Source organism: Amblyomma maculatum, chromosome 9 (genome assembly GCF_055883805.1).
Source record: "Amblyomma maculatum isolate TAMU_Amacu chromosome 9, ASM5588380v1, whole genome shotgun sequence".
Taxonomy (NCBI): domain Eukaryota; kingdom Metazoa; phylum Arthropoda; class Arachnida; order Ixodida; family Ixodidae; genus Amblyomma; species Amblyomma maculatum.
In genome coordinates this window covers 64824991-64969169 of record NC_139352.1, presented here as the reverse complement: position 1 = coordinate 64969169, position 144179 = coordinate 64824991, and the positions used below count along the sequence as shown (strand labels likewise).

Below are 144179 nucleotides of genomic sequence, written 5' to 3'. Positions count from 1 at the left end.
CGAACTAACCACCTCCCGTCTCGGCTGCGGGAGGTGGTTAGTTCGAAACCCACCGCCGGACACCCACCGGTAAAAATGGGTACAAGCGTCCCCCGGCCTGGCGCTCGGCTTTTCCAGGGGTGTGCGTTTGGGAGAAGCTCCGTAAACCCCGCTGCGCGCCCCTCCTCCGCAGTGGGCCCAAACCCAGTTTCGAACCTCGCAGCCTGCAAAGGTGGTTCTGTTTGTCTTTCAAAGGTACTCCCTTTGACCCTCACCTGAAGTGCTCCCCTAGAGCCTCAGCTGCAGCAGCCGTGGCCTAGTGGTTAGAGCGCCCGTCGCGGCTGCGGGAGGTGGTCAGTTCGAAACCCACCGTCAGACACCCAACTGTAAAAATGGGTACAAGCGTCCCTCGGCCTGGCGCTCGGCTTTCCTAGGGGTATTCGCTTGGGAGAAGCTCCGTAAACCCCGCTGCGCCCCTGGTGGGCCAAACCTAGTTTCGAACAACTTCGCAACCTGCAAAGGTGGTTCATGTTCGTCTTGGCTCTCCCTCTGAGCCTTGGCGCAACCAACATACGACTATAAAAAAAAAAAAAAAAAACGAAAGAACACTGGTAGTCAAGTTTGCCCTCCCTAGGCCCAACCACTAGGCCCGCAGCCGTGGCCTAGTGGTTAGAGCGCCCGTCTCGGCTGCGGGAGGTGCTTAGTTCGAAACCCACCGCCGGACACCCACCGGTAAAAATGGGTACAAGCGTCCCCCGGCCTGGTGCTCGGCTCTTCTGGGGTGAAATGCTTGGGAAAAGGGGTCACGGCCCAAATAGTTGCGCCGATGTGGCAGTGATTCCTTCCGCCATCGGACAACAATAAGTCCGCCTTGCGCGGCAACAGCCCATTATGTGGCCCTTTTTTTTTTTTTAGGACTGCTGCAGCTGAGGCTCTAGGGGAGCACTTCAGGTGAGGGTCAAAGGAAGTACCTTTGAAAGCCAAACAGAACCACCTTTGCAGGCTGCGAGGTTCGAAACTGTGTTTGGGCCCACTGCGGAGGAGGGGCGCGCAGCGGGGTTTACGGAGCTTCTCCCAAACGCACACCCCTGGAAAAGCCGAGCGCCAGGCCGGGGGACGCTTGTACCCATTTTTACCGGTGGGTGTCCGGCGGTGGGTTTACGTACGGGAGGTGGTTCGTTCGAAACCCGCCGCCGGACACCCACCGGTAAAAATGGGTACAAGCGTCCCCCGGCCTGGCGCCCGGCTCTCACAGGGGTGTGCGCTTGGAAGAGGCTCCGCAAACCCCGCTGCGCTCCTTCTGGGGCAAAATAGTTTCGAACACTTCAGCCTGCAAAGGTGGTTCGAGTTACCGTGTTTCACGGGGTTCAAAACTGAAAACGAGTCGTGTCCTGCACACGCGAAAACTCAGAAAATGCCTTGTTTCAAGTGCGAAACGCTTTAAGCCAGCGTGTCGAAAGACGTAAAGGTTCACTGTCACTGATGAAGTTCACTTCTCAGAGATCACTGCAGTCCCACGGCAAGTCCGGATTTCCGGCCTGTCTGAATTTGCGAGAAAAAAAAAGGGCCACATAATGGGCTGTTGCCGCGCAAGGCGGGCTTATTGTTGTCCGATGGCGGAACGAATCACTGCCACATCGGCGCAACTATTTGGGCCGTGACCCCTTTTCCCAAGCATTTCACCCCAGAAGAGTCGAGCACCAGGCCGGGGGAAAGCTTGTACCCATTTAAAAACCGGTGGGTAACCGGCGGCACCAGGGATCGAACAAGGTACCTCCCGAATGCGAGGCGGATGCTCTACCACAAGGCCACCGCTTCGGTACGAAGGTGGTTCGTTCGAAACCCGCCGCCGGACACCCACCGGTAAAAATGGGTACAAGCGTCCCCCGGCCTGGCGCCCGGCTCTCACAGGGGTGTGCGCTTGGAAGAGGCTCCGCAAACCCCGCTGCGCTCCTTCTGGGGAAAAATAGTTTCGAACACTTCAGCCTGCAAAGGTGGTTCGAGTTACCGTGTTTCACGGGGTTCAAAACTGAAAAAGGGCCACATAATGGGCTGTTGCCGCGCAAGGCGGACTTATTGTTGTCCGATGGCGGAACGAATCACTGCCACATCGGCGCAACTATTTGGGCCGTGGCACCTTTTTCCAAGCATTTCACCCCAGAAGAGCCGAGCACCAGGCCGGGGGAAAGCTTGTACCCATTAAAAACCGGTGGGTAACCGGCGGCACCAGGGATCGAACCCGGTACCTCCCGAATGCGAGGCGGATGCTCTACCACAAGGCCACCGCTTCGGTACCCAGGTGAGGGTCAAAGGGAGTACCTTTGAAAGACAAACAGAACCACCTTTGCAGGCTGCGAGGTTCGAAACTGGGTTTGGGCCCACTGCGGAGGAGGGGCGCGCAGCGGGGTTTACGGAGCTTCTCCCAAACGCACACCCCTGGAAAAGCCGAGCGCCAGGCCGGGGGACGCTTGTACCCATTTTTACCGGTGGGTGTCCGGCGGTGGGTTTCGAACTAACCACCTCCCGCAGCCGAGACGGGCGCTCTAACCACTAACCCGCCGCCGGACACCCACCGGTAAAAATGGGTACAAGCGTCCCCCGGCCTGGCGCCCGGCTCTCACAGGGGTGTGCGCTTGGAAGAGGCTCCGCAAACCCCGCTGCGCTCCTTCTGGGGCAAAATAGTTTCGAACACTTCAGCCTGCAAAGGTGGTTCGAGTTACCTTGTTTCACGGGGTTCAAAACTGAAAACGAGTCGTGTCCTGCACACGCGAAAACTCAGAAAATGCCTTGTTTCAAGTGCGAAACGCTTTAAGCCAGCGTGTCGAAAGACGTAAAGGTTCACTGTCACTGATGAAGTTCACTTCGAAGCGGTTTCTCGCAAAGTCAGACAGGCCGGAAATCCAGACTTGCCGTGGGACTGCAGTGATCTCTGAGAAGTGAACTTCATCAGTGACAGTGAACCTTTACGTCTTTCGACACGCTGGCTTAAAGCGTTTCGCACTTGAAACAAGGCATTTTCTGAGTTTTCGCGTGTGCAGGACACGACTCGTTTTCAGTTTTGAACCCCGTGAAACACGGTAACTCGAACCACCTTTGCAGGCTGAAGTGTTCGAAACTATTTTGCCCCAGAAGGAGCGCAGCGGGGTTTGCGGAGCCTCTTCCAAGCGCACACCCCTGTGAGAGCCGCTGCATCTGAGGCTCTAGGGGAGCACTTCAGGTGAGGGTCAAAGGAAGTACCTTTGAAAGACAAACAGAACCACCTTTGCAGGCTGCGAGGTTCGAAACTGGGTTTGGGCCCACTGCGGAGGAGGGGCGCGCAGCGGGGTTTACGGAGCTTCTCCCAAACGCACACCCCTGGAAAAGCCGAGCGCCAGGCCGGGGGACGCTTGTACCCATTTTTACCGGTGGGCGTCCCCCGGCCTGGCGCTCGGCTTTTCCAGGGGTGTGCGTTTGGGAGAAGCTCCGTAAACCCCGCTGCGCGCCCCTCCTCCGCAGTGGGCCCAAACCCAGTTTCGAACCTCGCAGCCTGCAAAGGTGGTTCTGTTTGTCTTTCAAAGGTACTCCCTTTGACCCTCACCTGAAGTGCTCCCCTAGAGCCTCAGCTGCAGCAGTCCTAAAAAAAAAAAGGGCCACATAATGGGCTGTTGCCGCGCAAGGCGGACTTATTGTTGTCCGATGGCGGAACGAATCACTGCCACATCGGCGCAACTATTTGGGCCGTGACCCCTTTTCCCAAGCATTTCACCCCAGAAGAGCCGAGCACCAGGCCGGGGGATAGCTTGTACAGACAGACAGACAGGCCGGAAATCCGGACTTGCCGTGGGACTGCAGTGATCTCTGAGAAGTGAACTTCATCAGTTACAGTGAACCTTTACGTCTTTCGACACGCTGGCGTAAAGCGTTTCGCACTTGAAACAAGGCATTTTCTGAGTTTTCGCGTGTGCAGGACACGACTCGTTTTCAGTTTTGAACCCCGTGAAACACGGTAACTCGAACCACCTTTGCAGGCTGAAGTGTTCGAAACTATTTTGCCGAGCCTCTGTCCACTTGAGCTCAGGACAGAGCTCAAGTGGACAGAAATGTGAGAATTTTACTCCGGCGACCATTATGTCTTTTATTGTGGGCACGCATCCAAGAGAAGGAATGGGGTCGCTCTCATAGTAAACAGAAGAATGGGCAAAGCAGTGCTAGGATACAACCCCAAAAACGACCGAATGATTTCGGATCCAAGGTCACCCTTTCAACATAACAGTTATCCAAGTCTATGCACCGACCACTGCTGCTGAAGAAGCTGACGTTGAGAGATTTTATGCGGACCTACAATGCCTTTTAGACCGCACCCCATCATCAGACGTCGTTTTTCTCATAGGAGACTGGAATGCTAAGGTCGGGTGTGAAGAAATATCCGGAATCATAGGCAAGTTCGGTCTTGGCGAGCCAAATGAAGCTGGGCAGAGGCTAGTAGAGTTTTGTCAAGAAAACAACCTGACCATAGCGAACACTCATTTTCAACAGCACAAGAGGCGCCTGTACACATGGACTTCACCGGACGGTCTGTACAGGAATCAGATCAATTATATTCTTTGCCGGCAGAGATGCAGAAGCGCTATACAAGCAGTAAAAATAAGGCCTGGGGCCAATTGTGGCACCGATCATCAGCTTCTTGTTGCCAAAATTAAGCTTCGATTGAGGAAAACGCAGAAAACTAGAAGGCCTTTCAGGTATGATCTCGATCAAAGTTCATTAGAATATGCTGTGGAAGTGAGGAATCGATTTCAAGAATTAGATCTAGAAGACAGAGAGCCCGAAGAGATGTGGACCGATGTTCGTGATATAATACAAGAAGTTGCTACTAAGGTAGTTCCAAAGCAAAAGAAATGCAAGAAAGCAAACTGGTTATCTGAAGAGGCTTTGCAAATAGCTGAGGAAAGGAGGATGGCAAAAGTTATGGGGGAAAGAGAAAGATACAAGGTCCTCAATGCGGATTTTCAGAAAATAGCAAGGAGAGATAAGAATGCCTTTCTAAACATACAGTGCCAAGCAGTTGAGGACAACAGCCAATTAAGGAACACAAGAGCTCTGTATAAGACAATCAAAGATATCAAAGGAAGCTTCTGTGCTAAGCTGGGCGTGATAAAGGACAAACGAGGCAAGGACCTCACTGAAGCCTCAAAGATAAAGAAGAGGTGGCAGGAATACACAGAAGAACTGTAAAAGAAGGACCCGAAAGTGCAAACCCAACATAAGACAGTTGTGATTACTGATCTCGAGCCGGGCATCCTGAAGAGTGAAGATGAATGGGCCTTAGCCTGCCTTGCTAAGAATAAAGCTAGCGGAATTGATGGCATTCCAGCTGAGTTGCTTCAAAACCTCAACCATGATGCTGTTAACATTCTGCATACATTATGTCAGAATATTTGGACAAACCTGCAGTAGCCACAAGATTGGAGGAGGTCAGTTTACATCCCCATCCCAAAGAAAGGCAGTGCCAAAGATTGTTCCAACTACCGCACGATGGCGCTTATTTCGCATGCTAGCAAGGTGATGTTGAAAATCCTCCAAGGTAGGCTGCAGCAGTATGTGGATCGGGAGCTTCCGGACGTGCAAGCTGGGTTTCGCAAGGGTAGAGGAACTAGAGACCAAATTGCCAACCTTCGCTGGATCATGGAAAAAGCAAGAGAGTTCCAGAAACCCATCTACTTCTGCTTTATTGATTATGCAAAAGCGTTTGACTGCGTAGATCACAGCAGATTGGGGCAAGCTCTCCAAGAGATGGGAGTTCCAATTCACCTCATCTGTCTCCTCAGGAACCTGTATGAAGGGCAAGAGGCCACAGTCAGAACTGGGCATGGTCTTACTGATTGGTTTCCGATCAAGAAAGGAGTGAGGCAAGGCTGCATACTGTCGCCCTGCCTATTTAACCTATATGCAGAGTGCATCATGAGGAAGGCCGGTCTGGACGAGTGTTCAGCTCTAGTGAAGATTGCTGGAAAACGCATCAACAACCTTAGATATGCGGATGATACCACTTTAATGGCAGAAAGTGAAGTGGAACTCAAGAGACTTCTGATGCGCGTACAAGAAGAGAGTGAGAAGTTTGGGCTTAAACTGAACATTAAAAAGACAAAGATCATGGCGTCTTGCCCTATCAAGTCCTGGAGCATCAATGGACAAGAAGTGGAAGCTGGTTGGTTGGTTTGTGGGGTTTAACGTCCCAAAGCAACTCAGGCTATGAGAGACGCCGTAGTGGAGGACTCCGGAAATTTCGACCACCTGGGGTTCTTTAACGTGCACTGACATCGCACAGCACACGGGCGCCTTGCTTTTCGCCTCCATCGAAAAGTGGCCGCCGAGGCCGGGATTCGATCCCGCGTCCTTGGGAGCAGTAGTCGAGCGCCGTAACCACTGCGCCACCCCGGCGGGGTAAGAAGTGGAAGCTGTAGCAGATTTTCTCTTCTTGGGTTCCATGATTACCTCGGAAGGAGACTGCAGCTATGAAATTAGACGCCTGCTTCTGGCAAAGAAAGCAATGGTTAGCCTTGACCGCCTAGTAAAGAGCAGAGATATTAGTCTGCAAACTAAGATCCGTATAACTCATGCTATGGTCTTTCCAGTTGTGATGTCTGGATGCGAGAGTTGGGCTGTGAAAAAGGCTGTCCGCCGAAGAATTGATGCATTTGAATTGTTGTGCTGGCGAAGACTCTTGAGAGTTCCTTGGACTGCCGGAAGATCAAATCAGTCGATATTGTCGACCATAAACCCTGACTGCTCATTGGAGGGTCAAATTTTAAAGTTAAAGCTCAGCTACTTTGGTCATCTGATGAGAAGAGAGGAGTCGCTGGAGAAAAATTTGATGTTGGGAAAGGTTGAGGGTCGCCGGAGAAGGGGTAGGCAGCGAACGCGATGGTTAGATGGCATCCTCGAGGCACTGCAGATGAAGTTATGTGATGTTAGGAAGATGGTGAGAGACCGGAAAGCGTGGCGTGACATGGTCCGTAGGGTCACGAAGAGTCGGACACGACTGAACGACTGAACTGAACTGAGATGACTGGATAATGACCAAGCTATTCATAAATCAGACAGCACTTCTTTACATTATTAGTGTCAAATATTAGACCAGTATCACTGTCTATAATTGCAAGCATATAAATGGGTTCTTAGAACATCATAGCTTATTATCACATCATCAGCATGGGTTTCTCCGCGGTTTGTCAGCAGTTACTCAATTAACAAAAATAGCACATGACCTCCCTTTATTTATTATAATTGCACCCAAATTACATATAGTTACTCGATTTCACTAAAGGTTTCGACTGTGTGTGTCATTCTAAACATATCACAAAATTACGAGGATTCGTTAGTGATGGGAAATATTGGCTTGGATAGATTTTTTTTGCAGCAACGGTCACAATTCTTCTGTTACACCACGTCGAATTTAAATCAGTACTATTCACATCCGCAGTTACTCTAGGCTCGGTTCTTGGACCCTTTTTGCTCCATATCTTTATTAGTTATATTGCTGCTACGGTCTACTGTAAGATCAATCTCTTTTTCTGGCGATTGCATAATATACAGAGAAATAATAAGCATCGAAGATCATGTCATTCTTAACAAGAAACAAAATGGTGAATGGTGCGATATGGAAGGTGTCGTCAAAACAAAGAAGTAACCAAGGAAAGAGAGCCTTCTAATTTTGTGAATAAAATAAATGACACTCCGCTTACCTTTGTAAGCGAGCACATATATCTAAGTGTCACATTGTTCAACGATCTTAGATAGGGTGAACACATCAGTAATATCGCTTCAATTGCATTACACAAGTTATGTTTTCTTATAACATGTCTTCTACTTTCCCTTGCACAAACTAAATCTCCTATCTTATAGGATTTTTATTAGGTCTGTACTAGGATATGCTAACACCGTTTGGTTTCTCCAATCTCTAAGTAATAGTTCATGGCTTGAAAGAATACAGCGTGAAGCATGAAAATTCATTCACAATAGGTACAACCGAACGGATTCACCAACCGAACTAGCTGTAATATCGGGACTCGAAACTCTATGAACAAGAGCGAAATTGTCGAGATTAAAATACTTCTATCAGTTACTGCATAACGCCATTAGCATCGACTTCTTACAGTACATTTTGCCATCAAAAAAGCGAGACATAAAAACACCAGCACGCCTGTACACCAACCGAATATTAATGTCACAGTCACATATTTCTTCCCGCTAACAACAAGCGAATGAAATCGCCTGCATGCATCTGTTACTAACGTGATTCATTTTCAAGTTTTTGTTCCAAACTACATTCCATGGTTTGAACAGAAATGATCCGGTGACGAATTTCGCTTCCTTTTTTTCTCGTTCCTTTCACTAAGTCGACGGCATGTTATCCCATGGTTTTCCTTCTTGAACTTTTTTTTTGTGATGTGTATCGTCTGTGCGGAGTTAGCACGACATTTTTAGTTTTTCTGTACTGCATTAATTGCCTGTTACAGTATTTCTGTAGAGCTGCTTTGACTCCTTTAATCACATTTTGTTAGATATTATAAATGTAAAGACCTTGTGCTATGGTCTAAACTTGAGATCGGCAGCACAGGAAATAAATAGATAAAAATAAAGAAATATATTCTCTGATAGATATGTTCATGCCAAAGTCACTCCCTAATGGCTAAGTGATCACTGTCTGTGCACCGCGACCTACGACTCCCAGTAAGGGAGCTCGACTTCAGTACATTTTAATTGCGAATGCCGTTGCTCTAGCGGCCGGACACATCCACTACCACATTGCTTGATTTAAAGACAAAAAAAAAGAGACAACGTACTTCTTGAAGTCTTCATTGGCGCTGATCACCTCCCAAGTGGACTTGCCCTGGCAAAGCCTGTTCTGCTTGTTGGGAGCGAAGCGGTTGTGCCTGCGAGTCCCTGTGCTGGAGTCGCAAAACTGGCTGATCTGGAATAAGGATCGCAGTCAGGTAAAATATGCTAACGCGAGGAGGTTTTGCCAGTGTTCATCACTGTACGGCTATTGATATCTGCAACCAGTCGGCTAGATGCCTGAATGCTGAACCCTGGTGCTTCGCGACGGACATTTTGGGACCGCACGTTTTTTCTCAATACTCACAAATAATATTATGCTGGAACTTTGGCGGCTTTGTCTACTGCGAAGGACAAATTAGACACAGGCTAACTCCTCAAGAAGAAGCTTTCTTAGCAAATACTTTCCACCGACTCATCTGCCTTACCCATTCTATAAACATGTCCATCCGTCAACGTCCGTCTGCCCGTCCGTACGTCAACGTCAACGTCCGTCCGTCCCTCTTTTAGAATCCAGGAATAAATCCAAAACGGCACCTCCCACATTCCTGCAATTAAATGCGTCTTGTGCCAGCTGCTGTCTTTCATCCGCCCAGCCATTTTCTGCCTCCCTGCTGCTATGTTTGCCTTCCCTTGGAACCTATAATAGTTGGTTATCGCTGATTACCATTCGTTATCCTCCCTTTGCATTATATGTCCAACCAATTTCGTCTTCGCGATTTTGACTAGGACCTCATTAATCGCGTGTGCTGCTTAATGAGCTCTGCTCTACCACTTCCTTATAATGCTACACTCATTATATTATTTTCAGAGTTCGCTGCGTTTTCCTCAAAACAATAACCACTGTATTCCTTATGGTTTACCATCCTTCCCTCAAGATAAGCATCGGTAAAGTACGGGTAGGGTCAAATTCTAAAGTTAAAGCTCAGCTACTTTGGTCATCTGATGAGAAGAGAGGAGTCGCTGGAGAAAGATTTGATGTTGGGAAAGGTTGAGGGTCGCCGGAGAAGGGGTAGGCAGCGAACGCGATGGTTAGATGGCATTCTCGAGGCATTGCAGATGAAGCTATGTGATGTTAAGAAGATAGTGAGAGACCGGAAAGTGTGGCGTGACATGGTCCATAGGGTCACGAAGAGTCGGACACGACTGAACGCCTGAACTGAACTGAAAGTACGGGTATTACACTTGCCTTTTGGAAATAAAGAATTCGTTTAGTTGAATACCCCAATTCCACTTTTGTATTAAGTGTTTTACTGTCCTCAGGCTGATGTAAGGTCACTACTTGCCCATAAGTACTCTTCGCGTCCAATCATAAATTGCTATTCCTTTCCTGGATTGTTGAACGTTATTGTACTGTGCTTATTCCTTTTGAACCGAGCCATTTCGCTTTGCTTGTAATGTTTCTCGGTCATGTCTCGCGGTTCGCTCTTTGCGTTGCTTAAGGTGGATTCACACGACGGACCGAATAGCGAAGCGATCGGTCACGTGACCTCTGATCCGAGGTCCGTCCGTCCGCGGCGAGCATTCACACGGTGGGAGAGAATAGCAGACGACAGAGCGGACTTACTCTTTCTCCCAGGCACTGCGCGAGAGGAGAGCCTTGTTCTGGCGCGCTGTTATCGAGGGTAGCCTACCATGGACGATGCATGGACGGTGGGTGAATGCGCGGTTTGCGGCGGCCTACAGCTACTGCTGCTGCGCCGTTTTGCCAAAGTATTGTGGTGACTGTTTCGCTCGATGTGGTATACTACGCAGGCAGTTCTCTGCAGTGCAAACGATCGCGCTTACTCTATGAGAGCTGCATGAAAATACTGCTTTCAACCCTTGGAAGACGACCATTCGGACTGCCCCTATGCTCCCGGTACGTGCCAAATGCCAAAACGCTTGAGGAAAGCGATGAATACATTCAAGCGACTGCTCTGTGCAGTCACAAAACTCACGCATTCGGTATCGCGCAGTGCAAGAGCCTGTCACTGTAAATTCTGTGAAAACCATGTACTGCGAATGAAGGCAAAAACAGGCTAGTTCGACTCCAAAATAGAAACGACTGCCGTCAGACGTCAGAAGCCGCTTCTCGCTTTCCTACAGCGTTTTAGTGCAATGTATGTTATGTTGTCTATGCTTGGGCACCGGGAGCATAGCTGAAAAGCGTTCCGCGAGAGAAATAAATAAATAAAAAAATGTCTTGTCCGTGAAGGATCCGAATTGTGAAAAGGACTCTCGACCTTGTCGCGAATTGCTGCTCGCGGACTGAAGCGAAGCAGCGGAAATCACTGACGTAGGGCCACGTCACAGCGAATCGTGAGAGCGATTCGCGATTTGGTCCGCCGTGTGAATCCACCTTTAGCAAAGCGATGTCACGAGCGAATGAGCGGTTACTTAGGTACGGTACATAGAGGTCTATTTCTAGCTATTCTTAGTGCTCTCCTCTGAATACCTCATGTGAGCAAGCAAGGAATAGTACCGGTCATATGGTGGCATCTTGCTTGGCACATGTTTTCGGATGCAGCATGAAATTGCCGGCCCTTACTCTTCCCCAAGGTTATTTATACTTAGATTGCGCGTAGACACTTTTTTCTGGCCAGTACGGTTGCGCTACTCCATCTTACAGGAGCTGTGCTGCGTGCGGACAGTATCGTTAAATTGCTCTATTAAGGTGAATGCCTAAGCTATGTTGTGTCTGCAAAATTTGTAGCACGTGCAGCTATTTGGATCCTCTTGTTTCAGACTGGCAGATGGACATATTGTGGGCTGATCAGTATCTACAAGAAACTGTATTTGGACCTGCATAGGCTACTTTTGAACCGGCGTGCCTAAGAATCTTATAAGCCTGCTATTGCGTTATTGAGCACCAAATGCTGTTAGCTGTCGTTGACAATGACCTTGTGATCATGCTGAACCAAATCCGGGAGTCATCATCCGGGCACCGAAGCGGTCACATTCAAGCACCGAACGAAAGTGAACTGGTCGCGTTTTCCTCCCTCGTACAGCTAAATAAATTTATTTTTAGTTTCTTCTTAATGCTTTATGAGATGTCGTCCAAGCTGTTTATTTAAAACGCGCTGAATTTTAGTTTGTCATTACTGCCAACTCAGAAAAAGAGGCACAATAATTTATTATAGAAAGAGACCACAACACAGGCGCGTATTATCAGATAGCTGCCAATAAAAACAGAAGAAACAAAAATTTATTTTTCATATACAAGGCATGACTGAGCTTTAACACTCAAGCACATGACCTAACTCTATCTCACACAACCCATCCGCCAGCTAGCCACACAATCTGCTATTCTGATATTTCTAATAACGCCATGATAAAGGAAGGTACTACATGCACCAAACACTTCATTTTCGTCTGTTGCATGTGAGGAGCTTTTGAGGGAGTGCCACTCAGTGGTAAGAGGAGCACTCAAGGAGGGGAGGGGCGCTGCGCGGGCGGACAATGGCTTCGGCGTCGTCTCCAAGTGTGGCACCACAGTCTCATGTCCGTAACCATTTAGTGCTTGCATCTACTCTCCTTTACTGGAGAGGCAGTAATTTATTCATACATGGGTCTGTATTGCTCAGAATGAATTGTCCACAGTGTTTGGTGCAGTATAAATTGAGTGTGGGCCACTTGGTTCAAATGTCTTTGTAACACGCGAGCCTAGGAAAGAACTGAGGAACACTTAAGCTACTCCTTATTTTAGTGTTTTCACGCGAAAACTTTAGTAGTTCCCGTAAGCGGTTCCTCTTGCGCGTTTAGCCATTTGTGCACACTCACCCTTCATAGACATGCCTTGCATTGCACTCCGATCGAAGCATACTACTGTTAATTAAAGAGGTCGGTTCAAATGGCCCTCTGTGTCATATCTTGTAGCATGCTCAATACCTGAAGCTTTCAAGACCACAGATAAAAATTTAAGTCAATCCGTCAAATCTATCGCACTTTCTTTCATTTTGTTCATTCTTGCAAGATGGTGCTGGATTTCTTAATTGTTGCTTCTGTAATCACGTACGTACTCATTCTTGTGCAGTTTATGTGAGACTTCCCACTGCCCGACAACCATAGTACGACAATTTTCCCGACTATCGCATAACAATTGCGGGACAACCGTTATTCCTATGGGGAGTTCCTAGTCCTAGACCTGTAGTCCTAGAGAGAGGTGGTGCCATACGATTCGTTGTTGCTTATAGTATACATCTGCTAGTCATGTTGGAGGCCATCTTAATATAGAGATTTGAAGCGACTAAAGTTTATGCCTTCGAAAGTCTCTGATTGTAACGTAATCGATTGGGATTGTGAGTGATTGTGACGTTGTCGTTCGTAGTAGAGTTTCGTGTTATGGCATACAACATGCCTTTGCCTACATCATACATCTAATCATATCAGAGGATAGCTAGAGACATGGGTTGAAACTTACAACATATATAAGTGCTACCGTATGTCAAGCCAAACATTCAGTGTGAAGAATGACAAATCACGTCCTTTACTCAAGGCCCACGCAAAACAGAATACCAGAAAAAAATTTCTATGCTTCTCAAGAACATCACTTAAAAGCATTTAACCTGTGGAAAGTTCTTAGCGATACGCATAAGCAGCGTTACTCAGAAAATCTGACGTCGTCATTGTCCTCAGTATTATGAGCAATCACCTGCAAGGCGCTGCAAGTGTTAGCTGGCAGCTGGCATGACTAAGCACTGATTCTTGGAAGCTTTGTGCTCCTAAACGACGCCACATTATATCAGAAATTTTAGAGCGGCTGCCAACTCGGGGTGCTCAGATCGAAGTGCAAAGTTGGAATTAAAATCAACTTGCTCTCCTCTTTGATGTCAAGTATATGCCCGCTAACGACGGAGCTCCATCGCGTCATACGTTTAAAGAAGGAGCTTAAATGTCCCGTATTTTTTCCATAGCCAAAATTTCATCGAAATTGATGAAAGTACTCCTGAGCCCGCACAATAAGAAAGCCTAAGAAAAGGAGACTTCATGTTATCAGCGTTTGATGAGAAAGTTAAATTCCATATAAAATATTAAACAGGAAATCATTTAATGTGGGCCACGCATTCGCAACACACCTAACTTGTGGGTAAAGTGTCTTCACAGGACAGTTGCTACGTGAGGGTAACATCCCAATTACCCGAAAAAATTTTAGATGGATTTTTTTGCCATACATTGGCAAACGCTGATGCTCAGGCAGACACTTTGCATCCCGAAGCGCTAGCGCAGCGTAGAACAGGATATGATGATGGCAGCAACAAGGGGATAATAGAGTGAGCTGTGGGAGATAGTGGCTTATCTGTTGTGGCCAAAAATACAAAGCTGGTCGGCTCCCCTTCGAAAAAAGTCACTTGGACAAAGTTACTGGGCGCTCCCGAGAGAAAGCAGGGCTAACTGCCGGCAATCCGAACCAAAGACTGTCAACGTGATCCATCTCCGCAATCTTACAGTTTAAATCTGTAGGAACCGGTGTCATGAATAGGTAATGGAATTGGAAATGGCCGTCGTAAGCAGTCTGTGTAACAACTATCCTGCATAGATGAAAGCTTACGTTTGCAGTCATTTTCGACGAGACATCACACAAATCATGAGTTAAGGTACATGAAGGAAAGGCTGACGCGAGCGCCCGAGTTTTTCCTCCTTTTGACAATGACGCTATAAGGATTAATGAATCGGTAAGTTCCCTCTACTGCTCTAACCTTTTCATTTCACTTCCTCAATGCAGGCACCTCCTTGAAAAAGATAAACGTCATGCTGACTTTCGAAGACTGGCTGCCCACTTGAAATTACGCACAGACTTCCTACTTTCAAACAAAATCTGACTGGTGGTCACGTGTCTATAACAGAGAGTAACGTACACCTTTCCCGTAATCCGATTACCCAATCAAATACCCATTAACTAATTGGCATCCTTTTAAATAATTAAACGACGATAGATGTATCAGGAGGACGGCCAAAATGTCTCTGGCCAATGCGTCGTGGCTGCAGATGCATGGCAAGATATACTTACATTGTTCTGGTACGGCATGAACATGATGGATGACTCGACGAGGGTCTTACTTGGCATCATGATCTCCACCGTACAGTTCTTGGAGAGCTGGCAATTCGTGTACATCATGCATTCTTCACCACTTTTGGTCGTGACCCGGAAGCGAATCTCCTGAGAGCACGAGTTCAGCCTCACCTTGGAGCACGATGGAAAAGAAAAAAAAAAGAATAATAAGATGTTTCACCTGAGCGCCTTCGATTTCAAGACGATGTGTCGACTGCAAACTATTGAATCACTCGACTGCAGAAGCAGGGCTGCTTTCACAATAAAGGTTAAACTTTTAAGCTATACGCTGCTTGTTACAGAAGGTAGAGAACAGCGTTGGAAAAGCAGAGAACAGCGTTGGAAAACGGGTCAAGACAGCACATGACAGACAGCTCCGCTATTGAGGTAGCAATATTTTAAAGACCTGCCAATTTTAAGATTTGGAAGAATACGGGGCTAATACGAAGATGGTGAAAAACACGTGATTGACTCATCGCTAATGTGCTCTATTCTGCATCGAAATATGGTAGAAACTTGCGATATAAGTCTGGAACAGATTACACTAACTCAGGTGCCTGAGATTACGCTGACGTCGCCCGCATTAAGAACTTGCATGAGTAGCAGAATAGTCATAGCCACTGCGCCGTGGGCGTGTACTGTAGGCTTTACAACTTATACTCATGTACATTTCTGATCTTCGTTTAAAATATTTTGTCACAAACCTTTCCGCTTCATTGTGCTCTTAGTTTTGATTAGATATAAGGTCACTTTATAGCGATACTTGGCTTTCAGAGCTGTGACTGCATTAACCGGAGAACAACAAAAAGGTCATATCTCCGCTTCAGCGTATTCTTAGTTCTGACACGACATTTGGAAGGTTTATTGATAATCTTATGGTTTTTGGGCTGTATCATCATCCAGAATCATCTGGGAGAAGGCGGTTATATCAGAAAAGTAATCTTCGAGATAGACTAGTGTTCTTTCCAAACTCAAGTTCAACGTCACGTTTTAATGAAAGGTTCTTTGTTTCAGGTAGCAAATTGTTTGCGACGCAAAATATTTGCACTCGTCTTTTTGCGCAACGAGCGTTTTATTTGTTAATGCGGTATATTTGAACATATCAGCAGACGTGGTTTGTTACAAGTGTAGTTTTAGTGAGTGTCCACGGTTTTCACTCCGAAATATATGAAATCAGTGCCTCTAAGACTGTCATCAGCAGAAGAACGCTAGCACACTGCTTCTGCGTGATAATGACCTACTTCTATGTTGATAACTGAGGCTGTTGATTCTTTATATCGGAAAAAAAAAACAGCCTAATCAAGATCGTACCAGGTTTGCCGCTCCCCGTTTGTATGCCGTCTTTCAGAAGGTCTTGTATGTGTATGTTTTCGCAACGTTTTTATCACAGACTTGCTTTCGTCTCCACGTTTTTAACGGTACTCACCTTGTTATCGTCGCAATAGGTGAGGGGAAATGTGTCGTCGTCCTGGCTTCCGTACTCGTCGAACACGCCATACCGGTAGTGGGCCCATTCGTGCACGAATACGTAGGCTGTAAGGATGAAATGGCGATGAAAAATGATGCAATTAGCATGTAACTTACCGCAGTTGGTAGAACCTCCAATTAGTGTCATTTCTCCCTAAGGAATTTCATTTTTATCCTTTAAGTTTCATATAACTGTCTTGTGTGGCAAACTGCATTAATAAACTAATGGCAACAAGCTGCTGGGCAGCGGACTAGAGCGGTTAGGCTTATCGCCAGTGTCAGTATGACTGTTTTCAAAGTGCGGTAATCAAATAGAAAAACATTTATTGGTGACAGAATATGTCTAGCCCCCCTGGACTCTCCTGGCTCGCAGACTTAAGGTGAATGGGGATGGTGCCGTTTCAGATGCAGGCGCCTGGAGGTCTTTTGTCCCGGCTGCCTCTTCCTCCAAGCAGATGGTTAGAAGCTAGAGCTCAGGGTCCCAACTACGCAGCAAGGTATTCCAGGTTGCTCTACTATTTATTTTGTGCGCTTCCTCGATAGAGTGTTAACGTTCTAAAATTATGTGATCGAGAGTCCCTCTCTCATCACAGCTTTTGCATTTATCATCCTGTGGGGCTCCGCAGCCCCTTTCAGTGCTTTAAACTCCGCGCGCGTTTTCCTATTTGTATTGCTTTTGCGCGGGCAGCGCTAGTGCGCATGAGTGAACAGTTGATCTTTGGGGCGGGTTGTTATCGGCGAAAAAACGAGAGTAGATAAGCGCGTCGAAATTAAGGCGCGGTGGCCTTTTGTCCTGGCGGGGAGGCCAAAGCGGGGCGGCCAGCGAGCGTCACGGGCCATCCGGGCATGCACGGACGACGGAAAGAAGACCGGAGGCACGAAGATGGAAGGAGTGCCTGTAGAAATGGCCTAGGCTTATTCGCGTGAGCTGTTGACACGAGAGAAGCAATGTCGCTTGGGCCGCAGGTAGTGCTTTGGCGCCATCGCTCGCCCTGTTCGCGCCGCAGTGTGTTTTGTTTGCCGCGGTTAAGCCCTGACCCTAGTTCGGTTTTATCCTTGGCAATGTATTGTCGTGCTGGTCGACATCATGTCTCCAGCGCAGTGGCGTTTCTTTTGTTTGTTCCTTTTAATAAATGCTTTTGCATTTGTCCGGAAATAAACCAGTGTTTTTAAGAGAGACTGGAATTAATTGTCACTAACCGGCGAGGCCATGGCTCGCGGACCCCTGTTCTGAAGGCGAGGCCTTCAATACCTAACCTGAAAACCGGGCGCGGCCACGTGTAGGTTTGCAATCGTCTCCAGGGGCGGGGGGAGGGCAGTCTGCGTTTCAATCTTTAATGCTGCGTAATCTTTCCATATTTTAGCAGGCGTTCTCCGCTCCCTCGGTCGCCAAAGTATGTCCTCGTTTCTCGGTGGTAGAGAACTCAAGCCAACTTGTGGAATGCTTTGTTCCCGGTGATGGCTGCGTGAGCCGATGTCCAAATTATCTGAACTTTCCTGGTCAACCTTCTCTGGTCTAACATTTGGGCCGCAGCGGGAGAGATTCTCCCCTTACTAAAATTTTCGATAGACGTTTTGCGATCACTTATTACTTGTTGTGCTTCCGTTCATAAGCTAGCCAACGCTATCGCAACTTCGGCAGCTTCAATGCTCTGCTCGCGCAGGATGGCGGCCGCCATGGCGTAACATCGGCCTTTGACGACAGCTGCCACCATGATGCCACCGCAACCTCCGGTGGCATCCACCTAGGCTATCGCACCTTCCGACATTTCTCCGATTATAATTTCTAGAGCCTTGGCTTTGTTTTGCCTTCTCCCTTTGTTGTGTTCCGCCGGATGCATGTCTTTTGACACGAGGGGAATTACAACTTTGTACAGGATAACTCCTCCTGTCTTTGTTGCCCAAAGTATTTCGATTTGAGAGGTTCGCATGGCCTCAGCTAGTTCTGTACATGATCTGCGCACTCCTAGAGCTGGCATCTCTTTCGTCGGTATGCATATGGATAGTCTTAGCACTTTTGCTGATGTTAGGGAATATATTTTTGCTGTTTCCGCAATTTTTAAATTACGGTACGGTGTGGCGTAGCTTCTCCGGCTGACGACAGCTTTTCTTAAGCTACGTCTTCAGTTTTCTCTTTTAATCCTCAATCTTTATAGGCCACTAGCCTGATTAGACTCTGCATCATGTGACGCTCCGGCCTCTTGATATTCTCGACATTGCGACAATGCGACTGGAGGATCAGGCCTAGGATTCTGATTTGCTCAACCTTTCTTACGTGTGTACCGTCCACATTAATGCTTCTATCCGAGGTTGCATTGCCCCTTAGATGCTTCGAACTATATATAAAGAGTTCGGAATTTTTGTGGTTGTAGAAGAACGGCTGATTGGGCGAGTTGGTGAACCATGATGGACAGTAATATACGTACGCAACAAAGACGAGACAAAGAGGAGAAGTTGACAACGACGGCGCAGATGATTGGCTGGCCAACCACCGTCGTTGGCCTGCCAATCATCTGCGCCGTCGTTGTCCACTTCTCCTCTTTGTCTCGTCTTCATCTCTTGGCCGCAAAGTAAAAATGGCGTCAGTGGCGATTTGAAGCAGATTTTATACTGTCCAGCGGCTGCCCCGGTTGACCCATAGTGGGCTATCGTAGGCGTACATATTAAATTACAGTCCCTCGAGCTTTGCTACTTTGCCGAGGAGTTCTATCATGGTCACGTTGAAAACTAGAAGGAACAGCAGAGACGCCTGTGATGTGCCCTGGCTTCCTAGTTCAATCGTGGGGGGAGATTCTGAAGCTTGGAATCTCAAGCGAGCAGTTCTGCTCGTCAAGAAATTCCTGGTGTACGTGTGTGTTTTGGTACCTTCGTCTAACTTGTTCAGTCCTTCTAGCATTGCCTCATGTTTCACATTATCATGAGCTTTTGTGAGATCTAGGTCCAAGTTTGTCTGTGCGTCCTTTGATTTTGAGTCTATTATATTTATATCGCGTTTAATTTGGAGCATGTCGTCCTGCGTACAAAGGTGATGTCTGAAGCCGCTCATCTCATTTGGCCACAGTCTGTTCCGCCCCATGAACCCTTTTAGTCCGGTCTGGAAAGCGTGTTCACTCAATCTCCCTACGTAGGAGGTTAGGAAGGTTAGTCCTAAGTTTGCCAGTTGGGGAGGCTTCCCAGATTCTGGTATTAGAATGATTTTTGCTGTTTTCCACTGCTGTGGCAGCTCGCTTTTCTCCCAGAATTCCTACATACACTCCGTTATGTGCCTAATGGAGTCGCCGTCTAGGTTTTTTCACGTTTTGTTCTTTACCCCTTCTGGTCCCGAATTCGTTTTGAGTCTCACGGTTCCTGCCCTCATCTCAACCTCCGTGATGTTTGCTGCTTCGCTGGCCATTCTGTTGTAATCGGGGAGGGATGTAGGCGAGGCATCTTCCACGTATGTTTCTATTACGTTTTCATGAAGTCCTCATCGTCTTCATCGTACGCGCGCCTAGTATATGCTAGCCTTATGTCACATGGCGTCTTATACTTTTCCGGGCCTAACAGGTTGCGAAAGATGTTCCATGTTTTAGAGAGAATCGTATTTCTCTCCACTTCATCGCCCTTACTATGTGAGTATTGCTCACATAGTTTGCAAGTGTAGCTGAGGGTTCAACAGAATCGTGTCTGTCGAGGGGCAGACATAGTGGCCGAATAAAACGTACACTCGTCAAATACCGAAAAAAAAAATGCTTTAAACATGACGTTTCGGGACACCTACGGGTCTCTTGATCACAATGAAAGAATGTGTGAAATGGGCTGCCTTTCATATATGAGGCGACCCATTTTAGTTTTTTTTTTAATATTACACCTTACATTACAGGCCCGGGAAGAGCTTCTATATAAAATTACAATTAAACTGAAGTGCATTTTACTATAATCCTGGAGAGCAATTTTAGCACAACCTCTTAGTGCACTGGTCGCGCCAATTGAGTTGGAGCAATGAATAATTAACGTGCCAAGAAAAAGATCTGAAAGTAATTTAAATCTTCTCGCTTTTTAATGTGATTAAAAACAAACATATAAACTACACTGTTTCAAGATATAACTATTTTAGTTATAAGCTGTCGTCAAAGTATTCTGCAAAGCTGTTAATTGCGCTGGGTCCTCTCCGCACCTGGCTTGCTCTGCAACACCCTCTTGAAAGCAAGGTGGAAACCAAGTTGTCGACTCCTACGAATATGTACAAGACATTGCTTATTTTGTTTTGTTTTTCATTGTAAACTTCAGCAAGGAAGATTTGCTACGTTAGTATTGGAAGCTAGCGTATGTGATGCCTTGGCTAACGTCTCCCCTTTCAGTTTTTTTTTTTCGGTCTCCAGCTTCTGCTGATTGACGCTTTCATAGCCCATATAAGCTTTCACTGTTTTCACGAATAACCAGCTATGAAAATGTGTTCGTGGGTACTAACAATCTGGCAGCGGACGACTCAAGGTGATCGTTTATTAGCTGGCAGCTTAAAAATGGTGCCGTTCGTTTGCCCAATAATCAAAATGCGGTCCGTATTCCGAGTCTGCGTCGTTATCGAAAGTGCCGCTATGTCCCTGACATGGAATCATGTTATTGATGGAAATGCCAGAACCTGAAGTCGCCACCAGTTCCAGTTTTGTGGTGGCAACGTCCGACTTCGACATTTCCACCAATGAGATTTATTCAATTTAAGTGAGATACCGATAACGACGCAAACTCAGAATACGGACCCTGCCTCCGTTTCGTATGAAAGGCGCCATGCAACCTCACCGGCTTTCAAAAAAAAAAAAAACGTTTTGGCTTCTTTGGCTAAACACAAGCGTACCTGGATTAATGTACTTCGCCATGGTCGATGCCTTCAGTTCCGCGATGAATGCAGGAGGAATCTGTATAAAATCTCCCGGCTGGCCGCAGAGCCGCGTCTGTTTCGTGAACGGCCGGTCTTCGTGAGCTGACGCTGGATGCTGAAAGCGGACGTCGCTCTTTTTGAAGAAGTTCCCAGACACGAGTCTCGCACTGCTCCTCTTGGGCCACGTGTACGGGAAGTGGATGGTCACGTGTTTGAAGAACACACGTCCGTTCGTTGCCCGGTGCAGGAATTCGGACGAAGACTGAAGCAGGACCTATGGGTGGCGATACACCATTTCTGCCATTCACTCAGGCATGCTTATATTATATATTACCCGCAGAAGTTGCTCCTACACGTAAGCATTCCTACGCACACATTGAGAAGTTCGTCGTGTTAGCTTAATACAGCTGACAGAGCGCGAAAAGGTAGGCAAACGGTAGGAGACGAATAACTGTCATTTTATTTCGGTCATAATCAGCATGCTAATAGCGGGCCGCAGTAATGTCCGCACTGCTAAAAATGAAAAAAAAAAGAAATAATTTTAACTACTACTTACTGCGGAAAATATCCGTTTGACGTCTAAGATGTTTCGCATAACTGCATGGCTGGTCAAACAAGACCAGGAACGTCATTCGACAAAAACTATGAACACAACGACGCAGTTTCCCAACTATGCTTACTCCAGCAAGCATATTGGGAAACTGCGTAGGCAATGTTTTTTTTTTTAATGTATCCATTAAAACTGACTGAAGCCTTTGGAGTTGTAATGAGCCCTGCATAATAATCGTTTGCAGATTTAGCTGCCAGCAAGTAAGATGTCACATTCCGAAGCGTGCTGTTCTGCATATAAATATAAAGACACTGTTGTTTTTAGTCCTAAGTAGTTAAGATTCTACTTCATTCTAATATAAACTATATATATATGTGTTCTTACTTTAAATATTATATTCGCCTTTACGAGCGTTCTGCCTTGCTGAGCTCTTTCTATTGATTTTATTCAACTTTTTGTTTTGTTTCCATATCGTGCTGCAGTAACGTATGTATTCCATATCACTTTTGAATATCATGGTCGAATTTTTAATGAACTTCTGAAATTTGCTGTTTGCTCCTGCTATGTTGCGTACTGGTTTCCTTGGCCTTTGTCAAGCTGTTTGTGTACAGCTTTTAGACCAGGCGGCCATTTACTTGTTAGAAAATATAATTTGATTTGATATACCTCCTACATCTCTATCTTCTACCCATGTTTCTTAGATGTCTATATCTGTATAAGCATATGCGAGTCTCTCATTCACAACCCTGTGAGCACCTTTGCCTGCCGCGACTTGAGCCATGTAAGCCTTACAGCCCTGGGCGTCGCATCGTGCAGTGTCCTTAACAGCCTCATTTGCGATCTATTTATCCTTTTCCAGCTTTGAAAATACAATCGCCAGGATAGCAATTCCTAAGAAGTTGGAGATGGTCGAGCTGAGAACACTTTAAGCTTCCCCTGCCAATCAAAAACATGTTCCTACAAGTAGGCACGTAGCCACATAGGAAGGCATCTCCCAATTATTTTTAGAAACATTTTCCGTTTCTAATAATATCTATCAAAATAACAGCAACGTGACGCAAGAATGTTTAATTCCGACGGTTATTTAGAACGCAGGTTGCAATGAACGCGCTCTAAAGATAATCAACAATGAAGACCAGTTTACCGCACGTGGTTACTTCTGCGTCCTATATTCATCACGATGGCGAAGCTTGTAATGGTTACATGCATGAAGGTTGTCGGAAAAAAAGCACAGGTGATGTAGTGCTGTACAACTTATGTTTCTTTCACGTCATTCTGCACTGAGTTCGAAACATTTGCAATGACAGACAGAAAAGGGCAGATAATACTACACCGAAACTTTGGTACGAACACTGGGCGTGATACGCCGTGCAGATGCAGCGAAATGAAAAGTGAAAGTTAGTTTCATTTCATACCTTAATGTTATCGACGATAGTCTCATTGTAGGCGACGTCTTTGTGGATAGCGATCAACAGGTCTTCGTAGCCGCCGTCTGACGGGTCGATCTCAAGCGAAGCCGCATTTATCAGCAGGAAGCAGAACAAAGCTGCTACTGGCAACCGGCCATCCATTATCTCTTTGTACGCTGCGAAAGGGTACACATAAAGCATGAATACCTTGGCTATGTGCGTACCAGCGAGAATAGTGTATGTGGCGGCATTCGAAAGTTTTGTTGAGCAGTGTCTTTTTAGCATTTCGTTGCATGATCATAGTGAGATTGTAGTGCAGGAGAAGGAGATGACACAAGAAGAAACAAACATGAGCTCTAACCTTCGACAAAGTTTATTAGTGCGAGAGCGCTTATTCGAATGGTCGGGGCCTATCAAAATCGTATAACGCGTATGCCGTCGCTCTGATTAGATAAGGTTTTCGTGAGGTCAGAAACACGCGACCTCGCGCGTGTAATTCAAACTCAGTCCGCTGTACCGGCTCCAACAAGGAGTTTCTCCTACGAGCCTTTAAAGCTCGCCAGACAACAGGGACCGATGGACCTTCTGTCATCACACACCAAGGCCCAATATTGGGAGTCTGTTGGCAATATCCGGCCCTACACACGCACATTGCCAACAATGTGTTTGTGTAGTCTGCATTCCGTTGGCAAAGTTCGGCCCTACGCACACATACCGCATTGCACGCAAACTGCAATATTGGGCATATGGTTCGTGCCGCCTGCGATATAGGACTGACCACTGCTTGACTATGATCTCTTGTAGTAATTTCACGCAAAGAAACTACCGGCATAGATTCACACTGGCGCGAGTCAGGTTACTCGGTTTCAGTAGTCGAGCGTCTTAGCCACTTAGCCACCACGGCCTTTTTTTTCACTCATTAAACCAGTGTAAACTTCCTATATTTCATGCTGTGGCCCTCATATGACACCATAAATAGGGATACATTTATGGCCACCGCTCTCAAGCGTGCCGCTGTACTACAGCCAATCGGCAAGGGCTGTGGATACACCATTGCTATTTCAAGCGCCGGCCACCAGATGGCGCAACATGTAATGCTGAAACTGCAGCGCGTAAGGTTAATAACTACAGAAAATTTGGGCAGCCACGCTTTCACCCGACTTTCGAATCCTAGCCAATATTCTCAGAGTCTTTTTTTTTTCATACTTGCAGCCCATTTACACGACAAATCCACTTCTGCTAATATTACTGGTGCCGTAAAATATAATATATAAATATATAAACCTATACTGACGTCTATCCCCAATGCATTCATCCTTTCAGCTTCAATTATTTTTTGTGCGGTCGTGCAGTTACTTTTCTTATAACAGTTTCCTCAAGATATGGCTTGCAAGTTGTTTATTCGCACAAAAAACGTGGTGAACGAGAGCTCATCGTCATCAACTCTTAACGTTAAGTGCGTACTCCATTAATCGCGCGTTTTGACGTCGCTTCGTCTGGTCGATGCACTGCTCCCCGCATTATAAGTGTTCCTCATATGACACCGTCAATACAAGTAACATACACCTTCTACAGACGAGCCCTAAGTCCGCGTGCTCCATTGCTGTTCGCTTTTCGAACCTTACGCAATGTGACGAGTTTCTTTGGAGCCGAAAATACGACGGATGTTTTCGCCCGTTGCCCAGTTCATTTAGATATGGAGTTCTTTTACACTTTGCAATTGAATCAATTGAGCTGTTTTTGGCGGACACATATGCAAGCTCAAGGCATACAAACTTGGCACACTCCCTACTGTTAGAATTTGTAGCGCGACCAACTTAAATGAAATTTTCACAAGAGCCGAAGCAGAAAGAATCAGTGGTCTTGTGGTAGACCACTCACCTTGCATATCACAGGCGTCAATGATGCGATACCTAAGACTATGCACCGGGCGCACATTGCTTTTCGAATGAATACTGAGATATGAGACCTTCTTTAATGTAAATCGTAACCTTATAGAGCTGAAATGTTTCTTTGTACAGAGAATCCGACCTTGTCGGTGCTGTGGGCGGAAAACTATGGGCATTGCTCTAGCAGGAGGGAGTTTGCACTCGGGTGGCTTCTCACAGACTGATGACGTCACGAGACCGGATGGCATGGAAGGAGTTGCCAAATCGAACTCCTCTTTTGAGATAGGTCGGTGCGATGGGAATTGACTCCATGAGACCCTTGGATCATGTGTCAAGCATGCTATTCTTAGGCCATGCAGCCACTTCCTTACCGCTTGGTTCAAGCGGGACTTTTTTGTTTACGTCGCTTGGCCTTCCATATATAGAAGCAGCCTAAGACTGTATGGTAACGATTATTTGTGAAATAGTTGAGACGTATACAAAGAATCGTAAAGAAAGTGAGCAAAAATGCACATACGCGAACGAGGATCCTCACGAGGAGACACAGACGGTAGCGAAGAAATCTAACACGCTATAACCTTAAAAGCTGAGCTGAAGGGTTTCTCTGCATTTTTCTCGTTCGCGTTCTCGAAAAGATGCGTAATTATCGTCACCATCGTTATAATTTTAGGTCATGTCATTCAAGTGAGCCTGATAGCTATCACTGTTTACATTACATCAGGAGCGCATGAGAAATATGGTTGGGCTCATGTGGGCTTTAAAACAGAATGAGACTGGCTTCAAAGGGAAGGCGGCAACTATTTTCGCCAGGTCTCATTAAAAGAGGGCATCAAGTAAGGCTTTTTAGCTAGGTGTATGGCGGGTGTATGTTGCTCGCTTCATAAACTTTGAACTCGCCTACAGCCATCGCATGAGAAAGCTAAAATTTTATTCATTAACTACTTAATAATTTTCGATGTGGAGCGCCTGAGCACAACCCCCCCGAGTTGAGTTTAAGATTTGGTCCAGCTATGTCGCCAGTGGCCGTTGGGAAAGGGGCAAAAACAATTCCAGCAAAACGCGAATGAAGGAGTTGAATAAATAGAAATGTTCTAATCACCCTGATGTAAAAATATTTCAGGACTGAAAAGCTAACTTAATGCAATGGCGTAGGCTGTTTCGCGGAAGCCATTCTGTCTCCATTTTGTCACCCGGTATTATAAGGGCCATTTTCGCGCTGCCTATCGCAGCTCATGTAACGCTACATCTCTGGTTAAGAAACGTCAACTTCCCTAAAAAAAAAATATTCCTATTTCGTCAAGAAACAACGAGGGTATTCGAGCTCCGCCCTTAAACGCTTGACGGCACAGACTCACGTTACAGATCCAGGTTTGCGTACATGAATTTTGTTATGTGCTAAATCCCTAAAAATCCACATGTCCATGGAATTACATAAAAAGTTTGGGGGTGCGAACTGATTTCGATGAACAATTCCTAAAACGCACTGCATCCCCAGAATGGGATTTAGCTACCCTGCTGTAGCAATTGGGTACAGCCTCCTATGAATACTCCAATATATGAAAGAACCCAACAAACGTCATAACTGCAGACCTTTTGAAGGTAATCAATAAGGCAAAGTGTCCGATATAAGGAAGTTTATATGGAAGGCATCGAGCATGCTCTTAAGAATGGTGGAAGTCTTAAAGCGGTGAAGAATAAATTAGGCATAGGCGAAATTCAGATTTAAGCGCTAAGGTACAAGGCGGTAATTCTGGTGCATAATATGGACAAAACAATCAAAATACTCGAGGAATTATATACTGACCTATACAGCAGCAGAAGTAGGCAAGACAATAATTAGATTGACAGTAGCGAAGAGCAGCAATCAGACGTTCCGCTAGGAACGAAGGAGAAGTTTAAGAAAGCTTTAGAAGCTACGGAAAGGCGAAAAGCAGCTTCGGAGGATCAGCTCATTGCAGATGTGTTGACGGCGGAGAATACGCAATGCCTGATGACATAGACGGTGCCAGAATTTTGGAAAAGCGGTAACATTATCTTAATACAAAGAAATGGGACGCAGAGCACTCGAAAAATTACAGACCAATGAGCTTAATATCCGCTAAGTACAGGGTATTCACTAATTTAATCTCTAAAATAATCAGGGCAACCTCAGACTTCAATCAATCGAAAGATCGAGCAGGTTCTCGCAGAGGGAACTCTACCATCAGTCATACCCATACTATCAACCGGGTGTAAAAAATGCTTGGAATATAAGCCGCATCTATACATAGCATTCATTGGTTGCGGAAAAATGGTCGTGCTCAAAATCGCAACCGCCAAGCAAGCAATCTGAAATCATGGCGTACTGAAAAATATCTATAGGGGCTGCGCAGCAAACGCAGTTCCGCATAAAGAAAGTAATAAAATTCCAATTAAGAAAGGTGTTAAGCAAGGAGACATGATATTCACAGTACTGTTCACAGCTTGCTCAGAGGAAGTATTGAGAGAATTCGAACGGGATCAAATTGAGATAAGGGTTGATGGAGAATACCTCAGCAATCTGCGATTCGCCGATGATACTGCCTTGCTATAGCTATATTAGGGGACAAAGTGGAATTAATTATTGACAATCTAGACAGCAAAAAAATAAATAAAATGTAGGCCCAAATATTATTATGCTAACGTAATGTTTAACAGCCTCTGAAAGGAACAGATATTTACAATAGATAGAAGCACCGCATGTGGTAGGAGGATGACTACTTAGGACAGATAGTAAGCGCAGATTTATACCACGAAAAGATTATATCTAAGGGAATAAGATTGGGGCGGAGCGCATCTAGCAGGTACTCGCAGATTATGACCAGCAGCATATCGGCACCGCTCAAAAGGACAGTGTATAAAACTTGAACCTCACCGGTGCTTATCAATAGGCTGTAACTTGGAGTGTAACGAAATAAAGGTTCTACTTATCTGAGGACAACGCTAATATCTACGGGACCTAAAATGGCATGCGAGTAACGTTAAGCTATAGGAAGCCTATAGACTGTTTCAGAGACATAACTCGACCTAACGACATTCCAGCCAAATCGGAGTTGACAGGGGTAGGAAATGTATTGCGAAGAAACTTTAAACAATGACCGCTAAGGGCAACAAATTAGATTCAAAGGGAAGGAGAGGTCTAGCAAAGGGCGAAACAAAGTTAAATGGACGGATGAGGTTACGTTTACAGGGTTCAATTGGATGCAGCTATAGCACAGGACCGGGTCAATTGGAGGAATATGAGAGAGGCCTCCGCCCTGTTGTGGTAATAGTCCAGCAGATGATGATGATGATAGTTCTAATCTTTTAACTTGTGCTTCCATTACGTCCCGCATACTTATTCGCTTAGAGCCGTAAGCCACGACAATCTGTGACGGACTATCGACGTAGGCACAAAGTCCCGCTTTAACCAAGCCATATGAATGTGATTGCGTGGCCTAAGGGTATGCGATGTCTTTCTCGAGGTCCAGACGTCCGAAGTTCGACTCTATGCACTCCTTCCATGTTATGTTGTCTCCCAACATCGCACAACCAGCCAACAATGCGTTACCAGTCGTATCAATTTCCAACTACCACTTGTCAGAGAGATTAATCGCTTAGTACTCCGCCAACGCTCACGCCTGATTTTCGAAAGATTGTAGAGTAATTTGACGAAGATGGTTAAATAAATTTGGCTAAACAGGAGTCGAATCAAATCAAACAGGTTTGTTTAATCCTTCCGGCTGTCATTCAGCTTCTAGATGACGCTAAAATAAAGTTTTGGTTTAGTTCGGTTTCGCTTCTGGACAAAAGTACGGCTTGCAGTTCTGATTAAGGGTTCAGCTCTAATTAAAATTCAGCACCTGGTCAGACACAAATATTTCTGAAATGATTTCGATTAACAGGAACTTTAGGACATCCAGTGTCGCCAACACGTTTCCCAAACAGGAGCATTTCGGAAGAAAGAGGGGCAGTTGCATTTTATTTTAGTTACAACTAACACAGGGCGATTGAAATGAAATTGAAATACTATTTCATGAAGCAAGCAAATGGAGCACTTCTGATTGAAGCTGTCTCGAAATAAAGTGACGGCAGCCATGTTTTTTTTCCCGGCGCATGCCTGCTTTCTCCCACTGTCTGGAAATCATTATAAGCGTCTCAGCATTCAAAGTGTCTTTAATCTAAAGCGTATGTTTCATTCGAGGGATATACAGAGATGGGTGCCAGAATTGGAGCATTCACTTGTATAACACTTCGTACGCAAAAATAATGAAACTTTTCGTCTTTCGAACTTATTAAAAGTTCATTTTTTAACATATACCTTTCAAACTCTGGTGCAGACAAACTCAGCTTGCTCTGTGCGCATTCCTCGATGCCGTGCTTTTCAATCGTGACTCAGAAGGGGTTACTGCTGATCCTTGCTCTAAGACAGTCAGATGACCCTTGATAACATTGTGATCTATGCAACCTCCGTGATAAATCAGCATAAATGACGACTATCGAATATCTACGCACTCATTCGTATTCACGCCCATGGTACCCATACTTGCGTACAAGCAAACAGTTGCCATGACGGGAAAATGGTTTTAAAACGCAGTATCTTTTGCCAGCAAACATGTCACACATGTGCAGAGAAAGAAAACGAGGACTCAGCCAATCTTTCCTACAAAATGTGCCGATCGGCTGAGAGAACGCAATTCTTCCTTCCGTATACATATTCAACTGGATAGTGTAATGTTTCAGCAGAGCGGCCTTTTCTCATTAACATCGGTCATACCGACTCAGCTCTATACGCCATTGCGCGGAAGTTTGTATCGGTGGAGAATTGTAAAATCATTTCCATAAGGGAACCTACCCGTCAAGCCTATAGCTTATTACGTTATTCATAGCATCACTCATGTTAGCGTTATTTAAAACTCCATATTCCGGCATTAAAACAAGATAATATTTAGTTGTCCAAACCTATGGCCTAAACTGAAAAAAAGAGAAACAGGCTCTCTGGCCAAATGGCACATATTATATTGCGGCATGAAAAGGAAAGAAAAATAAAGAGTCTCACCCCGTGCCGCATAGTAAGTAGATAAACCTGAAAGGGCATTTTTTATCAAGTTGTTTTGTGATTTTGGGGGCTCACCTGATCCCTGAAGGTGAAAATCAGAGCGCCAGATGACAGATAGTGAGGTTCGTTTCTTTAAATCTTCTGGCCACCTTGTTCTGTGGCTTATTCAGAGACAGCAATCTAAATAGATAACCAGACCGACCTATCTAACGATGATACGACGAATAATTTTATGTATACAAATGGACGGGACGAGAGTAGAACAAGCAAGTAGGACGAAGACTAAACAATAAATTGTCTATAGTCACCAGTTCGTTGGGTGGAGAAGCCGGTGTAGACGCTCCGGGTGGTCAGAATTTTGCAGGGTCGGTCCAGTAAGGCCTCGGTAAGCCCAGCGGAAGGCTAGGCCACCGGACGGGGCCCAGTAGAGGCAAGAGGCCTCGGGTTGCCTTTCTACAGCCGATGCGTCAGGCCTCCCCGACGTGCCTGGGCTCAGCACGGCGCCGAACGCTCGTGCCAGTGAAGAGCTGGCGCTGTGGCACTCCCGGGCCCGACCACCGTTGCGAGCCTCGTGGACAATAGGAGAACAGGACAGGATACGGCCGGCAGGCCCCAGGTCTGGATCCCCGGGTCAGGCCTGCCAGAAGACTAGCCGCTCCGAGCTCCTTGGACAGCCGATCGGCTCCGCAGCTCGCCTGTTCTCTCCTGCTCGTGCCTCGCGCTCCTCGAGCCAACCTCCACGTTTTCTTCCTCTTCTTTTTCCAAACGTGGTTTTCTTTATTCGTCTTTTATCAAATTATCACATGTTCTTCACACAGATCTCCGCGCCTTCGAAGCGATTTTTCGAATATCTTATATAAAAATCTAATGCCTTTTATATTGAACTCATTTTCCCATTCATATGAAAGTGAGTTCAGTTTTATATTCAGTCCATGATTCGCAGCATCAACTTGCGACGACATTTAAATAGCTTAACATAATGTATTTGTGAGAATTGTATATTTGCGCACTAAATGTTTACAAGGATATAATTATGGTTAATCTGCAAAGCAATTCGCAGCGTAGCGGAAACGACGAGCTCTGTTCAAAAGCATGCACAACTGCGCTGCTCACACGCGGTCACGGGCGAATCTGGCTAGTTGGGAAATCGATCCCGCTCAGTTCGCAGCTTTAACTTTGCAGCAAACCTCTTTTGAGACTGCATTTAGTAACATGTCCACTCATTTTCGATTGAAGCATTGCTTTAGCTGAATTCTTCACTTCAACGTCGGGTAATCTTTCTCCATACGTCTTAATTTGTTGTTATTAATTATATTTTTATTTTAGACAGTAGTCATTCATACGAACTTTCTACCCTTCTATCCGGTGATATATATGTGGGTGGCCTCTTCTGTCGGAATCAACTATCTCCAAATAACCCCTATCGGACAAAATGAGTCACAGAATTTCTGCTTCAGCATCACTCATTGAACCCTGCGGTTGTCCACGTTAAGGCGGGTTTACTGCCAACCATGGCCAAACCAAATAATTCTTGCCGCTCGTGTTCTGTTACTGTTCCAAAATACAGCCGACTATCTCCAGCCGCATACGCTTAATTCTAGTTTTCATGCAATTGCGAAAGGCAACACTAACATATATTATGGTGAGGCTACCCCCAAAAAATATAAAATAATATGCCTTTACAGTAACAGTCGGTTTTTTCTGCGGAGGCTGTACCCAAATGAGCTTGCTTGTAGCGACGTGTCCTCTGGCTTCCTGATTGATCTTGCCTCCCTAAGCGTAGCAAGGTGACTGCCGAACTTAATACGAAGCATAGAAATAGCATATCCTGTGCACATTACAAGCCATGACTCAGAACCGTTCGCACTTAGACGCGGAGGAAACGAAATGACTAGAAACTTGCGAGAGAGGTAGCGTACCTTTACGCTGAGGAAATGACGGAGGATGCCGCTAAAAGTGTTCCGCTCACATATGCTCTTGGGAAAACGACATTCGAAATCTTGGCTGACATAACTAGCACCTGTGTTCAAAGAGCTATAGTGGCGAAGTGAGAAACCTGAAAACATAATTTAAGTAAGACGAAGCAGATTATTATAAGGAAATGTTTGAAGTTGTACAACCAGTCAGCAAAAAGAACGGTCCGTGCTTTTTTTCTATAGAGTGAACGTTACTGAGTGCAAAAGTGGGGCATTTTGTCCGGTGCATAAATTTGACCTTCAGCTTACCCCAAGGTCAACCACAACTTCCAACCCCTAGCAACTGCCAGCGTTGCTTCGCCACTCATGGATGGTGAATCAGGGCTTACAATGCTGCGGATCGGCAGTATCGCAAACGAGAATGGAATCACGTATTACATATTATGCAGCTCTTAAGAAAACCAAATTGGCAAGAAACGACAATAAAAACAAAAAACGCGAGATGCAAAATTATCAGAAGAGAGAGGCTAAAGGCTCGCAGTGAACAAGGAGGGAGTCCGTGAACCAGATCGCGCGAAGCGCATGGTAACGAGCGATGCTTCGTGAGATTAGGTTCAACAGGTTACACCGTTGCTATTTTTATCTCTATCGCGACAAATAACGCAGAACTGCGAATCCTCATAAGCGATACAGGTGCGTACAAAGTGGTATATATAGAGAGAGTAGTCTCCCAACCAACTAGTGGGAAAAGAATATTCGAAACAAAGTGTTCACGTTAGAAGAGGCACATACTCTAGCAATACACCGAGAGAATGGAAACATAAATTCACGTGACATAACCTGTCACGCAGTATAAGGAACTCCTTTCACGATACGAGGTCTGTCACTCCATAAGTCTATCAAGGATTGTATTTCCGCTACAGGAGATTAGAGAGAATGGAGCGCTTATTTTTCGGAGTAAGCGAAAATAGCCCCCGCTGTGGAAACTATAGGCGAGAGACATGAATGCTCCGACTCCGGAAACGCCAATGCTTCAGATGATCGTGAACTAAAGCACCAACATTGTGCTATCAAAAGAGGCATTACAAACTTGTGTACGTAACGACAATTTCACAAAGGAATCAAAGAACAATGGCCGCAGCGCGTTGTGCGTTCGTTCAGTCGAGTTCAATGTAGACACCTGTACCTGTCATACAGTGGAGTTTTGCAAGCAATGGCCTTCACCTAGAGGCTCAAATAGATACTTGCGCGTGGTTGACGGGCTCTCAGGCGTGACCTATGATGCCAGACAATCAGGAGTGGCGTAGCGCGGTAGACATGGAGAGATACAGTTGTCCTGTTATCTCTGTGAGCTAGCCGCTATCAACCAGAAAAAAAAAAGAGCTGAGGGCAAGATAGCGAGTGCACGTGTAATGAGCAGAGTGAGAATACGAAGTTTAGAAATACAGTGGAGACTGCTCTCTCCGGACAAAGAGCCGCTGGAGGTAGAGATGTAGATTAAAGTTTATATGGCTTAACTTCGCAAATCGGCGCAGAATGCTCGGGCACCTTTCTTGTCGCTTTGATTAGAAAACATTTTCCGCCGAACCATGCAGGCCACAAGAATTAAAAGGAGGCACATGCGCCTGTTTCTCGTTTTATGCTGTGTGCCAGAAGGCCCTGGTCCACTGTACCCGAGCCGCGGCGGTCGCCAACGGGCTCTTGTACTAAGGAGCCCACCTAGTGATTGTGATAAGGGGCCCCGGCCACCTTAAGCTTCCTCCCTGCAATAAAGTTTTTCATACAGACAGATAATATAATCTATAATAAACAGAAACTGAAAAGACTTGGGAAGCAGCATAGAACCGGAGCTTCGCTTCTTGATTGTTTAAACTCCATGTTGGCAGCAAAAGTCAAGGAAGCACGGAATAACATTTTTAAACAGGCTTGAAGCATTCATGAGCTCGGACAAAAAAATTCTAGAGAGCACTTTGGACCACTAAAACGCGATGAGGTGAAAGCTAATATAGCGTGATTGATCGCAGCCCTCCAGTACGGAATTTCTATCTCCCTTTCTTCTTTCATTCCCACCTTTCTCCCTGCCTTTACGGCGTGGTACATGTGTCCGCGGAGAATTGTGACCGATACTGCGCACTTGCTATCCTGTAAGTCAATTTAAAACGTCGCTGATTCGTGCTTTACTAACGCCTCCTAAACATCTGGGTCTGCTTCTGTTTGCTGTGTGGTTCGGCGTTCGAGGAAGCGGCAAATGAAAGGCGCCGCACGGACACCTGGATCGGACGTCCGGCAGCGTCAGCTTCATATATGCATGAATGGCCTAGTGACGCCATGACTTGTAACGGTACATCGCGCGCCCCTTGTCGAACACAACCAGGGCTCAAATCCCGGCCTCGGCGGCTGCATTTCGGTGGGGGCGAAACGGAGTGGCGTCCGTGTGCTGTGCGATGTCAGTGCACGTTAAAGAACCCCAGGTGGTCGAAATTTCCGGAGTCCTCCACTACGGCGTCTCTCATAGCCTGAGTCGCTTTGGGACGTTAAACCCCACAAACCAAACCAAACCAGAAAACGAAATGTAAAATATTTTTCTGCCAGCATAGCTCTTAATTGAAACTCTCTTACATGTCTGATTGTCTTTTCAACTGTTTTTTCTTTCATTTTTCAATCATCCTGCGATGAAGTGTATATATCTCTGTGCAGCATATATAGAGTAGAAGTTAAGCATGTGCAGAGTGGAAGTCGGAACTCTGTGGCGTCCCCTTTCTGTATATGCTCCTGTCATACTGCACGTTTCTGAACATATCCTTGGAAACGTGTGCGCGTAAATAGAAGACGCTTGTATCAGTCGAAACAAGATTTAATAAAAAAAACGGCGCTTTGCGAAGTCCCCGTTCAGTTTGTGTTCCTTGTCCTGCTGTGTGCACCTAAGAGAGAGACAGCACGCATAGAAATCCACTTAGAGTTTCCCGCAGCATGAGCATTACTGTTTCATAGAAATAATTCATGATTTAGTAATCGGAACCTGAGACAGATAAATTTATTTGAAGCTGCGCAATGAGCACACGTCTGCAGTTCGTGTAAACCAACGTTGTCAGCTCCCTTTAATTCACCGCTGAGCTTACTGCTTTGCAATCATTTATTGCCTCAGTTGAGATCAACTGACGAGAAAGCTCACTTTCGTAAGCAGCCAACCACGACGGCATTCAGGATAAACCCAGCGAGACCACCAATCAAAATCCACCTCCACATTGGCGATAAAACACTCGATGTCTGCGTCTTCTGGGCTCCATCCGCAGTTGTATAGTCTCCCATGGTATTGAGAACGCTTGTTGTGCTGGTGTTTGCTGTTGTACTCGGCTGATTTGTGGTTGCCTCCGTTGTCGTAGCTGCTATGGTCGTAGCCACTGTTGTCGAAATCCCTGTGGTCGTAGCCACTGTAGTCTTAGCCGCTGTCGTCGTAGCCACTGTGGTTGCATGCCCCGTACTGGTATCCAATCTAGTCGTAGTCGCCGTGGGGGTCACAGGTGCAGACGTGTAATACACCGGCACAATGTTGGACGTCCTGGACTTGAGCCCATCGCTGTTTGTGACTCGAGAAGCAAGGTAGGCTTTCCAGTCGGTGGCGCCGTCTACTCTTGGTGTTGCAAAGGGGCGGGGTAGAGAGATGGTGACTTGATGTTTGGTGCCGGAGGGGAGAGGGTCAAGGTTTCCTTCGACCACATCCTCCTTTGTGATTGCTGTTTGACTCTCAAAAGCAAAGTTCAATTCCCCGGGTGCCGTGCAAGTTCGAATTTCTATAGAAGAAGCTGCAAAAGATAATCAACAGACATTTAGGTAATTTATGTGTAATTTGTGTGATTTTTAGACTAGACATAGTGGCTGTCCAATGCGGCGTAACCAAAGCTTATCGCGTCTGATGACGTCTTCCCTTAATAACAGGTATGCATATTTGAAGTCAAGTTAAGCCAAGTTTTTCTGTTTATATCAAAACGACGTGGGTAGGCCCGGACAAAAAGGAAAAAAGATTTCGCTTGAAGGCAGTGTGTATCCATTTGTGCATTACAAGCACACCGGAAAGGCTGCACAAAATTCTCAATAACCACGTAAGTGTTACTTAGTAGGAACAGCATAAAATTAGCTTATAAACCCGTTAGCCTATACTGTTTACAAGGAGTAGGAGAAAATGAGAGCGGAAAGCAGGGATGTTAACCAGAAAGAATGAATTCCGGTTGGCTACCCTGCTACTGTTTACAAAAAGAAAAAAAAAAATAATGCAGCATATAGTTGCATAAGTGCACAGTCGTTATGTAAATACACAGCACGAAACTGAAACTCTACTTTGGTGGCAACAATACAAAAACAAGGCGCATGCGCATATATGAAAACAAACAATTCCGCACAAGCACAGTCGTAAAGAAATATCATGCAGGCTACTTTCTTCCAGGCATAGTCCTCAACTTAGTATTAGTGTGTGTCATCGTGTGGTGTGAGTGACAAGCAAACACAGCGTTGATCGTCCTTATTGTGTGCAGCAGAAAGGAACGTAGCTTTACAAATAATTTCTATGGGGATATCTAAGGAACTTTGTTTATTAACTGGGGATTTCTAAGCATTTCTCTAGAACACAATTAATAGAATGTTTGTACCTGAATGCTACATAATTCTCGTAGAGTCCTTGACCTGTTAAGATATTGAATCTATTGAATCCAACATATGGTTCCTCGGTGTGCACGCGTTATCAACATTTGCTATATATCGGGCGCTTTCTTTTTCAGGTACATATAGCTTTTTCGAATTGACTTTATTTTAGCTCCTCACACCAAGAAGAAATAATTCAAACGAGGTAAAAATGTGCGTTGTATATTATACACTTTATGGATGGAGGGATAAATGATCAGTATAATAGTATACCAGCACATTTTCACAGGCGACCTATCACCACGTAAACGGTGGTGTCAAAGATCACAGTTTTTAGATTACTGACGCTAGTGTCGCCAGAGTAGGTAGAGAAGATAAATCTAGCTGCACAGATAAATCTAGCATTCTTTTTCTCTTTACTTCTTTCTCTCTTCCATTCTTCTGTTCTTCTGTTCTCTACCATTTCTTCCCGATTCTTTTTTCCGCTCATTCCTTGGTGTTTGTGTGTGTTTTAATTAAACGGTAAATGCGCTCCATTAATAATTCACTTATTTTGACCCTCAATTCTTCCTCTTCCATACGTCCAGCGATTAGCCTGCGCTTTAACAGTATCGAACACAGCTCACACCACGCAGATCAAATGTCTACCTATCAACTGAAATTCGTATAGTTCTTTATCCTGAATGACAACCACTACCTATGATGGAATAAAAATTCACTAACGTTTAAGGGTCTTTTTTAAACCAGGTATCATATTACCAAAAGAAACATCACTTTCAAATGATATTAGCGAAACAAAAAACATACCGTTTTGACAGGACATGGGAGACGAGGACAGGACAGAGCTACAGCTTGTCGTTGTCTCCCTTGCGCTGTCAAAACGCTGCATTTTTGGTTTAACTAATGTCTGTCCAACTGGCTCCACAGTATGCTCTGTTAACTTTCAAATGATGCTTACCATTCCCAGAAGTCATGTGTGCTCCAGGCCACGTCCACGTGAGCGTTACCAATAGAGTGTTGTTTTCGCCTGGCAGTATTGTGACCACTTTGAGGTCCCGGATGTCTGCTGGAGGGACGTGCTCTTCCAGAATTTCTTCCCTCACTTGAAACGATCCTCCTGATGCCACCCTCTGGAAAAGGTCGACTCCTTCTTCGACCGAATAAGTTCCGTCATTCTCTTCGCCACTTGTGTTGGGGACAATGAAGTCGTCCACCATGTGCTCATAGTCCGCATCAAAGTCAGAACCTGCGCGGAATATTTTGTTTCATAGAAAACTTTGATAAGAGACGATAAACGTGTTCCTCAAAATGCGTAGAAAAAAATCAGCAACGACACTTAGGGTAGCCTAAGTATACGAACGGAAAAGCTCACTCGCGAGATTCCTACGCTTCCTCTTGTGGCGATCGCCACAACGTGACCGGTGGCACGATTCCCTCTGCACTCATCCTTCTTCTCTGAGGCGCCCTCTCCACTCTTGCTCTTCCTCTGACGACACCCACTCCCCTCTTCATCCGCTGATAACACCCGCTGCGCTAGGCCACTTGATGTCGCTTGATGTAAACTAGTGGATGCATGCCAATCAGGCAGATAAATTTTATAAGTGCACCGAAATGCTGCACGAAGAAGGGTTTAGTCTTAATTAGATACGGAAGAGGGGAAATGACAAAAAGCGCGACAGAGGCTACAAGGTAGAGGGAAAGGGGACAGGAAAGACCCTGCCACAAAAGTATCTATCTGTTGTGCATGGGGTTGCCCCGCGCTCTGGTTTGGTGTATATGGCGCTGTATGGCAACTGCGACCTGAGCGAGGCACAACAACATTTTTTTTTCTTGTTTCCTGCAGAACCTTCCTGTCCATGCCACTCATGAGACATGTATGGCTTTCACTTTAAAATTGTTGTCCTCCCAAGAAACCTCACGACGGGAGGAATTCCAGAACAAAGCACTCTCCTCACGGAAGTAAACTGCAATAACAACAGGTTCAACAGCCCAACACACCTCTATAACCTTCATTTGTGCATCTTACCTTCACCCCCGCTCTTGGGATGTTTCGCTTCGTTCAGACTCCAAGGGTTACCAGCAGACCATTTGTGACAAGGCGCTTTTTTTCACAAAGCTCGTAACATTCCCCGTGGGGCTAAAACATTGTAACGTAAGATGTACGGTTACGGGATGGTGTGTGTTGCAGAAATTAATTTAACGGGTGTATTTTTAACTTTCTTCACTTGTCCGTCCGTGCGGCCGTCCACACACTGCGAGGAAGTGACTATGTTAGCTGGACCCTCTAAATAAAAAAGCAGGTGAAAATTATTAGGACTCACATCGAATTTCTCATCAAGGCTACTGCGATCAAGTGATATTACTATCTAGCTGAAAATAAAATTGGGTTAAACTTGCCCAGTCGAAAAAAACTACAGCACTGTGTCAAAAATACGACAAAATATCCTGCAGTTCTGTCGTAACCATCAAATTTTTCTGTAGTTCTGTAGTACTTTTCTGTATTTCTGTAGTTTTTCTGTAGTATATTTCTGTTGTCTGTAGTTCTGTAGCACTTTTCGGTTGTAACTACAGATATGTCTGATATTATTACAGCATGTTCTGTTGTCACAACAGGTTTCCCGTCAAAAACCGCACAGAAATTCTGTCGTAACATGAGAAAATTTTCCATAGTTTTTTCCGCCTGGGTGACTACGCAGGAATCCAACCATGCCATTCGGATTGCCAAATGGGCGCGCTATACCCATTAAGACAAGTAGGTTTCTTGCTTTCCACTGAATGAAGGTGGGCCTACTGAATACGGACAGGATAGACCTAGTAGCGCAGTCATGCTCAACTGTTTTGTAAGAATTCCTCCCCCCCCCCCCCCCCCCCCCAAAAAAAAGACACAATATTTGACAAGAATTATATACACTTAGAAATTCGCAATATCCTCGCAAGATGAACAAACTATACTTGAAAATGTTGCTTTCATGCCTTTACTCATCCTCTTACCCCTATGTGCCAAAGAGCCTATGTTGTATAGAGATACGTACATTTACTCACAGCATGACTATTGCTTTGGAACGGGTAGAATGTCTTTGTAACGCGTTTTTTTTTTCTTTTCGATTTCGCTTCAGCGCGTGTTCGTCGCCTCTACATACTGTTCGGTGCCTGCATGCACCACCGATTTATTTCGGGCCCAATAAATATTGATTCATCATCATCTCTTGTTTGCTTCTGCCTGCGCGCACACGTGCTGCAGTGGGCTTGTCTGCATCCTTCGTGTTGCGATAGTTTTTGTTTGTTTGTTCTGGGGGATATGATGTATGCAGCTATGCTGATCCTAACAAGTAGCGTCCTCAGTGCTGGAATACATCAGACGCGTGGCACAATTTGATCGAGCAAAAAAGTAAATGCTTGCGCTGAGGCGTTGATATCAAGCGTGCATAATACTTGCTCATACTTGCTGCCACGTTGGGGCTGACAGGTGGCATACTGAAAATAGTACACAATGGTTTCTTAAGACACAGCTTTCTTTGTGCTGTTGCTTAGACGTGCATGCAATCAAAACAGTAAACGCCGCGCATGCATTTCTGCAGTGTGTCACTCTAATTATAGCAAGAATTAAATTGAATATCGTTTTATTTTTCGACACATGCATACAAAGAATGTCAGTGTTGGGAACACTTGTGCAAGCATTCACAGGCGAATCTTTTTCACAATTCGACACGAAGCATATTCTTGACAAAAACAGGCCATTGTCGTCATCATCATCATCATCATCAGCCTGACTATACCCACTGAGGCCTCTCCCATATTTCTCCAATTAACCCGGTTATGGGCTCCCTGCACGGTGTGGCTACCTGCATCCATTTGACCCCTGCGAATTTCTTAACCTCATCCGCCCACCTAACTTTCTGCCGCCCTTGCCTACAATTTCCTTCCCTTGGAATCCAGTTTGTTACCCTAAGCGACCATCGGTTATCCTCTCGTCGCACTACATGTCCTGCCAATGCCCATTTCTTCTTCCTGATTTCCACTAGAATGTCAGTAACTTGAGTTATTTCTCTGACCCACTCTGCACGCTTCCTGTCTCTTAAAGTTACCCCTATCATATTTCGTTCCATAGCTCAAAACGGGCCAGCCAAGCTGTAATTACGCGTAAGCAACGTGGAGCGTCAGCGGTAACCGCGACAGTGCACGTCCAATGCCTGTTTCCTCACGGCGCCCCGTTAACTTAGTCTTCATTATAGTCTCCTATATAATCCATGCCTGGTCATAAATTGCCAAGATGAAAGGATGCCTACTATCGTGTTTAAGGCCCTGAGGGTAGAAAGGTTTTGCCGGCACGCCCGTGCTTCAGCGAGATAGTAGCTACCTGTGTGCATCGCTACTGACAGTACTTTGTTTAGGGGGTTATATTTCCTACCGAGTTTGCTGGCGTTCCTATACAGTGAAACAGTACGTGCACTGACATTTCGCTACCCTTGTCAGCAATAAAACGCTGCAGCTATAAAATACGCCTGTTTAACGTAGTTAAACGCTTAATCCAACGCAAATAGAAGCATTTGAACCTATTTTTATGGATCCGATTCCTTAATTTCTTCACACAGGCACACGCACTCTCTGCTCGAACAGTGATGTAGACGGCCCCGTAGGAGGTTACAGTGGTAGGGTGCCTCTGACAAAGAACTGTTATATTAACTTTATGTCGTCAACAATCCCCGGTTGCATAATCGACCACTTAATATTTAAGAGTACTTGATCCGCTGCCCTGAATACGTTGTGTGTACGACTAGGCAAGAATGGCATCTTTGTGCACTCACTGTGAAAAAGTGTATTCCACGTTGCTACCTTTGGAGCTACGTGCTCTACAAGGAAAAGGTACGGTCTTCCAGCGCGCATGAAAACGGAATTCGAAGCACGGGTTATAAACAGGCGTGGCTCTAACCTAACAGTCATTCACAACAGTGAAACGTCATATATGTATAATTATTAAGCGCTCGTGCCAAGCGACAGTAGTATGAAATCCCTCTAGTAATGGAGCGGCTCCTTGTGACCGCGTCGTGCGCAGAAACTGAAAGCGGCTACTGCTTTCTCTCCCAACCGAGCATCAGGCTGGCAGGATGGGTATGAGGCCTGGTTGCTAGTGCCCACTCGCTTCGAGCGAAAAAATTAAGTCCTCACTGTGATTAATGAATGAGAGAGTCGGTGAGGAGCTTCTCCGCAAAGAGGCGTGCGCATCGCATCGCAAGAATCGTAAGCTCAGATTGCGAGAGAGGGTAGAAACACAGCGCATAAAACTGGAGATTTAAAGTCTGAGCGCATCAAAGTGAAAACTATCGTCATCGTGGCGAACATTTAGTTGTTGTTTGTTTGTTTTTTGCCAAGCTCTCAACCAGGACTTCTAGATTACAATCTTGAACACCAGTGACGGAGTGAAGGACCGGAAGTATGGGCAATGTAGCAGGCTCTTTACGCACACGAGGCCAAGCACACTTGCACAAAAGCTCCGCTCGGCCAGGTCGCAGGGTAATGCCATCGTGTAGCTCTTCCGTTGCTTCTTCTGCTATTCATTCCGTAAGTGCCGTTAGTTCCGAGATCAAACCGACCGGAGAAGAAAACGTATCACGCCCTTAGAAGTCATTAAATACGTACGGACAGAGTAAAAAACATTAGAGGGTCTCTTACATATCTTAACAGGGCAATGACTATAGTGAACTAGAATGGAATGACTGAAACCTATCCTCCCTCTGCTCTGGTATCACTTGCCTCTCTCTTCGTTTGCATCTTATCAGCGTTCGTTGCAGTGCTATATATAATTATAATTAGTTTGCGGAAAGGAAAGGCACAGTATCTGTCACACTTTCTCCGGCAAGTGTGTTTGGACGGTACATCATCTGTTCTTTTGCGTGGCGTTCCATGGCAAGTGTGGGATTGCAGATGGCAGGAACGCTAGGCAAGAACACATTTCGCAGAATATGACAGGTCTCGCGCATAACTCTCGCGCATGGGATTTCATTCCATGAGCATATAAAGATTTTTTCCTTAAAACGTGGGGTCCTCTTCCACTCGGCGAGTGGGCCTCATCCCGAAACCAGTCATAAGGGTGCAGGTGTTTGTGTGTGTGTGTGTGGGGGGGGGGGGGGGCAATGGGGGAGGGGTCGCCGCTTTGATAGAGTTGACGCAGGCGCCTCAAGCCTGCCTCCACGTACAACATACAAAAATTATCACTTCTCGGCCTTTCGGCTAAGATCAAGTGCAACTACACACAAAGATAATTTATTTTGTACATACATACATACATACAAAAACGCACCTTACTCACAGACCAAAGCACCATACAAACCACTATAGGGTACTTAAACTCAAAAACATGATTTCTCACAGAGAAAAAAAAAACAATAGAAAGGGGGGGTGGGGGGGGTCTAATAAAGTACGACAAGCATCTCAAGTCTGCTTTTCTGTACAACATAAAAGCGTGTGTGCCAGTGCCGCAGAAACCGCGCCTCGCCGTCCGTTTCTAACTGTCTAGACAGAGGGTGCCACATGACGAGACGCAGCCTCTGCAAGGCTAGGTACATTGCGCGGGCGGGAGTGCGGCGCGCCTCAGCGAGGCACCTGTGACGCCACATCACACACAGAAGCACAGTGAACACAAGGCGTTCGAAAGGGTTGCGCCGCGCCGGGGTTCAGCCGCACATTACACATCCGAAACTCAGGAACGAATCGCAATTAAAACTATTATAGAATGCGAAGCTTGCAAGAACGGTACGTTTATTTATATTTAGGAAGTCCACAACAAATATAAAGCAAGGTCACATTTCTTTATGAAATATTAGCATGCATATATAAATAAGCATTTTTAATCTATCACTAGCTCTTTTGGTTGATCCCAAGGCGAAATACTTTTAATGTTTGCACATGAAATAATAAAGCGGAAGCCTGCCAGAGAGTTTCTTAGAGGCCTCCTAATAGGAGAATTGCGAAAACCTACCCTTCCTCTCCCATTATTGTTTGCCTCTTATCGGCATTCACTGCAGTGCTATATACGATTATATTTGGTTTACAGGAAAGGAAAGGCGCCGTATCGGTCACACTGTCTCCGGTGTGTTCGGACCATGTACACCATCGCTCCTGTCCCATGGCGTTCCTTGGCGCATGTTCAAGTGTGACATTGCAGATTGCAGAAACGCTATGCAAGAACTAATCTCGTGTAATCTCGCGGAATATGACAGATCTTGCGCACAACTCTCGCGCACGGGACTTCGTTCCATGAGCCTAGAGCGGCTTTCTCCTTAGAATGCAGGAGGCTCGTGAGATGCATTGCGTTAAATGAACACGTTGAGCCTGCCATGCAGAGCAGGACTTGTCCAGCCGCACAATTATAATTGTCGTAGAGCTCACCAGGCGTTGAAGCAAGCAAAATGGTAGAGCTGGGGACACTCCGACAGCCGGGCCTTCGATCCGCAAGTGTTGTCTTGTCGTGTCCCGACACTTGGGCCGTAACGGAGTATCTCCCTTTTCCGACAAAGCTGGTGAAGTATCCACTGTATGCACCGTCGTTCGCCTGGATGTCTGGATCTGGTGACAATGTGCGAGAACAGAAGTATGAGCTGTATACATGTAAAAACATACAATTAAACACGTTATTAGGTGTCCAGTAAGCTACAAAACCCGACGACATTGTGACACACAGCTGCCTTGTCTCTTCGACTTACCCTTTGTAGCTAAGATGCGGAAATGGGGCACAGTGTCTTAGCTAGATATCAAGAATCAAATATTCGGCATTCTTGTTTGAAATCTCCAGCACACATTCGTCATATAAACTGCACTACTGCCCATGTAGGTACAGTAGGCTAAGTAGGATGTTGAATTTGGAACCGACGGTACAAATAAGCTGAAGTGTAATTACTGAGCAAGTGCTGTAAATCGCGCTACCAAAAATGAGCGTTGGCATGCGAAATTAACCTTTCAAGACTGTGGTGATCACTTGGTTCTTTTTTACGCTCGTTTATATATTCAGTTTATAAAGACGCGCTGCGTATATATCCCAGCAATAGTGCTTGTCATCTAGTGGGAACACTTCGAATGCGTTAAAACTATACAGTCAGTGCTAGGAATGTCAATGTATTTTACGTCGTGCATACTAAAGAAAACAGGGCAACTAAGTATACGAACATATCCGGAATAATTGATTGCCTAATTATGACGCAAAGTTTTGTTATCTCACGGGTGAATCTCATATTTACGTTGGAAACTTGTATGTCTTACTTATTTCTGAGTAACACAGCTACTATTACTGTCGCGATGATTATAATGTGGGCGCTGGGAGTGCGTGCCATCTAACTAAACTCACCCTCTCTCGCCTAGAGAGAGAGAGAAAACCTTTATTACAAGTAGGAATACCGGGCGCGCAGGCCCTTGGGTCCCCGCATGACCCCACTGAAACTCAAGTGTTTATGTCCCTTAGGATCATAACACTGGCAGCCCGGCTGGTGGCGATGGTCTGCACGGCCGGGTCCTCCGAACGCAGCAGGGTCTCCCAGTCCTCCCAGGTATTCAATTCCTCTAGGCCCCGCGGGGTAGGGTCCGCCGGGCAGAGGAAGAGGATGTGGAGGGAAGAGGCAGAGGATTCTGGGCAAAGGGTACAAGCAGAAGTGTGGAAGGAGGGATGGTAGTGAGAATGGGTAAGGGGTGAAGGAAGAGAGTGTTTGCAGTCTGCGCCATAGTGTTGCGTGTTTATTGTCTAGGGAGGGGTGGGGTGGGAGGTAGAGCTGGTGCGAGGCTCTGTAGGCTTGCGTCAGCTCGCTGAACGAGCGCATGCGGTCCTTCGTAAATACCGGATTAGAGGCCACCTGAGCTTAGTTTAAAGAACCTCGAGCTAAAAGGTTGGCAGCCTCGTTTCCGGGATTTCCGGTGTGCGCAGGCACCCATAGCTCCACAAGGCGTGGCGGGGTTGCATCGGGCGAGTCTAGTATGCTAAAAGCAGGGACATGGACTCGGCCTCGCGCAAAATTTAGAATTGCTGTTTCTGAATGTGTTAAAATGTACTTGGCTTCCGTGCGGGTTATGGCTAGTGCAATGGCAGCTTTCTCTGCAGCTTTTGGGGAGGTGTCTGGGGGGAGAGGTAATGGGATGAGAGATGATGAGGAATCCACCCCGGCTGCGGTCGCTTCTTCACCGGAACATGCAATGTCCACCCATACGGCGTCCGACTCACCGCCATAATATCTGTGGAGCGCCTTTGCACGGGCTCTGCGGCGTTGATCATGATAGGATGGATGCATATTGTTTGGGAGTGGCTTTATAAGTAGCCCTTGGTGGATGTGTCGAGGAATGGAGAGAATGGTTGGGTCGTTAGCCGGTATCCTTATTCCAAGGGAGTCTAGGATATACCATCCAGAGGATGTGTGCGTATGATGTATTGGGGCCTGTCGGTGGGCCTCCGCGAGCTCCTCAATCATGTTGTGTGGACCCAGGCCTAGCAATCTTTCTGTGGGTGTGTTGAGGGTAAGATGAAGTGCGACCTTGTATGCCTTGCGGATCAAGGCATCCAAACCGTTTAGGTCATGTTTGGACAGTTGTAGGCAAGGAGTACTGTAAAGCACACGGCTGAGGACGAAGGCATCGATGAGGCGACGAAGGTCGCGCTCCTTCATGCCCCTATGGTGGCCCGAAACTCTGCGGATGATGTGCGGTATCGCGCCTGCAACCTGCCTGATTTTTTTAGGGTGGTGGTGTTTCTCCATTGCTCTGGATGTGTAGGTCCAATACGTGGAGGGTTTCAGCCTCCGGTGCTGGGCTCCCATTCAGTTAAATAGTAATAGGGAAGCGGGGGAATGGCGGTTCTTTGGGCGGATGAGCAGCAGTTCGGACTTATCTGGGGAGTAAGACAGTCTTATGCTCCTTGCGTAATTTTCGGTCTGGGTGGCTGCTTCCTTTAAGGTGTCTTCTATACCGCCGTCACTGCCGTGAGTGGTTTACAGCGTGATGTCGTCGGCATAGAGAGTGTGTTTCAGATGCGGGATGTCTGACAGTTTTCGGACGAGGGTGATTAGGGTGACGTTAACAAAAAGGGAGAAGGAATGGACCCTTGCGGAGTGCCGACAGTTTGAAGCGTGTAGGAGGAGGAAGATCTCTCGCCTATCGCAACGAGCTTTGTATCTTCCCCCCTATCCTACGTATAGATAGGAACTGCAATCAGGTGCCGCTTCAATAGATCCCCCACCAAGGCACTGTGCAGTAAGCACCTGCGCCAGCCCCTGTGACCGCTCTCAGTCAGTGAGTCAGAGAGAGAGAGGGTCTTTAAGTAAAAAAAAAATCGCCGGCGTTACTTACTGGCATGCTACTCTGCCTATAGGAAAGCAAATTCGGCAGTGATCTTTCAGTGCAGTTTCGTGAGACATTATCAATGTATTTAGCTTATTTGTCCGTTTTTCATTGCCAAATTTTTGTTTTTTTTTTTTTTGGCAAAACCTATGACCTACTTACGTATCACTCTATCTTCTTCCAGTATGACTGTTATCTGCACTGACATGCAACATATTGTTTTTCTTGTGCACTCAGCCCCACCGCATAGACTGCTCCCGTTGGCACCAATACTCTTGCAGTCAGCTATTGCCGAAAAGTTAACACCAAATCTGCAAACGCAGCTGGCGAAATTTTATTGCGAAAGGAATACTACGCCAGGTTTCGGCCTGTCGCGTAGTCCGTGGCCGCAGTCAAGAATGACCTTGAACAGCCGCAAAGAAGACGAAGACGAAGAAGACAAACAGGAAGAAGAAGAGGAAAAAGGAGAGGAAGAAGGAGAGGAAGAAGAAGAGGAAGAAGGAGAGGAAGAAGAAGAGGAAGACGAAGAAAAAGAAGAACGCTCGGTCACCCTCAGCTTTACTACGTTGAGAAAACAGTTGATGGAAAGGCCATTGCAACAGCTTGGCCTTAGTTTAAGCAGCCCGACATTGTTATCATTTGGCGCCACCTTCCTTGGGCACAGTCAGAGGTCCGTTTTTACCGCCATGCAAAATTTTCTACTAGACTCAAATCGTTTGCCTTGCTAAATATTTAAACTACACTTGTTTTATAAGTGTAGTCTCAATCTCCCGTGAGTGTTACCACTTTTCATTTTATATTTCACTTATTTCCCGTTTGATTCCTTTCCTCTACCCCTCAAATCATTTTTTTTAATGCAAGTATACTTGCATTGCTACCCAATTCTTGGCCGATCCCCCTCTGTGGGTATGTGCCATAAGTTATTTGGACAACAACAACAAAGCTTTTTCTCCATATTCGGTTCAGCAGCATTCAACCTTTCTCATTTTTTTGTCAATCAGTAGTTTGGCTGTTTCTCCACACGTAAAAAAATCCGTACATTCTGTTAGTTATCTGTTTTCCTCGATATTCCAACCATCTTTTACGATGAGAGCAGTTTTTATTATTACTATTGCTACCATCTTATCTGCCGACAGTGATAGCAGAGACTGCGAAGAATGCAAGAGAGCACAAAGCAAGAAATGCATGACTACACAACATTTTCCCTTCTAAACAAATCAAGGTCCGCTGAACGGTGGTACTCGTTGTGCTTCGGTGATCATCGTGACCGGCACAGACGCTCAATGTAGGTTCTCCCGGTGCACAAGCTATCGAAGGGGCGCCTGAATTAGGTTCCTATCTGTGAACACCTGGCGCAAAATAAGGGCAACGGTAAGGACCTGCTTGGGACGGAGAGAGGGTGGGTGTTTGCCATTAGACGGCGCGGAATAGAGGTCTACCACACACTGCTACGCCATGCAGTATTGTGTTGGCAACAGCAAAAGCTACGAGACTAACGGCTCTTCACCTAAATAGAGCACGTCACGAAGCTTCGGGCTTGTGCTTTTAAGCCCTTTTTTTTCAACCTTTCAATCTACTCTCGTTATGTACGGCCCTGTATTAGAGGCGTCCTGTCTTCAATGTGTCATTTTCAAAATGATACAGCGAAGCCCCGAGAGGAGAAAAGTACTATCCGAAACAAAAGGATTCCTACCCCAACCGTCGTCGTTGAGAGCAACGCCAACTTTGTACGGCGGCTTCGGTCTGCTGACCTCTGCTCTGACATCGGCGTTAAGCACGATCTTCTTTCCCTTCCTGACTTCGGCTAGTATTACGGCTTCATTCGGCTTTTCCACTGATATACTGGCCATGCGGCAGGAGGCACGAATCGGCTCGTCATGTGGATCCGCGGCTTGAGACTTGACTTGGATGTTGACCTCTACTTTGTCAGGACTAGAAGTTAAAACATGAAGCATCCACTTCCCTGCCTGTAAATAAATAAATAAATCAATTAATCAAGCTGTCAGTCAGTAGATCGGTAACTCCGCCACTTTCCCAGTGCATTATTTTTTTTTCTCCGTAGCTTTAATGCCCCAAATTGGCATCGGCTACGAAAGATCCCGTAGTGATGGGTTTCGTAAAAGTCAACCGCTTGAGTTTAATTGTGTGCACTGAAGTCGCATAGTATGCGAGCGTTTTGCTAGTTAGTCTGTCCCATGTATGCTCCCATCACTGTCAGAAAAGAACCCACATCTCAGCATCAGTCGCCGAGCGCCCTGAGCAGAGCCACTGAACAGCAATGCCTGTCTACTTCCTCAGCTATCTGTTATATGTCGGCCTATTAGACTATTAATGCTGAATTCTCTAGGCAATCTTTAGCACGGCATTACCAATCTATACCTCTCAGTGGCTCATCGCGGTTCTTCGTACGTCAAAGTCATGTCTTTCTCATCGTTGCAGCTGTCGTCCGAGCATACCAGGCCTCCACGTTCTCATAAACTTGATTCCTCATTATCACCCACTAACGCACGCTTATGCAGCTCTCATGCCGGACACGTGCGTTGTCACGATCAGTTAGCGACCGTGCTTGATCATGTGACATGGCGCACGCCTTCGTCACATACCAACACACATACACTGAGTTCAAACACTTCTCTGCCGTTCATATTTCGCACCTCCACTTCCACGTTTGTCACTATAATAACAATAAGAAATCAGCGAATGTTTAAATATTTTTGCTGATGTGAGACGAACAGAGCAGGAACGAGAGAAGTTATAAAGTTTCAGAACTTATATTGCTTGCTCACCTTTGCCGGGGTGGGTATGGAGATAATCTTCATTCCTCCTTTATCCTCTTCGAGGCAATTGTGGCAAGTTTGCCTTGTGGGATCAGCGAGCCAAGCGGTGATCGATGCATTGGTCGGACAAACGCGTTGAATCAGGACCATAGTGTTACTGCCCAAACTCTTCTCAAGCATGAACGCCTCCATATGCAATGTTCTGAAAATTTTGGAGCTGTCGATGATCTGTTAGCGGGAGGAAAAAAGGAATTAGATATACCTTCTGATGAGTACAGGGTTCTGTGAGCAAACTAGGTCGGGGTTCCTGAGAAGAGCGCTTATGGAAAAAAATTACCAGGCCTTTTCTGCTAAAAACAGCAATTTAAAGTGTAATTGCATTCCCTGTTTGTGTATTAAGAAGCTTGCCATTTGTGGAGGGTGGAGGCAAACTGGTTTTGCGCGGATACAGTACAGTACTCCACCTTATAGAGGTTGATCAATTTGCTCACTAATCAGGCTTTTTGAGAATGTTTCCTTCAAATATTCCGGGAAATGACTCAAGGCATTTCCCTTTCCAAGCTATGGTCGCTGTGGCTCAACTTTACCTTCTAAACTAAGATGAATGGCTTTCGTCAATGACAGTGCCGCAGAAATTGTGGCTGGTCATCAACGGGAATCGGCACGAACATGGGTAGAAGGCACAGGAAGAAAAATGTTTCGATCGGAGTACCAGAGCTTAAGTGCTATGAAAGAGAATCCAATGTTATCTGCCGGCAGGTTGTAATGTCGAAAAGTCAAGCCGCCTTCCTCATGCTTGGTTTTGACGCCTTTGATGCTTATGATTAAAGTAAAATGAACCTAACTGCGTTCCTCTCAGTACCAAAAGACATTGCTGACGTCAGGCACGATGTCACATGTTTGCCCACCATGTTCTCGAAAGTGGTTTTTGGATAAAGCATTGCGATCTTCTTAGCCGTTTCTGGATATAATTCTTCTTCGAAATTATAACACTGAAGAAAATGGTTTATTGCGGAAAGTACCTTCTCCGAGCAGTATCCCGGCCCTACTGACACAAAATGTTGACGAGGGTAAACTATCCTTCGCTGTACCGAATGGTACTTGTTGAGTATAAATATTAGGGGGAGGGGACAGTTTCACGCGTTTCTCTCGCTTTAGTTTGATTTCTTTTGTGCACCACATGCATGCAACTGAAATGCGATATTTTGATGTTGAGTTTGTTATAAGCTACGGGTGGGAGTCTCTTTGAGTACTACTGCCTAATACTGCCTATCAGAAAAACAGTATAGGAAGGATACAGTATACGCAGTTAACACGTCTCAATGTAGCGATGGTTTTGCGGTCTGCAGCCACCCACCATCGCTGTAAAATACCTTTTCAACTCTATATTTCTCTTTAAACCTAAAGCATTCAACTTATCGTGGTCACCGCTATTCGCTCTTCCACGAATCGTTTCTTTTTTGCGAATACAGCTGTTAGCGGCTGCTCTTTGCGACAGCGGCAGTTATGCGGGCCTCAAAGGCTCTCCCCACAATCCTCGACCAGAAATGGTGACACCTTGTACCGAGAGGTTGAGCTCCACTGCAACCATCGTTTCACAGCTGGTGCTGGCCGCCTATTGGGCTCCAGCTAGCCAACGTACAGAGTTCAGCAGCACAGTACCAACCACGTCTGGAGACGTCAAGTACACACATACAACATCACTCCTTCCAATAGCTCTCGTCTGAAATTCACTCTTTGCCGTCTTCCAGCTGACAACATTTCCCTGATTTCTTCGTGTTATTCAAAATGCTAGATTCCGATTCTCTCTAAGCCCCGCCGCGGTGATGCAGTGGTAAGACGCCGACTACTGCGCCGGATTACCCGGGTTCGGTCCTCACCGCCACCACCATGTGCTGTGCGATGTCAGCGCAGGTTAAAGACCCCCAGGGAGGTCGAAATTACTTCATAGTCCTCCACTATGGCTCCTCTTTCTCCCTTTCCACTTTCACTCCCGCCTTCTCCCTTCCCTTACGGTGCGGTTCAGGTATCCACAGAAACACGTGTGACAGATACTGCGCCTTTCCATTCCTGTGGACCAATTATTATTACTAATATTATTCACATTTAAACATATTGCCGGTCTCCACAGAACATCGATGATGTAGCGGAGGTCATTTCTTAAACCAATGTTGCCAATCGGTTTTTCAACGACCAAGACAAGAGACGTGAAGAGGCGCGGGAAAATTATCTTCGAGATATTGCCATAAAACTCACTATATACTAATAAATCAGCGTCACATGCAATAGCTACAGCAGTACGAACCACAGTGTATCTTTCCGAAGCCTCGTCAGCCTGCGTAGTAGTAGCTTCCACAAACGCTCTTTCGATTTGAAGAGCCGTGTTCCCCTGGAGTTCATTGAAGGCGAACGCTTTGCCTTTGGTGGCGATTGCTAACGTCTGGAGCCTGTCGTCAGCCTCTGGACCAAGAGCCAAAGTACTGACTTCTACCTTGGCCGCTGGTACTTCCGGCATGACGTCAGTTAGATGTGGAGTCTCGTTTTCTTCGCCGTCGCTCATCAGTACAATTTTTGCGCCTTCCGGACTCTCTTCAGCTGTGGTCAGCACCTGTAGAAAGATAGAGTGGAGACTTGAGATTGACTGCTTCTCTTCCTCCCATGACTCCATAGGCGACTACTGACATTCACTCGTGAGCAAAAGGACGAGGTATCAGGTCTGTGCACGCTGTATTCATCATTTGTGGAAGCGGCTCGGACAAAACCTAGAGAGTATGAACGTATAGTAAACTTTAAAAATTCCGACAGTAAAAGCAGCGATTTGTTCTACTACAATTTGTGTCGTAGTTTATAACAAGTAGGACAAATTTCTAATCATCTCGACGTTCATCACTTTTGCTACATTGATCGGTCGCCACTGACAGAGGCGAGGTCTAAATGGGAGAATGAAGCACATTATCCATCAATAGCTCTGGATGGATCATCTATATTCCTTGCAAACAGTCGAAAAAAAATCTGGCAATCAATATTTGTGCATTGAAGCGCCACTCAAGGGAAAAATAGGGACCACCTCATGCGAGCACATAGAAACACCATTAAAATATAAACTGCGCGTCATGTAATTTGCTGTCATTCGCGAATATACCTTTTCAGTTATTGCACCCAAAACCAAGGCAATAAATCTAAAAATGGTGTGGTGCAGTGGCCCAGCTGCATGTTCTAAAAAAAATGAAGGATATTTGAAATCCTTTTTGTAGGTTACACTTCTTATTCTATTGTGTCACGATCTATGCATCCTGCTGCCTAATTTAATTATACATGGTTTCCTTTTCGCATGGAATCTCGTTTAAGTGTCATGAGCAAGTGTTTTGTGGCCTCCATTCTCCTTTAGCGAAATGTCAGCACCTTCTGAATTTAATGGATTGAAATTAATTTTACCTGTTTAGCGGGTGATAACGCAATGATCAGCGATCGCAGGAGAAAACCAAAGACGCAGAGAAGGTAGACACGATGCCCATAATCGCTTGGCACATAATACTCGATGGTCGACTATCCGAGATTTACCAAGTTTAAGAAATAGAGGTACTAATGTGCGCCAAAATCAACCAACTTTATTCTTCTGCATAGAACAAGAGCATGTTGCTGTGGGGAGCCAGCAGTCGTGAAAATATATCCATCCGTTGCTAGCGCTATGCTGGATTACACTTGTTTGTTTTCTTTGCTGCGCTTACATCTTGCAAAGCAAAACTATTTTCGGTCCTTTTTACTCAATGACGCCCTAAATTCGGCCCTACTTTAACTTGAGTTGGGGCGTTAGTACGATGGAAAATAACGCAAAAGTTGTTAAATAACATGTGCTCAGTCAGTCTGCTTGGTGTATATATTGACGACAAAAGCGAATATACACAGCGTTGAAAGATGGGATGAAAGAGAAGATGCTAGGCGCAACGTATGTGTATATGTTCTCTTAGCGCTGTGCAATATCATGAAAGATGTCCCTGCCACTAATTATCTCGAAAGTGAACTGCTATCTGTCAACAGAGCTTCTTTTTTTAAAGTTTCCTGTGAAAACCTCAATTGCTAGACGCTTTAAATAGATGATCGAAAAGTCTTTTTCGGTATATACGTTCCCAACCTAAGCCAAGTAACGAGGAAAATATTGAAGGGCATTTATTCAGCACAAGATGTGTCACATCGAACGACCGTCACCACAAGTAGAAAATGACGTAGCGTCTGTTCTACTGCGAGCGAAACTTGCTTTATGGCTTTATGCAGTCCCTAAGATCCTTGAAACTGCGGAACGTTTTTCGGCGCTTCATTAGTATCCGCTAAACAGTTAGACAGCAGTAATTGAATATGGTGTCAGGAATTTTCGCACTCCATTTTCTCCGGCGAGGATTGTGTGAGCCTTACGTTATGATGACTATGCGACAATTTCCCATCACACCCTACCCTAGTCGTCCCAGTCGGAGCAGCTACAAATATGGCGCCACCTGAAAATCCCTGATGAAATGAAATAATGGTTTGAATGAATACGGCTTTTGATGCGACAACATTTCTTGGCTCAGAAAGTGGGGTCATCGGAACGTGTCATCAGTACTTGCCACCAAAGCATGTCACCGGAGCGTGTCATCATGAACTGACACAAAAAACAAATCGGGTCTATGACGGGAATCGAATCACCGCCTTTATGCGTCCAAACCTAGCACGCTAACCATTACTCTACGTTCGAAACAACAAGAATGCAAAAAGGTCAATATATACAATTCATCAGTGCCACATAGAGGGTAGATGATTATAACAAACTTTCCTCCGACGTACCGGCTCATAAGAATGCTCACCCACTCAAGAGTTCGCTTTGGGCTCGATACACCTCTCTAAAAAATAAAAACTTTCAGTAAAATTATTACGCGTCGACCGCACATCGAGAGTAGAGGGAGTTCGTTGCTCTACGCTTTCTTCCTGAAAACCAGACCAGAATTCTTCTTTTATAGAGTAAGGACGCCAAGTAGGGTTGAAGAATAAACAAATAAACAACAAGAAAATAGTAAAAGTTACTAAATTGTTTAAAAATTAATTAAATGAGGATGTGTCTAGTGTCGCAAAGACAGCAGTAACAGCGCCCACGCTTTCTCATTTCTCCAGTGCTAGTTCTGCAGTGCTCTCAGTTTTTGTCTTGTCCCGGTGCTCGCATCGTTGCGACCTTATAAATTTTAATGAGTTCATCATTTCGACAGCATCAATACTTTTCACGATCGTCATCTATACGGATTCTCCTTACTTAAGTGTTTAGGATGAGGTTAACAAACTGGGCGAGTTGACGTGCTACATGTCAACTGTATTGAAGCTTCCTCAATATCTACTTGCTCCACTTTTTTTTTTTTTTTTTGGGGGGGGGGGGGGGGGACACAGCGCGGAACTGGGCGCAACACAAGAAAGAAAACACAAGAAAACACTCCGTCCTGTCTACCTTCGTTTTCTTGTGTTGCGTCCAGTTCCGCGCTGTGTTCCCAAATATGGATTTGAACCAACTAGCCCAACAGCAAGTGTTGCTCCACTTACCACCTCTGATGTTTTTCCACGCATTTAGCTGCTCACGCTCGAGCACAACGGGTGGCTAAATGGCGACTTCATGTACTGTGGCCATTAACTAGACCTCTGACGAGGTTATTAAGGCGAAACCCTTCCTGGGCTCATGAAACGAAATTCTCTGCTTGAGATTTGTGCGCTAGATCTGTCATATTCCCCGAGATTCCGCGAGATTATTTCTTGTCTAGCGTTCCTGCCATCTGCAGTGCCAAACTTGAATGCGCGCCAAGGAACACCACGCGACAGGCGCGATGGTGTACCGTCCGAACTCACACTTGCCGGAGAAAGTATGAGATATACTGAGCTTTCTTTCCCTGTAAACCAGATATAATTATATGTAACACTGCGACGAACGCCGATAAGGGACATGCGAAGCGAGGCAAGTGATGGGGTAGGAAGGGTAGGCTTTCGCCATTCTCCTCTTGAGACATCTAAGAGATCATCTGATATTTATTTTTTTTTCACTCCTAAACGGGCTACATACCTGGAGAGCCTTTTGTAGACCGCAACCAATGCAAGTGGCGCCGTCTGCTTGGAGCTTTAAAATAGCATCCACCAGCCCCTCTCTTGTGTTGACATTCACGGGCATCAGCGTGTGGTGCACCTTTGCTTTTGTGCTGAACGTGATGATAGCCAGTCGTCTAGAGCCATCCGGAATGTCACCGATGTACCGGACAGCCGCCTCCTTGAGAAATTCCAGCCGTTTGTTTTCCTGCATAGAGAAGAAAAAGTTAAGCTGACTCATAGTCTTATGATTTTGAAACTGTTTCTTTGCCATTACCTGCCCGGGCACCTTACTCGTTATTTCTTGGCTATGCCATACACTGTTCAAGTCCTTTTGGGGACGACAGCACGACTTAGTACAAGTAGGCCAACATCACTTATACACTAGCTGTTTGTAATATAAGCGGGTGAGCCGAAAGCGCACAGTCGTTGCCTGGCAAGAAGTAGGCGCCAAACATTTTAGAGGTTACAGTGCGTCCACCCCTGCTACAGAATAGGGCAAGCAAATTGCGTTAATAATTATCTGTAACAATGATTGCGCCACGCTACTGTGCGGCGTGGTGTAGCTTTGTCTCTGTTGCAATTCCCCTTCAAAAAACTTTAACACTAGCATTTGTACGATAATATCCAAATTTGACAGCACTAGGCACTGAACGGAAGAGATTATGGGTTAATGCAGTTTCACCCATAATGCTTTGTTTTTACGCGTTTTGCTGCGGAGTGACAACCAAGCTTTATCACATACTATTTACTCTTCAACAGAAGCTATGTTGAACCGCTACCCATTTGCCTGCAAATAAATAGCTAACTGGAATGCATTTGCACTGCGGATTTATTAGCTAAAATTTATCGCAATAAATTTCAAGCCTTCAAGCTTCAAATTGGGAAGGAAAATTCGCAGGGGAAATTTAAAATGCGCAAAGAAAGTATCCTAATAAAATTAATAAGGTGACAATATTATAGAGTTATTGATATCTTATACCTAACGAATGCAAGTTTTACATGGAGGCCATAATATAAAAGGAGAAAACCTGAGGGCGGGTGAGACTAATGGAATGAGTGCGAAGGGGAGGAGGTCACATGCGCGGATTAAGTTTTCAGTTTTATGAGACTGGGAAGACTTGGCTGGCACTATAGAGGCATAATTGCACTGTTAGCTGGGAAGGGCAAATTCCAGATATATTACTTTCTCAAAATGTTTGATGTGGGAATGATTCGAGTATTAATGATATCGTCTTAGCAGGTGTCGCTACTGCTGATGACAAAATACAGTGCAAAACTAACTTACTCTCTATCTTTTATGACCCTGTTAATTTGTCTTACTTGATATAAAAGCTTCAGCTTAGTGTTGCAGATATATTCTATTTTTTTCTCGCTCTAGATTCATGGTGCGCTCTAACAGTAGTTCGAGAGGACTTCGAAACATCAAACAGCTTTGGTGGAAACATGGGGGTGCCGATAAGTAGCAGCTATCGAAGCTCACGTTCATGCTTCCCGAGACGTCGAGCACGAACACGACTCGCTGAGGCAGGTCTTCTTTCTGCTGTGTCTCCTCGAATGAGAGCTGAATGCGCTTGGACATGTCGGACCGCGGGATCCTGCACAATTAGACAGAGGCAGTTCAACGGGATGTGTTAAATAATTTCGCGCGAATATAGATTGTCCGTTCGAAAAAAAAAATAAAATGTATCACGAGGACAAATACCATAGCTGATTTATTGCTAAAATCCAATGGCACATAATCACTGACCATATTGTAATTTAATGATTTAATGATGACGTGCTGGTTGCATGAGGGGAAGGAGTAGTGTAAGAGACAACAACACATCTCTCTCTCCGAACGTTTCCATTGCGTACCTGCAACGATCGGCTGAACGCAGTCATCTTTTTCAGCCCAAAAGGAAACTGTTCTAATTGTCTCTTCCTATGCTCATAGAAAGATTAGAAACGTTTTCACGATGTCCATATTAATCAAGATGTTGAATGTCCCGCACGATACGAGCAGCATGACTCACTTTTTGAAGTCTTCGTTTTCGCTGATGACATCCCACGTGGACCTCCCATGGCAGTGTTTATTTTGCTTGTTTGGAGCGAATGGGTTATGAAGGCGAGCTCCTTTGCTGGAGTCACAGAACTGACTTATCTGGAGAGTATATTTTTAAAGAAATAAATAATGCGAGCGCTGAGAACACGTGCTGGTGGCATGGATATAAGAATACTTTCGCAATTACGAAAGTGTTCACACATGTGACTTGTTCTAATTGGATACAAAATGATAATAAAAACAATAATATCATTGTTTTTGTTATCATTTAACTACAGTTCTTGTGAAAAAATGTCTGGTTTTTAATCATTTCCGTGTCAGGTAGGAAGCGAAGCCGCCAAAACGAAGTGACCACTAGATTTTTCTATTAATCGTTCTTTTGTCTGTTTCACAACTGTGCACATGAAATCATGCCACAACAATCGACGTAAAAGCATCAGTTGCTTTGCCTGTTATCTCAGCGCCAACGCGCCATAATTAGTTGCCCCTATGAACTTTTTGCGAGAATTATATTTCCTTACCTGCGCTATCACAGCAGAACCTTGAACTACATTTATCTGGTGGTGGACATGAAAAGGCGACCAATATAACTGTGTTGCTTTTTTCATTGCTCAAAATGAATGTAAATCCGAAAGGTATAATGTACGGCTTTGTTGTTTAAGGGCTTCTTCGGCACAGCTTCTCGCTTCATCGACTCATTTTGCAAGCGACAGCCTATCCCTCTTGTTAGCTTCCTATTCCATTACCAAACCTATGGCACCTTGTGCACTAGTTCTATGCAAGCTATATCCTTTTGTGGTGTATTGTCACCAGAAATATATTTTAATTGGTAATTATTCATTGCACATGCAGGCTGCTTAGCTTTTTTGCGTATATCTTTGATATTAATTTTCTAGTGAGAAAAATTAGAAAAATATTTTACTTTTTGAATGCGCAGCAATATTTAGTAGCACATGATCGCCAAACACAGGCACCGTAAATTTAAGGCACGTTTGTCTTGCTTTATATAATGAAATAGCCGTGCAGCATTTCTGTTAACGGTAACTCGAGAACCTTAGATGAAAATTAGAAAATTCCGTGACTGCGAAAGCTATTCCAAGCCTACTCGCGTGAACATGTAAAAGAGATTGCCCCGAGTGACCTCGGAAAACACTAGTCTAGAGTTTTAAATCGGTGAAGTTCTATTTTCGTCAAATACCTAGCTGCTTAAAAGCGAAACAAGTAAAGGATAGAATGACTGAAGCCAACGATAACACAAGAATTGCGGCATTCATCATATACCATAAGGATCAAATTACTGCGTCCGCTATTTTTAATGAGGCTAGCTGCCACTAGCCATCATGCCTTCTAACTTACCTACGTCTCTTTTTATCATGATGTCACACGTCCACGTAAGCAATCGCCTCTCGGTCATACAACCTGATAAATTCCCGACTGCATTTCGAAGGGATTTTTCTTTCTTTCAGTTTGCGACTTTGCAGCTATCATGGATAGTAGCCTGTTTATATCCATTTCAATTTCTAACCACGTGAGATGACGATTCAACTAATTGCTGCAAGTGGTTTCTGGCAGCTGGTTTAGTGACGACACTTCTCGAGGGACGACGGATTTCCTTCCGCATTATACCACCAGTACATTTGCATTGCGTGCATCGCCGTGGTGATGCAGTGGTTAGGGTGCTCGACTGCATGGTTGCGGATCCGAATCCCGGCCACGGTGGCCGCTTTTCGTTGGAGGCGAAAAGCAAGGCACCCATGTGCTGTGCGACGTTAGGCACGTTAAAGAACTCCAGGTGGTCGATATTTCCGGAGCAGTTCACCCCGCATCTCTCATAGCCTGAGTCACTCTCGGACGTTAAGCCTCATATACCAAACCAACATTTTACATGACGAAACATTTCGTCACATGAAGGCAGTGCCTCGGCCTTGTAATTATTCTCAAGGCGCTCGTCTCGCAATAAAGATGCTAAGTGGTCGGAAATGGCGTCTTAGCCCTTGCAAATGGTGGCTATGATTACAGTTGCGTGAGTGCTAATACTTACATTCCTCTGGTAAGGCATGAACATGATGGACGACTCGACAGGATCCTTACTTGTCACCAAAATCTGCACCGTACAGTTTTTAAAGAACTGACAGTTCGGCTTCATCATGCACCTTTCACCCGTTTCTGTTGTAGCCTTGAAGTGGATTTCCTTCGAACAAGAATTAAGTCGGACCTGGGTCCATAGAGATAAAAAAAAAAAAGAGAGAACGAATAAGTTGATCATGATGTAACTCTTGGTCCATGTTGATGTATCGGCTACGCATTTGTGGGCTCTTGGGCTGTGTAGCCCCTTTTTACATTTTACAGCCTAGTTTGTAGCTTGATCGGCTGCTGAATTATATGTTGGTATCTTACATTTATCGTCTTTATATATCGAACACCAGCCTGAACACGGCTCGCTGGTAAAGACGACGCGCTTCAATATAGCGACATAAAACAGTGCTAAGGAACGCTACTAGATATACTTGCAACGTACAGCCGGTCAAATCTTTACGTGGCACGCGCGACGGTCGTCTTTTCTGTGCTCTTGCGCCTCATGGTGGATAAAACTTGCCGGGAGGTCAAGAATATGCAAAAGCTTGGTTAGCTTTTGCTTATACTTGAATTTTGTGCAGCTTACCTCCTCTGTAACGCTAAAATCCCACAAAATTCTACCGTGACACACGGTTAAAGATTTGAGCGGCTGTACCATTTAGTGCAGTGTAATTTGTGTGTAGGTTCTGCGACGGTGTATTACGTCGTAATTAGATCGTAAGATCTGTAATTAGAAACTGGCAATTGACTATTGTCAAAAAAGAAAAAGAAGGGATGCCGTTCACTTTCAAGGGGAAACTTAAATGACCTTCAAGTTGTTTCGTGAGGCTCACCCTGTTGCCTTCGCAGTAGGTGAGGGGGAAAGTGTCGTCATCTTGACTGCCGTACTCGTCGAACACTCCGTACCTGTAGTGAGCCCATTGGTGCACGAACACGTACGCTGTTGGGAGAAAACCATAACGAAATCAGGGACGTTTCTGTTGAGCCCTACTCGGTAATTCAAGAAAAGCTTTAGTGGTTGTTACTGGCCTGGTGTTAACTTCAAGTAACCTCTTTCTATGTATAGTTCTAATCCAAGCGGGCAACGACGTCGTCATGGCCAGTTACACGGGCGAAGTGAAAACCAGAAGTGAAAACAGAAAATAGAAGTAATTCTGTAGCGCTAACACTGTACTCCGGTTCCGAAAAATTGCTTAATAAGCTGTTACTAAAGCGAACAAGCTCATACCTCGTTTGCAATGTTGTTGGCAAATCCAGAGGAAGATAAAATGTTTAACTGCAATTAGATTAAAATGCACAAAAGAAAACTTTTTGAAGGACGATTTTTACCAAAGTGGTTCCTCGCGCAACTAGCCAAATAATTTAAATACAAAAGTGTGCGCTTCCCCTGAACTCTTAGCAATCTTATTTTCAAAGCCTCGAAAGATTTAGTTTCACGGTGACATTTTAAAGTCGCTGGTATTTAGCTACTCGTCCGCTTCGGTATAAAAGCCTGCATACAGTAGTGTTAGAAATTAAAACGAATAGCAGCTGTCGATATTCTGATTACACACCATATAAACAGGACGCCTGTATCCAGAAGATTCCCTTAGAATCCCAGAGAATAACAGACAGCCTTATCATTCGCTGATGTAGATGCGCTATAGACAACACTCCCGCCCTGAAAAAGAAACCATTTGGCATCCCCGTCTCAAAAATGAATGTACCTGGATTAATGTACTTCACCGCTGTCGACGCTTCGAGTTCGGCGAGAAAGGAGGGAGGCATTTGTATGAAGTCTCCCGGTTGACCACACGGTCTCGACTGTTTCGTGAACGGTCGGTCTTCGTGAGCTGATACTGGACGTTCGACGCGGACATCGCTCCTTTCGAAGAAGCTACCAGACACGGATCTCGCACTGCTCCTTTTGGGCCACGTGCTCGGGAAATGTATGGTCACGTGTTTGAAGTACACACGTCCGTTTGTGGCCCGATGCAAGAACTCGGAAGACGACTGCAGCAGTTCCTGTGTGCGGAGATTCAATATTTCCCTCTGTCATTTCGCTATTTGTTTCTTTTCATTTTCATGTGGAATTAGGATCTGAAGAAGTATGCGCCCCTCATAAGAACACTTTGAGACACCGTTTGTGCCGTCTTATACAGTGCATGACAAAATACAATGCCCCATAGAATAACGTAAGAAAGACAAAAATGGATCTTCGTTCCCTATGGCTTAAATCATCATGGAAAATGCTGCTGGCATGGGTAAACATTTTTTAATTACAATGAGAGTCTTTTTTTTACATAATTTTGTCAGTCTAAGTCATTTGCAATGGAATGTTTCATTCCTGCGACGTTTCATGAAACTTTTCTACTCATAACAGAATTCCTGGTCTATCACATCAGTTATTCATGACTGCCAGTCTATGAAGAATACGTTGTCCCGTTCCGGTGGATCAGCAATTGAGGCACTCGACTACAGAGCCTGGAGGATAGGTTTGGTGCTTTCCCCTGCACCTGCCTTTTATTCGCAGTGAAACGCGAGACACTAGTTTTCTGCGCGAAGCCACTATACGTTAAGGAACGCCAGGCTGTCGACATCCTTAAGAGCCCGATCGCTACGGTTTGCATAAAAGCGTAAATAAAATTCACAGGTTGATTTTCATGAACGAGCCGAACTAAAATGAGGTATTCCCTCCTGCCATTCAATGCGTACAATTTGAAGAAAACACGAAGTCAAAATTCTGACACTTTGGATTACCCCCGCACCCTTTTGTCGAAAACGTGAAGTTGAAATTTGACACTTGTGATTAATCTCTCTTCATTTTAATGACAAAATCAAATTGAAGTTTCAACGCCCGCGTTTAGTTTACAAGCGCGACTGGAATGAAATAGGTAAATAATATATCAAGATTACCTTATCAAAAGTTCAGCTAATGCAGCATCATAGGAAACACGACGAATAGTCTTGGCTACACATGTTAAAGTTGTGCATGCACGAAATTCCTGCAAAACAAATAACGGCTTAAGCAATGCTGTAATGGCGGCTAGTTGGTTTTCCATCATAGGTAGGCGAGCTAAACGTTGACCCAAGACGATGTGCTAAAACAAGACAAGACTGGTACATGCGCGAACTTTCAACTGTTTAGAGAAGTACATGTAATAAACAGTTGAAAGTTCGCGCATGTACCAATCTTGTCTTGTTTTAGTGATTCGTCTTGGGTCAAAGTTTAGCGCGCCTACCTATGAGCAGCATAAGACTTGCAAACACGATTCCTGAAAGCCTCTATCTTTACACTCGCCACTGGCTTTTCTCTGGCATCAGCAGCGCCACAAATAAACCACTACGTTAATTCAGGCCAAAATTAATATATATCCGCGAGGCCCACACTGACCCTGCTTACAGTGGGCTCCACACAAAAAAAAAATTGAAAAAGTGAAAATCGATTCTTCTTCACGGACCTTGATGTTCGTCACTATTGACTCATTATAAGCGACGTCTTTATGAATGGAGATTAGGATGTCCTTGTAACCACCATCGGATGTGTCGATCTCCAGCGGCGCAGCATTCGTAAGAATGGCGAGAACTGTCGTAGCAACTGGCAACCAGCCACTCATTTTCTATCTGCGCACTGCAAGAAAAGACAATATATATAAGCGAATTGCTGCAAAGACTTGGCGACTTCATTATAGGAGACCCTCCAAAATATGGAGTGTTTTGCTATTCTGTTTCAGAGCAGGGCCTTCTTACATTATATTTCAAGCAGTGTGATAGTGAAGCGAACAGCGCATAAAGATTTACTCTGGAATCTGCCCTCACTGCAGATTTCAGTCAACAAGAAAAGAATACTGGGGTGATGTAGATATGTTACAAGGCCTTCTCGAACTTTACTATCGATACGAAAGCTCTAAACATGAACAATTAATCATTTATCAACTCAGTTATTTAGTCGCCAAATCAATCGATGAATCAATCAACGTTTGTCTAGCGAGCCCAAAAATACCCACTCTTCTCAGTGCACAACATAATTGATAATAAAGATCACACACAAGCAAGCTAAGGCACCCTAAATATGGCACCGAAATTTGAATTACAAACGCTGGTCACTCATAGAACCCTTCGGTATGAGGTGCTGATGGGAGTGGTTATTTATAGTATATACAAAAGGAAGGAAAAGATGTTTGCCAGCCCCGGTATCTGCTATCTGATATCTGAAGCACCTGAACTGGGACGAAGGAAATAAAGGGATAGCGAGGAAGAGGTAGAGGAAATCAAAGAGGTGAGCGATAGGGAGAAAGAAAAGGGTAGGGAAATGTAAAAGAAATATATACACTATGTTACAGTATACAGTAGTTTGCTTGAGGCCCACCCGCAAATGTCTTAGGTCACTGAGCACTCGGCACATCGGGCGGGCCTCCGCAATAGCTCTGCGTCCAGGCAACTGTTCACTACGCACGCGCTTGCACACTATACAAAACACTTACCGCCGTCGTGGGCGATCGGCCGTTATTGTCCGAAATAGCACACGCAGAGCGTTCACTCACAGCGCGCACTATCTGGCGAGGTGAAAATTTCATTTTTCCGGCTACGCACTGTCGTTTATGTGGTCATGAAGCGGATTCCAAAAGGAGGCAAACATAACAGGTGGCGGAAAAGAGTCAAATGGGCCGATCATATTAATTAATAACTGTGTGGCGATGAGATGGCCGCTTCTAGCACATGACACGATTAGCTGAAATGCAGTGCAATGGGTATTTGTTCTGCAATATAGGCTTATGATACCGCTGAAACATTCTAAGATGGAACATACGTGTTGAGCTGGCGGGACTATAAAAACAGGCAGTTCCTTTACATATTCACAACATAGCTCTAACATCAGATGAGGTACAGGTACATTTAAGGGAATATGTCGACACTTAACGTAATTTCACAACAGTTAACAGAAAGAAACGAATACTAGTCCTCAAAACTATTCAAATTGACTCCTGAAGAGAAAAGCTTTCAGAAAGAGAGGCATATTATCCTATTTGCCTGTGAGCTATAGCGTATGCGCCTTTTCACAGTACTAAGCAAAATTATTCTGGTAATAAATATAGCGCTATAAAAAGTCCACTTTAAAATAGTATATTATAATTGTTTTTTTTTTTTCAAACATAAAGGAAAAAATAATTTTGGGATACGTTTGGGGGTCTTCCCGATCTGAAAGCAGGAACATCTATATCGTACAACTGCAGTTCTAAACAAAGGAAAAAAAAACCGTACTTTTCTGAAACTAAAAATGTGTATCTATAACACTTACCGTTGAAACAGCGGTATCCACAGTGCCAGCTGCCGGCCCAGATATGCTTTGAGACTGTGGCACACTACAGTACGGTTTGCTGCTTACCCGGGCTATATGGTATTGGATTACATTTGATAACATTGTATTCAAATTAGTCCCGACTGCAAATTTTAATGATTGGTTGTGATTGACCGCCAGCGTTCCTAAAGGGGGTCAGAGATCTATGCCAGCTTTGTCAAAGCCAAAGGAGTTATCTGTCATGACCTCCTACGTCATCCAATTTCCTCGCACAATATCACACTCGTTCACATAAACAAGCGTAGTTGATTCAAAGGCGCTAAAAGCATGAAACAAGTGACATGTTATCGCGTAGGTATATCTCTTTTCATCATACATGCGATTCCAAGATTATGCAATCACTGATGGTCACGTACCTTCTATAGGAGTCACTTTATTGCCTTCATTTGGAACTACTCTGACTAGATCACGACAGGGCTTTCTTTGTTTACGTTGAATAGCAAAATAATTACAAAGACAAGGGGCGGTGGCGTTAGTCATTGCTTCATTATTGAAAGCGTTGCAGTTATTTCCGTGGGCTGGTGACACAAAACACAACACGTATGTGGTCAACTGATTCGACACTGAACTACAAGTTTTCTTCGCGATACAGAACTAGAGAATCAGAACACAGTATCCCGCGTACATACTTTGCCGTCAGGTTACGCATCTCATCGCCGTGGTCAATGAGCGCCCCACCTGCTAATTTTTCAAAGCTTTCGCATTACGGTTTTATACACCCTCCCTCATTGCGCAGTTACGCATATTGAGGCCCAACAGATACAGTCAACCATTATTACATCGCATAATCTTGCTCTACACCCCCATGCGTACGCATCTACAGAGAAACCCTCTATGCCACAGGGCTTTGCCTTCTTGTTGCCCACTTCCTCCTTCTTGAGAGGGATCGTCACCTCGATCGCCTATCCGGCTTTGCACAGGTTCACTGACGAGCTCGCATCCGACCCCCTGGCCTCACTAGCCGCAAACGTCTCTCCCCAGCAACATTCGCACTCCTCCGCTTCCCGCACACGTGAGAAGGTTTCGGTGTCGCATGCGTCGATGTTGTCACTCACGCAGCACTCCCTACACTGATACTCTGGAACGAAATTCAGGTAATATTAAAATGAGAAATTGCGCAGATTTTTTAAAGCTCTGTCATTTCAGTGGTATGTTTATGAAGTGAAGTTGCAAAATCGTAAAGGTTAGAACCTCGATGATTGCGATGGTTGAAGCTATAACCGTAGCACTTAAGTAAATTCTAACTTCCAGTAGTAGATTCCAACATATGGTCAATCCAACCTAACTAGATAAAAAAGCAGGAAGGGCAGATTAAGGTATGAAAAGTTGCGCCTGCAAACCTAAATGTATCTGAGGCTTTCCCATTCCTAAATGCTAAAAAAATATATGACTTTCGGTATGGCCACGTGCAATGTTTTAATGTGTACTGATCATAATGCCTTATTCTCTGTTTTTATCGCAGATACATGAAACCACTTATATCTTTTGGACATACACTAGCTACATCTCTTGGTTCAACGCGTGTTTCCTTGCATGTCTTCTACCAATTGGAAATGAAATTAAATGTGTAAGATCTGGTTTCATCGCACTGATGGTGCTTTCTCACGAAAACTTAGTATGTCAGCAGATGTGACCTTCGCAAATGCCAAGTGGTCGAAGGAAGAGCAGCACAGCTGCAGCAGGGGGGACACAAACAGAGGTCCGCACCTTACGTGACGTCACAGGCAGTGCAACCAATGATCACCACACAAATGACGTCAGAGGCTGCTTCGCCAAAGCTCTCACGCTAGGGGTATATAGAGTGGAATCTCGTCTCGCATCGCATTCGCAGCTACGTCTGTTTGAGCTCGTTTTGGCGCGGCGCGAGCTGCTCCTCGATTTATCACGCAGGTCCATCTTGGAGGGGGTATTTTTAAACCGTAATGAAGTGGACTGCAACAATGGTATTGCCCAGGGACTCCCTCTTTTGCAAAAAAGCTGCGAGGACGCTGCGGACGATACCTGAACTCCTAGAAAGAAGCGTGACGAGCAGGCCTGCCGTCGTTTCTTGAAAGCAGGTAGACTGGCGGCAGGCAAGAATCGATGACCGTATTTTGCTGCCTAGTGATGCAACTGTACATGTATACGTATGTAAGGCACTAATTTCTTTGACTGTATGCTTGTGCACGCTGTGCAGTCATTTTCTCAAGTAAAAAACATTTTACATTTATCTATCTTTACTGCTTAGTTGATGCTTAGGTAATCGACTGCATGACCCTCTTATTTGTAAGAAACCAAAGGTCCAGACAAGCTGCAAAATAGGGCTCTTTGCTGTCCCCACCATATCTCACGGAAATAAATTCCATTTTCTTTTTTTTTGTAATCCATATGTATTGCACTGTGCCAGTTCCTTGTTCACTGATGAACAGAGAGATTCTACATCCGGAATAACGTAATTTTTTTGAAGGTGTATTTGATCACTTCATTTCCGGGCGCCCGCAAGAGAAACCTTCAGCTGCAGAAGGTAGAAGGAAATTAAAATATTATTTAACAGAGCTTTTAAAAGACATGAGAAAGACATAAACATGCATGACTCGCTTTCGTTGAAACAAAAGTCAACACTGTTAGTAGCCTTGAAGAAGAGCTTCTGGAAATAAATGATATCATTATTGACTTGAACCAAAAAAATAGTGCACCTCTTTGCCGGGTCTATGATCTGGAGGATATATCTCTCTGAGATAATTTAATACTTTATGGGGTCCCCGACACAAGAACTTGGCATATGACACAGAAAAAAATGCTGTTGGTGTGCTTTCCTCCTGCTTTGGGTCAGAATTTAAACCAGACAAAATAGAACGAACTCGCCACCTTGGTTGCCCTTTCGTTAGAGTGCCGCCCTGTGATAATAACGTTTCACATTTCAAAGCGAAAAAATAAGTAATGTCACATCGTGATAAGCTGAAAGCAAATGACATTTCAGTTTCTGAAGAATACTGTGCAACAACTAGGCTCGCTCGAAAGAGGCAAACTGCTTTCGCGAAGTCTTTCCCTGGCTCACCATTCTTTAGGCTTCGCTATGGCAAACTTTATAACTGTAAAAAAAAGCAATATATTTATCACCCCAAAACAGAGTGTCAATGAGTTGCCCTGGTGGCGCTATCTTTCTCCTACTGATAGTACGTCTCATGACTCATCTGCATGCGCGCCACCCAGTAGTGGTTATCAACACCCTATACCGGTCGTCTATGTAACATTCGGAGTATTTTAGGCAAAATAGATATCAGGGCAGCTATCAACTCGTCTGATGCCGACCTGATAACACATACTTTGTTGGGCGAGTTGGTACTTATTCATTATTAATATAAACAGCGCGAACACGAAGACGAGGGACAAGAAACAAGAAAGCCACAGTACATGCGCATGTACTGTGGCTTTCTTGTTTCTTGTCCCTTGTATTCGTATTCGCGCTGTTTATATTAATACTGATAACACATACTCAAACTTAGTTAATTGATCGCATAATTGACAGCGAAATTTTTACTCACACTAAGCCTTTCAGTGTATATCGTTTCTACTAGCCTAACAACGTCTCAAATTAATATTTCATGCAGCATACAATCTGTCTAGTGTGGTGCGATTATAAACAATAGAGTACACATCATTGGTGCCTGTTATCGTCCACCTATTGCAGACATATTCGTTAACGATGACGCAGTTAACGCCGTCCTCATTTGATATCATCATCCCCAGTAACTGTCTTAGGCGACTTCAATTACCCGATAATAAACTGGACATCTACGCCGCCTAGCTGCACACCGTATTCTTGAAATTTCCAAACTCCTCTTGATATATGCTTCTTTCTCAGTTTTGTTCAAACAGTTAATGGGCGCGCGTGCTATCGGCAGTTCTGCTAACCTTCTTCACCTGATCCTTACCACTAACCTCGATTCGATAGACACAATTATTTATATGCCAGGGCTAATCGATCATTCTTTACTTCATTTTGACCTACGCTTCGCTCTATCATCGGCTACGAAAAAAACGAAAGATTATATTAGATTACAGAATGAAAAACATTGACTAAATAAATAAATAAAGAAAGAAATAAATAAATAAATAGGCAACTTTCACTGTTTCTTCATGGCGATCTTCGCAGTTTTGAACATCGTTCTGTGCAAAAAAAAAACTGGGACCTGTTCGTTAATCAAATTTCATACCTAACAGAGGTCTACATTTCAAAGAAAATTCTAGCAATACATACACAACCACCATGGTATAGCCCATACTTAAATCGACTTTCTAACAAAACAGAAACTCATTTCGGCCAGAAAATTTTCAGCAGACTACAGAATGCTGCGTTTACTGCGTCTAATGCCTACTCTCAAGCTGTGGCTACTGTAAAATCAACTTTTCTGAAAAACAATCTTCCATCCATACTCACAAATAACACTCGGAACTTTTGGAACATCGTAACTAACTCCAAGAGCAACACAGATTTCTTTACTTGATCAGAGCGGCTTACCTGTACCTACAAAATAAGGGTGCATCCATTTTAAACGATATTTTCGCACTGAACTTTTCATATGCAGCTACTATTATTTTGCCTCCATATTCATTCTTTGACTTTACGACTATATGCAGCTAATAACAATAGATGCCGCCGGGACTGCAAAGATCACTTGTGTTCCTCTGGCGTTAGCAGTATACATGTAGGACTCCTTAAAAAAAAAATGTATTCCGTCCTCTGGGCAAAAATATTTCAACAGCGCGCCCCTTCCGTAAAACTCGAAGCAGGCGAAGGCGATTTCACTTCATAAATCCGGTGCAATCTCTCCTTGATTATGGCTATCATGTAAAATTCTAGAATAGGTTATCTGCTCAAATCTAGCTAGTTGTCTTGATTCTAATAATAACGATAATAATAATAATAATAATTGGTTTACAGGAAAAGGCGCAGTATCTGTCACACGTGTTTCTGTGGACATCTGAACCGCGCGGTAAGGGAAGGGAGGAAGGTAGGAGTGAAAGTAGAAAGAGAGAAAGAGGAGCTGTAATGGAGAGCTACGGAGTAATTTTGACTCTTTTTTTTTTTTTAATTAAGCGCAACATGGCTTCATGAACTACTCATGTGAGACATAACTACGGTATTTTACCAACTCCATTCTAATAATATAATAATAATTGGTTCGCAAGAAGAGAAAGGCGCAGTATCTGTCACACTTGCTCTGTGGACACCTGAACCGTGCAGTAAGGGAAAAAAACTGATTTATTTATAGGAAGGGAAAGACGCGGTAACTGTCTCACTTGATTTCTGTGGACACCGCAACCGCGCCGTAAGGGAAGGGAGAAAGGTGGGAGTGAAAGTGGAAAGGGCGAAAGAGGAGCCGTAGTGGAGGGCTACGGAGTAATTTCGACCACCTGGGGATCTTTAACGTGCGCTGACATCGCACACGACGCCTCTTCGTTTCGCCTCCATCGAAACGCAGCCGCCGAGGTCGGGTTCGAACCCGGGTACTCCGGCACAGTAGTCGGGCGTCTTACCACTGCACCACCCCGGCGGGGCGTGCAGTAAGGGAAGGGAGGAAGGTGAGATTGAAATTTGAAAGAGAGAAAGAGGAGCCGTAGTGGAGGGCTTCGAGTTTCGATCACCTAGGGATCTTTAACGTGCGCTGACATAGCACAGGACGCGGACGCCACTTCGTTTTACCCCCCTTGGTGACAACCATTCTTTGTCTGATTGCATCTTCTTAGAATTCTCTAAAGTATTTCACACAATAAGCCATCACCTTTAAACTCGTGTCTCAATATTGACAGACATTTTCTTACCTAGATCGAATTTTTCCATAAGGGACGGTCACCATATGTGGTTGCTAACCATAATAATTCTCCGCCAACACACGTTGCGTCAGGTGCACCACAGGGGTGCGTTCTGGGCCCCCTTCTTTTCTTAGTTTATATTAATAACCTTCCTATTAGTGTTACTTCGCCTACCACGTATTCGCCGATGAATGCGTTATTTATCGCGATATAACTAAAGTTGCCGACGTTTTTTATTTACAAACTGACCTCATAAACATAACTAAATGGTGTAACACTTGGGCCATGGACTTAAATATTAAAAAGTGTAAAGGTATGCGAGTGTCGCACACTAGCTCACCCTTGCGTGCTATGTATTAAATACCATTCCTTTAGATTCTGCTACTTCTTGCAAATACTTGGGTGTGCATGTCACTAATAACCTCAGCCGTAAGAAACATATTGATTGCATCATTAATAAGTTATCGCATGTTTGGGTACCCGCTCCGCAGTTTTTCAAAGGCACTTGTTTCGATTGAACTGACTAAACTTGTACGTTGAAAGTTTGAATATGCTTCCGCAATTTCGGATCCCGGTCTCACGAACTTAACCTCCTCACTTGAGATGTTTAGAATATTCAGCTCATTTCATTCTTTTCCAATTGCAGTCACACTAGCAGCATAATTTGAATGAAACTAACGCTACCTTTGCCATCTCTCGAGCTCTGAAATAAAGTACCACGTCTCAGCCATTTTCACAAAATTTATCATCATGACGACTTGAAGCACAGTTTCATTTCGCAGCGATCTTATCGCTCGGTCATGCTTACACAGTAAACCTCATCACGTGTAGATGCAGAATCAATACACGTTTCCATTCCTTTCTGCCTCGTACGTCGGCAGAGTGCGATCGCCGTCCACCCGCAGTGACGTAAATACAAGACCACAGTTCATTCCGCTCATCACTCTTACAATATCGTGAAGTTGATCCGTGACACACTTTTTTCGTCCTGACAGCTACATTGTTTCAGATCCTTTTTTTTTTTTTACGCATGTGTGCTCTGCGTGTGGCGATTATTTTCACTTTATAATGCTGTTTTAACTGCTCATGTTTGTTTTATGTTTACTTCATTTGTACTATTTTCTTTATTATGCGATTTTATTTGCTGTTCTATATTTCCTTGTTTCATTTAGCCTTTATTGTGTTTTGCACATTTCGTGTTTTATGATTTCTAATATATATATCGGATTTACCCCTCCCCTTTGTAACGCGTATACGCTTGGGGGTGATAAAATTAAATGAAAAAATTGGCTAGGGCTTAGCAACGGTTAAGCCTGAATATCTCGACGCGAAAAGCTTGGCTGATGCTTATGGTTTAGCTTATGGTTATGCTATAGGATTTAGCCTATGGATATGCTTACGGTTTAGCTTATGGGTATTGTGAGCAGATTGTGTGAGCCTTCCGTGGATGTTCTTTAATTTGTACATGCCATGATCTTCCTCTTTCATTTGTACATACCATCATCATCGTCCCGCGGCGCCGGCTCCGGCACGCGCCTGGGTTTTGTCATCGGATTAAAACGCTAGACAAGGCATCGCTGGCCTTGCCGTCACGACCTTGCCGTCTAACCTAGCCTTCTTTCACAAGTGGTGGAGGTCGAATTCGATCCCCTTGCTGCCTCTCACTGGAGCTACGTTCCGGTCGTCGTTTGGCAACTACCACCATAATCATGTCCACCGAGAGCAATCCCGACCCGGCCGGACCCTCTACCTCAGCTGCACCGACGCCTCCGACTCTGCCCACACGTCAACGCGACCCACCGCTGTTCGCTGGTCGTCGTGACGAAGACGTGGACGACTGGCTCGACACATATGAGCGCTGCAGTGCCTATAACCGGTGGGACGATGCTTTGAAATTCCTCAACGTTTCGTTCTATCTAATTGAGGTCGCCAGAAACTGGTTCATTAATCGCGAACCCCACACTACTAACTGGACCACTTTCAAACAGCAATTCCGACAATACTTCGCCGACCCGGCAGTTCGGACTGAGATCGCGAGAAACAAGCTCGCTTCCCGCCTTCAAGGTCCCGACGAATCATATGCGTCTTACATAGAGGCTGTTCTTGCACTTTGTCGGCGCATTAGTCCCACCATGACGGAACCTGAACGTGTGCACCACGTCTTAAAAGGGATCAATGCTATGGCATATCACACCTTAGTTGCCCAAAATCCTTCAAGTGTTGATGCAATTATTACGACCTGTCAACGCCTCGATCAGCTACAGTCCTCTCGACTACAGCCCGGCTTCGCAACTAGTCCGACCTCTGCTGACCTTGATCTGCGGGCAATGATTCGAGCCATCATCCGCGAGGAGCTTCAAGCCCTCAATCCTTTCTGTCGACATGGGTGCGATCATTCTTCCGCACCTCCTAATGACGCCGTTCTCCGCAACATGATTAAAGAAGAGTTAGCTACCATCAGCCGCCCTATGACTTCCGAACCTTCTGCAATCCGCCCAGCGCCGACCTACGCGCACGTCGCTGCATCCCCCCCTTCTTTGGATCCCCCGCCCCTACCGGCACCAACATACAGTCACATCAATGCAATGGCGATGGCTCAACCGACACAACCCAATTACGCACCTTGGCGTCCCCCCCGACCAGTCTGCTATTACTGTGGTATTAGAGGACATATATCCCGTTTCTGTCGTCGCCGCCTTCACAACGAGCGCCGTGGTTACGACACCTTCGAATGCGACATGCCTCCAACCTCATATTATCAACGCCGGTCTATTCCAAGCCCACCTCGGCGATCCTCCCCACCTCCAGTATCTTCCTCTGAGCCTCGTGGGAACCATGTATCCCGACGCCGGTCCACATCCCCATACCGTCGCTCAGTTTCCCCTCTCCGCCCCGCAACCGGCCTCCCTGTCCGCCATCCGGAAAACTAAGTGTTGCAGTTTCCGGAGGTCAAACTGCACGCTGCGAACTTACTAAAAGTCCTCCTGATCGCCCGTATAACGTTATTGGTGTTATCGCTGAAGGTGTACCGGTTGAAGCTTTGATTGATACAGGGGCTGCAATTTCTGTCATTCACGCTGATTTGTGCTACCGTTTGCGAAAAGTGACAACCCCATATGATGGGCCTCAACTCCGTGGAGCCAATAATGTCCCTTTGCGCCCTTCAGCGAAGTGCACCGTACGAGTTGTTATCGACGGCATCCGCCATCATGTGCAGTTTGCTGTGCTCTCACCATGTGCGCATTTGATGATTTTAGGATGGGATTTTTTGTCAACCGCTTCGGCGTTAATTTCTTGTGGCGACCGTGTCATTCATATGACAGACAGCGATATTTCATCTGAAGTTTCTGAACGACATCATCCTCTAGTTGCCGCCGCTGATACTGTTTTGCCTCCTCAGTGCGAAAAACTGCTTACCGTTGTTTCTGACCACATCACTGACGGGGACGTACTCATCGCACCATCTCATCGTCATCTTGCACGCGGCATCGCCTTCCCGTCAAGTCTTGTCCGGTTCCACAACGGCTCAGCGACAGTAGTGGCCACTAACACTTCACGTGAATCCCTCGTGCTCCCAAAAGGAACTTCTCTGAATTGTATGGTGGATGTTCAACCTTTTTCCCTGATGGTGCTCACCGCCCCTCCGCCTCAGCAACGTGTTTCGTCAGACGTCTCTCTTTCTGTTCTCGCAAACACTATTAATCCTAAACTCACGCCGAACCAACGCCAAGAACTGCTGACAGTGCTTCGACACCACCAAGCCATTTTTGATGTCACTTCCACACCACTGGGACGGACTAGTGTTGCACACCATCGCATCATTACTGAAGGTAACTCTATCGTTCGACGACGGCCTTATCGGGTTTCCCTCTCTGAACGAAAAGTAATTGAAGAAAATGTAAATGACATGCTTCATCGCAATATAATTCGTCCTTCATCAAGCCCATGGTCCTCCCCAGTAGTGCTAGTTAAAAAAAGGACGGCTCGGTACGCTTTTGTGTTGATTACCGCGCACTCAACAAAATTACCCGCAAAGATGTATATCCGATGCCGCGAATTGATGACGCCCTTGACTCCCTCCAAGGCTCCGAATATTTCTCGACCTTGGACCTTCGCTCAGGGTATTGGCAAATACCTATGCACGAAGACGACAAAGAAAAAACCGCTTTCGCAACACCCGATGGCCTTTACGAATTTAATGTTATGCCTTTCGGACTTTGTAACGCACCAGCGACATTTGAAAGAATGATAGACACTGTACTCCGTGGCCTCAAATGGAGAACCTGTTTGTGTTACTTGGACGACATTGTTATCTTTTCGGCAACCTTTAATGACCATCTCACGCGCCTGAATGAAGTCCTCACCTGTCTCGCTTCGGCAGGCCTTCAGCTCAACACCAAGAAGTGCCACTTTGCACAGAAGGAAATAAGAATATTGGGACATCTGGTCAGCCATGACGGCATTCGCCCAGATCCTGAAAAAATAATCGCGGTCTTGAACTTTGCTCGTCCACAACGGATTACAGATTTGCGCAGTTTCCTCGGCCTCGCGTCCTACTTCCGGCGTTTTATAAGGCATTTTGCAACTATTGCTGCACCACTTCATGAGCTACTTAAAGCACGCAGCCCTTTCGTGTGGACTGAGCAGTGCGAAACTGCTTTTAATGACCTCAAGCACTCCCTCACATCAGATCCTGTTCTTGGCCACTTCAGTGACAGCGCTCCAACTATCCTGCACACCGACGCCAGTGGTCACGGTCTTGGCGCTGTACTTCTGCAGCGTGATGCAACATCGCGTGAGAAAGTGATTGCCTTTGCCAGTCGGACTCTCACTCCAGCTGAGAAAAACTACACCATTACCGAGCAGGAGTGTCTTGCTGTCGTCTGGGCTGTCCAAAAATTTCGCCCTTACCTATACGGTCGGCACTTCACAGTTGTAACCGACCACCATGCTCTTTGCTGGTTGTCTTCACTCAAAAATTTGACAGGCCGACTTGGCCGCTGGATTCTACGCCTGCAAGAATACCATTTCGACGTCACTTATAAATCTGGTCGCCAACACCAAGACGCCGACGCTCTCTCTCGCTGCCCCCTTTCGGAATCCGCTTGCTGCTTTTCTTCACAATTAATTTCCACCTCTGACCAGAGCCGACCATCTCTTTGCCCGACGTATATCACAACCGTTTGTTTTGACGACTCTGAGAACAAGCACGCTCTCCGCTCACAGCAATTAGCCGATGCCTACTGCCGTCCTATCATCGACCGTCTTATCGGCGCTTCCGACCCGCCCAATGCTAGGCTTCGCCGACAGCTTCGCAATTTCAAGCTCGAAGATGGCATCCTACTCCGCTACGTGTATTGCCCTGATGGAAGTCGCTGGATCCCAGTCGCGCCGCGTGTGCTTCGCCCACGTATACTGGCGGCTCTCCACGATGACGCTACTGCAGGTCACCTTGGTTTTGACAAAACCTACGACCGCGTGAGAAAACGATTCTTTTGGCCTGGCTTATCTTCCACCGTTGCCAAATACGTCGCATCCTGCCCTCTGTGCCAACGTCGCAAACGGCTGACTTCTTCGCCCGCTGGCCTTCTACAACCTCTTCCTTGTCCCACCACGCCATTCGACGTAGTCGGCATCGACTTATATGGTCCCCTACCTCTCTCCGATGGGGGTAACCATTGGATTATAACAGCTGTCGACCACCTCACACGTTACGCTGAGACAGCACCTGTACCGACTGGTTCCGCTGAAGAAGTAGCAAATTTCTTTTTGCGATCAATTGTATTACGACATGGCGCTCCTCGGGTGCTCCTAAGTGACCGCGGTACAGCCTTCTTATCGAAAGTCGTTGCCGAAGTTCTTCACGCCTCATCCACCCTTCATAAGACAACCTCAAGCTACCATCCCCAGACTAACGGTCTGACTGAGCGCTTTCATCGCACCTTGTCGGACATGATATCAATGTACATCACACCAGATCATCGAAATTGGGACACTATTCTACCATTCGTCACATTCGCCTATAATACAGCAGTACAGCGAACTACCGGTTACTCTCCATTTTTCCTTGTTTATGGCCGTCCACCCACTACAATTTTTGACGCTTCCTTCTTCTCTACGCCCGACTACTCCACATCAGTACCTACCCATTTTTTATCTCGTGTGGCCAGATGCCGTCAGCTTGCCCGACTCAACACGGCAGCGTGCCAGGAAGTCCGCAAGACTCGCTATGATTCTACACATCGAGTGGTCTCTTTTCGTCCTGGTGACGAAGTACTGCTTTACACACCATTTCGCATCTCTGGCCTTAGTGACAAATTCCACCACCGCTACGTAGGTCCCTATGAGATCATAAGCCAAACTTCCCCAGTGAACTACAAAGTGACGCCTGTTTATCCCCCAGCTGATCGACGCCACCGTGGAACTGAAATTGTTCATGTCTCTCGCCTGAAGCCGTTTGTGCGCCGCGATGCATCACTTAGTTAGGAGCGGCCAGGCTGGCCGCTTCCGACCCCCCGGGCAGATTGTGTGAGCCTTCCGTGGATGTTCTTTAATTTGTACATGCCATGATCTTCCTCTTTCATTTGTACATACCATCATCATCGTCCCGCGGCGCCGGCTCCGGCACGCGCCTGGGTTTTGTCATCGGATTAAAACGCTAGACAAGGCATCGCTGGCCTTGCCGTCACGACCTTGCCGTCTAACCTAGCCTTCTTTCACAGTATGCTTTATGATTTAGGCTTGGAGATGCTTACGGTTTAACTTATGGATTTGCTTATGGTTTAATTTATGGATATGCTTACGGTTTAGCTTATGGTTAGGTTTTAAACGTTTAAGACTCGGCTTTGCTGCGTCGTTTAGTGAAACGTTCTTCTCGTTGTTCGGGGGTTCTTCGCTCATTTTCGGCCAACTCCCGTGGTAGCACTTCTGTATCGGTAGTATGTATCGGCAGCATGTTAAAGACGCTTCGTGTCTACTCGTATTTGAATGTCACGTTTACGGCTAGCACGGCGCTGTTGTTGCTGTGGCTGTAGGGAGAAAGAAAAGAAAATGCACGGGCCTGCTACTGGCTCTGTAGCTGAGCCACCTCCGCTGCCTCGTGCGGGCAGAAGAGAAAACAGACAAGAAAGAAAAGAAGAGGGAGAGGAAGACGCGCGCCGCAACAACAGGCGTCGTCAACCACCACCAAAGCGGCGGCGGGTGCAGTGACGGCCTACAACAGATAAAAATCGGTGGCTGGCTAGCCCCCGCCGCAAGCGGCGTTGACCTACCGTCCCAGTCCCGTAGGGCCAGGCACTGCGCCACCATTCGCTATCACGGCGCTATGCTTTCGTGCCTAATACCCGTGGATGCTCGACAGTGAAAGTGGAAAGAGAGAAAGGGGAATCGTAGTGGAGGGCTACGGAATAATTTCGACCACCCTACAGCACACGTTAAAGATCCCCAGGAGGTCGAAATTACTCCGTAGCCACTATGAATCCCCTTTCTCTCTTTCCACTTTCACTCCCACCTTCCTTTCCTTACGGCGCGGTTCAGGTGTTCACAGAGCACGTGTGACAGATACTGCAGCTTTCCCTTCTTGTGACGAAGTCGGCGGCGGCCACCTGCACCGTGCGTGGCGTCACTCGTGTTCCGACATACGCCTGCTCACGCGAAGCGCGGTGTTGACAAACGTAGTGAAGCTTTATGCATCAAAATCTGTTGGAACTTGTGCTCCAGGCTGCAGCCGACGTGGTCTACCAGTACACAAAAACTCTAGGCCTACAACGCGCCCCAGCAAAATCGGAACGGCCCATACTTAAGAACCCGAGACAACCTTTAGCCCAAAACATATCAATCAGCATTGATCGACACGAAATCCCCAAGCCATCCGAAATTACAATCATTGGCCAGTACATACCACACGGTCGCCAAACACCACGACCTTAAAAAAACTCGCAACAACAACCCAGCAGATAATCAAGATGCTCAGCCGCATTTCTACACACCAAACTCTTCCCACCCCGTGCAAAGGGTTGGGGAACGCTGACGAGCGGGTGCTCCTGCGCCTGCTCTCCAATACAATGTTGTGCCAGGCTACTCTAAAACATTTTGATCCGCAATTTGACGGGCTGTGCTCGCACTGTGTGGAGGTGTCTGACACCTACCACATGGTGTGGGCCTGCCAGAAAAACCCATCTTTGCCCCCTATCCCCACCTTCACCCAAGAGAACTGGGAGGCGACCCTGTCCGGCTGCTGCACCCTAGAGGCCCAAAAGGTCTTAACGCAGCGCTCCCGGGCTGCGGCAAACGCCAACGGAGTGCCTGTCTAGGCATCCCACCTAATGTATATACCTCTATGTATTATAATAAATATTTTCACCACCACCACCACCACCAGCCGCATTTGCAACAAGCACCACGGCACAAAGGAAAGGGACGCAATTTGCCTTGTACAAGCTTTTATTGTCTAACGAATAATGAAAGGGCTGCCTACCTCCACCTCATCGCAAAGCTGGAGTCGCTAATATGAGCAGCCTCTAAAATGGCACTGGGTCTCCCGAAGATCACAGAAACATCGCACCTCATGTCTCTCGGCATCCGCAACACACTCCAAGAAATCTGAGAGGCGCAAAGACTGTCACAGCTCAACCGTCTGGCCATCACTCGAACAGGTCAAATCCATCTGAACAATACACACCTCAAAGTACCCTACACAGTAGACCAAAAGACGAAACTTGCTCTATCAATCCGCAAGAACATCTATGTCCATCAAATACCCAAAGACATTCATCCGAGATTTAACGCGGAGCGAAGAAACGCCAGAGCCGAAAGCTTCCGCAAGAAATGGGATGGCCACCCGGACGTGGATGCTCTACGTGGATGCAGCAGGTCCATTGCAAGGGCGGATGACCATCGCCATAACGAATCCCGGTGACAAATTAATCTACTGCGCATCAGTCCGCACCTCCAACCCCACTCACGCAAAGGAGGCAGCCACTGCACTAGCGCTAGCTACCAACCCAAACGCTGTTGTACTCACAGACTCCCAAAATTCATTAGCAGCGGACTAATCCATCAATCATGTCTGACACTATTAGTAAAACACCCTCCTAATCAAGCCTCAATCATATAGTTTCCGGGACACACAAAACACACGGGAGGGAATGGCGCCGCCCACCGGCACGCACGAGCTCTCTTACACCAGGATTCCCCCTTAGCCGACGAGGAAAAAGAGCATATTACACAGCCCACAATCACCTTCGCTGAACACCTACAGGTCTACAGACAGGCCAGACAGACATACCCCACACCTCACAAAATTCTAGACAGGGCGGAAGAACACACCCTCCACCGGCTACAAACAAACACTCTGGTTACACCATTGAAACTCCACCAATAGTACCCTTCACTTTACGCACCAGAGTCCCCACAATGTGGAGAAATAGGTACAGCTTTTCACATGATGTGGGCATGCCAATTATATCCCTTTATCAATAAACTTCCTAATCCCAATTTGGAGCAGTGGAAGGCCATTCTGCACAGCGAGGACCGCGACCAACAACGAGGACTGGTTCGCAGGGCCCACGCTGCGGCCCAGGCCACTGGGCTGCCGGAATAGGCGGACTACCCACAACTCCGAGAATTCCCTTGCACTCAATGAAGTTTTCAATCTATCAGTCAATCAATCTGGTGCAATATAAACCAGGCTACCAAAATCTGATGATATTTTGGAGTTCAATTTCACCATATTCTGAGTCACAGATAATTGCAACTAGATTACAATGTTCTGGGGGATCTGTGCATTGCTGCAATTAGTGGTAGCCAGTTGGCACTATCGGCGAAATCTCAAGCTTTTTTGCAGGTCTGGTACGAATCGGAGGCACTTCAAGATTTATTTCTTTTTCTGCCTTTGTCCTGCATAAATCTCGGCCATCGTGTATAAAACAAGCATTATAAGGGCTGTTCTGCACAACACCGAAAAATCCTGCATGATTGAAGGAAATCCTTAAAGATACCGGATCATACTGTATGATACTAGAATATTCTACATAATACCGGCTTCCCTGTGCAGTACAGGGGTTACTATGTACTCCGGACAATCCTTATCCTATCCTGTACAATAAACATGTATGCGATTTCCTGTGTGGATTTATACCCGATTGTTCAGTAAGGCCAGATACTTCCAAGTTGTCTGACGAAATGTATTGTCATGTGCGGGCAACAGGAGCAGCAGAGAAAGAGAACACTGCAGCAATACGAATCAACGAAAGCGATTCTACTGAACGATAATTCTACTGAATTTCTTTTCTGTCGCGTGAGCCTTCTTTAATATCAGGTATTCCTTTTGTTATAAGATATTAGCATTGCAAAGTGTAAGCTTCTGAGTCCTAGTTTTCAAATAACGTGAGAGAATAGACTTTCACAGATGTTTAGAAAATATTTCTAGGTGAGAGCAAGTGTTCAATTCGCGTCTGCAAGTAAAAATCCAACTTACTATTTAACTTCGATGCCACCAAGAGCAATATCCTGTACGAGTTTTAGGCTACATTGTGCTTCGCGACCACTGCAGGCTTTCATGTTTGCTGGCCCTGTCTAGTTAATAGCGTACAGGCCCAATTATAGACCCTGCCCTCATTAATATAGGAGGGAGGTTCTCTGGCACATATTGGTGGCTGTTGCTGGTTCTATGCGAAAACAAGTTAGAGAATCCGTGGCTTACCATAACTGAGCACTTAGGACGTTGTTATAAATCGGTAATAGCATATGTGCCTATGGCCAGCGCCATCTTTCCTATTCAGTATTTTACTTTGGCCCGTACAGACGAGGCGCCACAAGTCCGTAGTAGGCGCTTAAAATTGCCTTTTTATACATTTTACATTTTATATGACAATGTTTTATACACATTTGTTGCTTCTAAATGTTTTCTGTACACCCATGTCATGCAATCTATCACTTTGGTGCTCCTAGGTTTTACAGATGAGTGGAACAATAAACTCGGAGCTCTTTTTTTTGTAATTCTTCATATTGCGTTCGCATGCAGCGTCAGGCAGTGAACTCCTGACCATCCCCATTCATCGCCACTGACACAGATGTCACTTAGAACCACCAAAGATGAATGTTCTTTCCCCAAAGTATTGGATTAAATTATAACATTTCATGTCATTTTAGCATTCTGTAGTTTCAGCTCTTCGAGAATTATGCGAAAGCTGTCTTTCACCTAGTTTTAGGATACCTTTGCGACACCTGGGGATGACTGCAGCAGTGTCATATTTAATTTCGCTGAGCACGAAAACCATGCGGTTAATATTCTTTGCGCAATACGGCGTGTACTGACGTCTAATCTCACTTCCGAAATATTCTTGCAGCGATCTAAATTTTTCAATTTGAATCTATTGTTGTCGCATAATACTAGACAAAATTAGGCAAGCAGCAAATGACACATGCATTCATCACAACAGAATGAAAGGATGACACTCCGAATGATAAGGGCGTAAAAGAAAGAATACGAGCCAGCGGTAATGGTCGACTGGACACGCACAGAAACCTAATAAACAGCGACGGCTACAACAATTGTTACTAAAGAACACACGTGTCACGGAGCCACTGAATATTAAGGTCTGTAATATCGGAGATATTAGACGTATGAGTAAAACGTATAGCAAGACAGAAGCAGTACAATCACCGACGAGTCGTAAATTCCGCTATCCGTGCTGTTTTAGCCTCGGATGGGTCATGCTCGTATATTTCGGAACATTCCTTCCTAAACATTGGCTTCTGCAAATAATTTGGCGCCCTTCACCACATACACAATTTCGTGTGCGGCAGCCTTGAGCTGGCGTTTCCGATCAGCTGAGAGCTTCTCGGAACTGTAATGCCCGAGTTGCATGGGAGATCTCTAAAAAGCTTACTTGCGTTTCTGGAAGCTTATGATGAGCGTATTTCGTCCGTCAAGATTCCGCTGTGTGCAAGGTTGAATATGTCGGCGGAATTCGGAAGCTGCAAAGGCAGTCCCAACTCGTGAGTTCCTGCACGTCGCTGTGAGCATTTCCGACATAAAATGAAAACTATTCTCACGCAACGCGCACGCGTGCTCTTCAAGAGGGTAAAAAGCTCACAGAACTTTGCCCTAACCCGTACCACGCAGAACAAGAATGAAAAAAACAAAATCCTAACAACCTCCACGCGATGCTGGTTGACGCCACATGAACTAGCAGCAAAATTCTGCGACGCACGTCTTCCGGGGTTTGCGAGAGTAAGAGGGAGAGTTAAAGGAGAAAGTGCCTCGCACACTATATATTCTGACTCTTACCTGTCGGAGAATCAAGTCGCTTGAACCTGCTGACGACAGCTACTAACCAGAAGCAGTAATTCTGAAAAGTACCCAAGGCTTCAATCCGTCTCTTTCTCTAAAGATAGCAACAATGATCGCGAATGTGAGTAGCGATTTTGTTTTTTGCAAACTTTGCGCGTCTAGTTCGAAATTTTGCTTTACAATCCATCTACTGGGGGCGTAAAGCTAAGCTACTATAATTGAATTATTTAGACGTTGTTGACAACGTCTAATCTTCGTTTAAGGCTATGATTAAATCATAATGATTTCCCCGAAAAGACTGAGCGTTTTGTTGTGGAGGTCGGACATCAATGTAGATCGCTTATATCGTGTCAAAGAGCAGTGCATATTGGAGGTGGCTAAACTAGAGAAGTGTCCTTTATACCCTAGTGTACGGAGTTCGCTTTACCTTGTCGCCTGGTCGCTTTACCTGGAGTTTCTTTACTACTATTACTTCTAAATGCAAAGTAAACCATTATAAATGATAACCGACATCAGGCATGAGATGTGATTGCTATTTACTTTTCTTCATTGTTTCAGATTGTCGCTGCTTGCATCTTCTCCGGTGCATTTGCAGGAGAAGTGTACAGTAACGCAGGCTTCCTCTATAATGGCTTTCAAGGCCCCCTTCTAGCGGCCGCTGCTACGCCTGGAGTCTCATCTGTGGAGCCTTTTTATGTAAACAACTTTTTATTTGCTCAGATAATTAACGAATAGCTTTCTTTTAGACGATCACCATAGCCACAACCCATCAAGCGCTGACAAATCTAGGCATTCGGTCGTTTAACAACGCCGATGAAAGACAGAAAAAATTGCTATCCTGAAGAAAGGTCCTGTGCGTGACCTAAGTGACTTTATACCTTATCAATTCGCGTTTTATGGCTTTCCACCATGACCTGGATTTTATTTTACTGCTGTTACAGTCACATCAGCAATTACGAAAGCTAGGTAAATAAATTTAAGCATGCCTATTTCATAACCTAACCTGTTTCACAGAAAGACCTCGACCTTTTTCCGCAAGATATGGGTTTCAAAACAAGAAAGCTCCAGCCTATAATGTGCGCGTTTAAAATAAGCTCTTCCTACGCTGTCTTCAGTGTACGTAAGCTCCAAGCGATGTGAAAGCAGCCAAGGTTGTTCGTAGAAACTTTAAACGAATATCGTTTCAGAGATTATTTTGAGAAGTAAAATTCTCGTCATATCTATTTCGTATGGACAGAGTTGGCGGACCGGGGAATAAATTCTTCATCATTTTTAATGCAACGTACTTGCTTAAGTACGAAGCATTACTACTCGATGTGAAAAGGATTTTGAACCACTGATCGCAATGAAATGCATGCAGCCGCCGCAACCGTACAGCTTCGGATACGACAACGTTGACGAGTACGGCACTCGGTCATACCACAATGAGAAAGGCGACGCCAGCAACGCGAAGACCGGCTCGTACGGCTATCGGGACGCCAGTGGCATCTACCGGCGAGTCACGTATGTGGCCGACGCAAACGGTTTTCGGGCCACTGTCGACACCAACGAACCGGGCACGGCCCCTGGTTACAGCGCCGACGCTACCTTCAACGCCAGACCGATCAGCGTAGCCGCAAAGGCGAAGTCGGCCTCGGCTCCTGTTCCTGTCTACGCTGCACCACCCGTGCACGTCGCCGCACCAGAGACGTACGCTGCTGCATACAACCCGTATGCCCTGCGTGCCCCGTGGTCTTCATAAAACCTAGAGCCTTCTTCAGATAGAAATGTGTTTTAAAAACGGATTTGTAAATAAATACATGAATTTGTACCTTCTAATTTGTCTCGATTCCATGTCTTTTTCGAGTACAAAGATTACGGCCCGTGATCGGCATCTCTCATGGGTGCTGGTGTTCGTGGCGCACAAGGCTTCCTTTTATAGGAGTTTTTGAACTCAGAAAATAAAAAGACATTTCAGCTGCATTTTTCAAACGGGAAAACATTACTAAGCAGTTCCTAAAGTGATGTCGGCATGGCGGTATGCGCTCTGCTTAAGACATCTCAAAGCGACTGTTTAAAAAGGAATGATTACTGATCTCGAGCCGGGCATCCTGAAGAGTGAAGTTGAATGAGCCTTATAGCCAGCCTTGCTAAGAACAAAGCTAGCGGAATTGATGGCATTCCAGCTGAGTTGCTTCAAATCCTCAACCATGACGCTGTTAACATTCTACATACATTATGTCAGAAGATTTGGGCAACCCTGCAGTGGCCACAGGATTGGAGGCGGTCAGTTTACATCCCCGTTCCAAAAAAAGGCAGTGCCAAAGATTGATCCAACTACCGCACGATGCGCTTATTTCGCATGCTAGCAAGGTGACGTTAAAATTCCTCCAAGGTAGGCTGCAGCGGTATGTGGATCGGGAGCTTCCGGACGTGCAAGCTGGGTTTCACAAGGGCAGAGGAACTAGAGACCGCATTTCCAACCTTCGCTGGATCATGGAAAAAGCAAGAGAGTTCCAGAAACCCTTCTACTTCTGTTTTATTCACTATGCGAAAGCGTTTGACTGCGTAGATCACAGCAGATTGTGGCAAGCTCTCCAAAAGAGATGGGAGTTCCAATTCACCTCATCTGTCTCCTCAGGAACCTGTACGAAGGACAAGAGGCCACAGTCAGAATTGGGCATGGTCTTACTGATTGGTTTCTGATCGAGAAAGGAGTGAGGCAAGGCTGCATACTGTCGCCCTGCCTATTTAACCTATACGCAGAGTGCATCATGAGGAAGGCCGGTCTGGAGGAGTTTTCAGCTGGCGTGAAGATTGCTGGAAAACGTATCAACAACCTTAGATATGCAGATGATACCACTTTAATGACAGAAAGTGAAGTGGAACTCAACAGACTTCTCATGCGCGCACAAGAAGAGAGTGAGAAGTTTAGGCTTAAACAGAACATTAAAAAGACAAAGATCGTGGCGTCTTGCCCTATCAAGTCCTGGGGCATCAATGGGCAAGAAGTGGAAGCTGTGACAGATTTTCTGTTCTTCGGCTCCAAGATTACCTCGGGAGGAGACTGCAGCCATGAAATTAGGAGACGCCTGCTTCTGGGAAAGAGAGCAATGGTTAGCCTTGACCGCCTAGTAAAGAGCAGAGACATTAGTCTGCCAACCAAGATCCGTATTACTTGTGCTATGGTCTTTCCAGTTGTGATGTATGGATGCGAGAGTTGGACTGTGAAAAAGGCTGACCGCCGAAGAATTGACGCCTTTGAATTGTGGTGCTGGCGAAGACTCTTGAGAGTTCCTTGGACTGCCAGAAGATCAAATCAGTCGATATTGTCAACCATAAACCCTGACTGCTCATTGGAGGGTCAAATTCTAAAGTTAAAGCTCAGCTACTTTGGTCATCTGATGAGAAGAGAGGAGTCGCTGGAGAAAGATTTGATGTTGGGAAAAGTTGAGGGTCGCCGGAGAAGGGTTAGGCAGCGAACGCGATGGTTAGATGGCATCCTCGAGGCACTGCATATGAAGTTATGTGATGTTAGGAAGATAGTGAGAGACCGGAAAGCGTGGCGTGACATGGTCCATAGGGTCACGAAAAGTCGTACACGACTGAACGACTGAACTGAACTGAAGAGCTGCAATGTTATTTCTATGAGGCTAAATTGACTTTAACAATCGTATGGACTGTCATTCGAAGATCAGCCCAGGGGTTTGCAAGAAGCATTAACTCAGATTCCAGCCTTCGTATTGTTCTGATCTGTGGTGTACTGTATGCTGCTGCAGATACATATCGGGTGTTTAATAGTACCACCTATATTCCACTTGCGAGAGCAATCGCAGGCGATACCACACATGGCAGTATGCATTGAGGGCGAAATAATTACAAGGATTTAACTCGTATAAATCTAATGTAATGCAGGAAAGCATTACTTTGGCGTAGTGTGTCTTGGCGTATGTTATACGTAGAGTACGTCGTCGCTACCTTCTCTCCCGCTGTTGCTCGTGCCGCTGGGTGCAAGTGGCGTGTCCTAGCCTGTGACTTCTGCAACTAAGGACCTGGCTCGCTATCCAGTTCAATGCATACTGAATTCACACTGCTCACCATGCTAATTTGTACGGGTAAACCATGCGACGCACATGTCACTGTTGACGTAACAATCACGTTTAAGGTAAGCAAACAAATACAAGTAAATCAAGCCAAGTGACGTCGCACGAACTATTGGCGATTCAGCTCTGGCCCATGTCACCTTCGAATCGCCGCCTGCCACAGGAAGCTTCTTGAGGAGGACCTTGATGTATGCTGCAAAGACCCGTTGCGAGCAAGCTATGTGAACATGCCAATGTGGTCTAGGGTCAGTGTGTCTAGTGGGTATTCAAGGGTCCTGGAAGACTTCTCACACTCCCATCTCAGTGGTGAAACCGGGCTGGGCAGTACCTCCTATTCGGCCATCCCATTTGGTCTCCCGGTGCCGCCGAAAACGCCAAGCGATCTGCGCCCGGCTATGCCACTTGCCGACTAGCACCTGCCAGATTCCTCGTTCAAGTCGAAGGTTGACGCTGACCTCTTACCTGCAAGGATGCCTCGACCACTGAAGTTAAAGGTCGAAGGTCAAGGCGGCCACTCCCATGGCGGCTCTATTTGTGTTGAGATTTTACGCTTGGTGTTTTTATGCATGGCCAACTGCAAGCAAGAACGTACAGCCGAGAATCCTCTTCCTGCAGGGGTGTTGAAGTCGCTAAGGTGCGCGACTACAGAGCCTAGAGAGTCGATGTGCGTCTACGTCATGTCGGCCACGTTTCAATGGAGATGAAATGGAGAGGCATCTGTGCGCTGCGCGATGTCCGAGCAATTTTAAGAACTGCAGGCGGTTGACTTATTTCGGACCGCTCCGCTACGCTGTCGCACTAGCCTCTTTGTGACATTGAACACAATGCACCTGAAAATGCCTTTAAATGAATATGCCTTTCCCTCCAGCTTAAAAGCTTCGCTCTGCAGCCACGAACTGACGGACCTTGTTCGCCTCCGGCCTAAGTTGGTGTGGCGGTTGTCTGCAGTTTGATGCCGCCTTCTTTAATGCGAGTTCGTTATATGGCTCCTCAGACGCGAAGCCCGTCACCGAAAGTATGTTCGCAAAATGTATCCACCAGAAACGGTACTATTTGCTACATCACACGTAGAGGTTCACAGACTGATTATTTATTCATTTTCAATACTCTCAAGGCCCGCACGCGTTACAGTGAGGAGGGGATACAAAATCAGAAGTCGTTTCCTTGAAATGTTCGGCATTGGTGATGGAAGTGATGTGCCCTAATCCATGGGAGGTAGTTCAAGTAATTTCCAGTAATTTGCAATGATTTGCAGTACTTAACGGTAGGTTGTTGCTGCGACTGTAGGAAGAAGAAAAGAAAATGCATGGGTCTGCTGCTGTCTCAGTAGCTGAGCCATCTCCGCTGCCTCGTGCGAACAGAGGAAAAAATAGAAAAGAAAAAAAAGGAAGAGAAAGACAGAAAGACGCGTGTCGCAACAGCTGTCGTCCTCCGCCAAAGCAGTGACGGGTGCAATGATGGCCTACAACAGGTATAACCACCAGTGGCAGGCGAGCCTCCGCCGCAAATGGCCAAGACCTGCCATTCCCAGCCCCGTAGGACCTAGGGCAGCCACCCTCTCTACTTTCCCTGAATTCAAGCAGTACCTATGAGTATGCCAACTTAGGGCAAGTAGTTACCGCCGCATGTTAGCTGAAATTTATGTCATCCAGGCTGGAGTTGTACACAGCACTATTTTCGGGGATTTTTGCTGTAAAGGCAACCGTACATTGAAACTCGTGCAAGCCTAATTTGAATGCGCTCCGACAGTCCATGGTCAGTGGTGGGAGAACCAGTGGTAGCTATAATGCCGAATAATTTAATCCTAAGAGAACGCAAGGCATCATGGGACAGCAGAAATTTAGGGGCGGATCAAATTATGAAATGTGAGGGGATAATTCTGTCCCTGCTGGCATATGACTGGGTTATTTTAAAGGCTAAACTCGAAGCATTTGTCCTGAGCTGGGCATATATAGTGTAGGTAATGACGACGATATCCGGTGGTGGACCGTGAACGAACCAGTGTACAACAACAACATGCCACGACCAAGCCGGACGCCCAGGCCGCTAACCGCATTAGATGCTGGCCTAACATGTATTAAAAGCATTTGAGCTAACGTTTTGTAGTTACACTTTGCGCCACCTGATAGAAGCTAAATGGCCTTGAGTTTTCTTTCCTCTTCAAGCAGCTGAGCGAGTCAGAAGCAAATGTTGAGACGTGGGAAAACCATCATATTTACTAAAATTATCTCTTGTTTTAGATATTTTGTAATAATGAAAGAAAACGTTTTTTATCTACCAACACCATATGTAAGAGGGACAGCTACATTCTATTCTCTCATATCTATACAGCCTTGTGAAAATACTCCGATGAAAATTAAGTCGTGTACAATAAACATTATTTTTGAACACTAAGCAGCAACAAATAGATCAGAATGCTATATTTAGTTCTTCTTTTACCTAAAATCCGATAACTCATTCTAATATGTTAATTAGTTTTGTGTCTGTAGAAGTACAAGGAGCAACAGAACAAAACAGCAGATAAGAAAGTGCTCTCTCTATTGCTAAGAAAACGTGTAATGAAACGTACAAAAATAAAGAAAGAAAAGGTGTAGTCTCTTACACTATTACTGCACTTTACCTAACCTTGAGAGGCGCGAACCCACCACGGTAAAAAAGGGGTTAAAGTACTCTGCTATTCTGCCGGACTATCTGGGCTCGTACCGTGGCTCCGCGACCACAGTTCTCATTTATCGGTATGCGCAAGACGCCCCGTGCTGTTCGATGTCAGTGCAAATTAAAGATGATCAGGAGCTCAAACATAACCTCCGGAGCTCACTCCTAATGTAACTCTTTCTTTTACTCCCACCTTCCTCTCTTCCTTCACGGCTGATTACGGTCACTATCGACTTTATGGCTCAGATACCCACCGTGATGGCAGGCAGTGACAACGCCTCCAATTTCCTACGAAACCGTTGTAGGGCTCCCCGGCCTGTTGGTGCAGTGGTTACAGCCCTCGACGGTTGTGCTCCAAGGATGCAGGATCAAATCCCAGCCTCAGCGGCCACCTTTCTGTGAAGGCGAAAGCCAGCCGCCTGTGCTGTGCAATATCAATGCGCGTTAAAGAACCCAGGTGGCAGAACTTTCCGGAGCCCTCCACTGCGGCGTCTCTCATAGCCTGAGTCACGTTTAGACATTAAACCACACAAACCAAACCCAGTTTATGGGGGAAATATAGAAATAAAGCATTTTGAAGTTTTCATATTTGAAGGTCCGGCACTCCTGGCAGCCAAGATAACCTTATTGATGGACGCTAACATTGCGGTTTGAACGGGCATTTTTTCCTCTTAGTCTCTTCCGAGACAGGTCCGTTGAGACTGACATTCAACCCAAGACATAGGGCTCTACTGCCAAATGGCCTAGCCTCTGAGCCATTACAGCGGACAGCAGAAAACTCCGCGATATCATGCGGAAGCTAGGAATTACCATTAAGTTTTGATCACACCCTCCACGTGAAAACCCCTCATATACATAGAAGGACGCACGATGCACGTGGTATGCCCCGCGTTTACAGCACAGTAATCTGTACAGAATGTAAGATGGAGTTTAAAGACAGACTTCGCCCGCACCACTAATGTATCGCGGGAGGAAGCGTGCACCTATCGTGGAGTGAAGTGAGGAGCGTGCATTGGTGTGATGACTTGAATGGTTAAGACCCTCGCTGACGCTGCACAACCCCAAAATAGCCATTAACCGCTACATTATAGCAAATAACCCGTAACTCGTCATCTACGGTAGCCTGCCGATCAATAAAGCAAGGTACATGTGTGTGTGTTCTACGGTGACGTTGTGGTATACGTGCTTAGAAGGATAGAGAGCTGAGACCGCGAGGCAGGCGTTGCTGTATCGGGAATATGAGAGCGACAGCTGCTGATTTGTTCCTGAATGGGAACAGGTATAGTCACGTAGCGTAGTTACGTGTTGAGCAGGGTTTAAAGCAGTTGAGGGGAACCTTATTCCTGAGTTTGCGAAGAAACCCTCGAACAATACGCATCCCCTTTACGGCAGTATTAGGGCTGAAAAAAATGTCACAGCATCCTGAACCCTTCGCAGGAGAAAGTATGTCACGCTTAAGTCCTGCAACGCAGTATAACTGCCAAGGTATATCAATCAGTCGAGCAGCTCAGCTAATTGCGAGTGCCAGTATATGGTAGGGAGAGGTAGACTCCAAGAATATGGATCCTATTAAGGTAAGTTAGCGCAATAGTTCAACAGATATGCGCAAAATGGAGTGAAACTGTGAACAGATACTACTTTATTTAAAGTAATTATACCTCATTATTGCACAAATCGAAGTGTTATCGTACAGAATCTACCAATAAGGCAGAACATATGTAGTTTATGCACGTAGGAAGGGGTAGTTTGATCCAAAGTAACACATATACCGTCCCTCAGCAAATATTACACTGCGGTCGGGCCGTCACTTGTCCTATGGCTCCATCGAAATCGTACCTTTAGCGTAGAAAACAACGTCAGCCATTCAATGATGGTGCGTCAATTAAGTTTAAGAAGTAGCTATCCATGGCAATAATTTCTTCTCTTATAGCCGGTGGCAAGTCCCTTATGTCAACACGTGCTTCTATGACAGCCTACAGGCACATAGTCTTCAGTGTTGGAGCAAAGTCTAGTACGTGCACATCCGTCAGCACTTCGTGGTAGGTTCTAATTATTGGACTCCTTGCATCTTCGTACTGCCTTATTGGAAACTGACCCTGGCAACGTTTAATGCTAGAACCCTAGCTAGTGAAGCTAGTTTAGCAGTGCTGTTAGAGGAACTAAATTGCATGAAATGGGATGCCATAGGGCTTAGTGAGGTTAGGGGGCCGAATGAGGCATATACTGTACTGAAGGATGGGCATGTACTGTGTTATCGAGGTTTACCAGAGAGGCGACAACTAGGAGTAGGTTTCCTTGTCAATAAGTTTATAGCGGGTAATATAGATGAATTCTATAGTATTATTGAGAGGGTTGCAGGCATCGTAATTAGGCTTAATAAGCGGTATAAACTGAAGGTTGTACAGGCCTATGTACCTACATGTAATTATGATGACCAGGCAGTTGAAAGCTTCTATGAAGATGTAGAATCGGCAATGCTAAAAGTAAAGACGCAGTGTACTGTACTAATGGGCGACTTCAATGCCAAGGTAGGGAAAAAACAGGCAAGAGACAAGGCAGTAGGTCACTATGGCATTGGTTCTAGGAATAGCAGAGGGGAGTTACTAGTTGAGTTTGCAGAGCGCAATAACTTACGAATCATGAATACCTCCTTCAGCAAACGGAAGAACCGGAAATGAACATGGAAAAGTCCTAACGGAGAGACTAAAAATGAAATCGACTTCATAATGTGTTCAACCCCCGCCATTATGCAAGATGTAGAGGTAATCGGGAAAGTGCGATGCAGGGACCACAGGATGGTGAGGTCCCGAATTAGCCTAAATCTGGAGAAGGAACGCAACAGATTAGTACGAAAGAAACCCATAAACGAATTAGCGGTGAGGGGGAGGGCAGGAGAGTTCAGGATCTCGCTACAGAATAGGTATTCAGCTCTAACCGAGGATGGCGACATTACCCTAGAGGCAAGGAACAATAATTTCAGAGATATCATTACTGAGTGCGCGGTAGAAGTAGGCGGTAGGATAGTTTGAGAGGATACCGGTAAGCTGTCTAAGGAGACGAAAGATTTGATTAAGAAACGCCAGAGTATGAAAGCTTCCAATCCAACAGACCAGATCGAATTGGCCGAGATATCAAAGCTAATCAATAAGCGCAAGGTGGCCGATATAAGGAAGTATAACATGGAGAAAATTGAGCATGCTGTAAAGAACGGGGGAAGCCTTAAAGCGGTAAAGAAGACATTGGGCATAGGCAAAAACCAGATGTATGCGATAAGAGGCAAGGCGGGCAACGTCATCACTAATATGGAAAAGATAGTCAAAGTAGCCGAGGAGTTCTATACAGATCTATATAGTAGCCAAAGTAGTCAGGACCGTAATGAGAGTGGCGGTAAGGAAAAACAGTCAGACGTTCCACCAGTAACGAAGGACGGGGTCAAGAAAGCACTAGAAACTATGAAAAGGGGGAAATCAGCTGGAGAGGATCAAATAACTACAGATTTGCTTAAGGACGGGGGGGATATCGTGCTAGAAAAACTGGCCACCCTGTATACTCAGTGCCTGTTGTCATCGACGGTACTGGAGCCATGAAAAAATGCAAACATTATCCTCATTCACAAGAAAGGGAACTCTAAGGACCTTAAAATTTACAGACCAATCAGCTTACTGTCTGTTACGTATAAGGTATTTACTAAGGTAATCGCTAATAGAATCAGGACAACCTTAGACTGCAATCAAGCAAAGGATCAGGCAGGGTTTCGGAAACGCTACTCTACTATCGATCATATCCATACCATCAATCAGGTGATAGAAAAATGCTCGGAATATAACTAGCCCTTATAAATAGCATTCATTGATTACGAAAAAGCTTTTGACTCAGTTGAAACCTCGGCGGTGATGCAGGCATTGCGAAATCAGGGGGTAGACGAACCGTGCGTGAAAGTGCTGGAAGATATATATAGTGGCTGCACAGCAACCATAGTTCTGCATAAGGAAAGTAACAAAATTCCCATAAAGAAAGGTGTTAGGCAAGGAGACACAATCTCCCCAGTACTATTCACAGCTTGTTTACAGGAAGTATTCAGAGACTTGGAATGGGAGCAGTTAGGGATAAAGGTAGATGGAGAATACCTCAGTAATCTGCGATTTGCTGATGACATTGCCTTGCTAAGCAACTCGGGGGATGAACTGCAAATAATGATTGATGACCTCGACAGGAAAAGTAGAAAGGTAGGGTTGAAAATTAATATGCAGAAGACTAAGGTAATGTTCAACAGCCTCGGGAAGGAACAGCAGTTTACATTAGGTAGCGAAATACTGGAAGTAGTAGGCGAATATGTCTACTTTGGACAGGTAGTAACCACAGATCCGGACCATGAAAAGGAAATAACAAGAAGGATAAGATTGGGATGGAACGCATTTGGCAAACACTCGCAGATTATGACTAGCAGCTTACCGGTATCGCTCAAAAGGAAAGTATACAACAGTTGCATCTTGCCTGTACTCACCTATGGGGCTGAAACGTGGAGGCTAACCAAGAGAGCTCTACTTAAGTTGAGGACAATCCAGAGGGCTATGGAACGAAAAATGGTAGGGTTAACATTGAGAGATAGAAAGCGTGCAGAGTGGGTCAGAGAAATGACTCAAGTTACCGACATTCTAGTAGAAATTAAGAAGAAGAAATGGACATGGACAGGACATGTAGTGCGAAGAGAGGATAACAGATGGTCGCTTAGGGTAACAAACTGGATTCCAAGGGAAGGAAAGCGTAGCAGGGGGCGGCAGAAAGTTAGGTGGGTGGATGAGATTAAGAAGTTCGCAGGGGTCAAGTGGATGCAGCTAGCACAGAAATGGGTTAAGTGGAGAAATATGGGAGAGGCCTTCACCCTGCAGTGGGTATAATCAGGCTGATGATGATGACTGCCTTATAGTCCGAATGTTAAAACCTAAAAACATCATTTGGCCAACCACGCAGCACCCGGCACGCGTTCTTGGAGACGGGCCTGCCCGCTTGGTCATCACCTGGCTCGAGCCCGAATTCTCTGGGTTATACTTGTACATATCGTCTAAGTCTGCCCACAGATGTTCTCTCCAACCCCCTACAAATATGTACAGTTCCCTGTTATACACGAAGGCAGAATGGTCGCAACGTCCCTCTGGGGGCTCGCCATGCACGTGCGGGCGTACCCAGGTCGAGGTAGTCGTGTCCAAGTAGTACAAAATCTCTAAGAAATAGTCTTGCCGATCGTTGAAAGAAACCCCTCCCCACACATACATGCAGTTTCCGTTTGCTGATGCCGTGTGGAATGCTCGATCACGTAGGATCTCGCCAGACGTGGTAATGCGCTGCTACCGCATAATCTCCAGATCGAGTATGTCTATGTTCGACAACATGGACGTGCTGTAGATCGATATTCCTCCAAAAATGTACATACGATGACCTACCAAGCAGGCGCTGTGTCCGTGCCGTCCCACTGGCCTTCGTCCGGACACATTGGGTCGGTCCCATATCATGGTACTAGTATCCAAGCGGTAGAGGATGTTGCTGCCGCCAAATTGTCCTGTTCCTCCCCACAGGTAGACGCATTCTCTGTAGACTGCGACGCTGCGCCAACTTTCAATCCAGGGGCTCCTGTCGGAAAGGGCCTTAGTGTGTACCGGGTCCCATTCGTAGTATCCAGGGTTCAAGACATCCACTCTGATGGATTCGCGTACAGTATAATCCCCATCAGCGTGGTGACAGTCCAACAAGATCTCACCGTTAACGAGAATGGTGTAGCGGTAGATGATGATGATGATGATGACCTGAGACAACATGGCACATACCCACGGCGGGGATGTCGTCAGGTACGCCACTCAGCCGCATCGTCCACATCGCCGCAAATGCAGATTGTTCCAGGGACGAAGGCCGAACCTTTGCTTTTCCCTGATGGCGGAAGCAAGCACTAGCCTTTTCTGATGAGCTTTAATTTGTTTTCGTCCGCTCAGTTCTTCGTTTTTATTATGTCTCAATAACCTCGTCATGGGTGGTACAGCCACTCGCTCCTTGTACGCATACGTGAATGTGTCGTAATGCCTAAGAAAAACAATTCCAGGGGTGCACTGAAGTCTGCTTAGGGGCAGTAATGCGAAAACAATGCGAGTTCTCTCATGCCACTGTGATAACGAGGAAGTATGATTGCAGGCGCACACGCGGAAAAAACGACGAAGGGAAAGATTACAGAACGGCTGTATTTCTCAAGAGGCCAACAACAGAACGGCTGTAGGGCAATCGATTACTGCGTTGCGGTCTCGCTTGCAACACAGAATATTTTGGTGACGAGGATGTCAACCTAAATCAGGACTTCGACGTGGACTGCTGACCGCCATAATGAGCTTCTCGGGCCTACAGCCACCGCCGCCTTTCCTGCCGACTCCTGGTCGTCCTTCACTTCGTGGGAGCAGTGGGAGCGAGTGCTTCACCATTACATGCTGGCGTCTGATGCCTCCACAGTTCCTGCGGGCCGGCAAAAGACGATCCTGCAATCTGCTTGGGACTGGAAGGGCAGCGAATTTTTTATGCATTATCGCTGTCGTCCGCTTCTGCACCTACCGCTGCTGCCTCACATTCCGGTGACGAGGCCTCTCGCCGTAACTAATTCGACGAGGCGATTTCCATACTGGTGACGCACTACAAGCCCAGTAAACGTGATCGCCGCACGCCACCATTTTCACCGCCGAGTACAAGATGCCGGAGAGACAGCTGATGAGTACGTCACTGCCTTTCGCAGCCTTGTCGGCGACTGCGGGTTAGGGAGCCTCGCGGACGACATGATTAGAGATCAGCTGGTGGTGAAGACCACTAATCACCATTTTCGTGAATGCCTTATCATAGAAGGCTCCTCCCTGACTATGTCGATGACGACTCAGGGAGACGAAAAGAACAACAAAAAGACCATCTTCGTTTTTAAGCCCCATTATACTTACTCATTATTCGGCACTGACCTGACTAGATTGTTCATTGGTCGAGCAGAACAAAGAATGTATTGACTCATCCCAGCTAGGATATGTGTTGTACTACTGTGCATTAATGTCAGCAAGTCATGTCTGCTTTTGGCTAACGGGTGATCATACACCATTTTTATTTGTTGCACTGTGGAAAGGGAGAAAAATGCGCGTTAATGAGACAAAATCAGGATAGAATCGTTGGTGAAAGCTTAACATGAGCTCGGTTGTTTATTCGCATCATTTCAATCCATACGCAAGGTATGACGTCAGGTTATTCTTTGTGTAAAAGGCTGATGTAGTACGTCCGGGAACTCCTCGCATGTGTATGCTGAAATAAACAATGAATATCGCAATTAAGGTGCAGTATATATTAACCAAAAATAAATTAAGCAAAGCCATCTTTGGGCTACACTACGTCATAGCTCAGTAAGTTGCATTTCTTGTTTAAAATGAGTTGTTACTGTCTTTGACTCGTTAGGTGGCATCCGTTAACCGCTGCCTCGCCAACTCGACATCATTATCATATACTTAATTTCTCCCTGATAAACAATATATGCTGCCTCCAAAGTTCCAATTGTGGATTAAATGGCAATGCATGTCATAAACATTGACTTCTCAGAAAACTTCAAGCAAAATTATCATCTATAGGGGCAGAACTCAGTAAAACAAAAATCTACTGCACAATGGTGGAGCTGCACAGATTCAGAAAATCCAATATTTGTGGCTTTGGCATATTGTGCTCTGGATAATGTGTCCGTCTCATTGCGAGTACCGTGTCGAAAGAGTACAACACTGTGCCGAACAACGCGTCATAAACGGTCACCGTTTAAAGGAAAGTTAGAAAATGTCGCCATCTCGACCGACGTTCCACCAGCCCCAGCATCCGTTAAAGCGACAAGCCTGGTCTCCTCCTCCCCCTTTTTTTTTTTCAAACGAGGCTAGCTTGCCTGCCAGAAATACGTCCCTATGCGCTTAATTTTCTTGTAGCACATACTGAACAAGACTGGTATAAGCATGAAAAGGCAATTCAAAACGCTCACCCAAATGCAGACGCTCATCCCGCACCGGCATTTCGTCTTGTATCCAAAACGCCTTCGACTGTTCAACTTCTTAACACTCCTCCTCTCGCAACAGTTGCAGCCCGACAGCACAGCAGAGTCTTCCGAAGAGTTAAATGCATGCATGTCTCACTTCAGTTCGCTATCTTATTTGAACAAAACAAACTTTGTGATAATCACTGCCGAAGAACCTTCATACGGTGCTTCGCTCACAGTGCAACATGCGACGACGATGGCGGGAAAGCGCCAACTGGCCACCGAGAAGCTCCCACGACCGCCGCCGCAATCACGCAAACCCGCGTTGCCATGCAAAGAAAACACATACAGGAACGGGGCGCAGAAAAACAATTTCACTTCAGGAAAAAGGGGAAGCCGCTGCCGCCACCGCCGCCGCCGCAGCGCCGTTGGGCGGATTTCAGTAAGAGCCAGAGCTGAAGTTAAAAGTTGCCAAATCATTTACACTCGGCGCAAAGTTAGTTGTCATGTAAAACATGACCATTCCTATGACGGCAGTTCTTTTAATGAACATTAAATATTAATATTACACAATGATTCGCTATTTTGCATGGTCTTCACGCCATAGCTCATGAAAATAAATAAATACTATTCAGTGTACATAATTATCTAGAGTAGATCGCTTTCTTAGCAGCGTAATCTTGGCATATTCTACCTGACAACTCAGTAGGAACGTTAAGCGTCGATGTTTAAACTTTAAACTTCGAGACCAAACTTGATTCGCTGAATCGCCGTAATTTCAAACTCACTTTGTTACGGATGTCTGTTTTTGTCAAGTTGACACAAGAGAATACGCGCTATGCATACACATTAAAAACTGGAAGGGACAAAAATTTCTGTGTTCCTTACGCCAGGCGTGGGAAAGTGCATTCGACACAAGTATATTTGTAGGACTCCGCTGCCTACCAGTACGTCAAACATGACGCGCTATCAAGTTCACTGCTAACTGTTTGCAGCTGTCGTATTTCCGACTCCAGATCGATAAAGGAACATACAAAAGAATGCAGCGGTAGCTTCATTATGCATTTACGGCTCTCCGTGCTTTCTATGCAAACAGGATTGATGGCATACTGCCTTCGAATTTCATAGAAGGCAATAGGAATCCGCTGCTGGAATTGCATCGCCATTTGCCTCCGGAAATGTAAGCAGCGCGCTCTCACGGCCCCTTGCTCATAAACTGGGACTAGTGAAATTTTCCTCAACGTCTGCACAAGCATTGCCTCTGCGTGCGCGTAGAGAACCTAGAGTCCGCGCCTCCACGCAGCATCGCGCAGACGACGCGTGCATAGGGCAAGGACGGCAGCAAACATTGCAAATAAGTAGTCGTTTTGCTTGCTATTGTATCTACAATTACAAAAACGCGGCTAGTAAATGCACCGAAACAGAGCTTCAATGTAGCCAAAAAGTAACCAAGGAGCCAAAGTGAAATTTTCCTCGCCGGATTGGGTCATAAAGTAGCCAATTTGGCGCAAAGTAGCCACTAATGGCAACCCTGGCGTGTGTCCGGTTATAGTGCCTAGAATATACATGCTAAAGCATCAAGGAGAGTAGCCGGGCCAGTTGGTACATGGTCACTAAGAAAAACAGCACACAGTTGCGACAGGAGACAGGGAGTAAGACAACACACAGCACTTCACTAACAACTGAGGAAATTTACTGCATGCTTGATATAAACAGGAAAAAAGGCCCTGAAAACGAAGCCAAGAAACCGTCCTCTGTCACTCCTTAGCGTCGTTGCTGATCCAGATAGCTGATTTCCCTTTTTGTTAGCGTCAATGATGGGGTGCTTGTTGCGAATGCAATCCTAATTTCAAAAGGTGCAAGAGTTTGAAACATTACAATCTACAACTCATGCGTGAGATTTATGAGGCTTACATAATCAGAAAAACAGCGATAAATGTGTAAGCACCCCATCATTGACGCTAACAAAAACGAAAATTAGCTACCTGGTCCAGCAACGACGATAAGGAGTGACAACATGACGATTTCTTGGCTTTGTTTTCAGGGCCTTTTTTCCTATTTATTACAAGCAAGCAATAAATTTCTGCAGTTGGTAGTGAAGCGCTGTGTGCTGTCTTACTCCCTGTCTCCTGTCGAAAGTGCGCTGTTTTTTCGTGTTTTTCTCAGTGACCATGCTAAAGCCAAAGTCTCTCGGTGAAAGTAAATGAAAGAGAAGGCAGAGCATAGACGTGGGGAGTTCCCCAAGCCGACAGGATGCGACCCTCGATCCTTCCTGACCTTATGGCGCCGTCCGTAGGGCACGGGGTGAGTGGGAAAAAGGAAAGAGGACAGAAGCAAGGCGGTCGAATGCGCTCGTGAAAAAGAATCGCCGAAAGAAGACGCGCGTAACCCTGTTTTTTTTTTTTTTTAATACAACGAATGTTTTTGTTATTCTTGTACACTCTAGTCTCAGCGGGATCAATCCGTGACTATTCGAACACCTATATGCTTAAAGTAGCTTAATTTTAGCGTGGTGTACACTTCAAAAAAAGAAATAAAAGGAAAAGAAGTAAAACTTTCTGAAGACACACAGAGTCATGGAGGATTCCAATGCATACTACCCCTTATTTACAGCAACAAGCTAAAGGTGAAAACAGGCTTCTGCAGAATGTCAGACCCTGAAGCAGATAGTGAACTTTGCAACTGGTTTAATAGGCTCAGTCCTGCCCTACAAAGTAGATTCAATCTAGGATGGTGTTCGTTAGTATGGTGACTGACTGAACTTGTTTTATGATAAGTGTAAAAATATATGCCTTAACAATACAGTTAGCTTGTGCGACCTTTAGAATTTATCTATTACGAATTTTCATTAGCAATCAATGCTGTCTTTGCATTAATAGTGAGTAGAGCGTTGGCTAGCGCGAAGTTTCCAGGACAATATATGCTGTTTTGTTGTGAAGCATGAGCTAAGTGTGCACCGTTAATGCTATCCTGTCCACGCACTTTTGTATAAGATGAACGCGCATGGAGCTACATGCTGCTCATATTCCGTTGCAGAATCTGTGCAATTGTTAATTAGAAGCGAGATAAAAAAAAAGCATAATAAAATCGCTACATGATATTCTTATGATTGGCGTCTGAAACCACATTTAAAACATGGTTCAGAATGAACAGTGTACGGTACTTTCTCCGTGAAAGCTGAGAAATCAACACAAAAAGCATATACAAACAATGCAACACATTATTTCGGGTAGAACACAAAGAAAATTTTGTTCGCTATGTAAAACTCGGCTGATGTTGAATGTTTATCGAAATTCAGTAGATTCAAAAGGTGGTCAATAGTCAGACAACGGAGATTCAAACCCCATTTTGCGTCAGGAACAACTCTTTCCGGTGACACGCCCGTACCCTATAGCCCGCCTTACTTCCACGGAGTATACACTCCACTGCTCTCGTGTCCCCCACTATTCAAGCCCTGAACATCACATAATCCGTTGACTAGCATATGCTGCATCCCTCTCGAAATGATATCGGGACTTCTAACTTATACATTCGCATCTCACACCATTCCTTTGGAGTTCCTGTCACCATCACCTCATCCTCAGACATACACTAGAAAACACTTGGTGTCGTCCGAGTTTATTCCAACGCTGCACCTGGCGACAAGTGCCTGGTCACCTCCTTCGTAATTGCGCATATCGTAATTGTGCAGATGCAGAGGTTATGGTTACTTCATAACGGTTGTTACGTGGGTTGACGTTATGTTGTTACACGCGAAAGCGCGTTTACTTGTTGACACTTAATTAAGTTAAAACTAAGTAGAATGCAGATGAACGGAGGGGAAACAGGTTACTGTGATTGTTTTGTTTATTTATTTGAAACGAAATAGATAGAAAGGAAAATTAGTAAGACTTATTTTGCAGTTTAGGTGTTTGGGAGTGAAATGTCTAGAGTGGTCGACGGCTGCCCTCTGGATCGAGAAGATAGACGGAGGATTTTCTCTGTTGCCCTTCCCCCCCCCCCCCTCCCTTTTCTTTCTAACGTGTCACGAAGTAGCGCATTCCGCAAAGCGTTTAGCGCCTACGGTGCGGTACGATTGCTAAGATGTTCAGGTCATGCGCACGGTTGACAGAAGCCCCTGGTACGATGGATTGTAGCCACTCTTTCAAGGTACATAGATGTGGAAAATTTTGGGATATATAGAACAACCAGAAAAACAATAATCAGCGAAGTTTGGGAAGAATGATCCGGGTGAAATATGCATCAGCTTAAAGTGAACCATGAAGAGAGATAACTCTCATAATGTAAATCAAAGGCGCGCACTGCCTCGTCACGGACGGATGCGGACTTTAACAAACCAAAACATTCTAGAAAGATCACAGTGAAAGTGGCCACTTCTCTTAAAAATAGGTACCGCTTCCTTAAACTATTGCTATAATTATAACATGAATATTGATTTGTTGCTTCAGCGGCTGCTAGTTTACAGAAGCGCCAGATTTCACTGTATCAAATATAACTGTAAACCAACTCGAATATACACTGTTTCCCAAGTCCTATCTTTACAAGATGATGTAATAGGCGTTATACACCAATTGGTCGTTGCTTCAATTACGATAACATGCGACCAAGCGGTGAAACTAGAGGCGAAACTCTATCCCTTTTTCTAAGTGAATATTACTGGCTTCATCTGAGGCCTTCTCCGTGTTGGGATTCGCATACACGAAAAAAAAAAAAAAAAAAAAGATTTTGCACCGGCCGCTCTCTTACCCAGCCTGTTCAGTGATATGTACTAGGACGATATGGCTGCCTTTGAGGGTTGATTTTTTACATATAGCTTAACAAAAAAAGGAGGCGGTCATATTGAGCGACCGGAGCCAATCATTTGCCAACCAAACAGAACACATGCGGGGTGAGCACCACACATGTGAGTTGGGCTTAGCATCAAACTTAGGATTAGACCATAATAATAAAGAAAAATTTTCGCTTTTAAGAGTTCAACGTTACAGCGTTCAAATCTCAACGCTTTGAAGACGATGGATGCATATATAAAGTTTTGAATCGGTCGTCGGCTCGTGACATCTACTGCGGAAGCGCTGTACAATCGAATGAAATTTCCAGTACGATTTCGGCCTGTAGCCAGGATTATTTACAATAATAATAACAACAACATCCCGGATTGTCTGGAAAACCGGACGCTTAAGGCTATCACGGTAAAATGCACTTTATTCATTGTACATTCATCAATTAGAAGAAGACTATATCTTTTTTTTTTTTAGATCGTTCAAAGTTAACAATGCATGTTTATTCAGTCTCTTCTTGAGCAGGAAGCGAAGGATCAGCCCCAATGTTTTCAGTGAAACTCGTTCGCTCAGGGCAGTGTTTCCAGAGGAAGACTAAGTGACGCGTTTCTCGGGCAGCAAGTTCGTAGACAAGCTGGCACAAGTAAGGCACCTCCCTTTTATAAAGCAGGAAGTCACGCCTCACCCAGACCTGCACCCCTGCAAAAGAACATATGCCGGAGGTGAATCAGAAATCCGGTTTCACTATGGAAGACTGTCGTTAAGTGTTATATCACCGCTAGCCAACCAGCTTAAATGTTCTGCTGATGAGAAAATCCCTCTCTCGTTATTGCTATTGTGAGAATTCAACATTCCTCTCACCCGCAAGACACGGCGAACCCTTCTCTCTCTCTCTCTCTCTCTCTCTCTCTCTCTCTCTCTCTCTCTCTCTCTCTCTCTCTCTCTCTTTATATATGAACACTCTCAAGGTAAGATTCGTATACAGGCAACATTAATACCCAAGAAAGTAGCAGGTCGGACAGCGGCCGATGTAGCTCAGTTGGAAGAGCACCGAACGCGGTATTCGGAGGTCGTGGGTTCGGTTCCCACCATCGCCACGTTGTTTTTCTTCTACTTTGTGCTTGATTATCTTTCCCCTAAACAGATTACTAATTTATGTGATTACCAAAGTAAAATTAAAAAAAAGACAAAATACAATTCCCAATGCTTTCATTGGCCTCGCCGACTGTTGGCTTCTTCCCTTTATATATATATATATATATATATATATATATATATATATATATATATATATATATATATATATATATATATATATTGTGAGCTCTCCACGGATCTTCTTTCATTTGTACATACCATGATCTTCTTCTTCCTCTTGTACATACCATCATCATCGTTCCGCGGCGCCGGCTCTGGCGCGCGCTTGGGTTTTCTCCATCATATTAAACGCTGACACGGCATACCTTGCCTTGCCTTCACGACCTTGCCGTCTGGATCTGGCCTTCTTTCACAATATATATATAGTTACGGCGCGCGCCGAGGAGCGCTACGCCAGAAAAAGAAGAGGCGTGGGACGATTGCGAGACGAGCGCGCGGCGCCAGCGTGAGGGTTAGAGAACAAAAGAAGAGCGCCAGGGCAAGTGGTGTTTGCCTGGTGTTCTCCGTTGAGAACCTCCGTTGAAGAGCTCCGTTGAAGAGCTAGCAGGGGAAGCAGGACTCTCGTGCTCTCAGCCCAAGTCCGAGCTTTTTGTGCTGAGGGACAAACCAAGAGGGATACATGCGAGGCACTATGTGCCGCCACCGCCTTTAGAGGTCAAAGTGGGGGGCGTACCGGTCGCTGAGGTCCAAACGATCAGGATCCTGGGTATGTATCTGCAGACTAACAGGAAGAATAGCGAGTCCTTGAAAAGGCTTAAAAATACGGTCAATGCTACCGTGAGGCTAATCAGGAGAATCGCCAATTCTAAGAGAGGTGTTAAAGGCCCACTGTCCACCCTCCGGTCGAAAATATTTTCTTCACCGATGACTGTGAGACTTCGCCCCTAGAACGTAAGGCCGCAAAATGTTTTTGAAAAGAGTAACTAATAACGCAGTTACAGCCACCGCAATCACCCGATTCTGTCATACTTCTCTCCTTCCGTTCCCTCGCAAAGGTTTTTCACTCTCCTGCCCGAGGTCGTCTAGCCTCCGCAAGACAAATTCCCCTTCCTCATCCGCGTTTGGCGGGAGGTGGGGCGTTGCACTCCGCGAGCGCGAAAAAAAAAAAAAGAAAAGAACGGCCCAGGGAGCGCGCGCCGCTGGATTCAGTCTGGCCGTGGCGAGGGAAAAGCGCGCAGCGAGCGGTAGACACCCATCCTTCTCCCGTCAGTCAGCCAGACGGACCAATGGACGTCGTTCGCGGTACGTACGTCATTACTGGGGCCCGTCGGGCCAGCGCAGGAAACAGGGAAGCTGGCTTCCCAATGGAGAGCATGAGAGAGCTTTGAATTGTATTTTCGATGCTTTGCAGCGCGCGTGTCACTGTAGCATTTTGCACAGACTACATCCGGTACCTGATCGAAACACTCGGCTCCTTTGCTTAAAAGGGCCTTCCCTGGACAGTGGCCCTTTAAGGAAAAAGACTTGTGTAAGCTGGTGCAGGCGTTTGTGCTCAGTAGAATAGTGTATGCGACGCCTTATTTGAAGTTGGACGCGACGGAAAAAGGCAAGATGGAGGCTATGATTAAGCAGGCGTATAAAGCGGCCCTTGGGTTGCCTCACAATGCGTCTACCGAAAGGCTGCTGGGATTAGGGGTGCACAACACCCTAGAAGAACTACGGGAGGCGCACTTGGTGATGCACCTCGGTAGGCTTTCAAAAACAAAAGCAGGAATGGACATATTGGAAAGGATCGGCATTGGACTTGACGCTCCAGCTGGTGACACTAAAATTCAGATTAGGCGGGAAATGCACAAGGGCTTGTACATAAAACCTTTGCCCAAGAACATGCATCCAATACATCACGAGGACTGCAGGAAGGCAAGAGCCAAAGCTTTACATGTTAAGTACGGGAAGTACAAAGGGGCAGTCTATGTAGATGTCGCCGATTATAAGGACAAGGACGCATTTGCAACTGCGGTGGTGGACGGGCAGGGACGCTTGATCGCCTCCGGATCAGTCAAAACCCGCTCCCCAGAAACTGCAGAGGAAGCGGCGATAGCACTAGCTATTACTAGTAGTAATGCTGACTTGGTCTTCAGCGATTCCAAAACAGCCATCCGAAATTTGGCGAGGGGCAGAATATCTGTCTCAGCGGCGCGATTGCTGAATCGGGCCACGGGGCGAGGGACTACGGAGGCGGAAATTGTCTGGGTACCAGCACACTCTGGGAATCCTGGGAACGAGACGGCTCACATGAATGCTCGAGGTTTCGTCACCGAGTAGGTGAGCCGGACGTTCCGGGAAGGTCCACGAGAGATGGGCTGGTATCCTTTCATGACATTACTAATCATTTCAATCTTGAGCGGAGGATTTACCCACCCCCGGACAAGCAATTGGTGAAGGCGCAGGAATGCGTCTGGCGACGATTGCAGACTAGATGTTTCTTCAACCCATACGTGTTGAGCAAAATCTACCCGGACATTCAGCCGGAGTGCAAATGGTGTCAGGAATTGGCAACCTATGACCACATATTATGGAGCTGTAGCATAGCACCGCCACCGGCGGATGGATGGATGGATGGATGGATGGATGGATGGATGGATGGATGGATGGATGGATGGATGGATGGATGGATGGATGGATGGATGGATGGATGGATGGATGGATGGATGGATGGATGGATGGATGGATGGATGGATGGATGGATGGATGGATGGATGGATGGATGGATGGATGGATGGATGGATGGATGGATGGATGGATGGATGGATGGATGGATGGATGGATGGATGGATGGATGGATGGATGGATGGATGGATGGATGGATGGATGGATGGATGGATGGATGGATGGATGGATGGATGGATGGATGGATGGATGGATGGATGGATGGATGGATGGATGGATGGATGGATGGATGGATGGATGGATGGATGGATGGATGGATGGATGGATGGATGGATGGATGGATGGATGGATGGATGGATGGATGGATGGATGGATGGATGGATGGATGGATGGATGGATGGATGGATGGATGGATGGATGGATGGATGGATGGATGGATGGATGGATGGATGGATGGATGGATGGATGGATGGATGGATGGATGGATGGATGGATGGATGGATGGATGGACTAAACTTTAATGCCCAACAGATAAGGTGATCTACCCACCCCCCGACACGCAGGTCAAGGGGCGGGTGCCGCCGCCTCAGAGGCAGGCCGGGAGGTCTTGGGTCCCAGAAGCCTCTTCAGCCAGTTGGACGAGTAGGAGCTGGAGTTCAGGGTCCGAGCTGCGCAGCAGGGTCTCCCAGGTGTCTCTACAGCCTATATTGTTCGTCCTCCTGGGAGAATACGGGCATTCCCATATTATGTGGTCGAGGGTCCCTCTCGCCCCAGAAAGATTGCACTTGTCACTCCTAGCCTCAGGGAACATGTGGTTCGCCATAACCGGGTGCGGATATGTATAAGTTTGCAGTCGCCTCCACGCCACTGCTTGTCTGCTGTTTAATGTCGGGTCTGGTGGGGGTACCAGTCTACGATCCAATCTGTAGTGCTGCGTGATCTCCCCATATTTTAGCAAGCGCTCTCCGCTTCCTCGGTCATCAAGTGGCCCTGTAGCGGCTCGGCGGTAGAGATCTCGAGCCAGCTTGTGGGCCGCCTCGTTGCCGGGGACGGCTTCGTGCGCAGGAGTCCAAATTATTTTAATTTTCCTATCCAACTTTTTCTGGCCTAGGATTCTGGCTGCTAAGGGCGAGATCCTGCCCTTGCTAAAATTTTGTATGGCAGTTTTGCTGTCACTGATGACAAACTTCGCTTCCGTTCCGACGCAAGCTAACGCGATCGCAGTTTCCTCGGCTATTTCTATGCTCCGCCCGCGCAAAGTGGCAGCTGTCACGGGATTGCCCCGGCCGCTGACGACCGTTGCTACCGTGAAACTGCCACCACCACCCGCCGCGTCTACATAGGCCACTTCATGTTCCGAAATTTCGCCGAATCTAATTTCTAATGCTTCGGCTCGTTTTTCCCTCCTGTCTTTGTTATATTCCGGGTGCATGTTTTTTGGCAGCGGGGGAATCACCAAATTTTGTCTGACTTCTCTAGCTACCTCCACCTTGACCGTGGGACCCCTATCCGGATTTATTCCAACTTTCGTCAAAATGACTCTTCCTGTCTTCGTGGTGCTAAGTCTCTCAATTTGAGAGGTTCGCACCGCTTCCGCCAGTTCTGCCCATGTGTTGTGTACCCCTAGAGCCATCACTCTCTCTGTGGATGTGCATATGGGCAGTCCCAGCGCTCTTTTTACGCATTTTCTCGTTAGAGACTCAATTTTTTCTTTTTCCACCGCTTTCAAATCTAGATACGGCGTTGCGTAGCTCACTCGGCTGAAGATGTAGGCCTGTATCAGTTTCATCAAATTTTTTTCCGTTAACCCTCGGCCTCTGTTGGCCACCCGCCTAATTAGGCTCAGGGTCTGCATCGCGTGATTCTCCAGCCTCTTGATGGTCTCGCCATTATGTCCGTGTGACTGGAGAATCAAGCCCAAGATTCTGATTTGCTCGACTATTGGTACCTCGTTACCCGCCACTTTAATTTTTATCTCCGACGGTGCCTAGCACCTGAAGTGCTTCGGATTGTATATAAACAATTCTGATTTCTGCGGCGAGCACGCTAGGCCTCTCTCTGCCGCGTAATCGACTATAATGTCGGTGGCGGCTTGGAGCAGGTTTTCGACGCACGAATCACATCCCCGGTTGACCCAAAGGGTGTTATCATCCGCATATATACTAAATTTTAATCCTTCGAGCTTTGCCAATTGCTCGGGGAGTTCCCTCATAGCCACGTTGAAGAGTAGGGGGGACAGCACTGATCCCTGGGGCGTACCCTTACTCCCTAGCTCTATTGCGGGGGATTCCAGCGTCTGGAACTTCATGCAGGCCGTTCTACCCGTCAGAAAGTCCCTGATGTACCGATATGTCCTGGTACCTACATTAATCTTGTTCAGCCCTTCCAGGACCGCCTCATGTTTTACGCTGTCGAAAGCCTTCGTGAGGTCGTGCCCCAAAATTGCTTTCGCATCTTTAGACTTTGAGTCTATTATGTCATGTTTGATTTGGAGCATGACATCCTGCGTACACAAGTGAGGACGGAACCCGACCATCTCATGTGGCCACAGATCACCCTGCTCCATGAAACTCATCAGTCTGGTCTGGACGACGTGCTCCATCAATTTCCCCACGCATGAGGTTAAGGAAATTGGTCGTAAATTTGCTAGTTGAGGAGGCTTCCCTGGTTTCGGTATTAAAATATTGCTTGCCGTCTTCCACTGTTGTGGGAGCTCGCCTTTTTCTCAACATTCCTGCATATACTCCGTAAAATACCTAATGGAGTCATCATCTAGGTTCCTGAGCATTTTGTTCGTTACTCCGTCAGGGCCTGGAGCCGACTTCGTTTTAAGTCTTACAATCTCCGCCCTCACTTCCGCTTCTGTGATGGGGGCGTCCAGCGCCTCATTAGGCGCTCCACCATAGTCAGGAAGTGGGGTTCGTGAAGTTTCCCCCACATACGTCTCAATTAATTTGTTCATGAAATCATCCCCGTTCCCTTCGAAAGCGTGCCTCACTTTTGCCAATCTTATACCAGATTGCGTCTTCGAGTGGTCTGGGTCCAACAAGTGCCGGAGGAAGCTCCACGTCTTGGAGAGGTTCATGCTCCCCTCCATTTCGTCACACTTGTTGTCCCACTTTTGTTCGCATAATTTGAAAGTATAGTCTTCGATTTCCTTATTATGTCGCGCAATCCTTCTTCTGAGGTTGCGGTTCCATTTCTGCTTTTTGAGACGACGCTCCATGCTCTGCTTAGCTTCCCACATATGCAGAAGACGGCTGTCCGCAATCTCCGGGGCGTTATCACCTTCGAGCAATTTTGTTGCCTCTCTAACGTCCGATTTGAGCGCCGTCGCCCATTCCTCGGTGCTTCTGATGGGCTCTAGTTGATGGCCATCTAACACGGAATCATCCATACATGCTCTCCGAAAATAAAGTTTTTCAATCCATCCATCTGTGTCTATCTCTAGGCGGGCGCAGCGTCCCACAACATTTTGGTGTCAGAAGTGGGATCGTTTTGTTTCTGCGGCAGCTTTTGCACTCAACACCGCGAGGCAAGAAACAACGCATGTCACGCCGTTCTCAGTCGTCTATGGCAGAACACCCTCCATCCCTCTCGACGCGCAGTTGGGCCTTCCCCGTCAGACTGCGTCACCAACTGACTCCGCCCAACGACTTCGTTACGCCCGCCTCGACGCTCAGCGCAACCTTCTCACGGCTCATGCGCGTGTGCAAGTGGCCAATGCGGCAGCACCACCACTTCCCTCCTTCCGGTCCGGTCCGGAGACTTGGTCCTCGTTCGCCGCACCATCCGCGCGACTGGCCGTGCCACGAAGCTCATGCCCCGAAACCGCGGCCCTTACCGTGTCGTTGAATGGCTCGGCCCCGTGACATACCGCCTCGAAGACCTCCCCGAGCATCGACCATGCGATGTGCACCATATTTTCCCGGAGCATGTGTCAAACATGAAGCGATATGTCAACGGCGCCAGCATTGACTCCGACGTAGATACCGGGTCATCACCACTACTGTCGTCGCCTGCTGCCTCATTGCCTTCCCCACGAAATGCCGCCCCATAAGTGGAGCGCCTGCAGCAGCTCACCGACACTTTGTCCCCCCCCTCCCCCCCTATGGAAATATGTTACGGCGCGCGCCGAGGAGCGCTGCGCCAGAAAAAGAAGAGGCGCGGGACGAGCGCGAGACGAGCGCGCGGCGCCAGCGCGAGGGTTAGAGAACAAAAGAAGAGCGTCGGGGCAAGTGGTGTTTGCCTGGTGTCCTCCGTTCTTGTGTTATATATATATATATATATATATATATATATATATATATATATATATATATATATATATATATATATATATATATATATATATATATATATATATATACGGGAGGCGCGCTCTCATTTTTCCCCTCCCAACCTGCTTCCCCTGGAGCTGCTGCAAAGCTGCAAAAAGGGCGGTGATGAGAGGGACTGCAGTAGCACGCAGGCGGGCCCTTTTTCCTCCTCCCGTCTCATCTTGAGCAGACATCGCTACAGCGGAGGGACGAAGGCGTGAAGCCGGAGCAGGCGGATGCTGCTACGACCGAAGAATGTCGGGCATACCCAATAAACACCTTGGCCCGCTGGCTGTGCCTCGGTGTGTTGTTCTTCACGGCCACGGCTGTGCGTTGAGCTAGCGGTGCGGCTCTCGGCTCTAATATCAGAGCCCGAGTCCCATAAGAACCCCCACAAAATGGCACCCAACGTGGGGCCCGACTGCCAGCCAAGTTTGGGAGGCTGGCTCACAAAGAATGGTGGAATTCTACGCCGTAAGTCGTCCAATCAGTCCGCTGTGAGATCCTGGCCAGCATGCGAAGCTAGCCCGATAGCAGAGGCTTGCCACCACCACTTCCATACGCCTCGAGCGAAACCACGCGTGTGGACCGCCGAACAAGTCATTAGCAAGGAGATACTGAGCCACTCGTCAAGCTACTACCAGTTCCCGACGCTGCCCTTTACACCCGCTTGGGAAAGCCGGCCCGTTGGTCCAGCTCACGGTACAGTGCCTATTTGTTCATTTCCGCCCAGAACCACAGATGCGGTCCGTTTTGCCCATTGGCTCAAAACCGCGCAGTCTATACGAAGAAAACTGTGTGCGAGAGCAATGTCGAAGCGCCCCGAGCACAGGATCAATGTTCAGCGGCTCAGGAGATTCGGGAGCCAAGTTGACTGGAACGGCCCGCAGGGATAGGGGGAGAAGTCAGTCGCATTCGGCAGGTCAGTTCATGAGCAGCCAGCGGCCGCTCGCAAAAGGAGTGCAAATATATGGTCGCAGGTGCGTGTCACTAGGAGCGGCGGTACACCACATTTGCGAAAAGAGCTCAAAGTGAGGAAAGCCCTGTTGCGGAAGCCTCCAGGGCACGTGCATCTCATAAGAGTGAGGATGCCCTCTCGAGCTTGCGCTCAGCAGCAGTTAAGAGCTTGCCAGGGGTTAGTAGAAAGGCTTATTTTTGTCGTAAGGTGGTCGCAAGTCTCATTTCAGAAACAGAACCCCGCGACAATTCAGGCCAAATTGTGCTGTGAAGCCGCTTGTAGTGTGGTTGACGTTTATTAACACTAGTGTAGATCGTATTGCTACGAGCGGGTTAGAGACTTCCTGCTGGTCTGTGATTCGTGCTATGATACGTGCTAAACAATGACGCCTCATTTGAGCGCTGCAACGCCTTTATTCCGTAGAGGGAGATCGGAATATGAAGCCGCTCTAAGGTGAATATACGAGATCGCTTAACTACCGGAATATGCACTGGCCCGCCATTTTCCTATCTCTGCGCGTGAACATAAAAGTCACGACAGATATCGACGACTAGACGAAGTGATTGCGCGAGATTATGACCATGCCAATGGGAACGCGAACCGCAGCCGCGGTAAGAACATTGCAAGTCTCATTGCACATTGTAGCTATGATTACGCACTCAACGACGTGGCTACGACGGGTCGTGCGCCCACACGGATGTGGCCGTTAGAGCTTGCTGAGATTGTTTTCGCGGCTGCAAGTTGAAAGACCCGAGTCCGACTCCTGTCCTGCGACTTGGAATTGCTAAGGTACCAACCGTGCGACTCCAAAGAGAAACCGTCGCCCAGGTGGAGAACAGAATTATGAGTGGGAGGGTATTGGAATTAAATATTTCCCTCGCTCACACGACGCTGCGAACATCATCATCTCTCTCTCACCCTCTCTCACGGAGAGCTCTCAGCTTTCCCCTCCCGGCCTGCATCCCCCGGAGCTGCCGCGGAAAGCGCGGGGGTGAGAGGGACTGCCGTAGCGCTCCGGCGGGCCCTCCTTCTTCCTCCCCTTTCATCTTGGACAGACATCGCTGCAGCGGAGAGACCACGCCGCGACGCCGAAGAGCGCGGATTCTGCTAAAACCGAGGAACAATGTTGGGCGCTCCCAATGAACAGCTTAGCCCACTGGCTATGCCTCGGTGTGTCGCTCTTCACGGCTACGGCTGTGGCCCGAGCTAGCGGCATGGCTCTCGGCTCTGAGAACAGAGCCCGAGTCCTGTGAGAACGCCTTCAACCTTCGCTGAACTGTCTCTGTCTATTGATTTTTTTGTGATTACAATTAAGAACATACAGCATTCGCTTTTCGGTAAAACACTGTGAATGTTACAGCGCGGGGCTGTATTTTCATATTGTGCGATAACCTCTAGCAAGAGCACCGCCAGGGTGGCGCAGAGCCCCGCCAGGGCGCTCGGCTATTGCGCCCAGGGATGCGGGAGTGTTACGCGTAGAGCTCTACTTTGATATTGTGCCATAGCATTTTACAATAGACGACCCAAAACTTGGCGTTTATACACCTCTACGACCTCCACGGCATTCTCTAATAATGCGCAGAAGCTAACAGCAGATCAGGCTTGTTATAATTATATCAGGGTTCTGCACGTACCGCTGCCTGGTCGATTACCATCATTGCATCAAGCAGTTTCTTTGTGGCAGGCAAATTAGTGCGAATCGTATGTCTGCAAAAACTAGAAATCGTATGTCTTCTAGAATCCTATGTCTTGAAAAATTAGAAAGAACTGCAGTCTCTCCTCTCGCGATTTTATAAGATGAGCTTTTATCGACAAATCGTTGCGTTGGTATAATAATTTTCAAATTTGGGTTCATTTTGTTTGCGGTTCCATGGTGGGCTGTTCGTCTTTCCGAGATGGCAATGAGGCGTAACCCGTTCCACACGTATAATTGCGTCAGATTTAAAGTTTTATACGCATTGTATAAAAAATAATACTATCATTTTAACAATCACGGGGAGCATATTATTGGGCCACCACGCAGCAAGGTTCATTTCATTTATATTTTGATAGCACAGCAGAAGAACAATGTGCATAACTGTCATTCACGTCCTTTTAAAATGACTGATGTTTCTTTTTATGGGAACCAACTGATAGTAACACCAACTACGGGCACACTTCACAACGTTCCTTGGCTACCCTGTTCCCCGAAGAGAAAGCAGCGAGAGCCTATAGTTTCCAGGTATACTGAGAAGCATATTTATCATAGCGTTCATAGCCCCCCTGCGTCTGTCGGTGTACTGAACATAGAGAGCGTCAGCGAAATAACCGTTTATGCTAATAACAAAAAATTGCGGGTCACTTAAGCTCCGCTGTGCAGGGTATGGCGCGGTGACGTTTCACACATACCAACCATGTTTTTCCCTTTTTTCAGTTTTTTTATAGTTTGTTTATTCTTATTTTTTGACAAGGTACTGGGCATCAGCAAACATCGGCTTTTCATTCTGGGCAGTTTGACACATTTGAGCGTATTTTTCATTTTTTCAATTACTTTAGCTCATTAACTGAACAATAACAACGTTTAAATTTTCTCAGTTAGCATTATCAATCACTGGTTTTCCATTCTGAGCAATTTGATGCCTTAGAACCCCTTTTTTAAGTTTTGTTTTCATTTTCTTAATTCATCATTTATCAAGTAAATACAGTAACTTCATTAGCTGGTCTTCGCATATCACACAGCAATCAATCATCAATCACAATAGCCACAAAATGTCATGATACGTTCTTTATAAGCCCCAATTATTTTTCGACACGCGGTGCTGACTACACCGAAGGCTTTTCGACCGAACGAGCCGATGAACTCTTGCTTAAAAATTAGGAGGACGACCAAGCTACGCCTTAAATGACACCGTCGACTCTTCATTCCACGAATATTTGGAACTGAGCGGTAAGCACAGAGTTCCGCAAAATGCTCAGCGTCTTTCTTTGGCTCGTTTTTAAGAAAGGAAGGCGCAGCATCTCTCTTACTTTTGGATGGACACCTACACTTGCTATTCAGGGCATGCGATTGGAGTTACAAATGTCGTCAGTTCGAATCCCGGTCGCAAACTAGCCTCCATTATGACTGGGCGATGGATGCTAAAAGGGTGAGCGAAATAGTATTGACGCTATGCTGAACGCCACAGAAAGAACGGTTGCCTCACAATTTCTGTTTCAAGTCAGGTGGGCTACCTTTTGCGACGCGTGTTTCTGAATTCTCGTTTACGGCGGCGACAACGCTAGCTACAACGACTTTTCTACCAAAGGAACTGTAAATGTTTTGCGTAATATAATTGAGAATCAACCTTTTCTTGTTAAAAAAAAAAAAAGGAGGACGATATTGGAACACTTAAGCTCCTCGGTTAAGGGCATAGCACGATAGCATTTCACACATGAAAAACTGCTGAAGTGGAAGTCCTCTGTACTGGCCAATGAGCTGCGGTAACGCCTGCGACGGCCATCTTGAGGGTGGCAAGAAGTGACCTGCCGAGGGCTTGGGAGTGCTGTTCGCGGGCGTTGCCAGTGTGTTTGAAGTGCTTAAAGGATTTTTCAGTTTTCATGCAATGCTGTGGGCTATCAGGTGAGCCATACTGGACATCTCCGAATCGATTTGAACTACCTGGATTTTTAAAGATACCGACGACATCCGACAACTGGGGCGTTTCTCGCTCTGCTCAGTGCAGAAATCGCAGCTCAACATCAAGGCTAAACCTTTGAGTGTAGCCTTAGCAATGCTAGTATTACATAGTTGTGTAGCCTATGTGGAGCATAATAGCAGTGCAATAATTGCAAGTCCTAATAAACATGGTGAAATATATAAACGCTAATAAAGTTTAGATTTTATGCGACAACATCCTGTCATATGTCGTTAGGTAGCATATGTCAAGTATATTGCACTTGGCTAATTTTAGGTCCTAATTGCTGCTCAATAGATAATTGTGAATAAATATTAATATATATGCTTTGGTGACAAGTGGTATATCGTTGATTTCTTATGCCAAGTACAATTGCACTGGACTAACGGCACGTCTTAATTCACTATCGCTAATTAGTCAATTATGATTAAAGCTGAAATGTATGCTATCCTTTGAAGTCATATATCGTGGCGTAGCTTACATCGAGTAGAGTTGTGCTCAACTAATATCATTGCAATACGTGCTAAGGGCCTAACCGCTGATGGTTAGTAACCATGAATTAAACTGAGCTTTATGCCAAAGTAGTCACATATTGTTGAAATGTTCTTGAGGAATGAAATTCAAAATCAAACGCTAAAGAACGAAAAAGCCAACGCAAAACATAGATAATACCACTAATTAGCTGTAATTAATTAGGACGTGCAGCAATTCCAGTGCTGTTGCTCTCGGCATACGTCATCCAACGACATACGACTTCTAGCTATAGCATGTATTTTAATATTTACTCACAATAATCTAATTAGCAGTAAATAATTAACACCTAAAATTCGCCCATTGCAATTATACTCGACATGTGCTATCTAACGACATAGGACTCGATAATATCGCATAAGATCCAAAGTTTAAAATAGTTAATTAATTCACTTTGTTTAATTACGACTTGCCATTATGCAGAGCTATTATACTCCACATAAGACGCAACTATGTATTACTAGCATTTCTATGCGTTCACTCAAAGTTTAGACATTGATGTTGAGCTGCGGCTTTTGCACTGAGTAGAGCGAAAAACGGCCCAGTACTTGGATATCATCGATATCTTTAAATATGCAGGTGTTTCAAATCGATTCGGAGACGTCCAGTATGGCTCGCTTGATAGCCCACATCAGAACCTAAAAATCAAGCGCTTGAAACACTCTGGCAACGCCGGTGAACAGAGCTCCCAAGCGCTTGGCAGGCCACTTCTTGCCCCCTTTCAAGATGGCCACCACAGGCTTCACCTCGGCGCAATGACGTCCACTCCAGCAGTTCTTACAACCTCCTCGGATTCACACACATGAACGATGGTTTTTTTTTTTATGTTTTACAATGATCGCATTAGCTTGTCGTCGCCTATCGAACACCAGTCATCAATCACTACAACCAAAAATTACCTTCATACAGATTTTTTTTTTCTTTTTTTACGCAGCTCCCGATTATTTCTAACACAAGGTGCCGACCCCGCCGACTACTTTTTTACCGAACGAGCTGCATAAGCTATCCGCTAAGAACTTGATGAAATGTATTTATTGGGCCACCAGAAACTGGTGTACGAGAACTTGCAGCTCTCCGACTGCAACTTACCAAGAGAGCTCGACTGAAGAACAGCACAGGTATCATAGTCCGCGTAAAGAACTCGAAATACTTCTGGAACTAGCTCTTCATCTGAAAAAAAAAAAAAAAAAGCTAATATTGCATGATTATCATCAACGCCGACTGGGTAAGGAAGATTTTAAAAAATGAGATAAGGAGATTGGCCAGATATATCATAGTTGAGAGGGCATGGATAATAATAATCTTTTTTTCTGTCTATGATGGAGACTGCGGGTAAAAGTCGCTTGAGAAGCACGTGACTTGACTAGATCCCGCAGTCTCCATTACAAGCCAAGCAACGATACAACAAAAATACATACAGAAAAATTCACTTCACATAAAATATGCACAAAACACTAAATCAAAACACTGCTAAGGATGGCTGATCTGCAACAAAATTTCGGGGATATCTGCGATGAAATTAAGCGAATTTCTGCTCGCAGCTCACAATAGCCGATATATGTCGCTCAGCTCATCCGATCTCGTACTCTAGCTCCGCTGCTAAGGCGTCTCCGAGATTAAATCTTTCCTTTACTCTGAAACATTTAGGTTGACAGTAAGGGTGTTCCACGTACAGACCATTTGCTATAGCGCTGATCAATTCCGAAGCGCCGCCCGCTGCGGCTTAGGTGTGAAACAGTGTTGGCCTAGCGACGACTTGGGCGCAGCGCACGGCCCGAGCGCCGTTACTCGGCGCTCTTGCGGGTAGCACCGTTGCGGTAAGCGTGCTGCATTCAGTGCGGCAAGTGTTGCGAATTTGTCGTTTACTTTCTTGATGCGGATGGGGTCGGTCATATTTTGATGTACCGCTTAACATTTATTACGCCGAGCAAACGATCCTGAGAGCACAGAAGGGGGCTATATGCTGCGCCGTCGGGCGCGTACTCTCGAAGCTTGTTGTATCCGTCAATCGCCATATGCAATGCATATAAAACTTGTTGCTCTTGAAACTTGCTTTACTGTGCGAAGCGCACGTATACGTGAAAGTGCATGGTCAGCCCGCGCACTTCAAAATGTTTTATCCGGGCTCGGCTCACCTTCCGTACTCTTCGTAAACAAACGCCGACACAGCTGCCGAGCTTCGTAATGTAGTCGGGATCAGCAGATGGTTACGTAAGGCATGTAAGACGTTAACGGGAATTTGAAAACTATTTTCGCTCAGAGCGCAATCACTTTCGTTGAAGGCCTATAAAATTTTGTGCTCGCTCAATTTTTATCCATGACATTATTTTCAAAAGACATTAGTTTTGGTCGTTTAGCAGCGCGTGGAAAAAAAATATTAAACTAACAAATGCCATTCGGTGGTAATGACGTTAAATTTTCCAAGTTAAAGGGATGATGCTGTGTAGACAATAGTCTCAATCGCAGCGAGGCGGATTTATGGTCGGTAGCGAGAGAAAAAAAAAAAGGGGGGGGGGGGACTCAACGGAAGAGTGATTGAGGATGACTGGTCTCGGTGCCCTGAAGTGGTATGGTCGGGCGCAAACAGGTTGTGGGATGGCGACGCTCCGCGTGGCGTTGCTATTGACCTTCTCCGTGTTTCAAACAAAAGGTGGCGCTGTAGTCGTCTACGATCCCACGGCAGGCAAAAAGTACGGGAGCGGTACGGTGGCAGAGCTTATCAAGAGCGTGTTATTTTGCTGGCGCCTTCTTTACTGACGAGATAACCATGCGCTATATGAGCATTTTGTGAGTCTCTGTGGCGAGGACAAACGCGATACATGAAAAAACTCCACGTGCACGGCGTGGATGCAGCGTCCTGACCCACACGCCATCGGAGAGTGGGTTCAAGGTGCACAAGTGAAGCGTTACTGCCTGCCAGGGAAAATGAACAACGTTGCTATCTATTTGTTGATTTCGTCCAGCAAATTAACCTCTCAACGCGTCGGTAATAGCAAAGCTTTCAATTCTTACAATTACTTTGATTCGAGTAAGTGGACGGTGATTTTTCTCGCTCGTAAACAACGCACGCAAACTAAGTACGACTAAAGTACTCCCCTCAAAACATCATTGAACTCTCGAATTATTCTTCACATCGAGCGCTAAATGGGCGTTGTTGATAAGCATGAAGCCTCTCGATATCGCTGAGATGCTGTGTGCTTAAGGGGTTTTAGGTAAGCATGGCAAAAGTAGCAAGGGCATTGCACTTTGTCACCATACGGGTTTGCTTATTCCTACGTTATTTGTTTAAATCACCACGATACGGACCTGTTGTAAGTACCCTGCTCACGGACGGCTGTCGGCATTAACGTTTGCAATTTATGCACAGGTATTCACGTTTTTAGCCTAATTGTATTATGTTTACAAGCGGCTGCGGCCGCGCTGGTTCCATAGTTAGGGCGACCCGGTTCAGTCCCGGCCACCATGGCCGCGTTTCAATGTAGGATAAATTCGTAATGCGACAGTGTGTCGTGCAGTATATAATTGGTCTATAGGCCCTCGTAATCTGAATCGGGAGCCCATATGTTGCTCGGTGATACTAAACCCCACAACTCGCATTCACAATCACCCGTTGTGAATACCACTTATACCTCTCGGTATATAGAAAATGCAGCTCCAGTCTAGCCAGTCAGGGGCGCTGTCAACGTGCGCATTTTTCATCACAAAATAGATTAAAGTAATTTGAAGTGAACAATGCGAAGTGTAGCCATGAAACATGTCCACGGAGGAGTGCCACACAATTTTGTCGCGCAGCAGCTCACTACGCACACGTACAATTAGCAAAGTAAAAAAAAAAACATATTTGAGGAATTAATTACACGATAACCACATCTACGCATGGTCCAACACTGAAACAGGCCTACTCAGGAGAGTATGCTGATTTCCTCGTCTACGTGTTACTTGCGCAGTCACACCCGCATCAAAACAAAGATCTAATTACGTAACGTAAGAAGTTATTCGTATCCTTTGAGCAGGTAGACTGCTGTGGCGTACAGGTGAATAAGCTCTAGCTTAGCCTTGGCGATTTGTTTGTCGCATATTCGATGAGCCGGCATCGGTACACAGCCTCGCGCTTCACCGTGGCGGCCCAATGTTTGCGGCAACCGTCTTTTGCAAAACATCTGTGCAAGCTAACTAAACATTCCTTTCGGTGCCTTTCAGCGCATGCTACGGCGATGCAATTAGTCGGCATACTGCTCTGTTCTTTTTTCTTCGGCACCGGTAAAACAACCCCGAAATCACGGTAGGTAAATACAACTGAAGTGTTGTTTTGCCTACCGCACGAAAGTCACTAAAGACGACAGCGCCAGCGCATCTTCATGACGCAGCCAGAGTGAAGGAAGCCTATAGATATAGTATAGGGGAGAGAAGGTTGTCCGTGGGGGGGGGGGGGGGGGGGGGGTAGAACAAACCATCTGCAAAGTCAGTTGTCTGCAAACAGTTGTGCATGCGATGGAGAGTGAACCGCCGACAAGCAACGTTCCTCGGGGCAGGCCTCGCAGAGGCTTCTACTATGAAGAGACACAGCGACGTTATCGAGAGGCACAAGCCCGCAATTTTGCAGCTACACGTATGAAGAGAGCAGCGCTCGCTGATAACAAAGCAGTTTCCTCAATGCCTCTGACTGAAAGCCGTACTCGACGTGCTGAACAGGTTGCCGGGGATGGCAGTGCGACAAAAGCTAACCCACAAGCATGGAGGAAGGAAACAACTTAGGAGAGGCCCTTGCCATTCCCAATGCATTGGAGAAAGTGTGGCGGACGTGACGTCAAAATTTAGAGTTAGGCATGTCGGGCCATTAGCAACGGCGACTCTGTTGCTATGAGAACTCAGGCCACTGGCAACAGCGTTGTTAAGGGCCCTAGGTACGTGAGCGTCGCGGAGAAATAAAATGCGGAGGGAAAAGAAGGAGGAGAGACGTTGCAACGTCCGGTCGCGGCGCGGCCGCGCAGGCTTCAAAAAAATGACGTCAGGGCCTCTCCTAAGTTCTTTCCTTTCTCCATGCCCACGAGGAGGAATAGCGCAAACGGGAGGCGGAGACAATGTGACAAAAGAGAGATGAGGAAGTGCAGTACCTTCAGCACAGCGGCTGCTGCCGACGAACAGCGGTTCTTGGTTCCAAAAAATAACAACGCCGTTGATGGCTCTTACATGTCACGTCTCAAATGTGAAAACAATACAGAATATATACAATCAACCGGTGGCAAACTCAGCTAAACCATGTTTAACAGAGCATGTCGCACACCTAGGTTCAAGCCATGCTCAAACATTTAACCCACCATTTTTTCATTGTGGTCTTCAGATGATTCGCATACTCCACAGGAGGCATACTGACATCAGCAGTTTCAGCTTGTAAAGCCGACGTTATTTTTTTTATTTTTCGATATCAGTCTGACACACAGTTTCAAATAAAATGCTCTCATCTGAAATGAGACATGCTTCCGCCCCTGTATCTTCGTCCGGTTTTTAGTTCATTCCACTGTCTCTAATTTACGATGTAAGAATATTTCAGTTGACCCATCTTTTGCCGTAGCTATAATTATGTGCTTACCAACAACGTGTTTGGCGATAATTTCATTCTTGTGCTTGTATGCTTCATCTGTTTTGTTTAGCGCCACCCTTTTCACTCCTGTCTGGCTGAAATAGAAGTTATACAAGAAAAAATGTTGACGTAAAATACATCAATTGCTTATGCACAATTGCGCAAAGGCATATCGCTAGTACGTCCGTCAAAATCACTTGGCATTAAAATGTTAGTTCGAATCAAACAATTGCGCGGCCTTAAAGGTGCCATACAAAGTTATTTTCCAAAACTAGAAAATACCCGCTATCCTTAAGTATTCCATCAGTTCTCTCCCCAGCGCAAGAATTGGTAAGCTCTGCTTCACTAAAACCTAAAATATTGGAGCTCGAAAGCGGCCTCCCTCTTCACCCTCAACTAAGCAAACGCCAGCGCGGAAAAAAGAATGAAGAAAACAAGTCGTGACGAATCTCCACCGCGCCTCACCTCAGACGTGCCAATTGGGAGAGTCCAATGAGTGGGCTCCCCCGAAAGATCAGTTGGTGTCAAAACTAAAGGTGCTGGTGAGAAGGTGTCGTCGTAATTAGTTACGAGAGGTCGCCGAGGAGCACATTTGAAACATAATTTGTAAATTACAGATTCTACCTTGAGGTTTAAATTCGGCTCGAATACTCACAACGACAACCGCCATAGATTTCTTGCATTAAATCAGCAATAATCGTTTCACGGTCCCTTTGGTGCTTGCAAAGGCGAAGGTAATTAACGTTAGCTGATGCATTGACATTTTTTTCTTTACCAACGCTTCTTTTCTTTGTGCAGTGTAATGCCTCTTGTTACAATCTACCTTCTCACTCTATGAAATAAGACGGCCTTGTGGTGTGTGCGAAGTTCTACTTTCTTTTGGTGCATTTTCCCACTTCCTAAACGCCGCCTTGCAGCTGTCAGCCGAAGACCAAACTTTTGGCAGAAGGTATATTTTCTGTCGGAAATCACGTCAGCTACCGCTTTTAGGCACGAAACTCTTTCTTTGAGTTCCTTCCTTACCATTTTAAAAGGCATTCATTTAGTTCAGCATAATACTACAGCAATGTGAATTCGTTTAGACCAATGCAATTCAGCCAAACGGCAGGTTCGAAAATCAGTATGGGAATCGCTCAATCACACAACACGCTATCCCTCTGAGAGTTTGCTCGAGAGGCAGGCATTGACACAAAAACGTCACCTCCCTGACCCCACTATCCCTCTCCCTTGATGAGGCCTTCATGTCAGCTCCATGTATAATTAAATACTACTCACGCACTCATTTTCAGTCGCCTTTCACGAGCTTTTAACCCCTCGCAGGATGAAGCCCATTCTTCATAGGTTTTGCATCTCTGATGCATGACGTTTAGTACAGATTTAATACGCAACTATAATGTCTATCAATGTTGCATATTTATTTAGAACAGCCATAACTTACCGCTCTGTTTCATTACGAGCAAACTGGTATAAAATATTGGCCTCTTTTTTGGGCTCTTCCATAAAACTGACCCGCGCGCACAAACATGGAATTTCAGATCCTAATTTGGCATTTTGAGAATGGTAGACTAAGCAGTATAATGTCGTGACGTGGTTCAGCAACTGAAAAAGAAAAAAAAAAGAACAAAGCGATAAATTTAGATTTATTTTGAGCTTTTAATGAGGGCGACGATAGGTTTCCGTAACACATCATCAGATGCAAGTTTTCTTTCTTATCATTTCCACATATAATTGAAGAAACCAATTCCTGTTTGAGCATCTGCAAACGGTGCTACCAACTCCACTCTCAGCTTCAGCTTATAGGAAAGACTGTTTAACAGTTGGAAAGAGACCCCATTCCAGTTGGATGCAAATTTCAGTTTCATATTACCATCACATTTCTTAATCTTCATATTTTAAACAAAATCACTCCACCAAATACCGAAGTTACTCTCATTAGTGAGGATCAAGCCCCAGACTCTGCCATACCTCTTGAGAATGCTAGGATAAATCTGCAGAAAAGTTAATAGTGCCACTCTCGACACGTGAGAAGTGAGGGGCAGCCTTTACCAGCGACAGCCTGGTCAGTAAGTCTGAATCATCCAACTATAGTCCACAAATCAGCTGCTGCCAGTGCAGCCCATGGCCTAGGGGCACTGACAATCTAGCTCCTGGTAATTTTTATCTTTAATAAATGTTTCCGCTCTATTTCTCTCTCTCAGATTCATAATCAACCCGGAGAAGGCATTTATTATAGCAGTACACGTAGCCGTTCAGGTTGAATCATTCTCACCTGATAGGGAATTGTCTGTTCATCCAGCTAGAAGTGCGAGCAGTTTGACGTGACATGTGCAGAACTTCACAATTATATTTACTATCTACTTCCTTATATTTGCCGTCGTAATTGCGGTTACCTTACTGCGAATTATTCAAATAACTCCTCCTATGTGATTCCGGTTAAAAGCCTATTGCGGTCATTTGCATTTCTCCTGGCAGTTCTATATCCGTTTCCGCTAATGCTCTGTGATGTGCCCTGGCCTAATTCTAAGCTTATGTTGAGAAACGCAACTGTGTTTTGGCACTGTTAAATCTGAAAGGATGTAATATATATGAGGCATTATCGTGTGCTGTGGCTGTCTGCTGTCACAAAATATAGTGGCAGAATTGGCAAACTGATTATTGCGCGAAAGCACAGGAAGCTGCAATTTCAGTTGTCATGCGGCGCGATCTTGAAACCGCCGCGTCAAACGGCGGAGGCTTAACCGCGTCTTCCATAATCAGCTGAAGAGCAATGACACGCTTGATATCGAAAGCCACCGGTTTAACTCTACTTTGGCGGCGTCAAATCGTGGGTACTTAAACCTGGTTATAACAAGCAAGATAGGAAACATTAATCGAAAGGAAACGTCCAGAGTGGGTCAGAGAAATAACTCAAGTTACTGACATTCTAGCGCAAATCAAGAAGAAATGGGCATGGGCAGGACATGTAGTGCGAAGAGAGGATAACCGACGGTCGCTTAGGGTAACAAACTGGATTCGAAGGGAAGGAGAGCCTAGCAGGGGGCGGCAGAAAGTTAGGTGGGCGGATGAGGTTAAGAAGTTTGCAGGGGTCAAGTGGATGCAGCTAACACAGGACCGGGTTAATTGGAGCAATATATGGGAGACGCATTCACCCTGCAGTCGGTATAGTCAGGCTGATGGTGATGATAATGATAAAGAGCGAGAGAACCTGCCGCGGAGGCTCATTGGTTAAGATGCTCAGCTATTCAGTCTGAAATTCTTAATACCAGAGTTTGAACTTGGCCGACTATAACCCGTTTCAATAATTGTTTTAATTGTGAAAGCACTGCAAAAGCTCACAGTCACTCACAGGCTCCATCCTCCCTCGGATCACTGGCGAACTTAAAAAAACCGTCGTGGACGGACGACATAATTCAGCGCTGAGCTTTAATTTAGACCGCTCGGAATTCTTAAATTCTGCTAGATTTTCACAGCACAACGATGTCTCAGCATTTGGCGCCCATCGGAGTGTGTCTATGGCATGTGGGATTCTATCCTACAACATTCGCATCAGCGACCAAAAGCCAAGGCCTCCGTGCCAACACAGCGGTTAAAAGCAGCACAACCAATTGATTTAGGGTTCTTATTGTTTCATCTGCTTTATATAGCATCGCGATGGGTGTTCTTTAGCTGCCGTTAATGGATATCCGGCCATGTAAAAAAACTAAGAAAATATGTGGAAGAAGAATTATGTGGCAGCGCTTGCTGTGACTCAATGGTATAACCCAGTCGAAAAAAACTACAGAACCGTGTCAGAAATACGACAAAATATTCTGTAGTTCTGTCGTAAACGTCAAAATTTTCTGTAGTTTTGTAGTACTTTGATAGGTCTCCAGTTCCTTATGTCGCACTTTTCTGTAGTCTGTAGTTCTGTAGTACTTTTCTGTCATAACCACACCAATGTCTGTTGTCACAACAGGTTCAAAAACCTCCCAAACATTTTGTTGTGACAAGAGAACATCTTCTGTAGTTTTTGTGTTTGCTTGTTTTTCACTGGGATACACCTCTCCCTCATGTAAACGCAGCTGCTGAAAAACATGATCGCTCTTTAGGCTGTTGTGAACAGCTGCAAAACGCTCACCCTAAGGTTTCTGCCATGCTTGCTCAAGGTGCGCAAACGTGCGTAGGGGACAACATTTGCACGGAAGGACATGCATTTTAAAGTTCACTAGGAAGGAGAAAGTGAAGAATTAGATGAAGGGGTAACACCGAATTCGTTGTGCAGCTGCCTCGTTTTAGTTATCTTGACTGCAGCCTTATTTCTTCACTCCAAACTATCGCCGTAAAATGACCTTTGCAATTAAATACAAAGAACACGAGAAGCATAGGAGTTGTCGCGTGGCTGAATAAGCCTGTTAAAGCTTTACCGTGTCCCCCCACAATGCAAGAGTCCAGACCATTTGGCTCAAACTATTAGCAATTACTTTAAGCCAACAGATTTGCGAATAGACAGATGTACGTATAACCCGGTAAGCAAGACTTGGCACTCTTTGGTTACTGTCCTAGTTATCAGGTCTACAGCGAATGTCATGCAGAGAAACGCGACGTGTTCAGAAACAAATGTCATGTTGAAATTAGATTTGTATTGAGGCAGTTAGATTTTGACATTATTTACTCACGCTTCAGCACTGAGGCACTTTTGCAGGCGGGAATAAAAGTTAACTGGTTTATACCTGAAAGCCACGCAGCTTTTACAGAACGTGTTTGCTGTGCACAAATTTAGAGACAGAACCTAAAAATATAGTGTAGTGTAGTTTTTGCTTAACTTTTAAATTATTTAAACCTGTTTTAATTGCTCTCATTCAATAGGTTCGCTAACTTTAAAGCTACTTTGAAAAGTAGGTTAAGAAAGTAGAAAAAGTAGGTTTCGATGAAGCAACAAACACAGTCTCAGGCACTAGATGGAAGATCTCTATGTCACAGTAGCAAACTGCACGCGTACACAAACCGACGACATTCTAAAAAGCTTTTGTACGTGACATTTGAAGGTTGTTTAATGTTTCACGAGGACGCTCAAGCTTTGCACTTATGATTCAACTCTACAAATTACAGGCAATATATACTATCAAATATTTGCAGATAATAAAAAAATCAATTTCAGCAAAAATGTTTTGCCTGGATTTGCAATCTCTGTATTGCTTAATAAATAATGATTAAGAAAATAATTGTCTAGAGCTTAACAGCGTAGAAATTATAAAGAATTCTCTTTTCCTACAACAAAAAAAAAAGTGCTAAGATGAGAATTGTTGAAATGCTTTAATATAGGTAGATTTTTGCCAAAAGTTTAGGTAAAATATTTCACCCGATGGTATGGCCCTTCCCTTCTCGCTTTCAATTTCGGCAAACATAAAATAAAAAAAAAAAGCGAGTATCGCACAACGTAAAAACTTTCGTTGCAGTTGAGGCAGTTAATTATTCCCATCCTTGTCAGAATGAGCCTTGAACTTTTGTCGAGTCAGCAATTGTACGACCTACGCAAACATTCACTGGTCTAGACGAACCGTCACTACTCACTGCACAATAATACGTCCTAAACGGGCTATTTCTCAACTCGTTTGAATGCCTGCAAAATTTTTCGATACGATGGCAACCGCTTATTACAGACCATCGTCTTTTATCTTCCAATTCGATGTCGTGAAGGCGCCCATCCCCCTATCGTATGACCAGCTTCCTTCACTGTATGAGGCTCACTTTCCTCCAGTTGGTTATATCCCTGCTTTATAGCATAAGCTTGAACTAGGCACGAGTTGTATCTTTGCAAGCTGTGACTTGAGCACCGCGATTCGCGCCCTTACGCTCGCGAAAGGCAGGTGTAATCGCTTCATTATTCCTTTCCGGAAACTGGCAATTGTAGGGGGACCTCATATCGGGCGGGTATCTAGAGGCTAGAAAAGTTTTTCAGGCTAATGAGGTGTTAATTTATTTCGTACGCAGAGTAGGTCTCACTTCAGCTTGGGATTCTCTGCAGTGGCGTTGGCACCGTCTACACTTCACCTCTCTTCTATCCGCATTGCAACCCGGCATATCACCTTCTCTTCCTCCTGCCGCTCCACCGGTGTTGAGTAGCGGGCCGACATTCTTAACTCAGGCTGACCCCTTGCCTTCATACGTACGCCTTTTTCCACGTACTGTCTTTTTAAAAGGTGCAACCTGACTCGGAGAAGACAGCAGGAACAGAGAGGGGGGACAATGCCAGTGTCTCTAATGGCTCCAGGCTATAGAACTAGGCGAATGTGTGCGAATTTGATAAGGTATTCTGGAATTTGCGATCTTTGATTTCTTATTAAGTGAGGGTCGTTGTCAGAGGCTACAGAGAACCTAATCCACCATTATCTATATCAGTATATTATAGTTTTCGAGCATCATGCATAAAAAGCGCGTGGTATAGACCCCTCACCTTCCAAGCATCCGGTCCGTGCCGGAAGTAACTTGCAATGGTAGCTTGTGCGTCGCATGTTTCACTGGTCACAGCGAACACAGACCGCAGTTGCAAAGTTAGTGCAAACGCCATCTGCGCCACAGCAATGGCTGCTGCCACCTGCATTGCTATAAAGCTTCTCTGCAGCCTCAATGAGAACTGTTTCGCATTTGTGAACAACGCAGATGCGAAGCGCTTGGAAGAATTAATGGCGGCGACCTTTATCAATGCCTCCTCTAGAGAAGGCGATGCCTTTACTAATGGGACAGCACAAGAGCACGGCAAGATGGATATCTTGATGGAACGTTTTCCAACAACCAAGAATTTTTGGAATAACGCTCATATGCGAAAAAAAAATACCCTGAATTTAAAAAGCAAACAATGTCACAGTGCTACGAAAATAATGAAAGGAAGATAAGAACTGGCGGTGAGATGTTCACCGCCAGTTCTTATCTTCCTTTCATTATTTTCGTAGCACTGGGACATTGTTTGCTTTTTCGATTCAGATAATTGTTTGTTTGTTTTTGGCATAGGAGCATTATTCCGAAAATTCCTGATTGTTAGAAAACGTTCCATCAAGATATCTATCTTGTCGTGCACTTGTGCTGTCCCATTAGTAAAGGTCGCCGCCATTAAATCTTCCAAGCGCTTCGCATTCGCGTTGTTGACAAATGCGAAACAGTTCTCTTCGAGGCTGCAGAGTTTTTTAGCAATGCCGGGGTGGCGCAGTGGTTACGACGCCCAACTACTGTTCCCAAGGACGCGGGATCGAATCCCGGCCTCGGCGGCAGCTTTTCGGTGGAGGCGAAAAGCTAGGCGTCCGTGTGCTGTGCGATGTCAGCGCACGTTAAAGATCTCCAGGTGGTCGAAATTTCCGGAGTCCTCCACTACGGCGTCTCTCATAGCCTGAGTTGCTTTGGGACGTTAAACCCCACAAACCAACCAACCAAGCAATGCAGGTGGCAGCAGCCATTGCTGTGGCGCAGACGGCGTTTGCGCTAGCCATTGTATAAAGTGCTCGGGTTCTATCCCGGCCGCGGCGGCTGCGTTTCGATGGAGGCGAAACGAAGAGGCGTCCGTGTGCTGTGCGATGTCAGCGCACGTTAAAGATCCCCAGGTGGTCGAGATTACTCCGTAGCCCTCCACTACGGCTCCTCTTTCTCTCTTTCCTCTTTCACTTCCACCTTCCTCCCTTCCCTGCCCCGTGTACACTCATCTACGAGGGTAAGGTTCTAGTCGACAGCATTATCTGAAACCAGAGTTTGTTACCCCATTGGACAAGGTTTCTATTTTTTTTTTCGAAAAAGATGTCGTAAACATACCACACACAATTTTTCTAAGTACTTTAAATCCTGTTACAACCAGCACTTCAGAATTCACCACTGCAAAATTGCCCGGAAGAAATTGGCAACAGATATGCTATAAGGTCCGCTTCTCTGATATCTGAAAAGTTTCTCAGAATCCTTCTAATCAATTATGACAAGATAATGACAGACAGGAACAAGAGATCAGCTACTTATGTGCACAAACCGCCTAGCAAATTTTTGAGACTAAATTTTCTAGCCGCAGGTCGCGTTTTGATGAATTGATGAGTATGTAGTACAATGTGTAACATTGAAGGACAATGTTTAATTGTTTGCTGCTTTTTTTTCAATTATGCATAACTGTTTATGCCCATTTCTTTGATCAAAAATTGTTTATCAATGTATTAGACCGACTACGTCTATCATACATGTGCGTCAGTAGTGAGAACACATATACATCTTCGGTCATTAAAACCAGCTGATCTGTATTGAACGAGGCTAGAACAACCCACTCTACTAGACAACTGAAATTTTAACTCTATACGTAATTTTTGTTCCTTACTCTGAATCTGAGAGCGCCATGAATTTTCGCTGGTGCCTCTTTTGCTCTAAACGAAAACGGCAGTGGTTGAAGGAATCTGCACCCATCAGTTTTCCATGCACTCGCGTCTGGTCGCGCTACACTTGCTTAAACCTTTCAAAGGCACAGTGCATAGCCTGTTAACTTTATTTTTGTACAAAATGTAGATGCAAAAGCGTTGAGGTAAGTGTACCCAAGCTTCATTCGACCGTGTTGGGCCTCGCTGACAAAGGTGCGCACGCGCATCCGCGGACTATTGACTGTATTTTATTCCTCATACATGATAAATCTTGATTATGGTGTCTTTGTATAAACCATAAGATGGGAAATGTCAGAACCTGTCGGTTGCAAATCCTGCGGGCGGAGGGAAGAGCGAGCGCGCGTTTCTCTTGCGCGTAAACGACAGTAGCAGAGGCGCAGCAGTGAGGCGGTGGCAACCACACCGAGGCGCCTTCAACCAATGGGGTCCCGGGCTAGGGACACCCCCTAGTATGTGGGTCCCCCTAGGGGGTTCACATCTCTACTTCAAATAAACGTTTTTACTACCAACACCACCAGGCGCGGAGGGAGGTGGAAACAGACCCGATTGGTGAGGCAGTAATAGAAGAGTAGCGTGATCTCCCTCAAGACCGGCCACGAAAAAACTTACGTCGCTTGAAGTTGGCCTCCCAGATGGCGCCGCAGATCCGTAGCCTTCGAGATTGAGCTTACCGTTGCACCAAACACGATCTCAGGGGTCACAGTTGGGACAGACTTCTCACCTATCATGACATAACTCTTTATTACCGAGAACGACGACTCTTCTACCATCTATCTCAAAAACCCCGCAAATAATCTGGCGGTATCTACAAGCCAAACCCTTTCCCTCCCTAGCTTGGTTGATCTTGGCACACCTGGCCTGGTAAGACGCCACATGCACACTGTGTGGCACACCTAGAGCCACCATCGATCACATGTTTATATACAAAGGTTTTCAGCCACAGCCCCATTGGGGCCTCACTGGCCATGATGATTGGGAAATCACGGGCTTCAGCTCGGACCCAGCCTCGCAGCAGATGCTGGTTTACTGGGCTGAAGCGCTCGCTTCCAGGCAAGGCTTGACAGACACCAACCGGGACCAGGAACCATCCCAATCCGTGTAATCCGTCCTGGTTCCCTCAATAAATGTTTTACTACCACCACTTAAAATATTATACTTACGTTATTTGCTGCTGCGACTTCAGATGACGCCACATGTGCAGCTGAGACAGCAGATTCCCGTGATTTCGCACCATAACAGTAATCGGTTTCACAGAGATAGCACCTGCCATTTGTTGTTGAAGAAGGAAAAGAAAATGCACGGGCCTGCTACTGGCTCTGTAGCTGAGCCACCTCCGCTGCCTCGTGCAGACAAAAGAGAATATAGATAAGAAAGAAAAGGAAGAGGGAGAGAAAGACGCGCGCCGCAACAACAGCCGTCGTCCACCACCGAAACGGTGACGGGTGCAATGACGGCCTACAAGGGATAAAAATTCTGTGGCAGGCCAGCCCCCGCCGCAAGCGGCGGTGACCTACCTGTCCCGACCCCATCAGCGGAGTACTATATGTTTCGCGCTTACTCACATACCTTTCGGAAGGCCCCATATAAAGCGGAGTAAAGTTGTTATTCACGCGGACGCATACTGCAAGCAGTGGTTGCGAGCTTGCAGATGCAGAAAATCTACCAACTACAATCTAGGGACAAACATTTCTTTTATTAATATTTGATCGGTACGTTCGTACATCACCACTAAAATTGATAACATATAGAGTGTAATCAAACATCTTGTTTGGTTCTGGCCACGCAATTCCCGGGCGGTGAAAAGCTGCCTTCCGAAATGCACGTCGAATGCTTTGGCGTTGTTTTCTAACGGTAGCCGCCCTCCTGAATACTTCGTTGGTGACAACGTCTCACTTTTCTGTCTGGTTGTTGGCTTCAGCTGAAAAGATGAAAATGGCGAATAAAGAGAAGACAATGACAACCATCGGTTAGAGGGAATGAAATTATTTGGCAGAGTTCAGCGGTGACAACCATAAGCTGAATCGAGCTTCTGCTGCCTCGCCTGAAGCGCACGTTTTCTAGTTACCGCAGTGTAAAGACCTGCAGCGAATCGGCTGTTGCGAAAGCGGGTTGGTGGACGGCCCTTTTTGACCCAAATTTAAAATTATGAGTCGTCATTCGATATTCAATCAAGTACGAATAGTGAAACTATGAACCTAATCGAAGAACAATCAATTAACGTAAGAGTCAAATCGTGTACGATTCGAATATATATTGGATCATTGCCTTCCTTTTTTTGCGAATATTTGTACATAACGAATACTTCTACGAACAGCGAAGAGCTCGCAACAGCGTTGTAGCCCATGGTGTTAAATCTGTAGCGGTCGAGAGGCGCAACACCAATCTCCATTACGGGCAATCGAACACAAAATCAGTACATTAAGATGTGACCGCCCCTTCGTGCACTTCGAAAAGTTACCTTTTTGCTACCAACAATGATGGCGAACAAACTACCAACACATCTCAGTTCTGACAAAGATGAAAGCTATGAGCCATGTCCTAAGATTCTGTCATGAAGATACAATTTATTCGACTTCGCCGAACCCTTTCGCGTCGCCTAACATTGTAGGTGATATGCCTCAGCATTATGAACGCCGGTACGTGAACTGCCCGCGTCAGAGCGTTTAACGTGTGTACCAAACGCGGCAGCGCGCTGATGGGCCGTTTTTTTTTGTTTTTTTTTTTCAATACTTTTGTGGAGGCACTCATATCGTGCCTTATTCGAACTGTGTTATCCAAAAACTGTTCCAACTATGAAGGTCTTTTCGGATGTGTTTCAAATAATTCTGTATATCCGCTATTTGATTAATTCATCGAATGAAATAGGGTATTTCATTGAATTTTGAAAAATTCTGAACATTCACACACCTAACTGCAAAACTTCGATTCATCTGTAGCCTCAATATCGCCTTACATTAACATGGCACAGTGGGGGGGACGCCACATGCAAGTGCGGCCTCTCCTTGAACGAACAAAGCAAAAAATGATAACAACACAAGAGAACAAACTCTGATGCAGTATTGTTATTCGTTAATTCCTTTTGCATGCCAGGAAAACGCCCGAAAAACACCTCTTATCTACGCCCGCCAGAAATATATTTATTTTGTTCCACAGTTTATTGCTCTCATGAATTAGGCTGTTTATAGTCCAGGTGGCGATGAAGTTTTATGCCTGTTTACTTGCTTCCTGTATAAACATCTGCTTGCTGGTTTAAGTAGATGTTTTCATTTGACATTGGTCATAAACTTTTGTGATACGTCGGTGTACGTCAAAAGGTTTAAGTAGATATTTTCATTTGACATTGGTCATAAACTTCTTTTGTGATACGTCGGTGTACGTCAAAATACCCCAAATGGTCAGAATTGCTCGAACCCTCAAATACGGTGTCGCTCGTAGCCTGAGTCTTATTTGGACAATAAACTAAAAACTAACCAAAACTAAATTATTTATTATTTCAGAATTGTGAGGCTCAAGTGAGGCCTATCGTTCGAATCATAAGTTTCTACCTAAACTGCTAGATTTCTTTTTTCGAGAAGTAAAACTTTTTTTACCTCTACTAGTTCACACTGATCTCCGGCCGTGGTCATTCGAAATTCCAGAACAGTGCCCACATAGGTACAAGAGTTCGACATGACTAGCTCGCCCACCAGGTTCAGAAATGTACTTCAATCGTTTATCGGTTCAGAACGCTCAGTGCCACTGTAGAGAGTCTGTTAGCCCACCCACAGTACGACACGTGTCGCTGGCAACCCATGAGTGATAGGTAAGCTGTCCAGTTCACGTAGCCCAACATTCAGGGTGTTTTTTTATCTTGCAAAAAAATGCGCTGGTGAGGTATGTGCAAGTGAATTGTACAGCAACGCGGTCATTATGTGCATGATAGAGCTCAGTGATGAAACAAATGATTAACTGGAAATAATGAAATAAACAACATTTTGTTTATGATCCTGGAGGCCAATATTATATAGAGAAATCGAAGACAGTCAAAATAAACCTCAATACAAATTTTAAATTTTCTTTACCAGCATTACATTTCAAACATATTACACTAAAATTACGCATTTTATCTCGTAAACTTGGCTCCCAGGAATTCGCCTTTCTAGTACGGAAGCTATGTGTCTATTTTATGCCGCAAAAACAGTTAACATGCTTTTGCAGCAATATTGCCCAGCGACGTCATTTTCACGGTGATTTGAAAGTTCGCAGATAACAAAATCAAGCCTTATGTCCAAGAGACTAATTTTTCAGAGGTTGAGACTGCCGAAAACTCACCTATGGTCGCCGACATTATAACTTCCTTTCGCCCGTAGCCTGGACCAACGTCACTGGGCCCTTCAGGAAGCACAACGGCTACAGAAAACAAACATTCAAGGTGAAGCTTCTTACCGTTTTTAAAACTGCATTGAGATAACAAATTAATACTAACTAGAGTAAACTAAATCGCAGCAATGCACATAGAAACGAAAACAGCATATTTAACAGAAATGTCACAGCTGAAGATAAAAAGGGGGCGGGACACATCAGCACCACCTTTCAGAGTATGACGTCACAGTAGTAATAGCTCCCGTCCCTCACTCTCCTACTTATCCTCTCTCGTGTGCTCGGTCATCCACTTATAGCTGTAACAGGGCCAATACTTTTGAAGCACCATTACTACCAACGCAGAAGCATATCTAAGCAAAACAATAAAACCACAGAGGGACCTACATGGAGGTGATGCTTGCCATGGTCTTCAGCTTTACCGTGTGGCTGGGTTGGACGTAATGGCGCTTTAAAAGCAGAGGCGTATCTGCTTGTACATGATACCGTGTTGTAGGTAGAAATGGACGACCTTGTACATTGCGCACTTTGTCTGTCGATTAGTCACTAATCCCTCTGTAGAGTCACCAAAATTTATACCATCACTTAGCAGGTGAAATAAGTGTTCCTGTCAGCTTGCGAAACAGGTGTCGTCGTGGTCGCATTTTTGAGACCTCCTGCCGAGGGCAGGAGACATATATCGCAAGAGTTGCGTGATCTATGACGTAACCGCGCTTAGTTGCGATATCATTCCGCATGAGACTAGCAACCGTTTACTTACAATCATAGCGATTGAGCTCTTCGAACAAAAATGTTACATATGCTGCTCTTCTTGACACTGTTTTCAATACATTGCAACAAAGTACTAACCAATCTGAACAGTGAGTTAAAGCGAAAAGGTCAAGAACTGCTGACCACTTGCGGTGCTGCCGGCTATAAAGACGACTGCTTCCTGAGTTCCCTGTAAGAGCTTTTTGCTATGAAAATTGCAGTAGATTATTTCGTTCAAAAACGTGCCTTATGATGATGTCCTGCTGCAATCCCGACCTTATTTCAGTGCGTGAAAGTAAAGCAAAGCGTGAACGTCTTTTATCTGGAATTGTATCGAGATGGGGGTCCTCTCAGAGAAAAGTGGGACTTATGGTTTGTTGTCTGGACGTTTCTCGCAGGTGTTACGAAAGCACCATCATTCCGTTGAACAATAATGATTGGGTACAGTTTGACTCTAAGCAAATCACTAAGCGCGCTTAAACGAGCACAGGCACCATATTTTCCCAGTGTTCTTTCCCTGAAATGGTCAGAAAGACACCTGTAATCGTCAATTACTACATGAAGCCACCTAAGGGCTGCAAATAATATTAACTGAATTTCTTTTCTTATCGCAGCAGGTAATGATAACCACGTGTGGCGTCGATACTTTCTCATTTTTTGTTTGTATTGTATAGCCTGTAGAAAAAAATATGAATTTTTTTCTTTAACGCTGTAGCCTCATAACAAAGGTCAGCAAAACTTTGCACACAATATACCCCTTTACTGATCGCCCGCAGCTACGTAGCTACTTTAGAATAGTTGCTAAAGTGTGGTTGGCAAGAGCAACGACTACTTGACGCAGAGTTGACGCGCCGATCGTCACTCGCGCGCGCACACGCCGAGAGGAAACAAACCCTGCAACACCGCAGTATTACCCCTTTGCTGTATTCACATATTTGTTCAAACCGATCATTTCTTTATGAAAGAAACTGCTCGTAAAACCACCAACTAAGGTACGTCGTGTCCGACGAGTATTCGGGCCTTTTCAAGATTCCTTTAACAGGCAATTTTTGACACATGTAAGATAGTTTTTGCACTCACCCGAGGTGAATATCAACACGCATACGCATAGGGTGATAAGAAGCAGCGCAGAAACGATGAACATATACGGCAGGAGCGGCAGTCGTACGCTATTCTCCTTCGCCGTCCTGCATCACAAAAGTGCGCGTGAGACAAAAAATACAATAGAGTCCACGTACCCACTTCCCCTGATAATTGGGACCCTAAACGCTGTTCATGAAGAAGCAGGAAATAGACCAAAATAAAGGAAAAGAATCCCGGATCGCAAGTCATTGGCACTTCCTCTTCAGTTTCTTCATGTATTAAAGGTTCAGACTCTCAACAACATATCCTTATGGCTTCTTTCTGATATCACGCGGAAAGATCCGTGAATAAGGCGTGCATGACGATAGGTAACGTGATGATAGCTGCATCTGGCTAATCTTTCGGAGTACGCCAGCAGGTTATTTATCCTGAAACATTGACAAATGTGAAGAGAAAGGACTCCACAAAAACTTAAAAATAACGGAACAAGCGCTAGCATATGTTCTCCATCATGGTTTTTTCTGGGGTCGTTATGTATCGAGATGAATTGTATCTTCGGAAAGCCTACAGGTGCCTGCAAACAGGCTAATCCGTACAAAATATATGCTGCAAAGAAAAATACGTTTCGTAGAACTCTTCAGTAGTTAGGTGCCACAAAACTCAATTTCTACGAAAATTTATGAGGGACACTTAAGCTCCACCTTTAAGGGTATGACGTGATAGCGTAGGCTAACACCAGCCCAGACATAAAGCCCCGCTCTAACCAAGCCGTATGAACGTGCCTGTGTGGCCAAAGTGTATCGTGACTGCTTCCTGAAGACTGATTCTGATATCACCCTCCCATATGAAAGGAGAGGCCAGTGTTGGCAGCTCTTGCCAAACATAAAGTCAGTCACCCTTAAATGCAGTTAGGGCATGTCAATGCCAGCGCTCAAGTACCGCCAGCAAGCACAATATTCGTGGCTTTTTACTCACAACGCCAACGCCGACCGTAAACGCCGGGTTATCGGTGAACGGAGCATTTAATGCTATATCGTTAAAAATGCAGGGAATATATTCTGACTGCTGTTGAAGGTGTCCTGTATATTTAATAAGACAAGAAATGCAGCACGTGAAGCAGTGTAGCGGGATTAAGAAGACTTTCGTTTGGAACTTCCAAGTTGTTTTTTAACCCACATGTGCGTAACTATCATCGCGTTAATTTGCGTCAGTAGCCACGAAGCAGCACATAATTACAAGCCACGCATCCAAACCGCGGATGCCTTCATTTGCCAACGAACAAAGCAACTCCGCTCGGCCGTTCACGAAGCCCACAAAATATGTGAAAAGAACTCACCCGCGGCACAGAGATAACTTTACAATATCAAATTCACTCACAAGCATCCAGCCTGAAATGTCAAGTTTAATTTGCACCTTTTATAAATTCTAACGCAACTGCATGCGCGTAATATGGCTCCAGAGTTACTTTGAGGGCAACCTGAGGCACGGGTCGTGTTGAGCAATGCTGTCGCGGGAGTCATTCCCATATGTTAAGATTTAATGGATCACATCGCACATTGTAAATCACAGGCGATGTGAAAGGAAGCCGCGTGAAGAATTATTATCAACGATAAATTAAATGACTAGCGAGGACGTACAACTGGTTGTAACCGTGTAATAGCGGCGTCATTCTGCAAGAATGGCGAGATGTCACAACTACCTACGTGATGTCGTAGTTAAGGGAATCATTGAAGGAAAGACGTACAGCCTGTTGCTATTGATGCTCCTGACATTTATGGGGCTTCCCTGAGACTCCGCGTCCGCTAAGCCTTGGCTTTCCTCCTGGCTCGGGCCTGGGTTGCCGTGCGTGTCCCTCCCTGAACCAGAGCTAGTTGTCTGTAAAAACGATGCACGAATGCTGTCACGCGACCGCTCAGAATCGCCCTGGACATGGGATCGGCTCGGGTTGTTCCGCAAGCTTCCGGGACTGTCGACAGAGTATGCCCTTTGACGACGCCCATCGCTTCCTTCGCGTGTCAAAGGAACTGAGGGATGCGCAATCCCGAGGCCGGTAATCGCTTCCACTTGAACGGCCGCGTCGGCGACCTCGCGCCGCACTGGTAAAGGTGGCTGCTGGGGCCAAGGGACGCCGTGGTTCAGAGTCACAGTCTGGCGACCTGTTGCCAAGTTCGCCTGATCCACGGTAGAGCCAGTGGTCCTGGATGTGAGCGAACACCCAATAAAAGTATAGCAGCCAAGTTGGATTGTGTTCAACCAAAATACCGAATACGTCAGAATCCCACAGTCTTGTACCGGAAAGGTAGTGCAAGTCATACATGGCTCCCTACATAAACGAGTCGTAAGACTGCTAGTGTCACTGCTATACAAAAGTGACGGAGTCTCGCAGCCTAAATGTGGAGAAAGCACTTCCTTTTTCCTTTCGTGGCGAAAGCACTTTTTGTCCCATGAAGACAGAAGCTGTAGAAAGACCGTGACCGCTAAATTATTCGCACCAACTGTTAGCACCCGTAGCAGGGAAACAAATTTGGCTCCCAATCTAATTGCATCATGGCCATCGCGATGGTGGTCTCCAAATTTGGATGGGCCACCCGCAAAATTTGGCCCCCTGGACACACAAAATTTAACCCTATCAGAATTGGAGACCGAAATTTATGTCTAACCTAATTCCAGAATGGCCAATTCAGTAATGACCTGAAAATTTGGAAGAAATTCGGCCCCTTTGATCCCAAAAATTTGGCTTCGTCAAAATTTGACCAAAATTATGACGAGGTCAAATTCGAGTGTAGCCAGTTCACTGGTGACCTCCAACCTTGGGTGAGCTCCCGAAATTTGGTCTTTCTGAACCACAGAATTTTTACTTAGTCTGAATTTGACCAAAATTGCTTCTCACCTAATTTTAGTATGGCCAACTCAGTGGTGACTTGCGAAATAAGTTGGACCACATCCGAAATTTGGCCCCTTGGACCTCCGAAACTTTACTTCGTCCGAATTTTATAAAATGGGTAATAATCTATTTTGAGTACGGCCGCCGCTCAATGCTGACTTCCGAAATTGGGTGCCTACCTCCCCCTCTCTCGAAAAATTTTGTTCCTTGAAATTTTACTTCGTTCGAATTTGACCGAAATTGGTGTCTCACCTAATTTTAGTATGGCAAACTAAGTGGCCACTTACAAGTTTAGGTGAGCAACACCGAAAATTTGGCCCCTTTGAACCTCCTAAACTTGACTTCGTCCGGGTGTTAACCTAATTTGAGTATGGCCACCTCAATGCTGACTTCCAAAATTGGGTGAGCCACACCCGAAATTTGATTCCTTGACCCCAAAATTTCACATAGCCCGAACTTTACCGTTAGAAACGAAAGATAAATAACGATACTCAGAGACAAAACTAAGAACTCATGGCAAAACTAGGCGATGAGCTCGCAACGCTTTCGTATTTCTGCACGTAAGCAAACTTAAGTGCACCCGTGTAGTTCTTTAATGAAACGGTAGCCCCTGCTCTAAACAATTTCAGAACATGGGGCCTTAAGACACAAAATTCTGGAAATTTACAGGTGAGGTTGTCACTCTGACACTAGCTTCTGGCAATAGTATATCGTGATTAAAATGGAAAAGCCTTTTGAGCCAGAACAGAGGGAAATCCTCTCGTGCGTAGCCATTCATTGTCGCACTCGGAAAAAATTTGCTGGTGGTCAAGAACGGATCTTCAGCAGGATTTCTCAAAGTTCGTGGCCCGTCTTACCTATCGTCCGGTATTGCTGCAGCCGAGGCCGCTCTCAGAGTCCATGGAGTGACGGCACCTCGGCAACCAAGGCAGTAGCGCTGTACACCCAGCCTTGTCGGCCTGAGACGCACCGGCGGGGGCGCGGGCCGACAAGACAGCCCTTGCGGTGCCAGCGGCAGTGCTGGGCGCCTGATTCGTGCCTGCGGGAAGGTGGTTGTGCGAATGGTTCGGTGAGGCACAGGACACGCCGAGCGTCGGCGTCCCGGTGCATATGGCAGGCGCAGGAAGCGTGGTGTCGGCAAACAGTCCGCTCGGTTCGGACTGTACTGGTATCCAGGAGGCACAGTTGGGCGCTGCAAGCAACAGAATAATTCGAAGGGCCCAGTGGATCAGGCGCAAGTGAAAAGCATTTAGGTCACTGGTAAAGTCCAGTAAGAAGAAGACACGCAAAAATACGGTAATAATAGAGTCGATACAGTGTAATACACTCTTTAGTACTAGAGCCCAGTTAGCGCATCTGTGGAAATGAAATAAATGGATGTATAAGCAACGTTATGTATGTAGCAAATGTGTTCTGTGCATGCCTGAATTCTTGGACAGCGGAAACAGTGAGTTGTGCCACGCAGCACTCAGTTGCAAGTAGAGCTTTAGTTGCGTAAGAGGGCCGCTTATTCTCTCTCTCTGCAGCATGCGAGAAGACTCGCTCTGCAGTTGACGTCACTGAAACAAACTAAGATCAAAATCAATCATCATCTACACCCGATGCAGGATTGAAAATAGGGCCAATGCTCAAATGCCGCGTTCCTAACCTTTGCGCATGCTCGGCACTATTCTGCGTAGGATACGAACGTAAAGTGAAGACTTCACAGTACAAAACAAAACTCTGACAGTGTGAAGAAACAATTGACGATATTTGGAAAGAGCGGCTGGTTAGCGTAGAGGAGAATCCGGTTACACCGATTCAGTTGAACCACAGGCATAAAAACCTACTCTCTAGTATAAAATACTGCTCGACACCATCGCTTTTGTGGGATATTATAAAATTTGTAACATAAGATATGAGTTGTTTAATAATACCTGTAATCGTGCTATTAGCAGCTGCAGGTATCCTGCTACACGTTTTGTTGATAAGGCTCCAAACATCTTATTATGTCAACCTAGAGTTATATTTCTTGGTACTGCCGAAAACATTTTCCCCAAGAGGTACATCTTAAGGTGACAATTGCCGTCCTTCCAATATAAGTGCGGGCAGAATGAACCTATTCGCTAACAAGATTACCCTAAAGAACACAATTCCGAGCAGCCCCTTGAGCCTCTTCTTGGTCAACGGAGTCCCACCACTGAGTGGGGCTTCCTTAGGCTCCTCCGCATCTTGTTTGGTTTCGTCGTTGCTCTTCTCTTTGTCACCTGGGAGCGCAAACATGAGAGAATTCATGAAGTGTGCGAGCATGTATGAATACCAGAGACGTTAGTTACCAGGGAACCGTAACCTAGAGCTCTTATTTCGCTTCCCCGTTCTACATGAGTGCAATACTTTTTCCACCCCAAAAACACACGGCTCTAGCAGAAGCTTGATCTCAGAAGCTCTTACTTATGGTCGTATCACCAGACCACTGGATTACGGCTCGATGTGCGATTACGGCTTACATGCGGAACCGCTGTCGTGAGTTGGATTAACTGGGCTGAGATATGCGAGCTTTGGACAATTTTCCTGTTTGTTTTTTCGGAAGCTCTGTACTGATAAACAAAAGCCCAGGCTTGAAGCGCCCTCAGTATAAAGTGATTTCAGCCCTATTTTCTGATAAAATCACGTTTGTTCACACCAAAAGTCTTAACTTGCGTCGTTTACTTAGACACACAGTGGAATCAATATTTAATGCTTCAGGACAAGACGCGCAGCGAGGCATCGTAACGCTATCACCACTGACGTGTGCTAAAATTCACCCTATACCGAAATCCAGGGGAAAAACGTGGTACGTTGGCTCTGCAATTAATTAAACCACAAACGTACTTCTAGAATGAAAGCAGCATACGTTAGTAGGCTTACCAGCGATTCCTAATAGCTGCCTCAAATTCGTGATAAATAGAGCCCTCTGATCACTTCATTTTTGAACTTCGTTGCACAACGTAACAGATAATCCACCCTGGTCGTTGAAAATGCACGGAGGGCGCCTAAAACTAATATATGCTGCGACTGCGAAAGCGGCTTTCCATAGCACCCATTAATTCACAAAATCCACTCTTAATTCGCTATGTTTCTCTGAATTCTCCCTTGATCTTGACTAGAATGCAGTCTTAATCAGCCGCATTCCACCCTAATCTAACTTAACCAACGCAATTCACTCCATATCCACTGTAATTCACCAGTATCCGCCTCAATCTACCAATTGCACTTAATTTTATCTTATGCTATATAGTATTTCATTCTTATCTACCACGATCCACTGTTATCTAGCTAATCCACCTTAATCAAACTACATGCGGCTCTCGAGTGACCCTTTTGAATTTGGCACCGGTTTCTGATAGGCGTCCTGGGTAATGACATCACAGTCCTGTTTGACAAATCCAAGCTTCAGTTATAATCATTTGCACTCAACGCCGTTTCATTGACCAACTAAGTGACATCCCAGTTTACTGGTGGTTTGACGGAGTCGATAGGCGTCTTCCGGTAAAAACGTCCCCGGAAACAACGGCTCCAGAGTAAACGTTCCAGGAAAATATAGCAGAGGAAAAATGCCCCCGCACAAAATATCCTCATTTGCGAAGTAGGAAGAAATGTCTCCAAAAAGGCGCGATCAAATGTCAGGCTTTCGCCTTGCCTGGGAGCGAGGAGTGAGTCGCTGTCAATGTCGAGGGCTTTTAGCGATTTCACCTTTCATTGTTTTTTATAGTTTTTACTCGAACCTTACTAACATATTTCTTCTCAACTATTGTCTTGTTTTCCACCTGCTGTAGATTTTATTGTACTTCATGCTGCAGATGTTTCCCGTGCCGAGCAGCAGATGCTACGGCGCTTCCACCCGTCTACTTGGAACATTTGTAACAAACATTTGTAGCATTTGTAACAAAAAGAAAACAAGAAAATATACGCCTAAACCTTACTGGATCGCAAGATGTGCTTAGCCTTTTCACCATGCTTTTTCGTCATGCTTCCTCTAACGCCGGTAGATATCACAGGCGCCCAAACAATGGCTACATCTGTTTGCAGAGGAGGAATTCAGTAAAATGTGTAATTTCTTTAGCAATCAGTTTTGGACGGATTCATTCTTGAACAGTTTTAGCTTTGGGGACGCTTTTTCCTGGCGGCCGCTTTGGTTTGGTTTGGTAAAACTTTATTTCCCACAGTAGGGGCCCTGAAGGACACTCGGCTAGGCGCCAGGTGTAGAGGGCAGCTCCTGAGGGGCATTTTCTTCCGGAGAAGTCTTTTCCGGGTTTGTATCTTCCGGCCACATGTTTTCGGGGACGTCTTGTAGCGAGAGCTACACTGCGCCAGCCGCTTCGCATCTTCGCCGTGATCGCACTTTCGTCGTGCCATCACGGCGAACTCAAAATGGCATTTTGCGCCACTCCTACTGTCTCTGGCATTTGCATTTCAAAAGGGGTAGTGTCCGGTGACTTCTTATTTTGACACTTATAGCAAGTTAGCAAAAGTTACTGAAAATCATGGAGACATGCTTTTATTTCAGGTACAAAGGCATTTCCTTCCTTTGATTTTGACATATTTTGACATTGCGTAAAAGACGTAAAGGATAGCCCTTTTCCCGATGCATGAACAACAAAGCACGACAAGCCGAATCATATATTAGACAAATCATGGATTGAGTGTTTACGAATTATTCATTGCTTCGCGCTGCATTATCTGTATATAAGCTACTAGAGACACCGCAGTGTTTGTGTTGGTGGCAGGGTATCTCTTCAAACTTATTTCAACCATGTAGGAATTTTCGAATTATCTCTAGCCTCGCACAATATGCAGGCGTGTTTTTTCTCGACTCAAACGAAATGCGACTACCGCAATTAATATCCTACCCGACAAACAAACGCCATATCTGCTGAACCACCGTGATGAATGAATTGGACGCGATGTGGTCGGCGCCTTACTTACGTTGGCTGTGATCCATTTCTTTCGTCGACAGCGACGGAATACCAAAGACAGGGAATTTCTGGTGTATCTGTCGGCCACACGACACGAAGCCAGTACGCTGTTTCA

The 144179-nt window shown here is 45.7% G+C and overlaps 3 protein-coding genes and 1 pseudogene across 4 annotated transcripts in view; 1 reads left to right on the top strand and 3 right to left on the bottom strand.

The window, feature by feature from the left end:
* LOC146179249 (calcium-activated chloride channel regulator 3A-1-like) overlaps nucleotides 1–23273 on the bottom strand; it is a 42017-nt gene extending 18744 nt beyond the window's left edge. The window contains exons 1-5 of the mRNA XM_084580158.1: nucleotides 23118–23273; nucleotides 21129–21426; nucleotides 16254–16360; nucleotides 14786–14959; nucleotides 8805–8932 (exon numbers count right to left, since the gene is read on the bottom strand). Of these exons, the coding sequence (XP_084436284.1) occupies nucleotides 8805–8932; nucleotides 14786–14959; nucleotides 16254–16360; nucleotides 21129–21426; nucleotides 23118–23273 (863 nt within the window). The remainder of the gene's footprint in view (nucleotides 1–8804; nucleotides 8933–14785; nucleotides 14960–16253; nucleotides 16361–21128; nucleotides 21427–23117) is intronic.
* Nucleotides 23274–34878: 11605 nt separating this feature from the next.
* LOC146179248 (calcium-activated chloride channel regulator 1-like) lies at nucleotides 34879–63501 on the bottom strand. Its single transcript, XM_084580157.1, has 13 exons — nucleotides 63346–63501; nucleotides 61612–61909; nucleotides 60739–60845; nucleotides 59871–60044; nucleotides 57801–57928; nucleotides 57269–57383; nucleotides 55766–55993; nucleotides 52004–52303; nucleotides 49705–49923; nucleotides 48612–48885; nucleotides 43994–44170; nucleotides 37566–37853; nucleotides 34879–35775 (listed from the first exon to the last, which is right to left on the bottom strand). Exons 1-13 carry the CDS (start codon nucleotides 63499–63501, stop codon nucleotides 35141–35143), a joined length of 3099 nt encoding a protein of 1032 aa, XP_084436283.1. The 3' UTR covers nucleotides 34879–35140.
* A 19942-nt stretch (nucleotides 63502–83443) lies between these two features.
* On the top strand, nucleotides 83444–85075 carry LOC146179247 (cuticle protein 10.9 pseudogene; annotated as a pseudogene). Its single transcript, XR_014700983.1, has 3 exons — nucleotides 83444–83455; nucleotides 83893–84030; nucleotides 84695–85075. The product of XR_014700983.1 is annotated as a cuticle protein 10.9 pseudogene (transcript).
* An 18254-nt stretch (nucleotides 85076–103329) lies between these two features.
* Nucleotides 103330–123271, bottom strand: LOC146179246 (uncharacterized). Its single transcript, XM_084579854.1, has 4 exons — nucleotides 123115–123271; nucleotides 121686–121771; nucleotides 117185–117265; nucleotides 103330–103565 (listed from the first exon to the last, which is right to left on the bottom strand). Exons 1-4 carry the CDS (start codon nucleotides 123174–123176, stop codon nucleotides 103369–103371), a joined length of 426 nt encoding a protein of 141 aa, XP_084435980.1. The 5' UTR covers nucleotides 123177–123271; the 3' UTR covers nucleotides 103330–103368.
* Between the last annotated feature and the right edge of the window lie 20908 nt (nucleotides 123272–144179).

Bases quoted from the DNA above. Each gene is read 5' to 3' on its own strand.
- LOC146179248 (XM_084580157.1), bottom strand. From the start codon at position 63,501: ATGAGTGGCTGGTTGCCAGTTGCTACGACAGTTCTCGCCATTCTTACG. The intron at 60,846-61,611 runs GTACATTCATTT...TTCTCCCAACAG, and splicing joins GGTGAAGTACATTAATCCAG to CGTACGTGTTCGTGCACCAA. The intron at 48,886-49,704 runs GTGAGCAAGCAA...ATTTATTTACAG, and splicing joins CCATACCCACCCCGGCAAAG to GCAGGGAAGTGGATGCTTCA.
- LOC146179246 (XM_084579854.1), bottom strand. From the start codon at position 123,176: ATGGAAGAGCCCAAAAAAGAGGCCAATATTTTATACCAGTTTGCTCGT. The intron at 121,772-123,114 runs GTAAGTTATGGC...CTTCTATTTCAG, and splicing joins GCTCGTAATGAAACAGAGCG to CCAGACAGGAGTGAAAAGGG. The intron at 103,566-117,184 runs GTAAGTTGCAGT...GTTCTTTTGCAG, and splicing joins TCTTCAGTCGAGCTCTCTTG to GGGTGCAGGTCTGGGTGAGG.